Genomic DNA, 112,584 nt, shown 5'->3' on the forward strand with positions numbered 1-112,584 from the left:
CAGATTTGCAGGCCATCCGAATTGCTGCTGTGAACCCGATCCTGGACCCCTGGATCTATATCCTTCTGCGGAAGACCGTGCTCAGCAAAGCAATCGAGAAGATTAAATGCCTCTTCTGCCGCATCGGTGGGTCCCGCAGGGACCGTCAGGGACCGCACTGCTCAGACAGCAGAAGGACATCTTCCGCCATGTCTGCTCACTCTCGCTCGTTCCTCTCGCGAGAGCTGAAGGAGATCAGCAGCACATCTCAGACCCTCCTCTACATGCCGGACCTCAGTGACAACGGTCCCGGAGGCAGGAATCTGCTTCCAGGTGTACCCGGCATGGGCCAGGCCCAAACAGACACCACCTCTCTGAGGACTTTGCGAATATCAGAGACCTCGGACTCCTCCCACGGGCAGGATTCAGAGAGTGTTTTACTGGTGGACGAGGTTGGAGGGAGTAGCAGGCGTGGGCCCGCCCCAAAAGGGAGCTCTCTGCAAGTCACCTTTCCCAACGAAACGCTGAACTTCTCAGAAAAATGTATATAGTAGCTAAGGAAAGAAACACAGCACTATTTCTGGAAGCATATAAAATCCTGTGCAATAGACACAGAAATGAAGTGGTTAGCTGTGCTCAGAAGGGCTGTTCTCGTCCTTCAACTCACATTAAAGAACATCTGGGCTTTTTAGCACTTTTCAAACAATCAAGCTGATTCCTGCAGGACCCGATGTCTGAAGCACGTGGTTGTCACTTCACTAGGACACAGGATTTCTATCACCACTTGATGGCTGGCAAGATCTACCCTCAGTTTTTCTCCTTGATAGGAGGATGGCTAAGTTTTGCTATTTTCATAACACCCAGAGCTTTATACCCGGCTTACAGCAGAAGGCCAGGTACAGAAGGGCTCTATTCGAATAAACTATAAGGACTATCTTATGATTTAAGTGTTTCACTAAAGCATGAAATGTGAATTTTATTGTTGTAAATATGATTTAAGGTATTTAAAGTATTTTCTTCTCTGTGAGAAGGTTTTTTGTTAATACAAGGTATAATGAAATTATGGTAATTCCTCTCTTCCCAGTATAACCAGCTCAAGTTGCAGATGTTAGATTTTTTTTTCATAAACAGGTTCAAGCCAAGATGTTGAAAATACACAGTGAGACTCAGAGCTATAAAAAAAAGAAGTTTTTAAAAGAAAGGGTTTACAATTATGAAAGGAATGCTTTTTTTTGACATGAATATTAGCCCAAAATGTTAAAGTTCTTTCCAAGCTATGTATAAATACATAGTGAAAAATTTTAATGATGCTACGTGTATTTATCCAGAAAACTGTGATTTCAGGAGAGGCTAACCTGCTGGTAAATATTTTCTACTTTTGCCCCCATTGACACTTTTTAAAATAGAACATAAAATTTTAAGTCTCAATAAAGAACCCATAATTGAAGTGTATAATATAAAAGAAGTCCAAGCAACTTGTTTCCCTCTTAAAGTGTTCATAGTTTTACTTTCCTAAGGAATGATCTAGAATATCCTTTAAAATTTAAGAGGAAGGCAGATTGTACCATGAAGGCCTTTATTTTTAGATGTGGAAGGATCACACAGATTTTATCAACATAAGGGGTACAGAAGTTGGAGACATGAGGGTGCCTTTCTAGTGGTTTTGTTTATTACCCAGTGATGCTGTACACATTTGAAGGACCTTTCTCAAGGAAATACTAAGCATGTTTTGTTGCTTAAAGTGTTTTTGTGAATTGCTTGGTTATAATTAAATTCTGAGCCTGATAGTGATGTGGTTTTGAGAAGCAGTTGTACCAACTGAAATTATTTTGGAGATTATAATAAATAAATACACTCAGTCTGAGTTCCATATCAGCGGTTTTGGAAAACTTGTGTGATTATTGTTTGTTTGTTGGAGATCATCGTCTATATCCTTTTTTTTTTTTTTTTAACGTTTATTCTTTGAGAGAGAGAGAGCACCACCAGGGGATGGGCAGAGAGGGAGACACAGAATCAGAAGTAGGCTCCAGGCTCTGAGCTGACAGCTCAGAGCCCAACATGGGGCTTGAACCCACAAACTGCAAGATCATGACCCAAGCAGAAGTCCAATGCTCAACTGACTGAGCCATCCAGGCACCCCATCTATATCCTTTTAAATTGGAATAAATAGTTGCAACAGTACAAAGTCTTATAAGGTCACTATTCACAACTGGATTAGGGCCAATCCTTTTGACCTTGTTTCACCCGAATTATCTCTTTAAAGGCCCTACCTCCAAATACAATTACATGGTGGGGGGGTGGGGAGGAGAATGGGGCTTCACCACATGAATTTCAAGGAGATACAGTTCAGTCCATGACAGTATCTTCTGTTTGTTGAGTCTGGCTTATTAAAAGAACAACCAATGAAGAAAAATGTCAGCATTATTCATCATTCATTCTACATCTATTTATAAAACTTACCAGCTATGTTATATGAAGACAGTTTCTTGTGGGAAACCTGTTCCTGATCATTTAGAGCTTCAAACTTTCTATGCAAGAAAGTTCTGATTGTCTAACTGGCTGGTATTATTAAATTCTACCTGGTCCCAATGGGTCATAGCTGACAAATCATTTTAACTCCATCTCAATCTTTAAGACAATCTAGCCAACCAGATCAAGTGTATTAGGAAAGATTGTAAGATTCATACAGCTATTAAAGTGGCACTTTGACGAGAAGACATGGAATACAAAAGTCCTTTCCCAAAGTACAGCTACCCTCTTCATGAGTTTCTGGGGTCATACACACAAAGGTCCATGGGAAAACCAAGACATAGTAGTATTTTCTGTTAGCTATGCCTTTGGCCTTAAACCTTAAGGCAGAAAGAGCTGCATAACATGAAAGTCATCTTTCCTAAACTCCAGGCACCCCCTACTTTCCCAAAGTTTGCATTACACAACTTCACTTTTACAAAAGGTCTACATTTCACCAACCAAAATAATCTGAAGATTTTTGCTTTTAGCAAAGAAGCTGAAAAGCAAATATAGCATTCATTGTTGGCTTTGCATCGAGCCATTACAGAAGCAGCACAGCCCTGAGCAGCAACAGTGGCCCCGCCAAGCTCCTGCCCCAGGACCTACACTCAGCATCTCGGCATCAAGCTGCCAGAGCTTGATCTGTGTCTGTATCTATGCTTTATCTGGATTTATTTTGTGCATTTTTTGGCAAGATGTATCCTAAGGTATCAAGAAAGTCTAAGAGAGGTTATTTTTAGGGTTCGAGAAAGCTCAAATTTTTTTCCTGATAAATTAATGGTAATTGCCTCTTCACTTTACACCATTTCAACTTATAAAAGGTCCAACAGGAAAGCTCTACTTTTGGCTAGCAGTGAACCTGTACCCGTAATAGTTTCGGATGGTGTGCTTCCTTCCCCTGCTTTCCACACCACGTGCCCTTCCCACCACCACCAGTTCTGAGTCTGAGACGCTAAGAGTACGATGTCAGGATTGCTCTCCAGATACACAAGAACTGGAACCAGAGAAAAAGAGACTCCTAGCAAAGAAGGTGTCACCCTATTGCTTAGCATGGAGCTGTCCTGGGCTATACCTGGGGAGTTAGCTGCGGGCTGGAGGCACTTTGGAAAAAAAGAAAAGAGAAAGATAGGTGGGCCTCTTATCCTTACATCAATATCAATATCTCTACCATTCATTCCCCTATCTTTACCTGTCCAGATCATCCACCCCATTCCACGCCATAGAAGAGAACAGAAGAGTACGCCAAACATTCGTGTCCTAAAAACTTTTCACCATGGCAAGCCCACCCACTAAAATCTGAACAATTAGGTCAATATTTCTTTTTGGAAATGGATGAAGCAAGACTCAGTGCAAAGGAGAAGCAAAGAGAACTCCAGGAAGAATAAATAGTGAAAGAGCTCAAGACAACAGCTGTGTAGCAGGCTGAGCAGACGTGCAACCAGACTGAGGCAGGAGAGGGGACTGTAAAATGTCTCTAAGGTTTAAAAAATTTTTGACAGATTATTTAACATTTGACAATATTGAGAGTAGTATTACATTTCTATTAGACAGTCAAGGGAAAAGTTAGTAATATATACATGGAAAGCTAAAGACTAACAATAAAAAGGCAATTATTGACTTCAGGAGAAACAAAGAGAAGTACAAAAAAGTAAAATAATAATATACTAGGTGAGATTAAATATGTGTAATAATTACACAGTCCTATTAAATAATGAATATAGAGTGAAACCAAAATAATAGCTTTATTGGGAATGGTGTCAGAAGTAGTAAATAAATACATTGGGGAAATGCAAGAGAGTTAAATCGTATTCATCTATAGGAAATCAGGTTCATGTCACAGATTTCTAAAAATGAATAAGCGATGAAATTACAACTGAAGAGGCTGCTTTTAGGCAACAGGCTTGAGCAATGGAAACCTGAGCAAACCAAAAGGGCTCAGAGCAACCACCAACCTGACACAGACTCATTAAGCCCCTGACTGATCAAAGGGCTACTTACAACCATGCACATTTCCTATGATTACCAAAAAGGGGAAATTCCATACGTCCCCCATAGTCCCTCACTCTGCCATGTAACTACAGCCCCTCACCACCACCACGTGGCAGAGAGTCTCTCCTTTGCTTTCCTGCCCACTTGCAGTACATTCAATAAACTTCCCTTCTGTTCAGCTCTTGGTGAATTATTTCAATGCCCATACCAAAAGCCTCCACCCAGTCAAGACGCTCCACAACAATGATATACAGCAATCATATCTGTAACAATTTTAGAGTCTGAAAACACCAAGTATGCTTTTGAAACTCCCATACTGTTGCTGGGGTATAAAACTGATATAACCATTTTGAAAAAATAAATTTGGCATTATTTTCTGAAGTTCAGATGTACATACTATCAATATAAATAATACTTATATTGGGATTGAAACATATCAAATATGTCTCAGTGCAGGACTTCATAATGACACCAAACCAAGATGAAAAACCTCACTAGTCACCTGTGAAGGATGGTAGGGGACCAACCTCTTAGCTGAGAAGTGTTAAATAAATGGAAAGGAACAAAGACTCCACACACAAACTTCCCTTACTACATAAATTGTTTCCCATGGTCACAAAATAGTTGATAATGGGAGGTGTTTCTTTTTTTAGAGTTTTTTTTCAGCATGTAAAGACTAACATTTTATAGAGGCTAATAAAATAATAGATCTAGGCAATGATCGTCAATGGCTACTGATATGTTATATCAGTAATATTATAATAGCCAGAAATATTATATTTCTCGTCTAAACACCGAAAGACACCTCTGCTGTATTGTTGCCAAAGAATTTAATGAGCCTCATCAATTTACAGGAAATGTAAATATAAAGGTACATTAGTGACATTAGGTGGATGCAATAAACAAAACATAAAATCTGGGAAATATTCTAAAGAACAAAGAATTCAGTTCCTTGAAAAATAAATTGCAAAAAAAAAAAACAAAAAAAAACAAAAGGAAGGGATAGTATAAAAGATTAAGAGGGGCACCTGGGTGGCTCAGTCTGTTGTGTCCAACTCTTTGATTTTGGCTCAGGTCATGATCTCAGGTCTGTGGCATCCAGCCCCTCATTGGGCTCTGCACTGACAGCCTACTTGGGATTCTCTCTCCTTACTCTCTCTCTCTGCCCCTCCACCACAAGTGCCCTCTCTCTCTCTCAAAATAAATAAACATTAAAAAAAAAAGATTAAGAGACATATCAACAGATGCAATGAATGGACTTTTCTCAGATCATGATTTAATCAGACCATGCTATCACTCAATGTGACATAATTGACAAGACCTACAATGCTATTGTAAAGCTGCACTTACAATTTATTTAACTTTTTAAATGTTTATTATTTTTAAGAGAGACAGAAAGAGAGAGAGAGAGAGCGAGCAAGCATGAGTGGGGGAAGGACATAGAAAGAGAGAGGGAGACACAGAATCCGAAGCAGGCTCCAAGCCCTGAGCTGTCAGCACTAAGCCCGATGTGAGACTCGAAACCACGGACTGTGAGGTCAAGACCTAAGCCAAAGTTGGATGCTCAAACGACTGAGTCACCCAGGCGCCCCTGCACTTATAATTTAAAACCCTCCCCCAAATAAAACACAAAGCCTAGGTGACTTCACTTGTTACTTTTATTAAACACTATTGAAAGAAATACCAAGTCTACAGAAACATTTTGAGACAAGAGTAGGTAGAAATATTAAACTTTTAAAAAAACTGAGGTCAGCATTATCCTGATTTAAGAACTACAAGAAAACTACAGACCAATATTCTTCATGAACATAGATATAAAAACCCTTAATAAAATGTTACCAAAAAAGATCTAAAATGGATAATCCAGCATGAATAAATAAGGTTTAACCCAGAAATGCTGTTGATTTGCCATTTGAAAACTAAATGTAATTCATCATATTAACAGGATAAAAAGAAAAATTATAAGATCATCTGATATAGGCAGAAAATACATTTAACAAAATTTACTTACCCAGAAACTTCCTCCATTGAATGAAGGGCGTTAAAAACAAAAACAAAAACTACAGGTGCCATCATACTTGATGGTGAAAGACCAAAAGATTGTAAGTGAAGCAAGAACGTCCTTTCTCACAGCTTCTATTTAATACTGGTTCTAGCCATTGCAATATGACAGATGGAAATAAAAGGCATATAGTTTGAAAAGGAAGAAGAAAAACTGTTTTTATTCACCGAAACATGATAATATAGGTACAATATTGTAAGAAATGTACAAAAAAAGCTAATTCAATTAATAAATGCAGTATCAACGTGGTAGGCTACAAGGACAATATACAAAAAACCGACTGTGTATCTATGTAATAACATCAAATTAGAAAATAAAAATTTTTTAAACACTCCTTGTAATAGCATCAAAAATATGACTTAGGGGAAAACAAGGCCAAGACCTATTCACAGAAAGCCATAAAACATCATTAAGAGAAATTAAAGATCTAAAGGAATGACAATTATGCCACCATCATGAATTCAAAGATAGGAATAGTAATTCTTTCCAAATTGATTTATAGATCCAATGCATTCCAAACAAAATCCTAGCAGACTTATAGACAAGCTGATTCTGAAATGTGTATGAAAAGACAAAAAGAAAATAAATAAAATTTTTAAAAATTTAAAAAAATGTGTATAGAAGAGAAAGGAAACTAGAACAGCTGAATAATTATGGTGGGTGAGGAAGGATAAAATTGGAAAAATCACACTGATTTTTAAGACTACAATTTTTAAGTCACAGTAATCAAGACAGTGTGGAATTAGTAGAAGAATAAACATATGAATCAGTGTAACAGAATACAGAACTCAGACCCACAAAGACATAATGAATGGATTTTCAAGATGCCAAGGTATTTTAAAGGGGAAGAACAGTTTTTCAACAGTGTTTGAGTAAGGGACATCAAAAAATGATCCTCAACTTTTACCTCAAACAACATATAAAAATTAACTCCAAATGGATCACAGACTTAACTATGAAAGCTAAAACTAGAAAACTTCTAACAGAAAATATAGAACATCTTTCTGATCTTGGAGTAAGCACAGATTTCTCAGCACACAAAAAGCAAAACCATAAATATATATATGTGTGTGTGTCATCAAAAATTTAAAATTCTGCTCTTCGAAAAGTATCATTAAGAAAATAAAAGGGCAGAGCACCCGGTGGCTCAGAGGGGTTAAGTGTTCGACTACTGATCTTGGCTCAGGTCATGATCTCACAGTTTGTGAGACTGAGCCCCACACTGAGCCTGGCTAACAGCTGAACTATCAGTGCAGAGCCTGCTTGGGATTCTCTCTCTCTGCCCCTCTCCCACTTGCATTCTCTCTCTCAAAATAAACAAACTTTAAAAAAAGAAAAAAGAAAACCAAAGGCAAACCACAGATGGGGACAAAATGTTCACAATATGAAGATCTCATAAAGAGTTCTTATTCAGAATATAGAAGAAATTCTTACAACTCAGTAATTAGATAACCCAAATAAAAAACTGGCAAAATATTTGAATAGGCACTTCCCAAAAGAAGATATGCAAATGTCAAATAAGCATATGAAGAAACATTTAACATTGTCAGGAAAGTGCATAAGAAAACCACAATGAGGGGAGCCTGGGTGCCTCAGTTGGTTGAGCATCCAACCCTTCATTTCAGCACAGGTCATGATCCCAGGGTGGTGGGAATGAACCCTATGTTGGGCTCTGCGCTGAGCATGGAGCTTGCTTAGGATTCTCCCTCTGCCTCCCCCCCCCCCTCATGTTCTCTTTCTCTAAAATTAAAAGTTACCAAAAAAAAGAGAGATATACTATATATACATCCACTAGTTAAAATGAAAAACAATGACAATATCAAGCACTGACAGGGAAACAGAGCAACTGACACCTTGTAAATACACTGCTTGTCAGAATGCAAAATGGCGCAAATAGTTGGGAAAAGTTTCAGTTTCCTGTAAAGCTACACATACACTTACCATAAGACGCAACAATCCTACCTCCAGGTATTTAACCCGGAGAAATGAAAACACATATCCACACACAGACCTGCAATGTATGTACATAGCAGCTTTATTCATAAGAGACCACAACTTAGATGTTTATCAACAACCTAGATGTCCATCAACATACATGAATAGCTACAAATTGTGGTGTATCCATACAACAGAATAATACTCAGCAGTAAAAATAAAACATATTGCCAATATACACAAAAGCATAGATGAATCCCAACATGGACTTCAAAAGTATGCTGAACAAGAAGTGTCAGACAGAGTTAAATATTGTAGGACTTATTTGAAATTCTATGAAAGTAAAATCTAATTTACAGTCACAGAAAGCAGAGTAGTTGAACAGTACTGGTTGTTGGGGTGGAGAGGAATGGACTGCCAATGAACATCAGAGAACTTTTTGAGTGACAGAAATATTCTACCTCTTGATGGTACTGGGGATTCTGTGGTTGTTCACATTTGTTAAAACTCCGCGAACTGCAGGGGTGCCTGGGTGGCTCAGGTGGTTCAGTGACTCTTGATTTCAGGTCAGGTCATGATCTCATGGTTTGTGGGACAGAGCCCCACAGCAGGTTCCACACTGACAACATGGAGCTTGCTTGGGATTCTCTCTCTCTCTCTTTCAACAAATAATAAAAATAAATGAAAAATTTAAAAACTCCTCAAACTGTGGATTTATAACATAGGGTACCTTTTATTATATGTAAATTACACTTTTAATAAAGTTGACATGGTAGGCAGAGAATCTGATTTATTTTACATTCTTTCCTTCCAATTAAATTGAGTCAAGGGGGCGGCTCAGTCAGTTAAGTGTCTGACTTGGGCTCAGGTCATGATCTCACGGTTCGTGAGTTCAAGCCCCACATCAGGCTCTGTGCTGACAGCTCAGAGCCTGCAGCCTGCTTTGGATTCTGTGTCTCCCTCTCTGCCTTTCCCCTCCTCCACTCCACCCCCCCTCCCCATACCCTGTCTTTCTCTCTCAAAAATAAACAGAAAACAAACATTTTTTAAATCGACTCTATTGTGGTCTACCACAATTCTAAGTGAGTTGATTTTTTAAATATCCCGAAAATGTTTACATATTATCTTGTAATTAACATTACCTTATAATTAACATTCTAATAATATAGAATATCTATGATTTAAAAATATATATAAAATTAGAAAAAAAAACCCAATTTAGTTTTTAATTTTCTCATGCTTACTTTGAAATGTAATTTTCACAGGGTGCCTGGGTGGCTCAGGTGGCTCAGTCGGGTAAGTGTCCAACTCTTGGTTTTGACTCAGGTCATGATCTCACAATTCATGGGATCAAACCCCATGTCAGGCTCCTTGCTGACAGCACAGAACCTGCTTGGGATTCTCTCTCTCCCTCTCTACCCCTCCCCTGATTGCTCTTCCTCTCTAAAAATAAATAAACTTTTTTAAAAAGACTAAAAAATATATTTCTAAAAAAATGAAATATAAAATTTCTCTTTTTGTTGTAGTTTGAGTAAATTATAAAATAACACCCCTTGTCCCCTCCTGTCTTCTGAGCCACCTAAGAGACCAAGTCAGGCAAATAGAGACTCAGTATGTCCGATTAATTGCTGAAAGATCTAAGTTAAAGGATGTAATTTAGGTTTGTGCCAGAAATGGCCACCTACTACCTAACCCAGAGTCAGACAGACCTTCTCACCAAGGCACGGACAATCTTACAACACCACAGAGCAGAGAGCCTGTACTGAAATGTTTGCCACATATCTGGCAAGAGAATACAATATAGACTCCGCAAGCGTGACAAATCCCAAAAAAAGGGGAGACAGGTTTGCATGTCCAGTTCTTTATCCCAAACTCTCTTTCCCAGGGAGGCGAGAGGGATGAGGGAAGGGGGCACTTGCTTCCTTAATGGATGTCCAAAGAAGTACTGTGAAAGGAAGCTATCTCTACCCTGTGACTTCCCCACAAAGGGCAGATCAACATTTCTCAACTTGTCTTCCACCTAGGCACACAAAGCAAGTTCACATACAATACACACAAAGGCACAATTCATGGTACACGGCCATCAAGCCTACCCAAGGCTACCCCTTCCCTTCAAGGGGGCATGTTTAATTGCAAGTGACTAAAGTGACACATTTCATTTTAATTTATTTTGGTAATGAGTAAATCACTTACAAATTTCTGTATTTTATTATTGGTTTAAAAAAAAAACTTACTTTCTCCATCCTAAAATGTCATCGGTTACAAAGTATACGCCACAGGCTTAATAAAAATCTCTCAGAAAAAAACACATTTAATATACCCATTGACTTCAAGATAATTCTGGAACCATGGTTCTTGTGTCAACTCACAGCTCACTTAGATACACAGACGTCATAAAATCAAACCTCAGAATGGCTGGTCTAAAATCAATTTAGAAAGGTTTCTAAGATATATATATATAATTTCAGGCTTTGTGAAAAAGCCTCTACACAGACACACACACACACACACAATTTTCTTACTGCTGGGAAAGGTAGTGACATGCTTTTGACATCATTACATAAAGCATAATTCAAACTGAAGAGGCTACACTGGTCAGTAATAATCAGGAAAACTCTAGCTTTCTCAGACAAAGCTTTTTAAGTCTTCATTATACTTTTACCAAATAACATCAATTTAAAAGTCTTTATACTAAGACTACTACCATAATATTTTGTACCTAGGTCCCAATTACAGATTTGGGTTCTGTGATTTATACCTTGCATGATTTTTCAACGTTTGTGTATTTGTTAGCACAATTAGGATAAATACTCTATAATCTAAAATTGTCGTCTAGAGAATATATATATGGATTCTCAAATTATCAGGCATGATCTGGATGTGTGTGTGTGTTATGACTAATGAGTATCTACACCATACAATCTGCAAACAAGAATAATATAAATTATGTTCAATATAGTGTTCAGTGTTATTTCAGAAGATATATTAAACATCTTTAATTATATCACTATCACGAACATCAACTATTTTTTCTTTCAGACTCAAAAGTATGTTATTGCAGTTAACAGGTTTAGCAAATGTCTGTATATCAATATTCACATTTTTATAAAACAACATATGCATTTTTCTCCTCACGCATTGAAGAGTATTAGCTGAGATGGATAAATGAGCTGCCTTCCCTCTCCATAATTCACTGTTCCTTTTTCTCCTCCACCTTATGTCTAGACCACCTTATGTCTTCTATATGAGTAAGGAAGAGACTAATCTGGCCTACCAATATAATACAGAAAAAAAAAACAGGTTCTGTTAACAGAATTTAGTGGCTACATGCCCTCCATCCTGGGACTTGCCTCTGTTGGGGTTGAGGCATAGATTTTATGCCAAAAACAATCACAACTGATAACCATCTGTCCTATAATATCAAAAGTAGCGACTTCTCACTTTCTGATAAAGATTACAAAGTCCTCCTCCTTCCTAAAATCAGAAGAAACTGAAGTTAAATATGTCCATACTAATTCAAGTTCTTCATAGAAATAGCTAACATTTACTGAGTACTTCCTATGCAAGATATCACACAGGTGCTTTACATATTTTATTTTCACATAAGAAAGTAATTAAATAAATCAAATTTTTTCAAAAGCTAACACAGACAACTCTTTAAAGTGCAGAAAAAACTATTTATTCACAAATTACACAATAAACAAAAACCCACTACTCAAAACCACATACCAAAGGGTGAATGCTCACTTCTGTAGATACTCAAGTATCTACCCTGTAAGAATATCCTTTATTAAACAAAATAAAATGTAACCAACATTTGGGTTTTTTCTGGATTACTCTAAAACTAACCTCTCTAAGCACAGCTAACTTTCTGATATAACTCTGGGGGAAACTATAACACTCTAAAAAAACAAAAGCATTCCACTAAAGGAAAAATTTTCTAAATCATCTCAGAAAAATGCAGACCATTACTTACATGCTCCAACAGGTTAAGGTAAGATTCCTTAAAATAAAACAGCTTACTTTCATCTCTAACAAGGAAATAATTAATTTTACAGCAATAATAGCTTCCTGAGTGTCAGAAGTAACAGTACCCAGTAGTTCTATATAACTGTTCTATAATATATGCAGTATAAAAATAGTAACTCACATTAGCAATGACAGTATTGATTTGTGAATGTGACTATGGCCTTTCAATGAAATAGTTCTTTAAATATATCCTCCTCTACTAGGGATTGTACCATAGTCATGTTTCAGTTTCTATGTATGTCATGCCCAAGCTATCTACTCACTGACACTCTTTAACAGCCCTATTTTTTTTAGAATGATATAATTTAGCTATTTAAAACTGTAATTTAATCGAGTAGTTTCAAAAAAGCTATCTAGAAGAAGACATCCAAACCGTCAGCTGGAAAGTTATAAGCGAAAGACAAGTTTGTCTTCAGAGTTTTTAAGCTTTTAAAAATTAGGAAAAGAAAATACTGCTCTTGACTGGGACAATGCAGCAGTACAATCTGACATGACACATCTATAAAAGTCATTTGTTTTTCAAAAATGCACATCTCAAACATGACTCACTTGTGGTAAGGAGTACTCTATCTACTTTCACAACTAAAACAATAAAACCATCACTGTGACACTGATCAGTATTTCACAGATCTAACACTGAAGGAGGCAACTACCATTGTTATAATTTTTAAGTCAAAATATAACCACAAATCAGAATGAAGAAAAAGTCCAGAAAATGTTTAGAATATACACATTTGCATGCATTTGCAGCCAAACTTCCAAAGATTCCATATACAACCAAATAACAACTTTGAATCAAAATAAATGTCAAAAAATATTTGCGCTTTGAGAGACTTCCTCTAACACAACCAGAAAAACATAAGAGTGAATAGTAACAGGAGTATATTTCTAGGAGGGAAAGAAATCACCGACTTCCTTTATCATGAAATAAAAGCCAACGAGTCAACATTTTAATAACACTGGCCATCAAGTTATTCACTATTAGAGAATTCACTTTTCAAGTTGTGTCTTTAAAATGCATTCACTTATATTGTTGGATTAAATTAAGTTTGTTAATAAAAACCCACTGTACTCACAACTCTAATCTTAAGAAATTTAAATCGTACCTTATCGAAGCACAGCCCAGACACTATACGATAATTCTACCATTTAGGTTTTATATGCCTCTTCTGCAAAACTTGTTTTACAAACAGGACTTTTGATCTGTTTCTCCACAGTAAGTGTCCCTATGCCTCAAACCTTAAGTGGCAATCAAAAAAACAGAATCAAAAGGTTCCTGCTACTCTATCGGGCCTTGATAAAAACAGAGCCATCTGGTGGTTTGGCACCATCTTCCTTCTCAGTGACTGTCTCTACAGTCCCAGAGGCCGAAACGATAACCATTGTTTTATTTGCAGACACCGTCTTCTGTTTCTCGGCAATTGCCGCACAAACAGCAACAATCTCATCACTTTCAAAGTCATAGTCAGGGATTGACTTTGGTGAGAAAGGGGTCACTTCCACTGACGCGTCACACTTCTTAATCTTCTGTGCTACCTTCTGCTGCTCCTGGAGAGTTCTTGCCCAAGAAAGGTCTTCTTTCCATATTTCGGGGTTCATTGGATAGATGTGAAGGGCTACCTGAAAACTTCGAATTGCCTAGGGGAGATAAAAAAAGAATCAGAGCTTTTTGGTTGCTTCATTTTAAAAAAATGAGTGGATTTAATATAATCCACAATATTTACATCTATATCTTTTTTAATATAAATATATCTTTTTAAAAAAACTATTAGAATGCAAGGATAGAAATTAGGACCGTTCCCTTAACACTGGATGATGATTATGATGAAAAAAAGAAAAGTTCACGAAGTGTGAAATAAAGTGACTGACACACTGCTGAGGAGTTAAAGTCCATTAAAGTACAATTAATGATATGGTTTAAGATAGGGCAAATGCATTGTTCAGCTTCTACAGACCAGCATGATATAAGAATTTAGGGATTTCCCTCAAAACCACACTGAGATACCACCTCACGCCAGTCAGAGTGGCTAAAATGAGCAAATCAGAGAACTCTAGATGCTGGCGAGGATGTGGAAAAACGGGCACCCTCCTACACTGCTGGTGGGAATGTAAACTGGTACAGCCCCTCTGGAAAACAGTGTGGAGGTTCCTCAGGAAACTAACAATAGAACTCCCCTATGACCCAGCAATAGCACCGCTAGGAATTTACCCAAGGGATACAGAAATGCTGAGGCATAGGAGCACGTGTACCCCAATGTTCATAGCAGCACTCTCCACAATAGCTAAAACATGGAAAGAGCCTAAGTGTCCATCAAGAAATGAATGGATCAAGAAGATGTGGTTTATCCATACCATGGAATACTACATGGCAATGAGAAACAATGAAATCTGGCCATGTGTAGCAACATGGATGGACCTTGAGGGTGTTATGCTGAGCGAAATAAGTCAGGCAGAGAAGGACAAATATCATATGTTTGCACGTATAGGAGGATTAGGAGGAACTTGACGGAGGAACAAGGGGGAGAAGAAGGGCGGAAATGGTGGGGGAAAGGGAGAGAGGCAAACCATGAGAGACTCTTGAATGCTGACAAAAACTGAGGACTGATGGATGTCGGGGAGAGGAGGGATGGGCATGGAGGAGGACACTTGTGGGGATGAGCATTGAGTGTTATGTAGAAACTAATTTGACAATAAACTATTTGTAAAAAAAAAAAAAAAAAAAAAAAGAATTTAGGGATTTCTTGACTAAACCATGATCAGGAACCTGTCAAGAATGCCTACCTTTGAAGCCAAGAGCTTAGCTCCTCATAATGCTAACATGCATTAAGTGTCACAAGAGATAAAGGATATTAATGAATGATAAAGGGGTCAATTCACCCAAAAGATATAACAATTATAAATATATATACATCTTAACATCACAACACCTAAATATATAAACACTGACAGAATTGAAGGGAGAAACAGCAATAAAGTAATAGCAGGAGACTGCAATACCCAACTTTCAGTAATGGATACAGCATCCAGACAGAAGATCAATAATGGAATAGAAGGCCTGAACAACACTATAGATCAAAGGGACTGAAGAGACATATATAAAACATTCCACCCAAGAGCACCAGAGTACACACTGTTCTCAAGTACAAACAACATTTTCCAGGAGAGATCACATGATAAGTGGATAGCATCACATGTTAGGCCACAAAACAAGTCTTAACAAATTTAAGGTGACTAAGATCATACCAAGTATGTCACCTTTCCTTTTTTTTAGAGAGAGAGAGTGAGTGCAGGAGAGCAAGTAGGGGAGGGGCAGAGAAAGAGGGAGAGAATCTTAAGCAGGCTTCATGCTCAGTTTAGAGCCCGACTCAGGGCTTAATCTCACAACCCTCAGATCATGACCTGAGCCAAAATCAAGAGTCAGATGCTTCACCAACTAAGCCACCCAGGAGCCCCTCTTTCTGATGACAACAGAACTAGAAATCAACAGAAGAAAAACTAGGAAATTCACGAACAAGTAGACTCTATACAAAACAATACTGAACAACCAATGGGTCAAAGAAATCAAAAAGGAAATGAGAAAACATCTTGAGACCAGTAAGAATGAAAATATAACATACTAAAATTTATGGGATACAGTAAAAGTAGAACTAAGAAGAAATTTTATAGAGATAAATGCCTGCATTAAAAAACAAAAAGATAGAAAGAAAGATGGGACACCTGGGTGGCTCAGTCAGTTAAGCGTCCAACTTTGGCTCAGGTCATGGTCTCAATATTCATGGGTTTGAGCCCCATGTCAGGTTCTGTGCTGACAGTTCAGAGCCTGCAGCCTGCTTCAGATTCTGTGTCTCCCTCTCTCTCTCTGCCCCTCCTCTACTCGCTTGCTCTCTCTCTCCCTCTCTCTGATTCTGTGTCTCCCTCTTTCTCTGCCCCTCCCCTGCTCGCTCACCCACTCTCTCTCAAAAGTAAATAAATAAAAACATTTAAAATATTTTTAAAAAGATCTCAATTAATAAGTTAATTTTACACCTCAATTAGAAAATGAAGAACTAAGCCTATAATCATTTTCCAACAACCAACTCTTTTTGTTTTGTTTTTTAGTTTCAAGTTATTTAAATTCCAATCAGTTAACATATAGTGTAACATTAGTCGCAGGTGAAGAACTTAGTGATTATTAACTTCCAACACCCAACTCTACACAAAAACCTAAATAATTACTCCTGGGGTTATCCCCAACTACTGACTTTTAATTCACTACCTGATCTATTTATCTATGTATTTTCTTGTGTTTTTGTCCAAATATATACGTATAGAGAAAGAATGGTTAAATGTTAAAGTTTCTAGCATGTTTTCAATATATTTTTCATAATGAGCCTTCCTTTATGACATCTTAAGTATAGTCATTTTTTTCTTACCATGCCAGTCTTTCAAAAGAATCTCTTAAGTTTACATAAAAATTACAAAATCAGGTATTTCCAAGTAGAGTTCTAAAAAATTACATTAACTGAGGGGAAAAAATAATACTTTTAATCCCTCTAGGAATTTCACAATTTTATCTGACAGAACCACATCAACAGGGGAAAAAATAAGAGTTGAACAACTGGTTCCCTTATTCAGAACAACTTAAAATATTAAACAATTTTACTTTTACTCACTGATCAAAAGTATTTCTATTGTGTCACCCGCAATATTTTCTTTCTCTATTGGGCAGTCTTTGCTAAATATTACATCCTAGGGATTTTTTCACATTACCATAGACACTTAAAAGCAAAAGTGATAACGTTTTGTAAGTTTTTAAATAAAGGAGAAATGGGGGGAAATTATTATGCAATAAGCTTTGTTTGTTTTCCTGTTAACCTATTAGAAAACAAAATACAATCCATGAATTTCTTTTCTCCAACTCTGGCATAATTCTTCAGATTAAAAAAAAAAAAAAAAAGGAAAATGGACTTCAGTTAAACTGGTTTCCATCACAGTGAATCTCATTTCAAGTTACTTGACTTAAATATGAGTTATTCTCTCATCAAAATTTCTTATGTGTCATTTCTGAGAATTTGACAAACACCTGTTTTTGGTAAATAGAAACAATATTTATAAGAGTACCAGAAAAATCTAAGTTATCCATAATCTACTAATGCCACTGTTAGTAAAGTTAAATTCAGGGTTTACCAGTTAATTTCCTTAGCCTTCAAAGAAACTACTTTTAATTTTTTATTTATTGCTTTCTCTCTAACTGTAAAAGGCAAACAAAGCCTTGAAACATCTTAATTAAGGACAAATGAAACGTGGCAGTACTAGATTAGATTTGTAAGCACTCTTTAGGAAGTTAGTTGCCGGGTACACGTAGCGCTGCCAAAACAAAAACAAAAGCAGGATAACTGTCTTAGCCACCTCTCCTCTATTTAGCCTGTGCTTCCTACAAGTTATGGTCCGGACAAGATGAGAAATGCATTAAGTATCAATTAATAACAAACACAACACAATAAGTATTTCATTTTCATAAACTTCTGCCCTGGCCTGTTTTCCCCTCATGAAGCTTGACAACTTTTCCAGTAACTCATCACCATTACTCTCCCATACTCTATTTTCTTCCTACCTTTACATAATTAGTGGTTTTGTCTCCATGTGCTACTGGCATCACCTTAAAAGTGGGAAATTTAATGTTGCAAAAACCTAACCTAAAAGTTGCTTATTTTATATATTTTTCAATAAGGCTGACCAAATGCCATTTTTTAAAAAAAATTTCATGATGTCTAATACCTGAAAAAATATTCTGACTCTAATATAATTGATATTTATGATGAAAAAGATGTGGGGCGCCCGGGTGGCTCAGTCGATTCAGTGTCTGACTTCAGCTCAGGTTATGATCTCATGGCTCCTGAGTTTTAGCCCTGCGTCGGGCTCTGTGCTGACAGCTCGGAGCCTGGAGCCTGCTTCAGATTCTGTGTCTCCCCCCTTTCTCTGCCCCTCCCCTGCTCATGGTCTGTCTCTCTCTCAAAATACATAAACATTAAATTAAGAAAAAAATTTATAATGCAAAAGATGTTCAGTAATAACTTTGATCTGTTTATGGATTAATACCTTTAAGAGGTAATTTGCTTTTTACTCTTTGCACAGATGTGTTAAATGGCTATTTACTTTTTGGCTCAGCTCATCAAAAACACATCAAAACAAAATTTCATCATCATAATCATCTGACTTCCTTACCAGGACTATCTCTCCTAATCCAAGCTGAGCACGTCCCAAAGTTTGCCAAGACTCCCATGAATGTGGATTTCTCTGGACAGCCATTTCAGCTGCATGTACTGCTGGGAACATTTCATGAAGAGACATCAGGACCTACAGCCAAAAAGAAGAAATAAAACCTGTCAGTAATATTCATAAACTAGCAAACTACTGATGAATAACCATATGCAAACAAACCTTTTCATTAAAAACATATTTTTAGTCTGCTAAATATAGCATCTCAGTGGTTTCGACCCACTCCTCTGCCAATCGGAGTCAGGAACAAATACTCTTCTTCCTATTCCTAAAATAACTATGAAAATATAAACCATCCCCTTTTCAGTCACTGAACCCTGTTGTCCATCTGGTTAAAACAAGGTGGTCATATTCTAGCCATGGTGGCTCACAGCTATTGAACTCTTAATTCGACTTCTAATTGTTCTGTTTAATTGTGGTTTTCAGGAGATCCCAGGTCTTGCTGTTAAACGAGGTAAATTTAAATTTGTTTAACCACACATCCTATAAACATCTTCCTGCTACAAAAATCATTTAAACACCCCACAGGGCTCCCAAAACTGGGTTTTTCAAACCATACAAGGCAGAAAAATAGGGAGTTCTAGAGAACCTTCCACTTGAATCTATGGGAAAAGGCTAGATTTTATCTATCATTTTGGGGACCATTCACATTTCATGAGATTTGTAACACAACTATCATTATTAGGTTCCAAATTAAACAATCTATTTCATACCACAAATACTGCCTTTAACATATATCTAGTCAAGACCAAAAATTAAAGACTTAACCAAATGATGGTCCTCACAGCACTTTATCCAGGGGACAGATTTTTTTTTTGATAGAGGGTTCTCGGGGTTTTTTTGATGTTTTATTTATTTTTGAGAGACAAAGAAAGAGAGAGAGAGAGAGAGAGAGAACACAAGTGGGGAAGGGACAGAGAGAGAGGGGGACACAGAATCGTAAGCAGGCTCCAGGCTCCCAGCACAAAGCCCGACGCGGGGCTCAAACTCACGAACTGCAAGATCATGACGTAAGCTGAAGTCAGACACTTTACCAACTAAGCCACCCAGGTGCCCCAGTGGACATAATTTATTTGCGCTTTTCTTGGTTAATCTAGAATCAAAGCTGATAAAGAATGTGCCCTATGCTTGACATCATTATCTGAAAGATACCTGTAAGGTGTGTAGATCAAGGCTGAAGTACAACTACTCCCTGCCAAAACTATGTCTGATGCTCCATTAGAGATTTTTAAAGTCTTTTGGATAACTTAATCCAGGGGTGCTCAGAGATTTTCTTTATAGACTTTCCCACAAAATATTAGAAATGTATTTTTAAAATTCAAGTATTATTTTTAAACTATAATAAATTGAGTCTATTCTGACCTTTTGCTAAGAACTAGGTCATTTTTAGAGACATATCCTCCAGAGCCCAACCCACCCTCATTCTGAGGAAACAAAGTGATTGGTCAGTCCAGTATAATTAATTTCCAAGGAAAGCAAACACATTTCATTTATTTAAGAAGTCACCAGTGACTTCCTAAAAGATAGCCATGTGTTCACATCTTACCATAGGTTGAAATAAGTTAACTTCATTGTGAAAATAAATGAATTTCTAATGTTGTGCAAGAGGCAGAGCAATAAACATGGTGACATGTTTTTCTGTAAAGGAAATATTGAAAAAAATTTTTAAGGACATATTTGAGAAAGAAAATGGAAAGAAATGCTATTTTGGTTCATTTCTATTCACCAAACACACACATAGTACAATTTCATAATGGAAACCTTCATAACCATTACCTGTGATTTCATCTCATACAGGGTCGCGTCATCTGGGGTTAACTGCAGTGCTTCGTCCCACTTCTGAATCGCCTCTCGATACCTGCATTCGTGAAGTTACATTAGTATTATATTTTCAATAAGTCCCTGAGAGTACATGACCAGATTTGGAAATCAGTTACTAACAAATAACTGTTTATCAAGAAATCACTCTATTTAAGAACTGATGATAATAATGTTACAAAAGAAAAATTAAGACATAAAGGGAAAGGGTGGCAAAAAAAAAAAAAAAAAAGACAAACATACATTAAATAAAAGGTATCTTAGAAGTCTTTCTCCAACTTTATTTTCTGGGCTGAGAAATCACCACCAAAATTTCCCTTTTTTCATCAACCTCAATGTGCAAATGTCATGCATGTTCGATGTACTGCAAAGGACTTTAATGAGGAATTCACAATCCAGTTGTAATCCTGGGCTCTGCTGAGCAATCTAGATGCAGAACAATTCAAGAAGTTGTCTAGTAATTGTGTAAAGACTCTTCAGTTTTAAGCTTCCTTGTCTGTAAATTCCAGGACCTCAGGGACTAGAAAGCATGGTAAGCTTATAAAACAGGGGTCAAGTCGATAAACAGTATAGAGCTGGTGGTTTCCACTACCAGCTTTTCACTGACGTTCTAGTCAGGTTTCTTTTGTGAGCTCCAGAGCCATGTGGTCAATTCATGTCTCCACCACAATGTGCCACGAGTACCTCAAAGTCATCCTACCCAAAACGGATCTGAGTGCCCCACCTGCCCAACCTGTGGAAGCGCTCCAACACCTCCTTTCGTGAATAAAACGAAGGAAGTATGGCGTCCCATGTGTTCTCCAACGCAGTCGTTTCCCAGCCTCCTTTCCAAGTGGTTAACTCATGTACCCTCGACTATTTTAGGAGGTGAAAGTTCCATTTACCAGAATATTTTCCATTATGAGCCGAAACTTTCTCTCTTGTACCTTTCCCCCAGTGCTACTAATTCTGCTTTCTAGCACTAAACAGAAAATATATAATCCACTGGTTTTAATTCCTGGCTACCTACAGAATGATCTAGGGAGATTCTGGAGGGGAAGAAATACACAACACAACACACACAACACACACACACAGCTGGTCCCTGCCTCAGATCAACTAAAACAGTTATTCTCAGAATAGAGCCCAGGCATCTATATTTTTTAAACCAGGAAATGCTAATAAACACCAAGGTTGTGAACCATGGATAATATCTTTCATAGCATATTAAGCCCTATCCATTGAATCACTCACTATTACCTGTTTTCCAGACCCTTATTTCCTCTGTATGTTCTTCTACATGATTTCCTACTGAATACGTGAAGATCCAAACCAAACATAACAACCAAAATATGGGCTAATATGTACTGATAATTTAAACACAGGGAAGTGAAATAAAGAAATAAAGGTACAATTTGCTAGAAAATACAAGTTGAAGAACATAAAAAAGTAAATTCTGTTTTCACCTTGCTATAGAGCTCCTTTACTAGTAATACAAATGAGCAATGTCATTTCCAGCGGTCTTACACTAGCCTGACAAATGACAAATAGGCTACTGATACCTTAAAATAAGTTTGTGCAGAGCCGACTCCATGGCCAGCAGCAGGGGTGAGGGTAGACATGGTGGGAGTGTGCTTTACAAAGCCTGCCTTAGCTACCATGATACGTTGTAGCAGTAGCTACTGCTATTTTACAGTAGCAGGCTGTATATAACTACCAGCTTAAGAGTCCTCCCACAGGGCACCTGGGTAGCTCTTGACATCGGGAAGTGTTCAACTCTTGACATTGGTTCAGGTCATGATCTCGTGGTGAGACTGAGCCCAGCGTTGGGCTCTGTGCTGAACATGGGGCCTGCTTGGGATTCTCTCTTCCTCTCTGCCCCTCCCCACTCAGCTTTCTCTCTCTCTCTCTCAAAATAAACTTTAAAAATTAAAAAAAAAAAAAAAGATTCACCCCAAAAAGCTGGTAGTCTTTGTTTCCAAGCAAACCAAAACATGAACATGCAGAGAGGCTGTGAGAACTACTGCCCGGAATGCTGTTAGTATCTTCTTCCCTAACAGGGGCTCCTGCTGAGCACTGAAGAGATACTTATTTGGACACTGTGTTTAACTCTGGGTGAAAGACTTCTGGAAGTTTAGGAACACAGTGTGACCATTATCCACCTCATTTTTATCATCTGCTGCCCTGGTGCTCTGTTTCTCCCTGCTTCTGTCTGTATCACAATATTCTTATGTCACAAATCAAACATCTAAGAGCTCCATTAACTGAAAATTATTTCTTTATCAAGGACTTTCCCAAACTCGAGCATCTATCTAGAGCCAGGTACCCAAAGTGCAAAGTGTTAGTGGAAACAGGCAGTCTCACCGGCTGCTGCTCACCAGTGCTCTTCCTTCAGCTCATGCGGATATCTCTGTGGATTTCCCCTATGTCTCTGCTTTCCACATATGTGGACACTTCTGCACAGTACAGGCTATGCCCATTAGTGTGGCCTGCACAGGTGTTAAGTGACTGGCCCATGACTTTCCTACAAACTCTGTGCTCAGCAGGTGATAGACACAGGTTGGTTAAACCACTGTGTCCCACTGCTGGCTCCGAGTTCCCCTGAATCGGAATCTAAGACTCCCAATTATTTTTAGATAATTCATACATTAAAGTTAGCTTAGAAACTGCCTACTGAACTTCAAAGTAAGGAAAGCATTTAAGGTATCTTTAAATTTTTTTTTAATGTTTTTTATTTCTAGGAGAGAGAGAGACAGCGTGAGCAGGGGAGGGTCAGAGAGAGAGGGAGTCACAGACTGAAACAGGCTCCAGGCTCTGAGCTGGCAGTCAGCACAGAGCCCGACGCAGGGCCCGAACCCACGAACCGCGAGATCATGACCTAAGCGAAAGTCGGATGCTTAACCGACTAAGCCACCCAGGCGCCCCTTAAGGTATCTTTAAAGGTACCATCAAAATTTCTTATTTATGAATTCTCCTCTTATTAAAACACCATCAACCATACAGAATTAATTAGCCAGCTGCTTCCTGTAGGGCCACCACCTATCAGATCACACTGCTTGGATTCATGCGCTAACCCCTCAAGGATGTTGTTCTTACAGTCCTTCCTTTCCCAGCCCCCCAGAGACAGTAGCCTCCTTCAAGCAAAACATAATTTCAAAAAAGAATGATGGCAGAGAAGAGGTACATGGACCTCACCTGGTACTCCAGCTAGGAAAGAAGATGAAAGGGATCTACAGAGAAGAAATCAGAAAGTCTGAACTTTACTGGTGGGCTCTCAAGGGGTTAAAATCCACAGTTTGTGGATAAGAGAGAAAGGGAAGGAGGAGGAAGGCAGGATCCCCGTGGTGCTCTTCCCTCTCTGATCCGCATGTGCACATCTAGTATGGCGGCCCGGGATGCAAACCTATGCCGGCAACTAAAACATGCAGTTGGCTCGCAGAAAGTATTTGATTTTTTTTTTAAACAAAATGTTCTTAAATCAGGCCTTCCTTATATTCCATACTGGAGTAAATGACAATGGTTTTGACATAATTGTTTTGAAAGAAAAAACTGCTTCCCAAATATACAAATAGAGAAGTACCAGAAAGTGTGTCTGTGTGTGTACGCGCACACACACACACAGACACTCAAAATTTCACCAAAAGATGACAACCATAGTTAACATTTTTATTGTATATTCTTCCAAGTGTTTTAATGTTTTATCACACATGAAACATTTTTTGTCTTTAAATTATCAAATGTTTCTCTGTATAGCATAATGCTTAGAAACTGATTATTACTATTTCAATGCAAAATCCATTCAAATAAATCCTCTACTGTTCAACATTACACTTAAAAGCTGCTAAGAGTAAATCTTAAATGTTCTTACCTCAAAAAATAAGAGGGGAGCGGGAATTATGTGAGTTAACAGATGTGTCCACTAATCTTTTACTGTGGTAATTATTTTGCAGTATATACGTTTATGAAATCATCACATTCTCCACCTTAAACTTACACAACATTATACATCAATTATATCTCAATAAAACTGAAAAAAAATTACCCTTTGGCCATTATAATTATCTTTGGAAGGAAGTGGGTCATGAATAATTACTGAAGAAAATTGTATTTTGGAGGTCAAATATAATACACACATTATGTTTGATGTCAAACTAACTGGAAATGAGATCACCTTAGAAGGAAGGTTAGTATAACTTAAGATAGCATTCTCATTGATTTCCTTTAATTAAGAAAAAAGCCAATGAAGGGAACACTATACTTCTTGTCTGTACTACTCCCCTTCCAATTTTCTATTAGTATGACCCACCAGCTTTAGAGGAAACATAGCTTCAGTTCCCAGTTGGTTTAGTTCTTAAAACTAGCAATCTTCATGCTAATCAAAAATTCAAATGGCACTAATACTCTTTGATAAGATTACGGATACCTAAAATACAAATCATATTTTAGCTGTTTAATCCTCTAAAAACTAGCCTACATGTTTAACAACTAGAATTATTCTTTTAAAATATTTACTTTCAGTCATATGGAAAAGGGGGGAAATCCTTATAATGAAACACAAATAAGCAGCCCTCTCGTATCCTCTCCTCAATCTAGTCTTCAAAACGCATGCATATAAACACATACATTTAAAAGCTCCACTTCAAATGAACAATCACTTTCGATTTACACTGTGTAAACAATAAAAGAACATGTACATGAATACTATTTTCAAAACCTCTGTGAGGGACAAAGACAGAACTTTTTTCCCCTCAAAAACTTACAAATAAAAACAAACCTCTAAACAAAGGCCAGTAAGGAAATATTCTTTAAAGTAGAAAAATCAGCTCATGTGCACATGCCACCTTAAAACCCAATGTGCTCAAAAAAAGGGGGGGGGGGGAGTATGCATTTTTAAATGCACATCTAGTATGACCCAGCAATTCCATTTCTATAAATCTTTCTTTTGAGCTGACCTGGATATATACGCACTTCTATCTCTGAAAGGACGGTCACTGTATCATTGGCAAAAATTAAAGAAGAAAACATCCTTTCTTAAAAGAGAGACACCAAGATACAGTTTAATATATCATGCAATGAAATGCAAGTATCCTGTTATATCCAAATCTTTCTGGTCTGGTTTCTGGTTTTAGATAGTAAGAGTCTAGATGGTAAGGGATCTAGTTATATGTCCCCCCTCCTTTTTTTAAAGGCAGTTCTATACAGAATAATCTCTTAAGATATATTAAGTAAAAAAGGCAAGGGAGAGAATAGTGTATATATTTAGAATGTCACCATTTATGATGTTTTAAAACAGATATGGATCCACGGGCTTATAAATCTGAAGATTATCTTTGGCAGAATATCAAAGAACTGGTAACTGGTTTCCTGTGGGAACGTGAACTAATGGACCAGAGGACAGGAGTAAGGGCAAAATTTACTTTTCATTGTATATCTTTTGTTAGTACTGCATTTGCTCTTTTAAATCATGTACATCATGTTTATGTTATTGCCTTTTTCTTTTCGTTAAAAATTATACAAATACATTAAATGAATCATGGGATTGGATAAGCTCCTACAGAGAGAGAGAGTAAATGAGAAAGAGAAAAGCTACCAGGGCTGAGTTTTCAAAGTTCAGAGGTCAAGCAGAGAAGGAAGGGCTAGCAAAGATGACTGAGAAGCAGAGAAAGAAAGGAGGAAATTCAGGTGTGTGTGATTTCAAAGTAACCAAAGAGAAGCCGGTCACAGAGAGACATAGCAACATGTCAGTCAATAGTGACAGGGACCAAAACAGCATTCCTGGCAGGGCAGGAGCAGACATTAGACAGCTGAGTGACGCGGGAGTAAGGAGGTGGGGACAACGAATATTGGCAACTCACTGTAAGGTCTGCGAATACCAGAAAGGGAAATGAAAAGACAACTAACCAGGAATATAAAATCAAGAGAAGGTTAACACAGACCTCAAACACATGTCGAGACTGAACTTATCTTCATCTCCTGCTCCAGGCTAACTCTATCCTTACAACCCGGGCTTAGAGAACAGTACCGCCAAGTCACTGAGACAGAATCCTGGAGTCAACCTTGACTACGCTTGCCCTGCCCTAGGTTACACCAGCAATCAATTCTCTAATCCATCCTTTAACCCACTGTCACTGCTCCTACTTAGTGTAAGCCCTCAGCCTTCCTTGCTGGGATTATAAAAAATTCAAAGTAATGATTTTTTTTTAATGTTTTAAATGTTTATTTTTGAGAAAGAGTATGAACAGAGGAGGGACAGAGAGAGGGAGACACAGACTTGGAAGCAGGCTCCAGGCTCCAAGATATCAGCACAGAGCCCGACACAGGGCTTGAACTCACAAGCTGAGAGATCATGACCTGAGCCGAAAGTGGACTTTACTGACTGAGCCCCCAGGCACCCCCAGTAATGACTTTCTCTGGCCCCTGCTGGCTAGACCTCTATGGCTAAACACATCCTGCCTGTTCTTCAGCTCACTCCAGTGTGCCTCTCCTGACAAGCCCTGGTGCCCTCTCCTCCCAAAAGTCATCTCAAACACTCTTGAATGCTTCTATTTCCCCATTTAGTTAAATGCCCGCCTTTTAGATCATCCAAAGAACTCTCTAAACAGTCCTCTTTACTACATATCAAACAGTTTCTCTTTGTGTATCACCCACAAAAGATGCTTATTCAATATTTTCTTTGTGGGATCAATGCTTACCAAAATCACCAAATAAATGTTCAGGGAGTAAAAAAAGATACAAGAAACTAACATACTATACTAATTTGGGTGAGGAGAGTAGAATATAAAACAAATGTCAAATAATACTGAATATAATTTTATCTTTGCTGAACCAGAAAGACCTTTTCACAATTTTTTAATAAAGACTTTTAGATTTTGCACAGCTTTAAATTTTAATTACTTGTCCCGATTAGATTTTTGATAAAAAGAAAAGTTGCATACATTAAAACGCGACTTAAGCTCAACCACTGTCTTCCAGATATAGTTGATTCTCATTCCCATAGTTATGCTGCTGTAAAGACTGAATTAGTGAATACTGAATCACTGTTTATAGGGGAAATACAGGGTTAAGTTCCTACAAGCCTCTGGTCATATTTGTATCAACTGATTAACATACAGCCTTATTTTACATGCTCCTGTTTAAAAACATCTTATTTAATAAACACTGCTGATTCATTAACATTGAACTCACAGCCAAAAGCACTGGACGAAGCCTAGTAGACGAAGCTTACTGAACGAACACACGTAGCCTCTCCGTAAGGCACATCACAGCCTTCTTGTCTTTAGGAACGCTGGACAGCCCTTCTGAACTATACTTGGGGAGTGTTTTAAAACAGCAAAATCACCAACAAAAGGCACAAAAATGTGGAAATTATAACACTAGATAGGCCCCAAAAAAGAATGCTTGTTTACAGTAAGAACTGAAACAAGAAGGCAGAACATCACCTCGTTTGACTCGGCTGGGAACCCACACAGGAGGCACTCAGATTTTTCTCAGCTCTGCGCATGTCCACTAATGACTGTGAAAGCACCATGAGCACGGATTTGGGGGTCACCAATATATTTGTGGGTGGGTAAACTCATAAATGAGGAAGCCGTGAATGAGGGTTCACTGTATTTAAGAAGAAATGTTATAGCATTTTTTCTATGTCAGATAAAATGTAACTAGCTACAAAGGATAGTACTTCCAATATCATGACAGATTTCTAACTGATTTCTATCACACAATTTTATATCCTTATGCGGAAATACCAAAACAAATTTAAAAGTGATTTCTGTACAGCTACATTTTTATCAAATCCTTAGTGAATATTAAAATTCACAATTTTATTCCCTCATTAAAAACTATGTCATCAAGAACTTTCAAGTTTTCATCTTATTTTATATTGTGTTTCTAATAATATTTACAGTAATTGCGCCCCATGGGCACCTGGGTGAGTCAGTCCGGTTAAGTGTGCAATTTTGGCTCAGGATAGGACTTCGTGGTTCATGAGTTCAAGCCCCCCATTGGGAGGCAGCACAGAACACTCTTTGGATACTCTGTCCCCCATTCTTTTTACCCCTACACACACACACACACACACACAGACACACACACACACACACACACACAGTCTCTCTCTCTCTCCCTGTCTCTCAAAAATAAACATTTAAAAAAATAATAATAATTGTGCCCAAAAAATGATAAAAAACTTTTCTTGCTCAATTTCTATTTTCTTATTGTATTGGAGGTGGTTTTTCTTTGTTCAGGATATATTTGAAATTAAGAGTTTAGATAACTTCCTTGATTTTGTAAGCACTTTCATATAGATGTATAATGATGTTGAAAGTAATTTCAGGTAGGTTTAATCTGAGTAAAAGTTGTGTGATTTCCAATATAGGTAAATCAGGTTCCAACTTTTAGACAATGATCAATTTTCTGAATTAAACTGAAAAAAAATTCCTTAAGTTATTTTGAGTTTTTCTGTCTAGAATTTGGACTAGCATTCTGAAGAAAGCAAGGACAAAATAATGTGTAGCTAATACAAGGAATATTCTAATAAGGAACCTAATTTCCATAGCTCAGAAAGAAAAAAGAAGCAAAAGACAATAAAAGAGAGAAAATTATTGCATATCTTCTCAAGACATACATGTTTAGTGAAAAGGAAGCAAGGATTGAAAGAAATGCTGAGATAATGCTCAGACTGTAGTTCCTGCGTGATTTTATGAGACAAGGGGAAAGATATAAGTATACTTTAAACATAAATTCTAAACTGCTCTGAGTTTTAGTCACTATCACTTACTGAAATTACATGGACACGGGATTAGGCTGAATCATAAAGCCCACTTTCAGTAATAATTTAAACTATTTACTTACATAAAAAGACAAACACATCTTAAAAGTTTTTAATTTTTTATTATAGACAAGAACAAACAATTTAGAGCAGATCAATTGCCCTCTGGAAACAGTAGGAAGGTGCTGTGAAGTTACATAAAGGTGTATGCACACTGAATAAAGGTCATTTTCCAAAGCAAATTAAAACAGTGATGCCAACCTGTACATGCTGCAGGATGTACCCTAATTGTTCCTGTACTGAAAGCAACTGCTCTGGCCTACTCCTTGCCATACCAGATGAGGAGTTTTCTGAAACAAGTAAAAAGTCACAATTGTAACCTCCCAATTTCTACTTCAGATATAGAAATCATTTAAAATAATTTTACCACCTAGGGGTGCCTGGGTGGCTCGGTGTATTAAAACACCTGGTTCTCAATTTTGGTTTAAGTCAGGATCTTACAGTTCATGAGTTCTGCACTGTCAGCGTGGAGCCTGCTTGGGATTCTCTCTCTCCCTCTCACTCTGCCCCTCTTCACCTCTCAAAATACATAAATAAACTTAAAAAATAGATCTCACAGTTCAAGAGTTGCAGCCCCGTGTTAGGTTCTTTGCTGACAGCTTAGAGCCTGAAGCCTGCTTCGGATTGTGTGTGTGTGTGTGTGTGTGTGTGTGTGTGTGTGTGTGTGTCTGTCCCTTCCCTACTTGCTCTCTCTCTCTCAAAAAAGTAAATAAACATACATATAAATAAATGAATAAATTCACTAGAAATTAATTCCAGCATCATGGAATAATTCAGATCAAATTAAAACATGTAAATAAATTTAGGGCAGGATATAAGTGCCTTATTTTAATGATAAACATATGATAAAATCACAAAGTATGCAAAAGGCAAAACAACAAATAGGACTCCCTTCTCCTAGCTAAACCAAATCAACCTGCCTTCTTGCTTCCTCAGAGAGGCTCACTGTGACCGTGACCCCCTTACCTCAGTAATTCTGGTGAATATTGGCTCACGATACCCAGTCATTTTTCTTTACAGAACTTGAAATTTGACATTTATTCCTGTTTACAATTACTTCTGTGTTTGCTTAAAATTTCTATGTACATGGCGCCTCGAGTGGTTCAGTTGGTTAAATGTCGACTTTGGCTCAGGTCATGATCTCATGGTTTGTGGGTTTGAGCCTCACATTGGGCTCTGTGCTTATAGCAGGGAATGGGGAGCCTGGAGCCTGCTTCAGATTCTGTGTCTCCCTCTCTGCTCTGCCCCTCCCCCGCTCACGCTCTGTCTCTCTCTCTCTTCCAAAAAGAGATAAAAACATTAAAAAAAAATTTTTTTTTAATCTGTATGTATCAGAGGGGAGTTCTATTGGTTAATTTTTTGGAGGAACCTCCAAACTGTTTTCCAGTGGGGCTTTACCCAAGGGATACAGGAGTGCTGATGCACAGGGGCACATGTACCCCAATGTTCATAGCACTTTCAACAATAGCCAAATCATGGAAAGAGCCTAAATGTCCATCAACTGACAAATGGATCAAGAAGATGTGGTTTATCTATACAATGGAATACTACATGGCAATGAGAAAGAATGAAATCTGGCCATTTGTAGCAATATGGATGGAACCTGAGGGTGTTATGCTGAGCAAAATAAGTCAGGCAGAGGAAGATAGATACCGTATGTTTGCACGTATAGAAGGATTATGAGGAACTTAATGGAGGACCATGGGGGAGGAGAAGGGGAAAAATAGTTGGGGAGAGGGAGAGGCGCAAACCATGAGAGACTTTTGAATGCTGAGAACTGAGGGCTGATGGGGGTTGGGGAGAGGGGAAGGGGGGTGATGGGAATGGAGGAGGGCACTTGTGGGGATGAGCACTGGGTGTTATATGGAAACCAATTTGACAATAAACTATGAAAAAATAAATAAATAAATCTCTATGTAGACCAAGGTAAATGAAGCTAACACAGTAGGACCTATCGTACATCAATAATTTCTAAAGGAATAAGGCAGACACAACGAGTGGCCTACAGTCTTTGTGGGATAAAGGGGGACAATGCGGCCCTGACCAGAAAACAGCTGCCACTGCCTCCACAAAAGTTTTAAATACCACAATTAAAGATGTAGTCTTAAGACTCCTAATGCATCTCAGCATATCTGGACAATCTAGCAATAAAAATAAAGAATGCTTTTGTCCTCAAAAAGACATATCATCTGAAAAAAAGAGAATCCTAATAATCACTCTAGACTTTCTGGTCCATAAGATAAAAATCCTAAATAATTAATAAATTAAGTTTAGCAACTTATTAAAAAGTATGAAGTCCGCATGACCATGTAGAATACACCTCAGAGAAGCATCAGAGAAATTTTCATATATAACAGATAATGTAGGAAAAAAGTACACAACACTCAACAATACCCAATACCCATTTTGACTACTTAGAGCTATTCCTCTAACTATGTCACCTAAAAAGAAAGTGTTCACACTTCTTTAGGCAAATTATGGGTGATTTCAAGCCTATCTCTAAATATTTCCAAATGTCATTACAGACACAACATGAAAAAGTTTGGAAATCTGCTATGTTCTTTCTCTGACAAATGAACTGATTCCTTCATAATACTCCTACTACTCATAATATTCTAAGAAAGGCAGCAGTGGCAACTTCTGTAGGACTTAATACTAGCGAGTATAGTTCTTCCAGTATTAAACTTTCAATCCAATCTTTCTATGACACCCCACCCACACCTCTGCTCCCCACTGGCTACACATTCGCCCAGTCCCTACCCACGTATCATGTTCCTGTTCGTGTGGGTCGAGCAGTACACTAACATATGCACATTGAGGATTTCATTCCTCCTCCTCTTCACTTATTCAAAGGCTCTCTCCTCTAAGACCAAATTAAAATTGTTCTTCGTGAAGACCATGAGTACCACTTACACGATCAGAGTAACACTTTTATGCCTATAGTACTTTGTTTTACAAAGTACCTTCTAGACATCACTTAACATACAACTATTCTCACACAAAAAGTTTACTCACTCAGTGCTCATAAAAGTCCTGTAAGATTGGCATTGTTGTTCTCCTTTTACTGATGAGGAAACAAAGGTAGAGAGAGCAGCTACAGGACGTGCCCAAAGGCACATGGCTTTAATCCTGTAAAAGCCACGATCGGAAGCTAGCTCTTATAATACTGTCTCCCACTTAATTTTTCTCTAATTCTTCCATGCATTTTATCTTCTCTTCACTAATGAGTTCAGGGACCAAAAGGTAGGTTCACCTGTATTCTCTACAACACCCAGAACATGGCCAGGCACACAGAAGGTGCTGATATCCCACATTCTGTCTACCTCATTTGTCTTTCCATCTCCAAGAAAAGTCTTGGAAGACAGCAAAGAAAAGCATGAAAGATATGAAAAGAGGAGACAAGAGCTAGTATGATGAAAATACATCCAAAAAAAATGAAAGAAATAAAAACAAATTTTACCTTATAATAGAAGTAACAAGTACTTTAATTCTTTGTTCTTAATACTTTGTTCCATCTTACCACTCCAGACATAGAAATTACAAGAAATCCCAAGACTAGGGAAATGGGAATGTGGGTAGAAAGAACCAAGATTAAAAATCGAGGTAGAGGGGCACATGGTTAGCTCAGTCAATTAAGTGTCCAACTTCAGCTCAGGTCATGATCATGCAGTTCATGAGTTCTAGGCCCGCGTCGGGCTCTGTGCAGACAGCTCAGAGCCTGGAGCCTGCTTTGGATTCTGTCTCCCACTCTCTCTGCCCCACCCCTGCTCGCTCTCATTCTTTCTCACTCTCTCTTAAAAATAAATAAACTTTAAAAAAAAAAAAAATTTCGGTAGAGCAGAGGACTTTAAAGCCCTGGGATGTGTGAGGTTTCAGGAGTCTTTGTGGCTTTTGAGGAAGCAGCTGGTCCAGAGGCCAAGGTCAGCACAGCAAAGGTCCATATGAGTATTTTAGGTTTTGTGGACCATACAGTCGCAACTGCTCAATTCTGCTGTAGGACAAAAATCAGCCACAGAAATCAACCTCATATACATCATCATCTTACACAAATGTGCATGTTTGCATCCAATAAAATTTTATAAAAACAGGCTCTGATTTGCCAACCTCTGCACTACCTGGCCCAACCACTGTTTTTTGTCATATTTGTCAAATGTCCTTTTTCCTTTCATTCCTCCATTTTCTGCCTAACTCAACCAGGAACAGTTATTATCTGGCAAGGCAATGGGCAATCCCGACCAACAAACACCTGTCGTGCCCAAAATGCCAACAGCATGACTGCTGAGAAATGGCGGCTTACACCATCCCTGCCCTCCCGCCCCCCAAGCTGCTTATATTATTACAATGTACAAAATAAACTAAGAAGTTCAAGTGACATTGACCATCACTAGTTGTTTTCTTTTCATTAAGCAGCATGTTTACACAGCTACACATATAAACATACACATTGGCAAGCATAGGCACACAGATTGGGGGGGGGGGTGTCCACTCTATCCCCTCAACTGTGCTGCTTTTATTTTGAAGACATTGCCATTGGTGGCAGAAGAGGCACAGCTAAGAGAAAAGTGCTTTCTGCCCACAGGACTAAAGGAACACAAGAGCTGTTTTCCACTGGCTAGAGAGAAGCAGCAACCGGCGGGCATTTACTTCACTATCAGAGCTTACTGAAGTCCCCATCCGCCCTCAGTTTTCATTTCTCTCTTTGATAGACTTCCCCCGGCCTACAAATAAAGGGTGGCACCACTTAGGTCCTCCATTTTGGGATCACAGGAAAGTTGGCACCTAAGCAATCGATGGTCTCTCATGGCTTCTACAGCATATCTCTTAATTCAACTTCAGTCTGGAACAGACTGAACAGACACAGCCCGGCTGCAGCTGTTGGAGAGGAAGCATTAAAAGATTAAAATCTTGGTTTAAAGTCACTATGGTTAATAAATGACCAGAGTCTGACTCGGCCAGTTTAAAGACAACCTCAACAGTGTGCTGGGGAAGCAGCATGAGGCAGGAAGCAAAGAGAATGGCTGTGGGCACTGCACACGGGCAGGATGAGGTCATACCCTATGCTGAGGTAAGGAACAGCTGGTGATCAAGCCAAATACGTGAGCACACTCATTTATCGGATAGAAATGTCAGAGTGTTTAACTACTGTGCTCCCAATTAGATTTCCAATTTACGGCAGCTTCAGGCTTAATGAGCTCTATAGTCATCAGCTTATTCGTTTAATAAACACTTATTAAATATTAAACATCTACTCTGGCCCGGGCAGGATTCTGAGTACTGAGGATGCAGCACTCAACAAGATATAAAATGACCCCACCATTTTTCTAGATCTTACATTCTAGAATGTTCATATGCAGGAAGAAGGTAGAGAAAAACAACAAGCCTAAGTTAAAATATGGTTAAGTGTGATTTAAAAAAAAAACAAAAAAAAAACAAGTGGAGGGATGTGAAAGGGATCTGACTGGATGGCTACTCCGAATGTGTGGTCAGAAAAGGTCTCTCTAGAAAGGCATTTGAGCTGCGATCTGACTGACTAAAAGTGGTCAGCTAGCTGAAGATTTGGAGAAAGTTCATTCCAGACAAAGGGAAGAGCCCACACCAAGAGAGGGCCAAACAGCCCACATTTTGAGGAAAGGAAAGAAAATCTGCACGGCTATGGAAGAAGAAGGGGGATGGGAGGGGCAGACGCACCATTAATTGTATGTGTGATGGGGAATTTGTAGAGTTTTTGTGCAACAAACACAAAGACATGATTTACATCTTGAAAAATCGGGGAGGCCCAGGGCAGAGAGTGGTCTGTAGGGGTGTAAGAACGAGCACAAGGAGAGCAGTTAGGAGACTACCTGAATGATCCAGGTAAGAGATGACAGGATATTAAGAATGACAGCAATGTGAACAGAGGAGAGGATAAAAAGATTTAAAATGTTTAAAAAATAAAGTCAGCTTAACTTGCATTGGATATAAGGAGTAAAAAAAAAAAAAAAAAGAAATCTAGGACGACGTCTCAGCTTGAGCTCCCCGGGAAACAGAGCCAGAGGCCTAAGCTTACACTTCGTGGGGGGTAGGATCCCAGGGAAGGAAGAGCGAGGGGGGAAAAAAGAAGTGAGGCTGGAAGGAGGGAGAATAAATACAAGGCATCTGCTGAGCTGGCAACAGCTTCAAAAACAAACATGATTGCTAATCTTGTAGAACTTCTTCAGAAGACTGTATAAAAGCTGTGTGTCTTGGAAACTGTCCAGTGAGGAGAAGAATAGAAAAGAATTTATCAGCAGGCTGCCCCCCATCAGTCAAAGTCTACCCCACAAAGTTGTAACCCAATCCCTTCTGAGCACCTACGGGTCCAATGTGGCCAGTGTCAAGGTGTAAAGGTCTTTGATCATCAATTAGCACCATGAATGGGGGTTGCGGGTCTGTAACAACAGCAGCAGCTACCAGGGCTTTATGGTCATAAGAGCATCGTGAAGGGCAGGGAGTTGGAGGTGAGTGGGGCTGATTAGCTCTGTAATAGCATGTACACAGGGGGCATGAGCTTTTGGGTGTAAGTAACTGGGTAAATGGTAATGCCTTTTACTGGCATGGGGAAGACTAAAAAGGAACAGATATTTGGGGGTGGGAGGGTATCAAGAGCTCTGCTTAGTACATGTTAAGTTTGAGATACTAATTAGATGATTTACTAATTAGATGATTAGATGATTTACTGGGGATTTAAGAGTCTGGAATTCAGGTGGGAAGATAGCACTGCAGACATATTTGGTAGTCATCAGGATAGAGATGGCACACTTAACAGGAGACTATATAAGTTTAAGAAAGGAAAATATGGATATAGAAAAGAGAAGTACTTTCTAAATACTGTGGCCCACCAATACTTAGAAAACGAAGACAAGAAAAGAGGAAGAGAAGATTAAGAAGTGGGCAGTGGAACCAAAGAAAAACCATCCTTGTGGTGTTACGGATGAGAGAGCAGTGCATGTGGGAAGACAGTGGTCAACTATGCTGAATGAGGACAGGCACAATAATAAATGAGAACAGAGACATGATGACTGGATTTGACAACACGAAGGTCATATAACTTTCACAAGAGTAGCTTCGGTGGACCAGTGAGAACAGAAAACTGACTGGAATGGACCCACCGGATGATTCATCAAGAAACGGAGTTTATGGTGAAAGGAGAGCAAAGAAATAGTAGGGCATGTGGAGTCAAGGGAAGCTTAAATGGCTGTTATCAGGATATGTTTCTTTATCAGTGAAAAGCCAAAGAGAGGAACAGATAACATTAAAATGAAGATCAGTCATCAGATTCATGCGGACACCAATAAAATGCGTATCACAAGGCCAGATCGCCCTCAGGTTCACTTTTGTAGGTATACTTTTCTAGATATTTTCTACATACCAAATTCATGGTAAATTCTATCTCTGCTTCACACACCTACACACTAATGCCCACAGAGAAAAATCAAACTTTGCTACATAATCAAATATCACCATCTAGTGGTTGAAACATTAAAAGCCAACATTTCGAAGTCAGGACTCACACTGTGACTCCCAAAAAGGTGCACATCCCAGTTAGTAACAATTCTACAAAAAGACGTCTGAACAAAATAACTCATAAAAAATCTTAATATTAGATGAAATGTGCCGATCACATAATACAATCCTAAAATATAATATCTGAATGTTTCATAGGTGCTAGGTGACATGTTTATCTCTTTTACATTAACTTGCCTTCTAATCCCCCAGTCTATGAGAGAAGTCTCACCATTTTACATATGAGAAAATTAAGACTTAAAAAGTTAATAATCTGCCAAAGGTTATATAGATTGAAACGATAAAGCTAGGATCTGAAGAGAGGTAAAATGACTTCAAACTCCACACTTTTTTTTTAATGTTTTTTATTTATTTCTGAAAGAGAAAGAGACAGTATGAGCAGGGGAGGGTCAGAGAGAGAGGGAGACACAGAATCTGAAACAGGCTCCAGGCTCTGAGCTGGCTGTCAGCACAGAGCCCGACGCGGGGCTCGAACCCACGAACCATGAGATCATGACCTGAGCTGAAGTCGGACATTTAACTGACTGAGCCACCAAGGCGCCCCTCAAACGCCACACTCTTAACCACTATACTCACAACACTGTCTATAAAGTGTCAAATTTACTTAGTGGTTAGATAGAAGAATACACCAGATTTCAGTTACAAAGAATCATAGACACTATAAGGTAGAACTTCAGATCTGAAAAACCATTCTACTGCAAACTAAAGTTTTCCAAGAGTAGCTACAGTTAGTTACTAATGAAGTAAACTGACAGCAGGAGGCTCTGTAATGCTGAAGAACTGTGCTACCTTTGGAGGAAGGATGATTGTGCTACATTTCATGTGTTCAGACAACCCTCTGAGTATTAAATAAAACTAAATGAGAACATATCAAGCATAAAAAAGACAGAAAAAAAGGAAGACAGGAAAGAAGGAATGAAGGAAAGGAGAAAGGGAATCACAAAGAGGCAAAAGCTTGTATCCTAGGAAGTAGAAATAGCTCTTCTTCATCAACCTTCCTCCTTTTCTCTAGAGGCATCCCTACTTCTCCACCACTCTAATGATTAGTACTCATTCCAAGTTCAAAGCTCTTCCCTATTTTGATGTACTTAATCCTTCTCATCATTTTACAAAAAATCCAACCTAAAAAAAGGTGATTTGATTTTTTTACAACCTTTGAGATGGTAACTTGAGGAGGTAAGATTCTAACTCAAGAACTGGGAATACATACAACTGCGCAATTCCTCTGCCCATTTCCAGATTAAGAGCACAGGAGGTTATTAAGAAGGCCAACAGGGTGATGAAATGATCAAGACCCCCAAATACACACTACCCAGAGTCAGAGTCTTATTGAAATTGAAACTATTCTATCAATTAATCTGCAAAATAACAGCAAATACAGAACAAAAATATATCCTGAACATAGAGATAAATGAAACAGAATTATTTTACATTTATCGAGCATTCAAGTTGATTTTTTAAATCAAATTTATGGTAGTATAATTTAGATGACAAAACATGTACCCATTCTAGGCATACTCTTCAAGGAGTTTTTACAAATGTATATACTCATATAAATCCCACAACCATCATAACCAAGAACCCCAAAAGTCCCCTATGCCCTTTAACAGTCAACCCACTCCAATTTCTGGTTCCAGACAACCAATGATATTCTGTCACTACAGATTATATTTGCTTTTAAAAATACCCATAGATGGGGGCACCTGGGGGGCTCAGTCGGGTAAGCATCCAACTTCAGCTCAGGTCATGATCTCACGGTTCGTGGGTTCAAGTCCCGCGTCGGGCTCTGTGCTGACGGGTAGCTCAGAGCCTGGAGCCTGCTTCGGATTCTGTGTCTCCCTCCCTCTCTGACGCTTAAATAAAACCATTTAAAAAAATGTTTTATTTCTTTCTGAGAGAGAGAGAGACACAGCATGAGCAGGGGAGGGTCAGAGAAAGAGGGAGACACAGAATCCAAAGCAGGCTCCAGGCTCTGAGCTACCCGTCAGCCCAGAGCCCAACGGGGGACTTGAACCCACAAACCATGAGATCATGACCTGAGCCGAATTTTGACGCTTAACTGACTGAGCCACTCAGGCGCCCCCAAAAAAATTTTTTAATAAAAAAAAAAAGAAATATACATAGATGGAATCAGAGTATGCTGTCTTCCCGACTTCTTTCTCTGAATATAATGATTTTTGGATGCATCAATCATTCCTTTTCGTCATGCAACAGGATTGTTGCTATAGATTATATGTGTCTTTAAAGAGATTTACACAGATGAAATCAGACAGTATGCACTCTTTCTGATTTCCTTCTCTGAGAATAGTAATTTTGGATTCATCAATCATTACTTTTCATTATTCCACAGGATACTGGATGGATACACTAAAATCTATTTATCCATTCACCTGCTGATGGACATCTTGACTGTTTTCATTTCATGGCCACTAAGAATAAAACCACTGGGAACACTGTTAGATAAGTCTTTGAGTGAATATATGAATTCCTTTCTCCTGAATAAATATCTAGGAAGGAGCAGATTGCTGGGTTGTATGATAAGGTGTATGTTTAACTTCACAAAACAGCCAGGCTGTTTTCTAAAGCAGTAAAACTATTTCACATTTTCAAGAGCAATATATGAAACTTTGAGTTGCTCCACATCCTCACTTGAATATTGTCAGTCTTTTCAATTTTACAGTCCTAGTGGTCATGTACTAGAATGCTATGCTTTGAATGTGAAGTTTCCTGGTGACTAATGATGTTGAACAGCTTTGCATGTGCTTATTGGCCATTCATCTGTCTTCTTTTGTAAAGCTTCAGGTTAAATTTTGTATCCACTGTTTAATTGGATAGCGTCTTTCCATTGAGTTGTGAGAGTGCCTCATACAGTCTAGGAAAAATCTTACGTCAGATATATGTATTATAAATATTTTCTTGCAGTCTGTGGCCTGACTTTTCATTTTATTAATTATGCCTTTTGATAACCAGAAGCATTAACTGTGATCAACTCACCACCTAAATGCAAGTCATTTCTGTACTTTATATACTTTATGCTCTACAGACTACCACTCTTACACTAAAAATATAAAGGTACAGCATTCAAGAATGTGGTGACGACAGGGGCGCCTGGGTGGCTTAGTCGGTTAAGCGTCCGACTTTCGCTTAGGTCATGATCTCACGGTTCGTGGGTTCGAGCCCCGCGTCGGGCTCTGTGCTGACTGCCAGCTCAGAGCCCGGAACCTGTTTCAGTCTGTGACTCCCTCTCTCTCTGACCCTCCCCTGTTCACGCTGTCTCTCTCTCAGAAATAAATAAAAAAATATAAAAGAATATGGTGACGACAGTTCATGAGATTGAGCCCTGTGCTATTAGCACAGAGACTGCTTGGGATTCTTGCTCTCTGCCCCCTCACCCACTCTCTTTCTCAAAATAAATAAACTTTAAAAGAAGAGGATCTTCTAAAACAAAAATATGGTGACAAAATAAAGTAGCTTAAGTTCTCTAAGCCTTTTTTATTCCATAAAATTGCTTTGGCCAATCTAAATTCTTCGCATTTCTGTATAAATTTTAGTATAAACTTGTCAATGACTACAAAATCAAGATTACTGGGGTTTTCATAGGAACTGCATTGAGTTTACAGCTCAATTTGGGGAGAATTAATATCTTAACAGAACTTCATCTTCAGAACCATGAACTGAGTGTATGTATATGTGTGTGTGTATATATGTGTGTATATAAATATATACACACGTGGGTATATATAAGTATATACACATGTGTGTATATATAAGTATATACACATGTGTGTATATAAAAGTATATACCCATGTGTGTATATAAATATATACCCATGTGTGTATATATAAGTATATACACATGTGTGTATATAAATATATACCCATGTGTGTATATATAAGTATATACATATGTGTGTATATATAAGTATATACATATGTGTGTATATAAATATATACCCATGTGTGTATATATAAGTATATACATATGTGTGTATATAAATGTGTGAATAGATATATATTTATAAGTATATAAACACATAAGTATATAAATATATACATATATCTGTGTGCATACGTGTGTATATAAATATGTGTATATACATATGTGTGTACATACATGTGTATATGTGTGTATAAATATATACATATACATATATATATTTATCTCAACTTAGTTCCTTAAATTTTTCTTACCAATGTTTCATAGCTTTCCATGTACAGTTCTTATACATATTTTGTTGAATTTTTTTTCCTAATAATTTTGTTTGGGGATGGTACTGTAAATGGTACTTCTTAAAAATTTCACTTTCCAATGTTTCATTTTATCTCCACCCTTGGCTTATGAGCTTCTTCCTATTATTTTGCTCTGGAGTTTAAGTTCAAATGACACTATACTACTTCACTTATACTATAAGAGTCTAATAGCAATATAATTCCTTTTATCTCTGACTGCTTTTGAATTACTATTGTTGTCATATATTTACTTCTATATGTAGTTAATCTCTAATATGATGCTAGTTTTTTTAAAGCAATTATCCTTCAAAAAAATTTTAAAACTTAAAAAATCTTCATATTTACCCATGTCTATCATTCCTTATTCTTCTGTTTAGATACAAATTTCCACTTGATACCACTTTCTTCCACCTGAAGAGCTTATTTTAATATGTTCTGAAGTGTAGGCTTACTGGCAATGAGTTACTTCTGCTTTCATTTGTCTGATAGTTACTTTGCCTTTAATTTTTTTAAGTTTATTTATATATTTTGAGAGAGAAAGAATGTGCAAAGGAGGAGCAAGGAGAGAGGGAAAGAGAGAATCCCAAGCAGTCTCCGTGCTGTCAGTGCAGAGCCCTATGCAGAGCTCGATCTCACAAACCATGAGATGATGACTGGAGCCAAAATCAGGAGCAGCATGCTTAACTGACTGAGCCGCCCAGGCGCATTCGCCTTTATTTTTGAAAGATATTTTTTGTGGCATATAGAATTCTAAGCTGATACTTTTACTTTCTTTCAGAACCTTAAAAATGTCATCCTATTACCTTAATTAGACCTTCACCACAGCTGCTGCACTCTGAAATCCACAGGCACATCTGCAGCAAGAAAGTTTCCCATGTGTTCCTCGCGCTAAGAAGAGTAGGTGACAGTAAAACAGGCCCAATCTTAGGAGGCGTGGGACTCCTCTTATAGATAGATGACTTGGGACTTGGAAGAGTACCCAAGGTCCTGCCTAAGTCTCTGATACTTCCACTCAAATTTCCCTCTTTTTCTCTTTCACTCACGGTCAGACATTGTGGTCTGATGGCTCTCTCAAATAACACAGTTCCCTTCCCATTTCTTTCATTCAGGTGTTTCCTCTAACAAAATCTTTGCAAACTTAATCTGCTCTTGGCATCTGCTTCTCAAAGAACTCAACCAGCATAGCTATTAATACCATTCAGCATTATTCTTTTTATTTTGGATATTATATTTTTCACCTCTAGATGTTCCATTTGTTTATCTTTCATTTTAGTCCTGATGAGGTTCATATTTCCTTTTAAGTATTTGAATGCAGTTATATCACTACTGTAATGACTTTGTCTGCTATTTCCATCATCTATCTTATTTCTGAATCTGTTTCTGTCGATTGGTTTTTCTCCTATTTACAGGTCAAATTTCTCCTCCTCAGCATGTCTAATAATTTTTCATTAGATGCTAGGAATGTTATGCAGGTGACTAGAAATTTTTGACTACTCTGGCAGGCATTTAAATAACTTCTATATGAGTTCACACCTTTGAAAATCTGTTTTTGAGCTCTGCTAGGGAAGGTCTACCATAGCCTTCCCTCCAGGGACAGTGTAGTTGTTCTAGTATGGCATATCTCCTTTGGGGACTTTAGTGAATGTCGCTGGCGACCATCAGAGACTCCCACTCTGTGGATGAAGCTTGAATATCTCTCTGCTCTGTATGAACTCTGGAATTATTCAGCTTAAAACTCCCCAGTTTGCCTGGACTTCCAGAATTTCCCTCATAGCTGAATGGCCTAATGTGCAACAAATACTCAGGAGGACCTCATACAAATTTCTAGAGCACTTCCCCTGAGGAGATCCCTCTTCGCTGGTACTCTGATCCACAACTTCTAGCTGCCTCAGTCCCTCCAAAACCCAATCACCATCTCCCAAACTCAGCAAGACCACTAGGATTCATCTGGTTTCCCAGAAGACGAGATAATAGGGAGAAGTGTGGGTTACAAGGAAAGAATTGAGACTCAGAAAAGAGCAATGGTCCTCAAGTGCCATATTCTCATGCAAGAGGAGGGTAGGAAATCTAATCCCAAAGGCCCTTTGTGGTTAGGATATGAAATAAAATACATTCTCAGAACACTGTGTTCTAATTTGGAGTTTAAAAATGTACATTCCTATAGGGATGCCTGGGTGGCTCCGACATTAAGCATCTAACTCTTGATTTCGGCCCAGGTCATGATCTCACAGTTCGTGAAACTGAGCCCCATGCCAGGCTCGGCGCTGACAAGGACTGGATTCTTCCTCCTCTCTCTGCCTCTCTCCCTGCTCATGTGCACGTGTTCTCTCAAAATAAACAAACATTTTTAATAAATGCATATTCCTATAGATACACTTAGATAAATGGTAGTTAACCCACAAAAACCTATTTAGCCAGAATATGGAAAGTAAGATGTAGTTTTATAAATATTTAACAAATATTGACAGAGGATCTGGTAGGTGCCACAAATTGTTCTAAGTGTTGAAGATAGAGTAGAAAAGTCATACAAAGTCCCTACTGTCCTGGAGCTCACATTCCTATAGAAGAGAAACAAATGACATATAAGCAAATAGCTAAATAAGTTTATAAGGTAACTTCCAAAAGGGAGAAATGCTCATTAAAAAAGGTTCACATCATGAAGACTAAGGGGACCTGGGCCTACTATTTCCAACTAGGTGCTCAGAGAGGGGCTCACAGAGATGACAACATGGGAGCACAGATCAGAAGGACAAGAAAACAGACCTCAGAAAACAGAAGATAAGAACTTTTCAGGCAGAGGTGTCATGAGACAAAGTTGTATAAGAACTGTGTTCAAAAACACAAGGAAGGCTGGTGTGGCCAAAATGTTATAAAAATGAGAATGCCTAAAGATTAAGTTGATTTGAAGATGGGGACTGACGGGGTGTTGTTTAATTCAGCTTCCCTATTCCTCCTTATATTATTTTTTTTTATTCCTCACATTACTTTAATCAAATTTAACATTATCTTAGGTATTTTTTAAATCTCAGATATCCGTAAATATTCTGAAATACTCTGCTGGCACAGAGTAACCAAACTATTCAATTCCACTAGATTCTTTCTATTCTGTTTAGTTCTCTTCTAAAGCTGTGTATATATTACTCCAAAACAAATACTAACCAGCAAAAAGCTTAATCATCTCACAGTGTTCTCCATTCAAAATAAAGCATCCAACCCAGCTGACTTTGGTGAAATGACTCAATGTTTAGACATGCAGGCAGAAAACAAGAGTTATTTTGTTTATCTACAGAGTTGAGATCTCTCCTCTACCACAGGAAATTCAGAGGGACTCCCATGGCAAAACTGAATGGCTTTTCCCTTCTGCACTAGTGTGGTCAAGAGAAAAAGGCAAAAACAAAGTTAATGAACTTTTAACTGGCATTTACAGGAATTTCTAAAGATATTTTATGGATGTTCTGCAAATGATTTCATAAATGTGGAAAATTTATAGCTGGTTTTCTTCTGACTAAGACAGAATGGTCAATCTTGCAAAGTTCCACATAGGAAAATTTTTTTATGCCTAAAATACCGCAAATGAGAATTCACAATGTAACATTAGCTATTAAGCTGTTAGTTGTCCTTGATTGTTATCTATTTTCTATCATTCATTTCCAATTTGAGGTGCTAATGTACAATAGTTTAGGCACCTTCTGATATTTTACATTAAAATATAGTAATAAAAGATTACTCCAATAATCTAAAGTAAAAACAGACCTGGACACTAAAATGTTGCATCCTCAACTTTGACTCATTCATGACAAAATTGATTAACGAGGAATCTTATAACCACCCTGACCGATTTTAATTCAGAAAGAAGAAAAAAAAGAGCAAAGAGAAAAAAATTGCTTTTTGCTCAGTACTACTTCTTTTAATTTCTCAAATTCTTCTTTATCACATGGAAGATACCAGTCAAAGGCACACAGAGACTAGATCTCTGGGTGATGTGAAGAATATACTGTCCTAAACAAAGACCTATTCAGATACCACTCCCAATGACCACACATCTTCTCAAAATCATATCCAATAGTGCAAACAGAACAACAGTCCTCATGCTGATTAGTGTAACTCTCTTGATACGATTTATTTCCTTCACCAAGGATAAATGTTCCAAAATTTTTATAGAAATACGACTTTCAGGAGACATTAAACCTAGTGCTGACAACCTGCTGTTATTTATCTCCCAGTGATACAATAGACAGCACAAACAGAACTCTTAAGTGTTCTTGCCAAAAAGTTTAATCAGAATCTAAATCAAACCTCCACACCTCAGTTTACAAGAAACACAGGAGGAAGAGGAACAAGTTAAATGACATCCATAAGGGAACAATCAAATAGAAAACTGGTCTAGACTCTTCAAAAAGTCATTATCACGGTGGACACAGTAGGGGACCTACATAGATGCTAAAGAGATATAATAGCCAAATGAAATATATGAACTCTGATTGGATCCTGGTTTTTAAAAAATACTGTAAAAGATGTTTCAGCAAAAATTAGAAAAAACTAAATATGGTCTTCATATTAGTTTACATAATTGTTAACGTTCATAGATTTGACAGTTATTATATTTAATAAGAAAATATCCTTATTCTTTTTTTAAAGTAGGCTCCATGCCCAACGTGGGGCTCGAACTCACAACCAAGATCAAGATTAAGAGCTGCACGCTCCACCAAGTGAGCCAGCCAAGAGCCCCAAGAATATCCATATTCTTAGAAGGAGGAGGCTAAATTAAGAGAGAGGTGTTATGTCTACAACTTTCTTTCAAACAGAACACCAAAAAAACTGTAAATATACAATTACATATATCATTGTGTGCATATTTACATATAGAAAGAGAGAAAGCAATTATTAGAAATTTTGTGTACAGATAAGAGGGAACACAGAGGGGTTGAACTTCCTTCAACTCTAATACATATTTGAAATGTTTTTAAATAAAAATGTCCTGGGGCGCCCGCGTGGCACAGCTAGTTAAGCATCCAACTCTTTTTTTTTTTTTAATGTTTTATTTATTTCTAGGAGAGAGAGAGAGAGACAGCGTGAGCAGGGAGGGGTCAGAGAGAGAGGGAGTCACAGACTCTGAAACAGGCTCCAGGCTCTGAGCTGGCAGTCAGCACAGAGCCCGACACGGGGCTCGAACCCACGAACCGCGAGATCATGACCTAAGTGAAAGTCGGACGTTTAACAGACTAAGCCACCCAGGCGCCCCATTAAGCATCCAACTCTTGATCCCAGCTCAGGTCATGATCTCACTGTTCGTGAGTTCAAGCCCCACATCAAGTTCTGTGCTGATGGCTAGGAGCCTGCTTGGGATTCTCTCTCCTTCCCTGTGTCCCTCCCCTGCCTGTGCATGCATGTGGGCTCTCTTTCTTTCTCAAAATAAATAAATAAACTTTTAAAAAAACGTCCTGGGGTGCCTGGGTGGCTCAGTTGGTTAAAGTCTGATTTCAGCTTAGGTCATGATCTCATGGTTCATGAGTTTGAGCCCCGCATCAGGCTCTGTGCTGGCAGCTCAAAGCCTGGAGCCTGCTTCAGTTTCTGTGTCTTCCTCTCTCTTCGCCCCTCCCCAGCTTTCACTCTGTGTTTTTCTCACTCTCTCAAAAAATAAACAAACATTAAAAAAAAATTTTTTTAATGTCTTTTTCCACCTCTAGGGTATAAAGATACCCTTCTATGTTTTCTTTTAACTGTGTAGTTTGACATTTCACATGGACATTTTCAATCTCTCTACAGTCCATCTTTGTATGAGATACATTTTTTATATATTTTTCCCTATGTATTTTATTTTCCTATATAGAGAATTGTGTTTTCCTATATATATAATTCCCGCTTTTTCTACATAATCTACTAACCAATGGGTCTTCTCCCCACTGATTTGTGAAAGAATGATTTTTGGTCCCACTGAAAGACCTAGGCAGAGGCAGAGGAAAAGGAATAAGAGAATAGGAAAAAGAGGAAAGGAAAAAAAGGAAAAAAGAAAAGGGTGAAGGGTAAATAGAAAAGTGGAAGAGCTTAGCTGAGGAAGGGCTGAAGACAAATGAAACTGTCAAATTCCTGTGTACCAACCATATTTACTGAAGTATATAAAAGCCAATGGCAAAGGATAACTGAACATCTATTTAAAAATATAAAAAAGTACATGCCCTCAAAACCCTTCAGGAAACACCTAATTTACCTGGCATATAATAACACAGAGAGAAAGTTTCCAGAAATTAAAATATCTCCTATCAACCAATAATTTGGAATGTTTCACTTAGCACTTACCCTTCGTTAGATGGAACAAAAATGATGGCAAAGCACACATTACAAGTATCTTAAAGACTTATATAAACACTCAGACTCCGAGGGAATGTTGAAAGATGTCTTTAAAACGTATCTGTTTGATTAATTTAGCACCTACATCAAATATTTAAACCATAAGTTTATAGAATTCATAACTCATCTCATTACTGACAGTCAGAAATGTAAACTATTCTCTATAAGAAAATTCTAAAAACATACCTTTTATTTTCAACCAAACTGGCTGCTTCATCCTTTAGCTGCTTACTTTTCTCAATACAGCCCTCAAGGAGACTTTCTTTCCTGCGTTTAACAGCTTGAATCCAGGTCCCTTCTTCATTCTCTGCTACATCCTTCTCATCAGCAGCTTCAGCTTCAAACTGCTGGGAAGTGACCTTTGAGACCTTCTCGCCAATTTTTCTCTTCCATCCAAAGGAAGCCATTCTGTAAAATTACAAAGAAACAGCTTTAAAATTCAAATTTGGGGGCGCCTGGGTGGCTTAGTCGGTTACGCGTCCGACTTTTGCTTAGGTCATGATCTCGCGGTTCGTGGGTTCGAGCCCCGCATCGGGCTCTGTGCTGACTGCCAGCTCAGAGCCTGGAGCCTGCTTCAGATTCTGTATCCCCCTCTCTGACCCTTCCCTACTCATGCTCTCTCTCTCTCTCTCAGAAATTAAAAAAAAAATTTAAAATTCAAATTTGGTTTTAGAGAAGGACTACATGTAACAGGTGAAGGGGGATAAAAATCAGACTGTCACTACCTTTTTTTTTTTTTTTTTTGAGAGAAAGCACACATACAGGGGACAGGGAGGGAAAAATTCCAACCAGGCAGGGCTCATCTCACATCTTGATCTCACAACCGACCATGAGATCCTAACCTAACCTGAAATCAAGATTCGAACACCTGGGGCGCCTAGGTGGCTCAGTCCACTAGCGTCCAACTTGGGCTCAGGTCAGGATGTCACCATTCGTGAGTTTGAACATGGCACTGGGCTCTCTGCTGTCAGCTCAGACCCCACTTCAGATCCTCTGTCTCCCTCTCTCTCTGCCCCTCCCCTGCTCACACTCTGTCTCTCTCAAAAATAAAATAAAACATTAAAAGAAAAAAAGTCGGATGCTTAACTGACTGAGCCACTCAGGTGCCCCAGACTGCCACCACTTTTTAAATCTGTAATTAAATAATGGATCAAGGCAATAATCAACAAAGGGTGCTAACATCGTAAAGGAAGACAACTGTACAGTAAGTATCTCCTGGTGGAAGTGGCATACCACCCATGAAAGTACCCTTGCCAAAAATTAATCCTGAATCAGATCAAGTCTAACAAACTCTACCAGTTTGTAAGAAAATATGGAATGTAGACAAGCATGCTAAATAACACGTCAGAGATGCAGACAGCAAACAATAAAAAAAAAAAAAAAATTAAATTGGTTTCTTCAGGAAATAAACTTCCAGGAAAAAAGAGAGAGAAAGATGGAGGTAAAAAGAGACTTCAAAGACTTAATAACCAAATATAATGCATGGGTCTTGTTTAGCTCTGGATTCAAACAAGCCAACTGGGAGGAAACATTTATCAAATAACAGGGAAAATCGGAACACTGATTTGATATTTGATGATATTAAGGAATTACTGCTATTTTTCAAGGTATGATAATAGTATTGTAATTATGTTTATTAAAAAAGAATGCTTATCTTTTAAAACTGTATACTAAAATATTTCACATAAAAGTCTATGCTATCTAGAAATTGTTTCGAAGTGATCACCAAGGGGGAGGTACAAAACAGAAGAAATATAGATGAAGCCACCGCTCCGAGCTGATAATAAAGTTAGGTGATACGTACGTAGGATTCCTTGTACTTTCCTCTCTCATACATGTTTGAAATTTTCCACAATAAAAAGTTTTAAGAGTCAAGCTTGGTAAATAACTTCATTCACAGAACTACTGGGCAAATCTAAAAAACAACAAATGTTATGGGCGCCTGACTTCGGCTCAGGTCATGATCTCACATTTCATGGGTTCGAGCCCTACATCAGGCTCTGTGCTGACAGCTAAGAGTCTGGAGCCTGCTTCAGATTCTGTGTCTCCCTCTCTCTCTGACCCTCTCCTGCTGGCCCTCTGTCTCTCTGTCTCTCTCAAAAATAAATAAAACATTAAAAAAAATTTTTTTAGGGGCGCCTGGGTGGCTTAGTTCGTTGAGTGTCCAGCTTTGGCTCAGACCATGATTTCACGGCTTTTGAGTTTGAGCCCCGCATCGGGCTCTGTGCTGACAGCTCAGAGCCTGGAGCCTGCTTTAGATTCTGTCTCCGTCTCTCTCTCTCTGCCCCTCCCCTGCTCACGCATTATCTCTGTTTCTCAAATATAAATAAATGTTAAAAAAACATTTTTAAATAACAAATGTTAAACCGTTTTGTGTATCAGGAATAATACACATATGTAAAGGATAAGAAACAAAAGACAACTGATGGAATAAAATTAAAGAAAACCATAAAAGGATTCAACAACTATTTATTTAAAGAAGGAATTTATGATGAAATCAAAGAACTCTTACTAGTTACATGGATGAGCTTAAAGATACTGAGAAACTCCTGGAAAGGTATATAAATTTTTATGTCTCTGTGCTTTCTGGAGAAGAGTGTCTAATCTTTCATTCCATTCTCAAGGGAGTCTATAACCCCAAAGAGACTATGATCAACGGAGTCATCAACCAGGGGAATAAAGAAATGCAGTGAAACAGACATCTTTATAAAACTATCAAATAATGGGCATTGAGAGAATAAAGGAAGAAGAGAAATGAAATAGTGAATAAGTTCTAGCAAGAGTCAAGGTCTTCATCACTGAGGCACATAGCTGGAATGAAATGTAAACAATCAACAGAAGGGAGGGGACAGAAAAGCAAAGGTGACTATGAAGTTATTCACATGGAAAGGCCTAAGATAATGGCAGAACTTGGAGGGATGAAAAGATTATAGGTCATGTGCCTAAGTTTCTAATGAATAAAAGTAAGTCTCAATAAATTATAGCAATCAAAAAATGTACAGGCAGATACGGGTGAATGACATATTTTCCACTGGAGCAGGGATTGTTTAAAAAAAAAAAAAAAGCCTAGAGGAGGAATGTCTTATAAGCTATGCCAGGAAATTAGGACAACACCAAACTCTCTCCCCAGACCCATTATAATAGAGAAGAAGGAGTTTCCTAGGTTTGAAGATGACTGTAAGTAACTCAGGGGAAGAACCAAGAAATGCTATGGAACAGAAAGCCAGAGGCACAGAGTGAAGACAATGTGAGAAAATAAATCATTAGGAAGGTCTCATAAGATATCAGGATATCAAGAACTCTTGTAATTGCATGGCAAAGGAAACAACCCACAAAACTAATAGGCAACCAACAGAATGGGAAAAGATAGTTGCAGATGACATATCAGATAAAGGGTTAATATCCAAAATCTATAAGGAACTCACCAAACTCCACACCTGAAAAACAAACAACCCAGTGAAGAAATGGGCAGAAGATATGAATAGACACTTCTCCAAAGAGGACATCCAGATGGCCAACAGACACATGAAACGATGCCCAGCATCCCTCCTCATCAGGGAAATACAAATCAAAACCACACTGAGATACCACCTCACGCCAGTCAGAGTGGCTAAAATGAGCAAATCAGAGAACTCTAGATGCTGGCGAGGATGTGGAGAAACGGGCACCCTCCTACACTGTTGATGGGAATGTAAACCAGCGCAGCCCCTCTGGAAAACAGTGTGGAGGTTCCTCAAAAAATTAACAGTAGAACTCCCCTATGACCCAGCAATAGCACTGCTAGGAATTTACCCAAGGGATACAAGAGTGTTGATGCATAGGGGCACATGTACCCCAATGTTCATAGCAGCACTTTCAACAATAACCAAACATGGAAAGAGCCTAAGTGTCCATCAATGGACGAATGGATCAAGATGTGGTTTATCTATACCATGGAATACTACATGGCAATGAGAAACAATGAAATCTGGCAAAGATAGATTTGCCACGTGTAGCAACGTGGATGGACCTTGAAGGTGTTACGCTGAGCGAAATAAGTCAGGCAGAAAAGGACAAATATCGTATGTTTGCACGTATAGGAAGATTAGGAGGAACTTAACGGTGGACCATGCGGGAGAAGAAGGGGAGAAATGGTGGGGGAAAGGGAGAGAGGCAAACCATGAGAGACTCTTGAATGCTGAGAACAAACTGAGGACTCATGGGCGTGGGGGGGGGGAGGGGAGATGGGCATGGAGGAAGGCACTTGTGGGGATGAGCACTGGGTGTTATATGGAAACCAACTTGACAATAAACTATTTGTTAAAACAAAACAAAACAAAACAAAACCTTTTGTATTTACAACTGTCCCTAAAAGTGACAAGAATGAGGACGATTACATTTTCTGTCTTTAAGTTTCCAAATGAACTGTTTCTAAATCAGCAATGTGAGGAGCCAGGTAGCGTGGGAACCCTGTTAACAGAGGAAAACCTGGTGTATTTACTAACACCAAATTCCATTAGAAATCATCAGTCAGGTCTATATATTAATAGGAGCAGGGGTTAAAGTGACGAGGAAAGGGAAAAGGAAGAGAGAAACCCACACATTTTTTTAAAAAATTAACAGATAATCAGACTCCCATTACCCTCCCCTATCTCCAACCTAAGCCATTGTTCTAAATGTCAAAGACAGGTTTAGGCTAAGGCCCCAGATGGTGGTTCTCAACCATGTGTGAAAAAGCCATGCACAGCACTGCCTCAGGTGTTTCTGCCATTTTCCTCGGCAAATCCTTTAAGCTTTTCTAGAGATCAGAGGCTGTGGAGATCAGGAGAGAATGAGGTTACAGGGTATAAAAGGCCAGATGACTGCTAGTAATTGACAAGTTTAGCCTTGAAGAGAGTGAAAAGAATACATTCCTCTCACACAAGAGTTCCTACTGAGTGAAAAGTATAGGCAAGTTCAGGGGTAGAGGGAAAAGGCAATGAAGGATTTCATACCCCAAGCTTCATATTTCCCAGCTAGTCATCTGCCCCTAGTAAAGGGAAGAGAAATAGATCTGAGTACTTGACAAGAAAAGTTCTGAAATAGTCACTAGAGAGAATGGGAAAACAGGAAAAGCAACAATAAAGGATAAATAAAGATACCAAACACCAACAAGGGCTCACTGAGGTTAAAACCCATTGAATCTGTTACCAAGGCCATTAGCACAGTTTTGTATTTTCTTCAACTGTCTGGAGACAAGAAGATCTCAACAGCTCCAGGATAAGTGCTACTGGAGAGTAAACAAAGGATCCTATGACTTCAGTGGAGATACTTGAGGATTCCTGGAGGGGAGGCTGATAGGTTTTAAAAATAAAATTTGGGTTAGTCCTAGGACACATACAAAACAGTTTCTATCCTCAAAAACTTAATACTCAGAGTTGACTCAGGAATCTTACTTAGCACTAGTTTAGCACTAGTTTACTGTTCCTCTAAGGATAGCTGAACATGAAATTAAAGCTTCTTATAAAGTTTTCCTGAATCTATATATAGTTAGATGCACAAGGCGCCAACATCTTAATCTTTACCTTTTTTCACCTAGATAAGAAATCATATGGGTAAATCATAATCATAAGGGTTTCACGTTAAACTCATGAAACACAAATTTATTTTATACAGAATCATAATTAATGAATACCATGAAAACTCTAAACAACAATGTTGTGTTCTAAAATCTTCTGCTGGTACAATAATCCCTACCGTAGGCATTCAATTACTATTGTCGGCTGGACAGTTTATCCGCCCACAAACCGAGAACTCCTGTCTTCACTGCATAGGAGGATGCAGCACCTAAGGTGAGAAGCCACTGGATGAACACCATTAGGAAAGCAAAACAGGACCTTCGGGTATCGGGATGTATTCAGAGGTGAGAAATTCAAGAAGCAATTTACCCGAAAACGTCACTGCAAGAGACAAACCTGTATTAATAAGAACGTCTCATTTCCAAAACAATAGAGATAAGCGAAGCTCGTAAATGCTGCCCTGGACGCCCCCCGCGAGTTCTCCGGGCCCCCCTCAGCTGCAGACAACCTCTACCAGGGGTGGGAAGCAAGCTCGGTTCCGCTCCTCCCACCACTAAGGGAAGGTCAAAACCGCACCGGCCGCCGTGGAAACGCGGAAGCCGCTCCTGCCGCGGGTGTAAGAGAGGGCCCGACTCCCTAGAAATGCTCGTCCCTAGAGACCAACCTTAGTGTCCCAGCTCTGCCACACCTCCGTCGGGTCTCAGCTCCGACTGCTGAAGGTCCTTTCTCCCCTAACCACGAGACCCACCAGCCTCGTTTCCGTCCCCTTCCTCCGCCTTCCACCACGGTCAGCTTAGCTCCAGTAACCTAATGACCACTCCCCAGGTCCCGTGTTTACATTGTCCTTGCCCTTTACCTACCGGAAGCGGAAGCTAACATGCCCGACTTCCTACCTGCCTGCCTTTGAAGCCAGGTCTCCCAAGAAATTGGCCTGGCTGACCCGAGGCGTAGGAACAGCGCAGAGAAGCGGGTAGGGAAGAGACGACTCTCAAAGACTTTATGGTTTGCCAATCCCTTTCCCGGGACCACTAATCCCAGAAGTCACTGCGGCAGTCTCCATCCCCATTGCCCTCTGGGATCTGTAGTCCGGGCCACCCGGGTCCGGAGCGCCCTCTAGTAGCAGCTGAGGGCTTCCGGTGCGCGGACGATGACAAAGCCGGAGCGCGGGAAACTGCGGCTGCGCAGGCTGAGGTGCGCCGCAGGGAAAAGCGGGGGCCGCGAGACTGCGGGACTCGTTCAGTCGCGATGTGAAACGGGGCTCGGGGGAAAGGATACGGGGGGAATTCGTAGCATTAACATAGGACCCTGCCTTAAAGGAGTGTACAGTCCAGGCGAGAGGCCAGTCAGACGCAAAGGACAAAGGGAAAACTCCATCAAGAAAGAGCTCAGGGGAGCGGATTCCGGGAGGCCCTTGGTTCAACTGCAGGCTTCACGTCGGAAAACCCATTTTGGGTCCAGAATTGTAACCTGAAAGTAGCTGTAGTTTATGTTGTGAAAATAAGTGGGGAAATGTAATCCAGGGAACTGTTTAGGTAATTGAAAAATTAAGACTTAATTTATCGACGTAGCCAACTTGTGCAAAGGAAGACCAATCTTGTAGAGCAGGCTTTTTCAACCTCAGCATTGTATGTCAAACTGCATGATCTTTGTTGGAGAAAGGGAGGCTCTCCTGTGCCCGGTAGGGTGTTCAGCAGCATCTCTGGAATCCACCCACTAGATGCCATTAGCATCCACTACCACCACCAGTACCACCAGAGGTGACAACCAAAAATGTCTCCAGTCGTTGCCAAACGTCCCTGGAAGGAAAATTGTTCACCCACCCCTGCAGCCCTGAGAACAGCGGTTGTACAGCAGTGATTCTCCAAGGTGATCCTGAGAGTTGCCAAGACCTCTTCCAACTATTTTTATGCTCCTAGGAAGACATCATTGGCCTTTTTCACAATGTTGACATTGCACTGATAATGGGAAAGCAGTGGTGGGCAGAATTGCTGGCAGCTCAACTGGTATCAAGGCAATGATGCCAAACTCTGCTAGTTACTGTATTTTTCAACACCACTCATACTAAAAAAAACAAAAAAACAAAAAAAAAAAACCACACATTCAAGAATGTCCTTCATGGGGCGCCTGGGTGGCTTAGTCGGTTAAGCGTCCGACTTTCGCTTAGGTCGTGGTCTCGCGGTTCGTGGGTTCGAGCCCCGCGTCGGGCTCTGTGCTGACTGCCAGCTCAGAGCCTGGAGCCTGTTTCAGTCTGTGACTCCCTCTCTCTCTGACCCTCCCCTGCTCACGCTGTCGCTGTCTCTGTCTCTCTCTCCTAGAAATAAATAAAACATTAAAAAAAAAAAGTCCTTCATGAAGCAGTAAAAATTATTAAAATGACCCATGAGACCTTTGAGTAGTTTTTAATCTGTATCACAAAATGGGTAGCACTCATTAAGTACTTTTGCTGTGTACTAAAGTATGATGTCTCCAATAAAAGCGCTTGTGAGACTGCATTATAAACTGAGGTACTTTTTTTGTGGAACGCAACTCTTATTTAGAAAAACAACCAGGGGCGCCTGGGTGGCTTAGTCGGTTAAGTGTCTGACTTTCGCTTCGGTCATGATCTCGCGGTTCGTGGGTTCCAGCCCCACGTCGGGCTCTGTGCTGACTGCCAGCTCAGAGCCTGGAGCCTGTTTCCGTCTGTGACTCCCTCTCTCTCTGACCCTCCCCTGCTCACGTTGTCTCTCTCTCTCTCTCTCTCTTAGTAATTTAAAAAAAAAAAAAAAAAATTAGAAAAACAACCAGAAGTCCAGCTGGTTATTCAGGCTTGAGTATGGGACAGGCCTTACGAAAAATAACAAAAGGAGCCTGTTACCTCAAAGAAAACAATTGACGGTGTTGCCAGTGATACTGTCATATCATAGAAGTATTATCATCTGGAGTACACAACTTCTGACATTAATTACAAAAGATACAAAGGTAATGGAATGTTTCTTAATATGGGTTGAGGTTTACAAGACTGTGTTCACTGCAAACCTAAATCACTGAAAATTCATCAAGCCAAATATTTAGGATTTGTGCACTTCTCTGTAATACTTCTATAAGCCCTTAAAACACATATATCTCCCTGACAAGACGAGCAGGATTTATGCCTTTATGGTCACATTCTTAGCACTTGGTTGGTTCATAGTAGCTATAGGAGGGGATATTGCAGGGTGAATGGCTAAGTGATGCTTAAAGCTGTACACCTTTCTAGGGGTCTTTCCCACATCTCTCAAATAACTTTACTCTGGTAGAGGGCTACCTCAACACTAAGTTTTCACACTTACTTCCCTACTTACTTTGTCCTATGAACTCGATGTGGTTATTAATATATTTAATACATTTCTCAGGCTGTTTATTGACAATAGGATCATCTTCCAAGTTGCTAGAGACCCTCTAAATTTATCAGAATTAACATTTATTGGCATTCACAATGAATAGAACAGTCTATTTGCCTACAATATAACAGTTCAATAAGTATTGATTTTTCAAACAAGAGAATTTATTGTACTTTATACAGTCAGGGTAAATAAATATCTAGAGCAATTTATAAGTTCCCTAAAGAACAATCTTATGTGCTATTCATAACATTCTTTAGTACTCTTTTCTTCTGTTACAATTATCAAACTATTTTAACAATTTAGAATGCCAACAATCTAGCACGAGGCCTGCCTAACAATGCATATGGAATAGAAGATTTCATTACAGTTGAATTCTAAAAGTAGTGGAATTCTAACCAAATCCATGTCAGCAACCAAGGAAAACTGGTAACCACTTTGGCTTTTATTGTATATATCTTAATATTTTGTTCAGGTGGTTACTTTTTAGTTGAAATAAAAACTCAGTAGTTTGAGACAAAAATCACAATGTTTTGAGTTAAAATGTGTGTAAGCACTGTATTTTATATTTAGGCACATTGTCAAAAAGGTGCACATATGGTCAGCAAGGAACACGTGTGCTTATTTTTTATTTAGTTTTTCCAGTAAGCCCACTGCAACAGGAAAAACTATGCTTTTATCCTCCATTTTCCAAATCAAAGTATTTTAAATTATATACCTAAATATACCCCAGTCCAAACATACATGAACACATCTCAGAAGTATTGTATCTCAAAGGTTGATTTCTACCCTATTACCAGTTTATAGTTATGTTGTATGAGGAGTTTCATTCATCTTGTCAGGAGAATTCACAATGAATATAAGATTTCTGCTGTGTACGAGGAGATGAGGAGATGGACTAGAATTAAGGGGGAAAAATTTAAACAACACACCATTTGTTTTTCATTCCAAGGGTGTTAGTCCAAGCATAGACGCATGGAGTCCTACATCTAGCCACAGTCCACCAAGCATTCATTCACTGTGAATGGTAAAACTACAAGGTCAAAAAGCAGAGACTGAAGGGGTGGGGCGGGAGGGTAACAGCACAGGACTTTTTGTATAAAATCATTTAAAACTCTGAAAAACTACAAAAGCATCTCAAGAGAAAATGTAATCAAAATAAAAGCAATGGAATTTATTTCAGTGAAATTATTTTAAATTAGATATATTAAGCTCCCATATCCCCCAACCTGGTAGAAAATTTCCTCTCAGTGAGAAATCATTTATTTTAATGGCAAAATTTTTACATATCAGTAAAATCTGTTATATTTAAAACTATGTATACAGTACATTTCTGGCAAAAACCTTATACATCTTTCAGTTGTCAAGACAAAGTAAAAATATGGTTGCATAAATCACAAAAAATATAAATTGCTGAAAAGATAATAAAAAAAGATTAAAAATCATTTGCATTGACGCCCTTATATCTTCAGTTAGTAAGAATTTGCAAACCACAATAAATTTTTGAAAATTCTGACACAACCTTGACATAGTCAACCAAAAGTTGTCATTTCAAATATCCCAGCTTAAAAAAGAATTTGCTGCAATAATCTGTGCGTTTATCATACTATTTGTACAAGTGCAATATTTAAATATCTTCAAAATAAAACTCAGCAACTAAAAAGACTCACAATAACTTAACAAGAAGCAAAGTTTACAAAATTAACAATTTTTAGAAGGTCCTATTTAATTGGTTCCTCCTTTCGAATCCCCCCTTCCCCACAACAGCTTATAGAGACATTCTGACGATGTCTTAGTTCTATGTACAAATCTGCAACTTTAAAAATACAGTCTTCTGTTCTTAACATCAGGAACATAATGCTGCATTTAGAGACCCTACATTAAATCAATATCCCCAAAACACAGGGCCACATACAAGTTATACAGTTTTTAACTTAGTAAGTTGCACTCCTATTATTTTATACAGCTTTCAGATTCTAAGTTGAATAGATAAATCCCAGACAGAAAGAAGCAAGACTTTTCTTTTGAATTCAGTGCATGTTTGTAGGGGTGCTGGAACCAAATCTACAACTACAGTTAACTGTGCAAGTTATCAAGACACTTGAGTACATAACTGTCCAGTTACATAGGTGGTTACTGGATTTGCCACAAACAGTCCTATAATACAAAGGTATTAAATGAGAAATAAGACCACTCTTCTGCAATGGAAAAATGATTGATACCAAAAAAATCAATACCTTGAAGTTAAAATAGTATAAGGCAATTATGGGTGATATAGTACTTTTTATTTTTTATTAGCATACACAGGACACCAATTTTAACTGAGGTGACTTTAAATCTTCATTTACAACTATTATGGAATGCTACTAGGAAGAAGGAAGAAGCAAGGAAAAGAAAATATAGAGATCTGACAAAAATTAATGATGCATCTTTAGGCAGTTCCCATAATGCTACTTTTTAAAAATTGATTAAAATCCAAAACAAATGTGACCATTTAGATGAACTGATTTATTCCATATTTATTGAAATAATAATGTCCTCTGTGGCAATGTTTAAATTTTCACTGAATCCTGATTTGAAATAACCAGCTATAAAAAAAATTTGGAAAACAACCAGGGAAACCTAAATATGTGTGATTAGATGACATTAGAGAATTACTAATCTTATAATAGTATTACGGTTTTTTAGGAAAATGTTATTATTTTTATGAGATGCTTAAAGTGTTGAGGGTGATAAGTATGTCAGCAACATCGAAACATTTCAAGGAGAAAAAAACCACATATATATATATATATACATACACACACACACACACACACACACACATGTACAACTATATCTGTATACACATAGATATAAAGCAAATATGACAGAAGGTTAACCAGTGTTGAAGCTAAGTGGTAGATACACATGTGACCACCTTAGAGCCTTTCCATTTTTCTGTTCTTAAAAATGTTCATGATAAAATTTGGGAGAAAAAATCTTATCTGAGCGTTTAAATGGTAAGAAATAATTTTGTGTGCTAAATCAATCTGAAAGATACATAATTGAATGACTAGAAATTTTTGTATACATTCAATACTGACGGACATGAGCAGCAGAATTTGTGAGATTGACAAAAACATGATTTATTTATAATATATGCAACTCAGCTCTTCTGACAAAGAAATTTATGTACAGAATATAGTGAGACAAATTGTAAAACTTAACTTCGTGCCTAGAGTATCTGAATATATAAGTTCTGTGTGTTTTGGACTTACCAAGCTAAAGAAAAAATTTTAATTATGTCTAATTTAATCCTCGATGTGCTTACCATATACTAAAAAATATTAAGGGAAGAAATATGAAAGAGCCATCCAGCCTGTCATTCCTGGAAGATACTTGCTGTTTCAGAAGTTCAGGAGCCCCCCCAAAACAAATAACCTATAAAGGTCTCTGGGGGTTCTAGACAAATATTTATTGAATAAATTTCTGAAGCAGTTATAGAACACATGAACTTATAATAATATATGAAGGCCTTTATGGTAAATTAATATTCTACAAAGCCCTGTATACACTAAATATAAAATAGCCAAAAATCAAGTGAGCCTGAGAGACCTATAAATTCACTGTGAAAATTACATTATGCTATATGCCTACTGAACAATGAACAAAATTATCTTAATTCATTTTTGCACATTAGATTTTTAACTATTAATCATGTTCCAATTCCTGTGCAAACTGCATTCCAAAAGGCCAATCCTCAGTTATAATTATGTATAACTTGATTATAAATGGAAGCATTTGGCTATGATTTTTTATGCATGCTTATTGCTATCAAAGAAATAAGCAAAGTTTTAGGTTTACTGTGCAAGAATTTTAATTAGATTTGCACACATTTCAAAAAATTCTATTGTGTGACTTCCGGGTCTTGGAGTTAATTCAACAGGAGAAGAGTCAAGTGAGGTCACGGATGAGGTAAGTGAAGCTTCTGAGGATTTTCCTTGAGCGTCAGCGTCTGATTCATTCCTTTGGCAAGAGCGATAGTTGCTAACTGATCCTGATCTCTGTGGAGTAGCAGTCCCTGATTTGGCTTCAGTAATTTCATCTGGTAAAAAAAATTTCAATTTATTATAAGCTATGACACCTCATAATTTTTATGTTTTTAAGTTTTGTTTATTTATTTTGAGAGAAGAAGGGCGAGGGTATGAGCGAGGGAAGGGAGAAGGGGCAGAGAGAGAGGGAGAGAGAATCCCAAGTAGGCCCCATGCTGCCAGTGCAGAGCCCAACATAGGGCTCAGTCTCACAAACCGTGAGATCATGACCTGAGCAGAAAGCAGGAGTTGGACGCTTAACCGACTGATCCACCCAGGCATGCCCCCTCCCCCCATCAAAAGTTGAACAGTATTTAATTTGCTTCTTTGAATGAGAGCACTGACCAGCTATCAAGAGCATGTTTATTTTGAAAACTTTCTAAAATAGAGGTGATGAATCTGTGTTAAACCATTTGTCTTTTTTACATACAACATGTATTCTCCTGATGGCTAATCAACATTGGATACAGTACATAGCTACTTATCAGTACATAGCTACTCATCAGACTTACACTCCAAAATTAATAGCCCAATAAACTAATAACATGGGGCTCAGTAAACATCCTTCCCTAGCGAAATAAATTCCTCTCTCTATATTAAAATCAAGGAATAAATGCACTTAAAAGTTGGAAATCTTGGAAAGCACCTCATCCAATGCTTCATTCTATTGATAAGAAAACATAACTCCCAAAACAGAGAGAACAGGGAGGTAATTCTAGAACCTCCTTCTCCTGTCATTTCACTGCTTTTCACTCTCCTACTTTCTCTTCATATTTAAGATCTCATGAAATGATTCCAATAAACAAATTAAGAAAAAACTAAAGTTGAAAACACAGTACAAAAACCGTCAATGTTCATTCAACTGGCAAACCCAGGGGCTAATAAACCTAAGGTTATAAATTTGATCCAAATACAATGAGAAATATAAAACCCATTCCATATCTCAAACTGCATTAGTATGTGTTCGCATATAAACATCATCTGGACAGAGAGATAAACAGACAAACAGCTCTGGCCAGTACATCACAGCTCAAACCTGTGTCTTTCTGACACTAAGTAGGTACTATTCTTTTGTTTATAAAGAAGACAAAAAATTCATAGGTAAATATAATAATTCCATAGGATCTTAGATAAACAAAAGTGGTAACAGATCTTAACTGATTTGGCCAATGAAGAACTGCTAAAAACTTGTACTTAATTTGGGGCGCCCAGGTGACTTAGTCGGTTAAGCGTCCGACTTTCGCTTAGGTCATGATCTCACGGTGCGTGGGTTCGAGCCCCACGTCGGGCTCTGTGCTGACTGCCAGCTCAGAGCCTGGAGCCTGTTTCAGTCTGTGACTCCCTCTCTCTCTGACCCTCCCCTGCTCACGCTGTCTCTCTCTCTCTCCTAGAAATAAATAAAAATATTTAAAAAAAAAAAAAAAAAAACTTGTACTTAATTAAAGGCTCTGTTTGTGAGAGAACATTTATATATACAGCTATGCTCTTAAAATGCTGCGATAAAGTATTTACTTAAATTAGGAATCAGGTGTGTTCTGTCAGGCTTTTTAATAGCGTTAAATTAGTTTCAAGACTGCATGCATATGGGAAATCTGAATTAATATAAACTTCAAACCATGTTACAGTATCATACCATTTACTAAAAGTCCATTATAGTCTACTCATACATACATTGGCATAAAGATATTTTTCCCATTTAAAAATAAAAATAAAGCAATCTCTATCAAAATAATACCACAATTGTTTACTAAGCTAGAACAAACAATCCTAAAAAATCCTAAAAAAAAAAATCTTTTTCTTCCTGAAAAAGGAAACCAAATCTGGAGGCATCACAATTCTGGACTCCAAGCTGTATTACAAAGCTGTAATCATCAAGACAGTATGGTATTGGCACAAGATCAATGGAATAGAATAGAGAGTCCAGAAATGGACCCACAAACGTATTGCCAACTAATCTTTGACAAAGCAGGAAAGAATATCCAACGGAAAAAAGACAGTCTCTTCAGCAAATGGCATTGGGAAAACTGGACAGCAATATTCAGGAGAAATGAACCCAAACCACTTTCTTACACCATACACAAAAATAAACTCAAAATGGATGAAAGACCGAAACAAAAGACAGGAAGCTATCAAAATCCTAGAGGAGAAAACAGGCAACAACCTCTTTGACCTCAGCAACAGCAACTTCTTATTTGACCTGTCTCCCGAGGCCAAAGGAGAACTATTGGGAACCTCATCAAGATAAAAAGCTTCTGTACAACAAAAGAAACAATCAGCAAAATTAAAAGGCAACTGACAGAATGGGAGAAAATATTTGCAAATGACATATCAGATAAAGTGTTAGTATCCAAAAATAAGATAAAAAAACTTATCAAACTCAACACCCAAAAAATAACCCAGTGAAGGAATGGGCAAAAGACATGAATAGACACTTCTCCAAAGAAGACATCCAGATGGTTAACAGACACATGAAAATATGCTCACCCTCACTCATCGTCAGGGATATACAAATCAAAAACTATAATGTGATACCACCTCACACCTGTCAGAATGGCTAAAATTAACAACTCAGGCAACAATAGATGTTGACAAGGATGCAGAGAAAAGGGCACCCTTTTGCACTGCTGGTGGAAAAGCAAATTGGTGCAGCCACTTTGGAAAAGAGTACGGAAGTTCCTTAAAAAATCAAAAATAGAACTACCCTATGACCCAGCAACTGCACTACTAGGTATTTATCCAAGGGATACAGGAGTGCTGATTCGAAGGGGCACATGCACCCCAATGTTTAGAGCAGCACTACTGGCTACAGCCAAAGTTTTGAAAAAGCCCAAAGGTCCAGTGACTGATGAATGGATAAAGCAGATGTATATACAATGGAATATTACTCAGCAATCAAAAAGGATGAAATCTTGCCATTTGCAATAATGTGGATGGAACTAGAATGTATTATGCTAAGCAAAATAAGTCAGAGAAAGACATATATTATTTCACTCATACGTGGAATTTAAGACAAAACAGATGAACATAAAGGAAGGGAAGCAAAAATAATATAAAAACAGAAAAAGAGACAAACCATAAGAGACTCTTAAATACAGAGAACAGAGGGTTGGTGGTGGGGTATTAGGTGGGGAAAGGGCTACAAAGGCGTGAGTGGCATTAAGGAAGACACTTGGGATGAGCACTGGGTGTCATATGTAAATGATAAATCACTAAATCCTATTCCTGAAATTATTATTACGCTCTATGTTAACTAACTTGGATTTAAATTTTTTAAAAATAAATAAATAAACAACAATAACAAAAATGTCTGCTTTCTGCAATTAATAATTTACCTCAACTTTATCAATCTAAATAGTTAAGATATTCCGGCAAACTATACCTAATGGTCGTTAATCAGAGATATATTTTCTAAGTATAGGTCTTCATTTTCAAGCTATTAAAACAGTAAACTACTACTTATCATAATTTAATGTTTCTTTAAAAAATATTCAAAGAGGTACTTTTAAGATTTTATACTGAAGTAAATCATTATTTTGATGACCAATTAAAATACCTAACTTTAAAAGTCTGAATATTTCAATTTGATCATCAGGTTGTCTCTGATTGTTTAAGACTGTAGGTAAACAGACATGCACAGCAATCTGAAACTCAGGTTAACAATGTCACTTCTAACTAATTATAATCATTGCCTATAACATTATCTTTAGTCCCAGGAAACCCTATATTGTGCATTCATATAAAAGTGATCTATTATTTAAGAACACTTTATTGAGAGGTAGATAAAATTGGAATCATGTAACTCTCACAAAACTAATAAAGGATGCACATCTCTGGTATGTCTCTAGCAACAGGCTGGAAGCAAAAGGCTGGATGAGAGGAGAAAAATACCGTTAAGTCCCTTACCTGTCCGAAACATTTCTCTCTCAGTCCCCTGTAAGAAACCTTACTTGACAATTTCTTGTCCTATGAGCTACTAATCAAATCTATTCGCATTGCGTTATCAATCAACTCTGAAAGGTAATAACTGTACTCTAATTCTTAAACGAAAAGTTAAAAATATATTAAATATCAGATATAAAAAATATTTAATAAAAAGTCCATTTATTTCTAAATAAAATATTTTATCTTACCAAAATGAACCCCACCAAAAAACAGAAATGTGGCAGAAACTATCATTTTAGGATCAGACTGCATCTGGCTTTAAGGTAATCTTAAAAGGACAATACACTATAAGATGACAACAAACATAAGATTCATAAATGCTGACATCACAGAGGCACAAAATCTCACATTTTATATTCTTTTGCTATTGAATTACTAGGAACACAAGAAGCTTTGAAAGAATCAAAGACTAAAAAGCCAAATTAGGTAACAAGGTCTAGTTTATCAACTAAGTTGTTTTGTGGGATGTACATACCATCAATACTACGGAAATCCAGTAAATACGTTCTACTATCCACTTGGTATAACTGTAGACTCATTTTGGAGTATGTACTTGTTACAGGATTCTTCCTTCGAACACGCAAATAATATGGGTTTACAACCTAGTGTGTGGTATGGACAAAAACAAAGTCAAAAGCAGTTCTTCTATAAAACATTTCATAGACTACAGGCTTGCCAAATGTGCCTAAAATCAGAATACCTTTCTTTCTTACCTTCCATTCGTAATCCAGTTGTTTAATTGCTCTACAAACTTCTGCCATGATATCATTTGGTCGACTTTGACTTCTGATTCCCAAATGCCATTTTGCCTTCCTTACACCTTGGTGTTTTGATTTCTGTGGGTTTAATTCATCAAGGGTGTGGCGTGCCCTTGGTGTTTCAGCAACCAAGAATGGTACTCTTTCAGGATGGGGCCGAGTCAAATGGTGATCATCGAGAAAAGAATCAGGTGGGCTTGTTGCCAAGTAAAAATCTTTGGCCTCATTCATGATCCTCCTGTTATCTATTATGAGGTGATAGGCAACTGCCAACGGGTCCTGGTGATTTCTATTATAAAGGCAGCTGAGAACCTCTTCTTCTGAGCATTCAAATTTTTCACATACTTCTTTTAAGGCTTCATCATCAATCATGGTTGAACTATATGATGGATCCTCAGGGAAGAGATATTTTGGAAGATCTTGTTTAAACCATTCATGCTCCCTAAGAGACAATGACAAGGTCAGGAAAAGGATTTTGAATATAGGGGAGACTGTAAGTAACAGCTTGGGGAATTTAGGATATGAATTCATTTTTTATATGAATTTATTTATATACATAGAGCATTTTCATTTTTTTAAACTGAGCCTTTCCTCTTCTGGCTCACATTTCATTGTATATATAGGGGGAAATGTTCCAACCTCCCTCGGATTTTAAGAGGGAGAAAGCAGCGCTGCACTAACTGGAAAAGTAATGTCTACGCTTTTACTTAAAATTTTGGCACAAATGACAATGACAAACAATGACCAACATCAGCTTATTTCTAGTTCAAAGAAGAATATATTCTGTGGCTTCATTATTATATTCTTAATATAATGTTAGGTGAAAAATACAACAAAAACAGACAACTGTCATGCACTGACTGCTTATTCTGTGGTAGATTTTAGGCTAAATACTTCAGATACATTATCTCACCTTATAAACCAACTCTATGAAGACGATAACTTCAAATATAAAAGGATATGTTTGACGTAAACTATGTCAAAAACTGCTAAAACTAAAAACATCATGAAAGGAAAACACCCAAAAGAACAATGATTATCTTCTCGGTGATGGAATTAAAGGTCATTTTCCCTATTTCTGTGTGTGTGTGTTTTCTACGTATTTCAACTGTCACATACTGCATTTAAATTGGGGAGAAAAAACACATAAAACACAAGTAAAAGCACCTTTCACTTAGATATTTTAAATTTTAAAGAATGATTTGTCCTTTTCCACTGGTGGTAAAAGCATGCCCTTCCATATGAAATTTACAAATCCATAATTTCACATGTGATTCAATGTATATTACCCAAAATACTAAAGCATGCCATTGATTAAATTCAAAGTCCTCATTACTTCAGATGAACAAAAGGAAAAAAAAGGAGTAATTCATGAGATCCGAACTCAAAAAGCAACAAACAATTTTACTACTAATAAAAAGCATTAATCCTAATGAGAATGCCTAAAAGTCATATATGAAGCATACTACAGAAAATCTTAAAGAGCCCCTACAAAATTTAACAGCCCATCAGGGTCCTTTTTATTTTACACTAGCTAGTTTTTTTAAGTTTGAAAAGTAATATTCATTGTTACAATTTCAAAAGACAGACACATAAGTGAAAAGTAAAAGCCCTTCCTCCTACTAATCTTCCTTCCCTAAGGTAGCCAGTTTACTGTGCATTTTTAAATACCAAAATAAATGTGCCTATATACTGTATTTCTAACATAAAAATGACATTACATTATACATACTGTCCTGCAAGTTTTTCTTTCACTTATATCATTGAAGCTATTAGATCTGATAATCTCCAAGTTGCATTATTACCTGATATCTTTGATTGTGGCCCTCTTCATGGGATCCACCTGTAGCATATGTTTCAAAAGGCTAATCACAGATGGATTTAAATACTGAGGGGTATAAAAGATCCCATCACATATCTTCTTAAAAAGAGTTGGCACATGATCATCATCAAACGGAAGGGTTCCACATAATAAAGCATAGAGAATAACCCCACTGCTCCATATATCTACCTCTGGACCTGCATACAATCTGTAACAGGAAATACCAATTGGATTAAACAGTCATTAGTAACTTGAGAGTCAGTCAATTAATCAAAAATTTTAAATATGGATACTTTATAAAGAATTATTAGAGTATGGTTTCTATAGTCATTGCTATACACTATACATAAAGATTCTATATAATTCTATCAGCATTATCTTTGAAAACAAAAGTCAAGAATTTTTTTAGGTTAGACTATAGCTAAAATTCTGTTCTTACTCCCTTACCAGGGTCCTCATGATTCCAATTAAGAATGTTCTTTAGTGATAAACTCTAATCCCATTCTCCCCCAATAATCCAAGACTTCCTACCAAGGTAAAAGGGGCCTAAGGCTGTGAAAGAAAACCAAACTGACTGGTTCACAGAAGATTCTAAACTGTATTTGCAATACACTGTAGCCAACTGATTTAGCTACCGCAGACTATTAGCTCAAAGTCTGGATTTGGGGAAAGGATGTCTGTAAATTGATCAAATAAACTGTTAAACTAATCCATAAATAATGCTTTTAATTGAAGTTCCCACTCATCCAGGTCTCACAGAAAGACCTTTCCAAACTGGAAAATCAGACCTCAGAAATGGCAAATCCATATACACATATTTACAATATATTTCTTTTTGTTTATTTAATTAACATTACCCCCATAATTTTTTTCCAAAAGAATTTAGATGGTACAAATGAAATAATTTAAAAACATTTTTTAACATTAAGCTGATCTAAAAAATAATGATGAAGCTTGATAAATCTAAAATTAGATACTTCTGCCTTAATCATAGCCATGACGTTACCCAAATATAATTTCTCTGAGCAGGCCAAACAAGATTATGAAAACAGAGAAAATACTCTACTATTTCTGCATTCTGAATTAGAATGTGAAACATTCAAATAAACATGGTGTGAGTGAAAAGTGATTAAAAGTTAAGTATAGGGGCGCCTGGGTGGCTCAGTTGGTTAAGCATCCGACTTTGGCTCAGGTCATGATCTCACAGTTCATGGGTTCAAGCCTCACACTGGGCTCTGTGCTGATAGCTAGCTTAGAGCCTGGAGCCTGCTTCAGATTCTGTGTCTCCCTCTCTCTCTCTGACTCTCCCATGCTCACACTGTCTCTCTCTCTCTCAGAAGTAAATAAAAAATAACATTAAGAAAAGTTTTTTAAATAATAAAAGATAAATATAAAAACTAGTAACAAACTTAACCATCTGTTTTCAATTTCAGTAGTATAGTGAAAAACAATTACCCTTTGAAAATTAAATTTTCCTATATTCAAAAAGATGCACTGTACAAAGATCTTCATGTTCTCAATGCCAGGGGTCAGTAAATTGAGAGGTTAGAATTCTTATAATACTATAGTCTCTAGAAAATGAAGTCTGATGATTACAAAATGCCTTCTATCTGAAAAATTAAAGGTAGACATTACACTTTTAACTCTTCATCTAAGTAAACCATTTCTATATGTAGGTATTCCTGTATTATGCAAGTTTTTAATGTCTGACCTACCTTTAAAATTTGCTAGTTTTAAACCTTCCATTTCTTCTACCAGGAAAAAAAAGTGAAAAGTATTCTCATCAAACTACATTAATACAATACTGACTTGCAAACTAATATTCTCTTCTATAAATGGAGTTATGAATTCTATAAATTCTTCCTTCTGTTTTATCCTTAAAATATAACACTTTCTGGATAAGAAAAGAATAAGCCCTATATGTCTTTCCTTTCACTAGAATTTAATAAGACACTACCGACAGACAAAATCTAGGAGAAAAAGACCATTACAAATGTATTGGGATGAGAGGGTGTCAAATACTACCTTCCTGAAATTACTTCTGGTGCAGCGTAATTCGGTGAGCCACAACTTGTTCTTAAAAATTCACCATCTGACATCATGTTTGAAAGACCTGAAAATGCACACACACACACACAAAAATCAACCATTCAAGATTTCCCAAGGAAATAAAAATAAAACTCCATTAAACAATAAAACTGGGTTTGCATTAAAGTGATAAATCATCATTATATTCTTTGCTTAAACAAATTCCTAGTCTTTACTGTTCCCAAACATCTTGCCATTATGCCCTAAAATTTGTAATCTATTTCAGCATTTAAAGTTAGTGCATTATTGGGGGGCAGCTGAGTGGCTCAGTCAATTAAGCATCTGACTCTGGATTTCAGCTCAGGTCATGATCTGAGCACTCAGATGCGATCGAGCACACTGGGCTCCAAGCTGAGCGTGGAGGCTGCTTAAGATTCTCGCTCTCTCTGTGCCTCTCCCCAATTCACATGCATACACTCTCTCGCTCCAAATAAATAAACTTCTTAAAAGTAAATAAATGAGTGAACAAATGATTTTGTTCATACAGTTTACCTTCTGGCTTTCAGAGTTTGAATAACTCCCTTCCAGTCTCTTTCCTCTGGCTCCATACTTGATCAAAAGAATGTACTGGAGGAGCACCTGGGTGGCTAAATCAGTTAAGTGTCTGACTCTGGATTTGGGCTCAGGTCATGATCTCACGGGTGTGAGTTCAAGCCCCATGTCGGGCTCTGCACGGGCATCTCATAGCCTGCTTGTAATTCATTCTCTCTCTCTCTCTCTGCCCTCCTCCTCCGCTTATGCTCTCTCTCTCTCTCACTCTCTCAAAATAAATAAACTTTAAGAAAAAAAAAACATTGGAAATAAGGTTGCTAACTTCTTCATAAATAATAGTCTGTATTCAAATGTCTCTAATGCTGCCAATTTACCTACTGTCCTAAACTAAATTTTTTTAATGTTTTATTTATTTTTGAGAGGGAGAGAGACAGCATGAGCAGGGGAGAGTCAGAGAAAGGGAGACACAGAATCTGAAGACAGGCTCCAGACTCTGAGCTAGCTGTCAGCACAGAGCCCAATGCGGGGCTCAAACCCACGAACTGTGAGATCATAACCTGAGCTGAAGTCGGACGCTCAACCAAATGAGCCACCCAGGCGCCCCTAAAACTAAATTTTAAAGACATAAAGTTAAGAAGAGAATTTGTCATCTCTTCTCCTTTCTGTATGCTCACAGGCAAAATGGTGAGGACACACTATTTTGGGGTACTCAGTCCACTGCACAGAAGTAAAAGTTATCTGGAGAATGCTATTGATGTCCATAAACATAATGAATATGTGAAACTATAAAAATTTCCTTACCAAAATCAGCTATCTTTGCATTCATGTGTGCATCAAGCAGGACATTTTCAGGTTTCAAATCTCTATGGACCACCATATGCCTGTGACAGTAATCCACACCAGAAAGGATCTGCTGAAACAGACGCCGACTTTCTTTTTCATCCAGCTAAGAAAAGTAGAGAGGCATTTTAAAGCTGTGCTTTTCAAAAATTTTTCTACCTATAATTCTCCAACCTATAAAACTGTCAAAATGCATGAAACCTTCCATATGAACCTCATCCTGAGACACTTTTGAAATGGGGACATGGATACAATCAGCACAAAGCTGAAATGCTCAGAGTACCCTGGAACCCAAGCCAGTAACTCAACTTGCTGTTTCCACTCTTATGACTACCTTGCAATAGATTGTTTCCCCTGTATTTCATGAGCTATTTCAAATAGTGTCAACTTCTCCTTGAAGCTACACATTTTCTCCTATAAATTGGAAACATTTAATCCTTAATTCTTTAACAAATATTTATTGAACATCTTTAGTGTACTATGCACTATTTTAGACACACAAGATACAGCAATGAATAAAACAAAGGCTCTAATCTAACTGACAAAAATAGACAATAAAGAAATAAATAGACCATCAAGGAGTGTTTTGGAGAAAAATAAAGCAGAATAATGGCACGGAATTACGTTGGGGTGGGTGATACTATTTTAGACTATATGAGGAGGTAACATTCAAGACTGTTACTAAATTAGAAAGCAATCAAGTTATATGTCCTGAAATAAAGGCCTTTTAGTTTTAACAAAAGAAAAACTTTAATTCGTTTGTTTTGTAAAATGTAAAAGCATGTGCCTTTTTTCTGAAAAAATTATCTTATGCAGGAATTAACATTTTAAAAAATATTCTTTAAACACTTCTCATTCCATTTATTCATATTGTCTTGTTTTATGATTTTTCCCAAAAGTGATAACCATTATTTGAATAAGCCTGTACCCATGAAGTCATATTTAATAAACAGCCCATTAATTGTCTATAATATGCAATTTTCTAACAGAAGTCACAAATTAGCATTCTAAAACCAGATTTCTACACTTTAAATGGCATGGACAATCTGAGAGAAAAGATGAACTAGTAATTTATTTTGAAAACAAAATTAAAACTAATGAAGTACAATGAGATACCCTTCCTCTAGAGAAAATAACCTGTTAGCAAACGAACACATTTATTTCTAGAAGAAATGTAGATTCATTTTTTAATACTTTATATTAAATAAACTAAATGAAAAAAAAGAATGTGTTCTAAATGTGAAAGAAAACTTAACTGATTAAACAAAATAAATTGGTAAACTAAACAGACTACAAAAATGAAAATTATATTATATTAACAATAAATACAGTACAAAAGATGAAAAAGGGGAAGTCTACGAAGGAAGGTTAGAAAAGTTAAAGAGTTATTTCCAGTTAAACATGGCAGACTTTGTCTCCACACCTTGAAACATCACTAAAAGGACATCAGCGTATAAAGACAAAAAGTGCAAGAAAAGTGACAACAGCAATCAGAAGGAGTCACCAAGCTGTAGAGTGGATGAACAGCAATAAAGACTTTGCCAAACAGAGAGAGCAGAAACCTTAAGCCTGCAGGGTGGAAATCAGTAATAAACTAGCCTGCACACAGAACTCTGGAAAAGCTTGGAAATTAGAATCCTTAGAAATATGTGAAGGGAGAAACGAGAGGAGGACCAAAAGCAGGATAATTGGTTGAAGTAAGTTTTAAACTGCCCCCTACTGGGGAGGAAGACCCATGATTTACTCTTGAGTAAGGCTGAACCAGCTCTGTTCTCAAGGACACCAAGGCAGGGATGAGGCACCCGAAGGAAAACACAGGGATTAAGTGAAAGTCAACATACTAACTACCCAGACGTGCAGGCCTCTTCCCCATTCAGCCCTCAGAAAACTGACAGCTAAGCTAATACTTCAAGGAAATTGGAAGATTTCTTCCAGGGCAACCCTCTGATCTAAGGAAAAATATTTGAAATTACTGGTATTTGGTGTACCCTAACAAAATGGACAGATCCCTACCTATTCAACCAATGGGAAGGCCCACCAATCATTAAGTTCCACCTACATGAGCTTGGCCCTTAGCACCTCACTCAAATAAGCAAGAATCACCAGATATCTGAGGAAGGGTCTTTACAAAAGACAAAGACCAATAAAATGAATGGGGGTGGAGGGAGTGGGGGAGGGAAGGACCAGGGAGCACAGAAGGAACAGTAACCATATAGGGAACAGATGAAAATGTAAATAAATAAATAAATAAAAACTGTTGACTCTTAACTACAGAGAACAAACTGATGGTTACCAGAGGAGGGAGGAATGGGTGAAACGGTGATGGGGATTAAGAGTACACTTATGATGAGCACTGATTAATGTACAGAATTGCTGAATCACTACACTGTATACCTGAATTGAATATAACACTGCATGTTAACTGTATTGGAAAATTAAAAACTTAAAAAAAAAACTGTTATCCTCAGTCAGATAAGATTATCACATTTGTGGAGCAGAACTGGCTATTTAAAAAAGAAAATTTCTTGCGGGCGCCTGGGTGGCTCAGTCAGTTAGAACGTCCGACTCTCAGCTCAGGTCATGATCTCGCAGTTCGTGGGTTCGGGCCCTACATCAGGCTCTGTGCTGACAGCTCAGAGCCTGGAGGCCTGCTTTGGATTCTGTGCACCCCCTCTCTCTCTGCCCCTCCCTGCCTCAAGCTCTTTCTCTGTCTCAAAAATAAATAAAATTTTTAAGAAAATTAATTAAAAAAAAGAAAAAGAAAAAGAAAAAAGAAAATTTCAGAGGTGCCTAGGTGGCTCAGTCAGTTAAGTGTCCAACTCTTGATTTCAGCTTAGGTCAAGATCTCACGCATCAGGCTCCCATGCTGGGCATGGAACATGCTTAGGATTCCCTCTCTTACCCTTTCTCTGCCCCTGCCCCATGTGCACACCTGCACTCTTGCTCTCTCAAAATAAACAAACTTTAAAAAAAAGAAAGAAAAAAGAAAATTTCAGAAAGCAAGATTTTTGAAATTGAAAATATGACAGCTGAAATTTAAAACTTTTTTGATGTTTATTTATTTTTGAGAGAGAGGGAGAGACACAGCGTAAGTGGGGGAAGGGCAGAAACAGACAGACTCAGAAGCAGGCTCCAGGCTCTGAGCTGTCAGCACAGAGTCCAACGCAGGGCTTGAACTCACCAGCCATGAGATCATGACCTTAACTGACTGAACCACCCAGGCGCCCCAAAAGCTGAAATTTTAATATACAACAGGTATAAATTGAAGAAAATTCCCATAATGTAAAAGCAAAATGACCAAGAAAAGACAAATGGAAAAGATAAGAAAACAAGATACTAATTCAACTTGGGCCTGTTTCCATTTTCCCAGCATAGCATAGCATGGGGCGAGGGGTTACAGTGAACAGAGAGGTGGAATACCTGAAAATCGAAATGAACCATGTTAAAAAATAATAAAATCAAAATTAACTTGGTTAATGAGCTGGATCTTGATGAAAGTCAACAGATATGCTACATAGAACAAATGAATGAATGATATAAAAAACTTTAGATTGGGAGGGGAAAAAATGGCTTCTCACTGCTAGACACGGCTCTTTTAGAAAGAGATTTTAGCACACCATGTAACCTCGGTATGAGAAAAAACATGGGCGAGAGGGGCAATGTTTACTTCGTATGTCTGTAACTTAAGATACTGTTCAAAATATCTTCGAAAGTTCCTTCCAAGTCTAAATTCTTTAAGTCTAATTCCTACCTCCTTCATGGAGCCTGTTCTTACTACTCCAGGTACATCAGATTTCTGAAACCAAAAAATGAATGCAATTTAAATGTGGCTAAGGTTGACTAGCAAGGCCTAGATCTTCATTTAATATATTTTGTAAGGATTAAATACATACTTCAAGATATATGTTATCTGTAAACCCCAAAAGCATGAGTTGGAGGATCATGAGTTCTGGGGTCTCAATCCAATTCTGTCACTAATAATCACATGACCTTGAGTAAATCTACAAATTGTGAGTCTCAGCTTCCACATCCGTGTAAGTAAGCTAGGGAAATAATCCTTAAAGTCTCCTCTAACTCTAACTGGTCTATGATTTTAGACAAATACATGACTAAGGGAATTGATTGTTAAGCAGACCTCTTAACAAAATTGCTCTCTCACATCTTGAAGCTAGTAAGGAATAAGGGGAGTTACAAAATATATACAGGATTAAATCAGAACTGCTTACCCTTCCATTTTTACAGATATAATCAAATAGCTCTCCTCCTGAGACATATTCCATCACCATGAAAATATCAGATGGTGTACTGATGACCTGGTACCTGGTGAGAGAAAACATTATCTACCAATATTAAAACATGTATATTCATTCATTCAGTAAATATTTACTAAGCGCCTATAATATAGCAGGCACTGTGCTAGAATCCGGGAAAATTGCAGGGAACAAAACAAATTCTCTGCCTTCATGGAGTTCATGTTCCAGGAGCCAGGAAACAGACACTAAATAAATAAGCAATATCTCAGGTGGTGGAACATGCTATGAAGAGAAACAAAACAATCTTCTAAGGAGAATCTCTCACACAGGGCGTTTAAGGAAGGACTGTCCGAGAGAGTAATATTTGAGCGGAACCTGATGCAAGGGAGCAAATCATGCCACGATCTAGGAAGAAGGTGAACCAGCAAGTGCAAAGGCCCCAAGGTACAAGCCTGCATGGCATGTTTGAGGAATGGTAAGACGGCTAGAGCAGAGTGAGCTGGCACAAAGAAATAGGATGTGGACTAAAAGAGGTATCTGGAGACCAGAGGATAGAGAACCTTACAAGCCACGATGAGGCTTTGGCTTCTACTCTAAGGGAGATGCAAAGCTATTAAAAGTTTTAAGCAAAGTAGTCATGTGATCCGCTCTATTAGAAAGGAAACTTGAATTCACGGCAACAACATGAAGAACTGACTAGATGGTAAACGTGGAGGTAAGAGGCTACTGTAGGAATCCGTGACAGAGAGGACAGTGGCTCAAACTAGGTTGACGGCAATGAAGCAATTGAGAAACACTCGGATTCTAGATAGATTCTGAAGGAAAAAATGGAATGGATGACAGGAAGTTCTGGATGGTTCCTAAGTCTCTGCCCTGAGGAACTGGATATTCACAGAGAGGGTGACAGCTGTGAGAAGAGCAGGCTTGGGGGCGGGAAACAGTTCAGCTCGGGCCTCCCTACAGGGATGTGAAGGAGGCAGTGCGTGATGGATATGCAGTCAGGGGAAGAGGTATCAAAGCAGGGGGTATATATGGAGAGATCATCAGCTTATGGTCAGCACTTAAAACCACAGCACCTCAGCAAATGAGGAGAGAGGAGAGTGACTGAGTCAGCTCATTCAATACAAAAGCTAAGCAGTCGTCACTGACAGCCCGCATGAGAAAACTGAGCAATAAATAAGTTATATGGAAGCCTACAACTGGCCCCTGTAAAACCACCATAATATCACTGCCCTTCTGAAATACTAGAGTCTTGAAATTTTACCATTGTCTTCTCAGATATAAGCAGTACAGGGGAACACCCTTTCTACTGGCTAAGTGACATGTGGAAATTTGGAGGTCAAGAGTTTTTACTAGCAAATCATTGTTGGTTCTACAGTAACAGGGACACAGAAAGTTATCTATCAGAAAGGCATGTCCAGAAGACAAGAAAGAATGAGGAAGGTAACAGTTGGTAAGCACAAGGGCAAAACATGAACACAGGTTTAGGTGACCAGGAACAGGGTTAGATATAGATAAATACATGAACAGGCAAAAACCTCTAAATCTTGAGGGAAGATTCAAGAAATGTCAGTCATCTTTCTCATTTGTCTGATTAAGCAAGTTAACAAAAATTATTTTAAAATGATATGACTATATTTAACACAATCAGATCTTACAGTTTAATTATATGAGGATGCCTGAAAAGCTTGAGGTTCTGAATTTCTCTGCGGATCTTTCCTACCACATCAAGGCTTCGAATCTTCTGTCGATTGAGTATCTTCACAGCAACTTTATGCCCGGTCAATTCATGTTTGCCAACTGTAGGAGAAATAATTTTAACCAATTAGTGCCAGGCTTGATTAATAACGTATTTAGATGTATTCTAAGAGCAGACATCTTTGTATTCTCAGAAAATACTGAACAAATTTAAGTTCCTTTCAATTCTGCCTGATTTGCCCCTAAGTGTTGTTTACATGTTTAAGAATGATTAAGTGGGAGAATATATAAGAAAACTGGTAACAGTGGTTTCTTCCAGAAAGAAAAACTGGAAAGCTACCACAGCAAGAAGAGACTTCCTTTTTGCTATAGACTTTTTTGCACTTTTAAATTCTTATTTTTTAATTCTTAAGCTGTCATATATACAACTTGAACTTTAAAGAAAAACTGAACTTTTTGCTTTCGGTGAACAGTTCTATGAAGTTTAACATGTAGTAACTGGTAAAGCCACCATTAGAATCATACACAGAAGAGTTCCATCATCCCAAAAAATGCCTCATGCTACAGACACACTCCTATCCATAACCTCTTAACCTTTCACATTTCAGAGTTCATCAACATGCAGTTTCTATTTTTAAGAATAAAAAATTCTTTTCAATTTTTTTAAATTTTTTATTTATTTTTGAGAGAGAGAGAGCGAGCGAGCAGGGGAGGGGCAGAGAGAGAGAGGGAAACAAAGAATTCAAAGCAAGCTTCAGGCTCGGAGCTGTCAGCACAGAGCCTGACACGGGGCTTTTTAGGAAAAAAATATTCTCTTCTAAATTAGGAAATAGTTTGTAAGAATAATAGCTGAGAGCTTTCTCCGGTAATCTTGGAAATTACCAGCTAAAAAGCACAGGTAAATAAATAAGAAATTCCTTCTTAGTTATTTATGTATGTTATGTGCTGAATTGTGTCTCCCCCAAAATTCATATGTTGAAACTCTCCCTCTCCAAATGTGACAGTATGTGGAAATAGGGCCTGTAAAGAAGTGACTATTAAAAGAAACAGATCAGGTAGGTCCGAATTCCCACCCCCCCCCCACTCGTGTTATCTTTCTAAGAGTAAATCTGGATACAGAGACACAGCAGGGGTTCACACGGAAAACCCTGGGAGGGCACAGGGAGGAGGCAGCCATCTGCAAGCTAAGGAGAGACACCTCGAAGGCACAAACCCTGCTGAAACCTTGATCTCCAGTGTTTCGCCTCCAGACTATAAGAAAATAAACTTCTGTTGTTAAAGCCATTCTGTCTGAGGTATTTTGTTATGGCAGCCCTTGGCAGATTACTACAATACTTTTTATCATTTCCAAGTTGAAAACTCAATTATTGATCATTTAAACTTCTTGTGTTTAGGCGTGCCTGGGTGGCTCAGTTAGTTAAGCATCAGACTCTTGATTTCAGCTCAGGTCGTGATCTCGAAGTCGTGGAATCGAGCCCCAGCTTAGGTACTGCACTAACAGCATGGAGCCTGCTTGGGATTCTATCTCTCCCTCTCTCTCTCTCTGCCTCTCCCCTGCTCATGCACGCACACATGAGCATATGTTCTCTCTCAAAATAAACTTAAAAAAAAAAAAGATTTAAACTTCCTGTGTTTAAGAATTTTTCTCCTTATTCCAATCTAAATAGGTTTTCCCACTTGACCTGGGATTTGGGTTGGAGCTGAGCCTGCCCACCCTTTAAAAACCCTTAAAGATTACAAACCACTGTAGGTTTTTAAGGTGGGGGACGAGGGGGAGACAACAAGATAATTAAATTAGCTTTCTAAAAGACAAAAGACTCATTGCTTGCTCCTCATTTAATAGGTGCTCTTGATAATTAACAATAAAGAGCATAAAATCTTGGAACTAAAGAGAACCTTACAGATCATCAGGTCGAATGGTTTTCAACAATCCAACATTTCCCCCCCTACCAGGCCAACCCACACAATGAGTCATGGGCACTTCTGCCCTCACGCTCCCTGCAGTTGAGAAGGGCAGGGGGTGGGGTAGTTCCTAATTACTTTGAATTGTTTTAAGCATTTGCTATTTTCCTTAAATGTTTTAATTAATAATATTAAACCCAAGGTAAGTTATACAGGTATTTCACATTTGGAGAAAAAAGTGTTAAGCCTCCAAGAAAACTGTTTAGATCAGAGTTAAGTCTCAATCCTTCTCAAAAATGCAATTTATCACCTAAGTTCACCTTCTACTTTGTCCAGATTCTTTAACCTGCACAATAGCCGTAGAATGTAAATCTTCCCAACAAATCACGAAATAGATAACTGCAACATAGTCAACCCTAACACAAAGCATTATCACAGAATCGAAATGCCAGTTTTAAACTACTACCATGTAAATGGAATCTCTAAATTGTCTTATTACCACCATTTGTATAGCTCAACTAATCTCAAAACCACCCATGGCTAAGACATTATAGAAGTTTCCTGAAAGACGGTATAGAGTAGGAATACACTGGACATACTTCCATCAAAAACTAATTATACATGAAATCAGTAATAAAGAAAAACCTATAATCACAGCTGAAATGAGACTGTGGAAATTAGAAGCACTTTCTAATTTCTAATTCTAATGGAAAGAAATAAGGCTTTCTCCAATCTCCTATATCAATCAGATGTGACTAAGTGTAGTCAACTTGACTGTTAAACCCCAATTTAGGAAGTATCCTCTTTCTGAGACCTAGTTTATTGATACCTGAAGCAGCAGTAATTGATACCTGAAGCAGCAGTAATCTCATCTGTCCGAACTACCCCCACAATCTCCAAGCTTAGTAGAAACCTTCTCCCATTAACTGCATAGCTCAAACAGGGCTGGGAAATACTGGGAAATACTGGATACTACTGGCAGACTCTGAATCAGAAGGAATGCTAAAGCCGAATCCATTTGGGACTGAACTCCCAATTCATCACAAATCAAACACTCTCCTCTCACAGGATACCCTGCTCAACTTAATCTCAACCCAGATTAACTTTGAAACAACTGAGTCTTTTTTTTTTTTCAAGAGAGTGTGCACAAGGTAGGTAGAGAGAGAGAGAGAGAAAGGGAGAATCTTAAGCAGGGCTCAATGCCATATCAGGGATCCTATGACCCTGGGATCACGACCTCAGCCAAAATCAAGAGTAGGATGCTCAACCAACTAAGCCACCCACGCACCCCAGAAACAATGGGTCTTATCAGAACTCCAGATGTGCATTCTAACATTAAAGAAGGAATTGCACTAGAAGACTCAACGTATTCTTTCAAATTCATTCATGTACTGACCATCTGCTACATGCCAGTTAACACTGCCACAGCAAACAGAACTGACCAAAAGCGACCTGGGGCCCTGGGACCTTCCTGGCCTCTGAAGATGACCCAAATAACTGTAAGGTAAGAAAAACTAAAACATTTTAAAGTACAAAAGAATAAAGCAAAAAGAACAGACATTAATTAAAACAAGAACATCTAAAACATGAACCCAAGAATACATGAATGTTGTAGAAAAAATTAACTATCACAAGGTGATAATATAGAAGTTATGGAGCACCTGGCTGGCTCAGTCAGTATAGCATCTGACTCTTGATCTCAGGGTTGCCAAGTTCGAACCTACACTGGTATAGAAATTACTCAAAAATAAAATCTTTTAAGGTGTGCCTGGATGGCTCAGTCAGTTAACGTCCAACTCTTGATCTCATCTCAGGTCTTGATATCAGGGTTGTGAGTTCAAGCCCTGCACAGGGCTCTGCACTGGGCATGAAGCCCATTTAAAAAAATAAAAATAAAGGGGCGCCTGGGCAGCTCAGTCAGTTAAGAGTCTGACTTCGGCTCAAGTCATGATCTCACAGTTGGTGGGTTAGAGACCCGTGTCAGGCCCTGTGCTGACAGCTCAGAGTCTAGAGTCTGCTTCAGATTCTTTGCCTTCCTCTCTCTCTGTTCCTCTCCCACTCATACTGTCTCTCTCGCTCTCTCTCTCTCAAAAATAAAGATTTAAAAAAATGTTAACAAAAAATAAAAATAGTAAACTCTTTTAAATAAAAAAATACAAAAGTTATGAAGAGCAGAGCAAGATGAATTTTACAACAGAACAATTAAAGTCATTTAGAAAGCAGTAAGTTGCAGAAATATGACAGAAAATTTTATTGTAAACATACCAAAAATTAAGAAGAAACTAAAGTTAGCATGTAAAGGATGGATGGTGATAGACAAAGAACAGGGAATCAAGTAAAATGCAACTCATGAGTAACAGGGAGTAGAGAATATTATATCACCTATGAACAAGAGAAGTCCTCCGCCAAATAAGAAAGGTAAATAAACAGAACGAAATCAATAACCAAACAATCAAAGTACAACTTGTTCTAATACTTGAGCGTTTCAAATTAGAGATTACTTAGAAGAAATAGAGGCATATCTTCTTGATTTTTGAAACAAGAGAAATCACAAAAGTATGACTGTATAAATACTATTCAAACAAAAACTGAACAGTAACGGAGGAGAAAGGTGTCATATCAACTACTGTAAGGAGATCAAATTCAATCTCTATCTCTCTCTCTCTCTCTCTCTCTCTCTCTCACACACACACACACCCCTAAGTAAATATGCAGGGTACATGATCAGTTTGTTTTTTTAAGGGAAAATTAGTGCACTAATTCCTTTTTCATGCCTGGCAAACCAACAGAAACATTTTAGGGGAAGAAAAAGAATCGATATACTAGAACAGCATTAAGAGTGAGATTTTTTTTTTTAATCTGTAGTTCCTCAGAATTTAACTTAGAAGTAGATTTTAAAATGTACATTATTTTTATTACAGTGTTTAAGAATGACTAAATGACCTATTTTAGAGAACAGTTTAATACATTGTTATTCCAACAGAATAGACTCTTTCTCATAGGAAGACTACAGAAAATGTTCTTATAATCATAAAAAGAGCAACAAAAACATATGCTATCCACATTTTCTAGCTATAACAAAAATACTTCTATGAAAATGATAATGCACTAAAATAAAAATACTCTATAGTGATTTTTTTTCATATTTTACTTATTGTTTTATATTCTTTACAATTCAAAAATCCCAAATGGAAGAAAAAAAAAAAAACGATGGGTGTTAGATTCACGTTTTTCAGGAATAGGGTTGAATGCCCCATTCTCCTCTCACATGAGAAATTAATCTGTGTACAAAGCATAGACTTTGTAGTCACACAGACCTGGGTTCTGTTCTAGGATGAAGGCATTTACTGAATGTTTGACCTGGGCACATTAAACTACTTCAACCTTCTATTCAGTCGACTGTAATAATAAGAATACCACACACATACGGGTGACTATAAGGAATGCATGATAGGGTTTGTAAAGCACTTTCCATAGTGCCCGGCACAGTAAATTCTTGATAAATAAATGGTGGCTATTACTATTTAGGGCTATTTCTTTTCCATGGCTCCCAGACGTGCCCCCTCTCTCCCTATCTAATAGGCTCTAAAATCCCCGTATGACCAATTATCTCAGCTCTTTGATTTGTCCCCTTTTTCCACTTAGACTCAGTAGCATCCCTTTAAGCACATAAGAAGTGCTAAATAATTAATAGCTAAGATTTCTATCCATCTAGCTCCCATCTTCATAAGCTTCATAAGCTTCAATTCCACCAACCTTCAATTCCTCCCCCCTTCCATCAACCACCAATCCTGAGATTTCTAGCTTCCAAAGTTCAACCCTTTCCTGACTTTGGTTAATTTTCAACGTATTACTGCTAGACATATACACTTAGCACCAAGTTCTTAGCAGTGATTTCACCTACTACCTAAAAACTACAGGAACACTTACTCAGTCATAGAAGAGCACACGGTAATTTGAGCTTAAATCACATTTTTTAAACAAATACTATTTTTTAAATATATATCCAATTGATTTGTAACACATAATTAACATATACAACTTAGGTTAATAGACAGGACACACCCACTTTGTGTCCACACCTACTGACTCCCTAACTCTAATCAACCCTTAAGACTGATATTACTAGCAACACTTAACACGTAACTGAGACACAGGAACATGAAATAACTTGCCCAAAGGCATGGTGGCTAGCAAAATCAAAACATGAACCCAGATCTATCTCAAAAACTTGTGCTTTTCCCCAAAATAGTAACTGAAATGTGATAACTTTTTAATTTTTTATAAAGCTATTTTTTAATTTTTTTAAATGTTTACTTATTTTTGAGAGAGACAGAGACAGAGTGCAAGTTGGGGAGGGGCAGAGAGAGACACACACACAGAATCTGAAGCAGGATCCAGGCTGTGAGCTGTCAGCACAGAGCCCAATGTGGGGCTGGAACTGACGGACTGCAAGATTATGACCTGAGCCGAAGTTGGACACTTAACCACCCAGGTACTCCTAAAAAGATAATCCTAAAAGGGTGTTAAACAGTATAATAATACAGATACAGATATCCTTTTAATAAAACATAAGTCTATGAAGTTGAACATATCATTAGAATCCTTAATTTATAGTCTTAACGGTTTTGAAAAGAATAGCTGAATTCTTGCATACCAATAAGAATTACTCTAAAAATTCATTCATTAATTTAATAGCTGAGTACCTGCACCTACTATGTGTCTGGATCTGCTAGTATGATCTTTTTCCCATACGAGAAAATTAATTCAGTCTACTAAAAACTGCCTCATCAATTTCAATGTTTTAAGACAAGATACCAAGAACACACTTTATTCATTTTAGCAAAGCAATTGAAAGTTTCTCAAAAATTGAGGTGCCTGGGTGGTTCAGTCGGTTAAGCGTCTGACTCTTGATTTTGGCTCAGGTCATGATCTCACAGTTCGTGACAACAAGCCCTGCATTGGGCTCTGTGCTGCCAGCACAGAGCCTGCTCGGGATTCTCTTTCTACTCCTCCCCTGCTCACAAGAGCACATATGTGTGCACACTCACTAGCTCTCTCTCAAAATAAATAAGTATTTTTTTTTAGTTTAAAAAAGTGTCTCAAAAATTAAAGTATTATAAGGGAGAAAGCAAGAGTATAAAACCAAAAGCATATAAAATGGCAAGTGTAGTGGGTTGAATCGTGCCCCTACACCCCAGAATGTGATCTTATGTGGGAATAGGATAGTTGCAAATATAATCAGGTAAGGATCTCAAAATGAAATCATCCTAGATTCAGAGTGGGGTCTATGTGTAATGAATGATGCCCTTAATAAGAAGAGGAGAGAACACAGACACGCCCACCAGCCATGGGAAGACAAAGGCAGAGACGAGTTTTGCTACCACAAGCCAAGGAACACCAGGAACCACCAAAAGCTGGAAAAGGCAAGCAAAAGATTCTCACCGAGAGTCTTCGAGTGTAATTCTACAAACCCCTTAATTTCAGACTTTAGGCCTCCAGAACTGTGAGAAAATAAATTTCTGTTGTTCTAAACCACGCAGTTTGTGGTACTTTGTTACCGCAGCCCCAGAAAACTAATAGTTTTTTCTGAAATATGATATTCACCATTAAAATCAACAAGTTAACAAAAGTAACCTTTTCTGAAAACCAGGTTTTCTAATCTGTACAACTCACGCCCAAGAATGCTTAAATGGAATACACTGTACAAAATGACTGGGAACCAAGCAACTGTTCCCCTTGTAGGAGCATCATCTGCTCCCCGATACCTTCACATAGTGACATCTGTGGGAGGGGGCGGGACAGGACTTCTTGCTCCTAGGCTATCTGTTCCAGCTCCAAGTTTTTCTGCTTTTTAAAGTGGTGTCCTCCCCTCCACAGCCTATCAGGAGTCAACTCGTACAGCCCCCTCTCCAATGTTCTAATTTGGGGATTTGAATTTTCAAAGGCTAGAAAAATCATAAAACTAACATTATTACAATGAATTTTATGAAGTATGATCTACAATATACTAGGACAGAAGACACGTCTGGGAGAGGAAGTATGTTCTCCCTTTTAGGAACACACTATGCATAGTAACACAATAATGGCTCTGAACCACCCAACAGAGAAATCAGTTGAACATTTTTAACCTGTCTTACTTGGATACAGGCTTTCCCCTCTGAGGTTTTCAAATAATGTCCCAACACTGATGACTCAAATATTTTCTCTTTCAGAGTAGGCAATAGCCCTTCTGAATATTGTCTTTCTTCCTCTTTCTTCCCAGCAAAAGCTTGGTAATTTAAAGCTGTATGATATGATAATCTGTTCTTTTCCTTAATTATGGGAACAGAAATATTTGCCTTGAACCCAATTACTAACATATTTCAATATTAGAATTTTAGCAGCATAAAACTTTTGAAAATACAGTGTATATAATAGCTTAGAAAAAAACACATTATCACATTCGAGCCTCACAACAAGCCTGTGATACAGGCAATTATGAGGCTCTGAGAGATTATATACTTTGATCAAGGTGGGATAGGTCTTCTGACTCCAAGTCTTACGACCTATCTATTCTACAGGACCACCAATATGCAGCAGAACTGGAGAAAAGGCTTGGCACAATATCAAACCCTGAACTGTTTTCTCAAAACTAAGCAAAAGATTCTCCATTGACTAAACTCAGTTGCAGCCAAATTAACTGCTGCGCCACAATCAATCAATCAGTAACGTGGACCTTGTGTCGGCAATATGCATTAAGAGAACCACCCCCACCCCTGCCTTCCACAGCTCAAAACACAGCTCCTGAGACTGTCACTGTTTTACAGTAGTGCCAAGATACCGTTTATGAACAAAACGGATGACGGGTATATTTCCGCCATGGAAGGTTCCCAGAATTCACATCTCCCTCTCAAGAACATCAGATTGGTCAACTACTGGCTAACAACCTATTATTGCTTTCTAAAGGGAACTCTGTCTAACAGTAGAACACTGTGACAAATGTTCTTATCAGATATGTAATCCTGAAAAAGAAACATATTTTGAAAGAGAACATTTTAAATAGGAAAGGGGTGCCACAAAGAAATGCCTACTGAAGACATTCTAATTACCTATTTCACCCCCACTCTAAAATTTTAAGAGTAAAAAAAAAAAAATCTCACATCTCAAACTAGAAGGGAAACAACTGAATCCTGGAGAGGAGGGAGTTTTAAAAGTGGAAATCTGACAAAGGTGGGTTTTCTTAACAAAACATTTCAAGCAACCCAAAAGGCAACCCGAATGTCCTCCGTGTGCCAGCCACCACCAGTTAAAGCAATAAAACACTGTAGGTGGCAGGGGAAGCCCTGGATGCCTCCTCCTAGATCCTTTTCTCCTTCCCCCTTGCCCAGAGGTAAGCACTACCTAGAATGTTTGTCTGCCCCACAAGCAGGAACCTATAAACAATATTTTAGCAACATTTTCCCCATGTTTATTTCTACAAATTTAATTTTATGCATTCTTTTGACTACATCATACCTGCACTGGACAACTAAACAGTACAAAGGGACATACAGTGAAACGCTCCCCTGCTACCTAGTGCCCCTCCTCTGAACAACTAATGTAACGGTTTTGTGTGTATCTTTAAAGGAACACTCTGCACATATGCAAGCAGTTACACTTAAATACCTTTTTGCTCCTGTTTTTTGTACACAAATGGTAGGTATACTATATACACTTGTTCTACGACCCCTTATTTTTCCTCTTAAAAATACACCTTAGAAATTGTTCCCTAAATTATATAGTCTCCTGTGGGTTTTTTTTTTTTAATGTTTGCAAGGTATATCATCATTGCACAGCTAACCATAATCTAACTACTATCCTACTAGAAAAATTACTTCCAACCTTTTGTATCTATAAACAATATAGCATAGCGATGAACAACTCATTATTTCACACACCAGTATATCTATAAAATAAACTCCTAGGAGTTGAATTGCTGGGTTAACTTTAATAAATACTATATCAATTTATTCTCCCTAGCAGTGTTTGAGTGTTTTTGCATGACTTTAAAATTTATATAGGGGAACCTGGGTGGCTCAGTTAATTGAGCATCCGTCTTCAGCTCAGGTCACGATCTCACAGTTTGTGGGTTTGAGCCCCACGTCAGGCTCTGTACTGACAGCTCAGCTAGAAACTGCTTCAGATTGTGTCTCCCTCTTCCTCTCTGCCCCTCCCCTGCTCATGCTGTTTCTCTCTCAAAAATAAATAAACACCAAAGCATGACTGTAAATGTTCTTCTACTTCTTTGTTTTTTGTGGCCTAACCTATAAACTTGAGATCTAGCCATATATTTATATATATATATATATATATATTTTTTTTTTTTTTTTTTTAATTTCTAGGAGAGAGAGAGACACAGTGTGAGCAGGGGAGGGTCAGAGAGAGAGGGAGATACAGACTCTGAAACAGGCTCCAGGCTCTGAGCTGGCAGTCAGCACAGAGCCCGACACGGGGCTCGAACCCATGAACCGTGAGATCATGACCTAAGCGAAAGTCGGACACTTAACCAACTAAGCCACCCAGGCGCCCCCATATATTTATATTTTTATATTTATATATATTTATATAACATATAGATTTTTTTTTCCTTAAAGAATATTTTTTTAGTAAGCTCTATACCAATGTGGGCCCTTAAACTCATGACCCCAAGATTAAGAGTTGCCACAGGCACCCTTTCCTTAAAAAATGTTTTTAAATAACTTCTACTGTGATTCACTCACAAAGGAAACAGTGACCTATTTACCTGAAATTGTAGTTTTATATAGGAAAAAACTCATCAACTTCATTAAGAGATCGTATGTATAAACACCTCACTTGCTAGAGACCACCTACTCCACTAAAGGGAACATCTTCTCTTCTCTAAAAAAAAAAAAAAAAAAAGGGACCATCTTCTCTTCTCTTGGAAACTTAACAAAAACTGCCATTCTAATTTACTGCAATAATAACATGACTCTCTATTCATCTGTGCTTTTATAATTGTTGTACCTTGGGAAAAGCGAGTGGACCCTGTGAGGGAGGGGCGACTAACACCTTGACAACCAGGAAAAAGGAAAATTAAAAAAAGATAACTTGGAAATAAAAAAAATAATTCAAGCATAATCCCAAACCAACCCTAGGTGTCTGTTTAAACCTTTCCCTCAAAATGTTGCCATTAAGTTACCAAAGGACTTTTTTAGTCTGTAATAAGAAACAAAATAATCACTGCAAATTCACAGTCCCTTTCACCCCCAAAATTAAATTTCCTCTAAGCATGTAATAATCATAGTGGGAATTTTTCTGCATATCAGTATCACAGCTTTTATTAGATTCTTTTTCTATGTTAAATTTACCAATGTGTATAACTAATTTTAAGACCTGTATCTGCTCAGAATTACCTCCATTGAAATATATGGCTAATCGTTTCATAAGAATTCTTGTCAAATTAAGGCTAGTGTAAGTTACCAACACTGCCACTGTCATAGGTTATTTCTGCCTGTGCCCTGAGCATCTATGCCCCCCTTTTCTTTCTCCTAATAATTAATACCCATTTCTGTGTAAAGTTTTATCCTGTCTCCCCACACGAAGTTCTTCAGAAGATGCGCCCACCACACACACACACACACACACACACACACACACCTCCAACATCTAACAGTAGGCCATAGTCCTCCAACAGTAATGCTATCTGCCTTGCTAGTACCTACTTAGGCACACAAACCTAAAACAATTGGCACCTGGCACCCCTGACCCCAGGTATGCACCAATGAGACTCAGGAGAGGTATGCTGAAGTTTCCTTGCTTTGGAGAGAGAACCACAGAAAAAGGTGTCCTTAGCTAGGCTGACTTGGATTTTCTATTACTGTACTTGGAGCAAAAAGCATCCCAACTGTTTAACAACTTAAAAGTGCAGTGGTTGAGGGCGCCTGCGTGGCTCAGTCAGTTAAGAATCTGACTTCAGCTCAGGTCATGATCATATGGTTAGTGAGTTCTGAGTCCCAATTCAGGTGACCTTAAGCCCTGCTTCAGGTGAGCTCATGCCTCACTTCGGGTAACAAAAACAAACCAGAAACCCCCCAAGCCACACCTGCGGTGAGCCCTGCTTCTATCTCTCTCTCTCTCTCTCCTCCTCTCTGCCCCTCCTCACTTGTGCCCTCTCTCTCTTAAAAAAAATGCACTGGTTGAGGATTTTGATCAATATCAACGAATATATTTATGAACAAATTTAACCCTATCTATGAAACATGTGATTCTTTGACTAATACTGGCCTTTCTACATTTGGCCAATATTAGTCAAACTGGAGAGGCTAACTCTGACAGTATTTAGCACTTCAAGAAAGGCACATGTGGAAGAGTGAAGGCTAAGGAACAGCACTCACTGGAGGGACTCATGTCACAGCCACATCTCAGATCAAATCCAGAAAACAAAAATTTTCCTCTTGCTTTCCTATCTGCCATGGCAAAAGCCATCTAGCAAATAAGAAAACGATGCCTGACTTTGCACAGTTCTATGTGAGAATGATGAACATCCTAATGCAAGCAGACCGCGGGAGGAGTGAGGGTATCAGGACTGCCATCACTGTTTGGGGGCATTAACGAGCATGTCTTAAAATACTTGTAAACTAAGGGCGGAAATGGTGGGGGAAAGGGAGAGAGGCAAACCATGAGAGACTCTTGAATGCTGAAAAAAAGAAAAAAAAAAAAACTGAGGACTGATGGATGTGGAAGAGGGGGGGGGATGGGCATGGAGGAGGACACTTGTGGGGATGAGCACTGAGTGTTATGTGGAAACTAATTTGACAATAAACTATTTGTAAAATAAATAAATAAATAAATAAATAAATATCAAACTAAAAAAAAAAAAATACTTGTAAACTAAAAGCAGTTTGTGATTGTGATTGCCAGCAAGAAACAACATAGCCAAAAACAGAGAACTTCAAGGGCACAGAGACATCTTACTAACCTAATACAGACCCACCCTGATGGCTGTTATTACCCTATTCTGGCATTTGCTTCTTACTTTCTTACATTGTTGGCCTTGCTGATTTTCATAAGAAGACTTAGACAGTTGCTTCCCTGTGGGCTATACAGCAATTTTCCAGTTCTATGACTCAGAAAGAGCAAGAGAAGGAAGGGTTCTCCTCTTCCATCCCTAGATAAAGTCAGAAAATGTTTATTTAGCTCCGGTAAAGCAAGGCTCAGTTAATTCACTGTACAGACTTTCACAGCTTTTCTTTTTCTTTTTTTTTCCTTTCAGGTCAAATATTTACCAAGAGCTCAGTGTATGCAAGTCATAGGTTATTATTTATCCAAAGCCAATGCATTAATTATATTTATCAGTTCCATGCTTTCTTCCTCTACATCCCTAATAACAAAGTCAAATATTTTAAAGAAAAAAAATACTTCTGCCTCACAGAGTCTGCAATTAAACTTTTTGTGCCAGGGGCACCTGGGTGGCTCAGTCAGTTAAGGGACTCACTCTTCATTCCAGCTCAGGTCAAGATGTCAGGTTTGTAGTTTCCTGCCTGGGGCTCATGCACTGACAGCATGGAGCCACTTAGGATTCTCATTCATTCTCTCTTTTCTCTTTCTTTCTCTCTCTCTCTCATACACTCACTCTTTGTCTCTCTCCCTCTCTCTCCCCCCCTCAAAATAAATGAATAAACTTAAAAAAAAAAAAACTTTCTGTGCCAGAACTGGGGGGCTGGAGATCAAGTTTGTTATTTCCTGGATATTGTGTTGAAACACAAGGGTAAGAGATTCATTCCACTTTCCTTTAAAAAGTTCAAATGATGTGCACTAAATTGTTAAAACATAAATATTCTATGCAAATAAACGGAAACGAACTACATAATGAGCTAGCAAATACTATCTGCAGGCAACATCTGCACTGCCTACCAGGTTTGGCACACACAGACTGCAAAACTGATAAATCAGAAACACTAAAGGCACGGAGTCTGCATTCAAAGCATAAGCCACGCATCGCAAATATAGGACCAGTTTATATTCATTAACTGCTCCGAAAAAAATTAGTCATCCTTCCAGACGAGATGGCCCTCTTTTTTAAAATCTGTAAGCTAAGCCCAAAGCACACTTAGTTTGGGGGTGGGATGCCGGGGGGAGGAGGGGAACGACACATTTCACACTTGAGAATCGGCCAGGGCAGGTAAGTCGAGAACCTCCTACAGAGGACGGAAATACGGACAATACTGAGGACTAGCGGGGAAACGATGGGCTGGCCCCGAGCCCAAGGAGCACAGTCCCAACGAACAAGAGGCCCTCTCCCCGGGGCTCCGCGCCGAGACCCCGGCGCCTCCACCCAGCACTGGACTACCCCACCTGGGAAAGTTCGCACCTCCGCATCCCGGCCCCTGGCACCCGCGAGCCCCTCGGGCCGAGGCGCCGTCGCCATGGCGACCGGTCCCCACCCCACCCCCACCCGGCCACGGAGAGTCGCGCCGCAGTCCCGCGGTGGCCGCGGGCTGCGCTCCCGCTGGAGCCCGGACGGAGGCTGCCGAGCCCGGGAGAGAAGGAACGCCGGGGCGGGGGGAGGATGAAGAGGTGCGAAAAGCGGAAGTCGCCTGGATCGCCGGCTGGGGCCCGCCCTTGCCGCGGGGGTCCTCACCCTTCACTTTGCCGAAAGTGCCGACCCCCAGCGTGTCCCCCAGGATGTAGTGGCCGATCTTCACCCGCCCGTCGTGTTTCTGTTTCTCGGCTGTCGCCATCTTTCTCCAGGAACTGAGTCTGCGCATGGCGCCGCGGGAGGGGGCGGAGGGGGCGGGCAGGGCCGCGCCGGGGGCGGGGGGTGGGGACGCGGGAGGGCAGCCGCGCCGCCGGGCCAACGCCCAGCGCCGGCCGCCGGGTCCCCGCCGCCGGGCGTCGGGCGCAGACGCTCCCCCTGGCGGGGCGGGAGGGGGTCGCTGGGAGGGCCGCGGGCACCCCCCTGCCTCGCGCGGCTCCGTCTGGGCCTGGGGCGCCCGCCCACCTGCGCGCGGGAGAGGGCTTCCCGAGGGCTCCTTTCCTCTGTGGCGGAGTTTCTGCCGCAGTGTCTTCCCAGCCGTTCCTCCCGGGCAGGCGACCGCTCTCCCGTGATTCGGAGGGGAGAGCTGGGCACTGAGGAAGCCCGCCCGGGTGCAGCGGTTGCGTGGCTTGTTACCGGTACAGCGTGGATTGAAACACGGCAGGGGACGCCGCCCCGCCACTGTTTGCTAACCTTTTCATTTTTCCTGCTCGAGTGGAATCTAGAAGCCGCTGGGAGTTGTCAGTTGCATCTTTGATGGAGTTTCCCCTTTCCCCACCCACCTCCCCTAGCTCTTTGTTGTTGTTACTTTAAACCAGTAAGTTGTTATTGGGCGCCTCGACAGCTCAAGTCGCGTTGTTCGTGTTTCCTCCTCTGGATGCTTTTTCTGAAATTTCCTTCCCAAAAGCAGGCTCTGTTGGAAGGAGCAGGTTGGGAATATTGTGAACGAATATTTGCTCAGGGATGGGATGTGACAGACATAGGAATTGATCTTTTTCGAGTGTCGGTAAAATGGAGACTTTGAGTTGAAGAAAAGCTTACGGTTCCATCAACCAAATCAGTCGACAAAATATGTATTGTACGTGCAATAAATGAAATTTATCAATGCAGACGTGATCGTGCCACATCACAGGAGAAGTAGAGAAAGTGTCCTTATTCGTATTAAAATTGTGAAGCCAGTTCACTACTCAGTTGTATTCCGCTGACATGGGTAAAATCAAATGTCAAAAAAAACAAGATAGGATCTCAATTTTGCAGAGTCATAGTGTTTGGGCCAGTGTCAATGGGCAGAGTTGAGCTCTTCAAGAAAATAATATAAAAAAGTGAGACTAAAAATGTTATCCTTTTTCTTCCTAACCAAAGCTACCCAGCTCCTCTGATTTTTATATTCTGTCTATGAAATAAAAGTAACGTGCATTAAGCACTGCTTTGTTCCAATCAAGGCACGGCAGAAGAAGCGAAAGCTTGACCATAGATCGAATAAGCACAGAATGGTTACAACTAGCCTTGGATAAATTTTTATGGACAGTACATATTCTGAAGGACCAGAAAGTTAAGAAGTCTTTGACTACTGACATACTTGCAGGATGGGCAGTGGTCACAGTTGTAATTTTTGCTGTCTGGTTTCTTCACCTTTACTTGTTTGCCTTGTGAGTTTCCTGAGCTCAGACATTTTGGATCTCTACAAAACAGAAGTAGCTTGCTGAATTCTCTCAGAAAAAAAAAACAACAACTTTAATCCCCTACTCTGAAATATTTAAAGTATAAATTTGCATCATGTCTAGAATTTAGCCTAGCAAAGTTCTGTTATTTCTTTTAACCTAAAAGAAAAAATTGCAAGGTACCTCAGCCCTGGTGGGTAAACCACAGAGGATTTTACAAGGGAGCAAACTGAAGCTGAATTTTGCAAACCAATGGCCAATCTCAGTTGGCACAAAACTATGAAAACCCAATTAAGAAAGTAGTACAAACTTTTTTTTAACAGAAAAATCGGCTTGTTTCTGCTATAGTGTTTTAGATTATAATTTTGTTTAATAAATATTCATTAAATGCCACTATTCACTCAAAAGCCTTGTTGGAGAAATAAAACCTTAGATCAAAGAATTGAGTAGGAACTTAGAGGTCACCTTATTTGGTCTCCCATCATCTCTGTTTAGGCAGCTTTTATTGCTAGGGTTTTGTTGTTTTGTGTTTTTTTTTTCTTATGTTGAGTTAAAAGCTGAATTCAATTAACAGTTTCTAAGAAAGTAAGTAATAAGCCTCCTTTAATCCTTTGCTTTTTCTCTTTCCTTCATTCCTTTGAAAAAGTTTTTGTCACCTTTTCTTCCACCCTCTCTTCCTTTCATTCTCCCATTGATCCATCCCCACACCCTCCTTTCTTTCTTCAAGCACTGCCAGACACTGTGGATTAAATACAAAATGAAAATTTGTGGCCCTTACCCTTGAGAAGCTCACAGTCTAGAGTGGCAGTTCTCTGTATTCCTCCCACCCAGGACAGATAATAGTCACATGCTCCACATTGTCCCAGGGTAGAGGCAAAGATAAGGCAAACTGTAGCCTACCCCCAGTTTCCAAACCCACCAGTTGTAACTCCACCCCTATTCTCAGCAGAGTATATTGGAATATAAGTGGACAGGAGCAACTTTACAGGAGCAACCTTGATTCCACACTAGTTTAGGAGGGAGGGAAAAGTAAATTGTTTTCAAATTTCAGTACTTCAGTTTTCATTAATACAAACAAGTGGCAGTACATCTTGGCACAGATGAAGACATGCCACAATGACCCAACACCAGGGTGGAGAACCTCCAGTATCAGGAGGAAGCTAAGTAGCTAGTCGTCAACTGTTTCTTCTTTGGCACTTTGAGGAGTCTAAGGAAGTTGTACATTATCTTGGTCGTTTCTTAAAGCCATCACGGTGTTAGTAAACCATACGTTGTCAGGTGGATGTTAAACTTCGTCAATCTCTTTCTCTAAATATGGTGGCCAGGGGCGCCTGGGTTGCTCAGTCGGTTAAGAGTCTGACTTGGGCTCAGGTCATGATCTCCCGGTTTGGGAGTTCAAGCCCCGCGTCGGGCTCTGTGTTAACAGCTGAGAGCCTGGAGCCTACTCCAGATTCTGTGTCTCCCTCTCTCTCTGCCCCTCCCCTGCTCACGCTCTGTCTCTCTTTTTCTCAATAAAATAAATAAACAAACAAACATTAAAGTAAAATAAAAAATGAATATGGTGGCCAAAAATAAAAATTTTAAGACTGCACTTCTATTAATGCAGCCTAATATGTTGTTAGCTTACTTGTAGTTATTGTAACTAATATTCAATAACAACCAGGTATTAGTTTGCTTAGACTCTGAGGACACAAAACACAAAGAAACACAGTACTGCCTTCAAAAGGGCAAAACAATGTGATAGGTGCTATAATAAAAAAAAATATGTATAGTCCTTTTTTAAAAAAGATTTTTTGGGTTTTTTTGAGAACGTGCCATGCGCACACGCAAATGGGGGAGGAGCAGAGGAAAAGGGAGAAAGAGAATCTTAAGCAGGATCCACCCTCAGCACAGAGCCTGACTCATGACAGTGAGATCATGACTTGAGCTAAAATCAAGAGTCAGTCGCTTAACCAACTGAGCCACCCAGGCCCTGAAGATTTTATTTTTAAGTAATCTCTACACCCAATATAGGGCTCAAACTCACAACCCCAAGATCAAGAGTCACATGTTCCACCACCTGAGCCAGCCAGGTGCCCCTGTATATGGTCCTTTCAAAAGAGTCACATGAAGGGAAGGCCTAACCTTTACCTCTGGAGGTCCACAAAGGCTTCAGCCTGAATATATTTAGGGGAATAGTAAGGGATATTGCACTACACTCAAAGAAGGGTGGCATCGTGTGGGGGAACATAGGGAACAAGGGATCCCAGGTAGGGGGAAGAGCATAAGCAAAATCACAGATGAAAAGAAGCTTAGGCTTTTCGGGAAAAGAACAGTAGTCACAGGGGATGAAATCTAGATGTACAGAGGGACTTATTAGAAGAAACAAAAGAGAAACAGGAATAAATCCTGAAAGACCTCATTTGTACTTCTGAATTTGGACATTATAGAGTCACGAGGCACAGAAGATGTGAATCAGATGCATTTTAGAATTACTTTCTTTACCAAAGAAATTGATGGCTATCTGTGCCTTTGGTAAAGTAGAGAGTGACCAAGAAGTCAGGTGCAAGGGGCACACTTTTCCCTCTCTACCCTTCTTAACTCTTTGGTTTTGAACCTTATGCATATATTACAGAGTCAAAAATTTTAACTGCTAAAAAAATTTGTAAAGTTTGAATTCAGTGTGGAGGATGGATTGGAAAAGAGCAAGACCAAAGTGGTGATAAAACAGGAGAATTGGTGATTATCTGGTGAAGGAATGATGAGACAGGCACTGTGTATGAAAAGGAAAAACTCCAGACACATGTAGATGTGGAATTAGCAACATACAGAGACTGGTGTGGACAGAAAGGATAAGTAAGGAATCTTAGTTACCTCCCAGGTTTCTGGAGGGATTCTTGGGGGGGGGGGGGGGGGATTGGGAATAGAGATTCTATAGAAATAATGAATTCTATTTGTAACATTAGGGCATCTAAAAGACATTCAGGTGAAGACATCCAAGATGCTACTGGTAATACAGGTCTCTTACTCCAAAGAAAGTTCAGTCTGGAGATACAGATTGGGTGTCATCACTAAACAAATGGCAGATGAAGTTTGGCCATGATTATGAATGAGATCTCCTCCGTTTGTAGAACTTACCTAGAGAATATGGATGATTATGAGGGTCCAGAAGCAATATAAGCCTCTGGAAGAGACAGAGGGAAGAGCAGAATTTCTATTAGAAGTTCCCAAGTTACAGTGATTAAATAAAATTAGTTTCTGGATAATTATCCCCTGCTTAAGTAGGTAGATGATTCCTAACTCCTAATTAGAAACATTTCAGGCTAAAATGTCTCATGATACATTTTAAGCCTCAATTACCCTTGTAGATCTAGGCCCAGAACAGTTTTCTAGGGAAAATCTTAGCGCTGTTTGCCAGGACTCCCTTGGCCGTCTCTATGTACAGATGGTTGGTTGATCCTGGTTGGATTACTTACTCTTAATGAGAAAACATCAACCCTGCTCACCTCCAAGTTGATTCTCTGAGTTATCAGGTTTGTGGATCCATCATTAGCAGCAGCAGAAAGTGTATTCATTCACCAAAAAAAATGTAACTCCAAACTTTGTTGCCCTATCCTTATTAGTTAAGGGAATAATATCCTTGAGAATATTAGGGAGAGAGAAGTAATTGGACTGTCCTGTTTCTGGTCGCTTATTAGATTTGTTTTTACTCAATTTGGTAATACAAGGAGCTGATAAATACTCAGATACCTTGAATGTGCTAATAATTTGACTCTCCACTCAGACTACTCATTTGGTTCCCCTCAAAACAATATTCTTTAAAAATATATTCGACATTGGGGCACCTGGCTGGCTCAGTCAGAAAAGCATGCCACTCTTGATCTTGGAGTTGTGAGCTCGAGCCCCATGATGGATGAAGAGATTACTTAAAAAAAAAAAAAATTAAAAAAAATGTTTTCATTGACATTCACCTAAGTGGTATGGTACAAAATAGAAGATTGCTGGAACAATGTCCCGGGGGGCAAAGGCACTGCAGTTCCCAGACCCTCACTTCTTATCAGTCAATAGGCCGACCAAGCATACATTCTGCCGGGGGGGGGGGGGTGTCTTATCCCACCCCAACTGAGTTCTCAAAGTAGTCATTTTCCACCACCCCTTTCCAAAAAGCACTCAGGTTGACAAAAATGTGAGTGATGTCTTGGCACCCCAGAGATGTGCAGTATCCCTTACAGACTGAGTCCTGTGCAGCTACCTAGCTGAGCTACCTCTGACCTTGAGCTACCATCCTGTCCTCAGTGCACGGTGTAGTGTAAGAATGTGAGGTAGTGTAAGAATGTAAGGGATGCGGTAAGAAACAGACATGTGAAGCCTCTTCACTTCCGCTTGTCCAAATTTACACCCTGCCTCTAACAAAGATAGTTACTAACAGCGTGCATTTTAGTGTTCTCACCTCATCCCTGGCTTTATCATATTTTCTGCCCCTTATGTTCCTTATTCATCACTTATTTATTCTTTACTTTCAGGGAAATATTACTCTCTAGGCTCCCCATATGCTTATTATTTTTTAAAAGCTATAAAATGTGGTTGATAGAGTCTTATTTTTTTAATTTGTTTATTTAAATTCAAGTTAGTTGACATACAGTGTAGTCTTGGCTTTAGGAGTAGAACCCAGTGATTTACCACTTACATATAAGACCCAGTGCTCATCACAACAAGTGCCCTCCTTAATGCCCATCACTCATTTAGCCCCTTCCCCATACCTTCCCTCCAGCAGCCCTCAGTGTGTTCTCTGTATTTAAGAGTCTCTCATGATTTGCCTCCCTCTGCTTTTATCTTATTTTTCCTTCCCTTCCCCTATGTTCATCTGTTGTGTTTCTTAAATTCCACATAAGTGAAATAATATATTTGTCTTTCTCTGATTTGTTTTGCGTAGCATGATACACTCTAGTTCCATCCATGTTGTTGCAAATGGCAAGATTTCATTCTTGTTGATTGCCAAGTAGTATTCCATTGTATATATATACCACATTTTCTTTATCCATTCATCAGTTGATGGACATTTGGGTTCTTTCCATAGTTTGGTTGTTGTTGATAACACTGCTATAAACATTGGGGTACATGTCCCCTTCAAATCAGCACTCCTGTATCCCTTGGGTAAATACCTAGTAGTGCAATTGATGTGTGATAAGGTAGTTCTATTTTTAACTTTTTGAGGAACCTCTATACTATTTTCCAGAGTGGCTGCACCAGTTTGCGTTCCCACAAAAGTACAAGAATGTTCCCTTTTCTCCGCGTCCTCACTAACATATGTTGTTTCCTGAGTTGTTAATTCTGACAGATGTAAGGTGGTATCTTATCGTGGTTTTGATTTGTATGTCCCGGATGATGAGTGATGTTAAACATCTTTTCATGTGGCTGTTAGCCATCTGGATGTCTATTTTGGAAAAGCATCTACTCATGTCTCTTGCCGGTTTCTTCACTGGACTATTTGTTTTATGGGTTTGATAAGTTTTTTATAGATTTTCATACAAACCCTTTATCCAATATGTCATTTGCAAATACCTTCTCCCATTCTGTTGGTTGCCTTTTAGTTTTGTTGATTGTTCCCTTTGCTGTGCAGAAGCTTTTTACCTTGATGAGGTCCCAATAGCTCACTTTTGCTTTTATTTCTCTTGCCTCCAGAGACATGAGTAGACTTAAAATTTTTTTGAGTTTATTTCAGTAATCTCTACACGCAATGTGGGGCTCAAACTCACAACTCTAAGATGAAGAGCTGCACACTCCTCCAACTGAGCCAGCCAGGTGCTCCTAGTAGATTATTTATTTACTTACTTACTTACTTACTTACTTATTTATTTGAGAGAGAGAGACAGAAAGAGAGAGAGTGCACGTGAGCAAGGGAGAGGGACAGACGGAGAATCTTAACTAGGCTCCATGGCCAGTGCAGAGCCTAATGTAGAGCTTGATCCTATGACTCTGAAATCATGACCTGAGCCAAAATCAGAAGTCAGATGCTGAACTAGCTGAGCCACCCAGGCACCGTAGTAGACTTTATTTTTTTTAGAACAGTTTTAAAATTACAGAAAATATGTGAAGATATTACAGAATTTTCATATACTCCACAGCAAGTTTCTACTATTACCAACACCTTAATTTGTAACAATTAATGAACCAATGTTGATATGTTTTCATTAACTCAAGTCCACAATTTCCTTAATTTTTATGTAATGCCCTTTTTCTGTTCCAAGATCCAGAATACCACATTACATTTAGTTATCATGTCTCCGTAGGCTCCTCTTGGCCATGACAAGTATTCCTGGTTTTCTTAGGTATTCCTGGTTTTGATGACCTTGACAGTATTGAGGTGGATTGGTCAGACATTTTGTGGAATGAGTCTCTTTTGGAATTTGGTGTTTTCCTCCTGGCTAGACTGGTGTTATGGGTTTGGGAGGAAGAACACAGACAATAGTCCATTTTAATCACAGTATATCAAGTGTTCATACTATCCACGTGATTTATTTATCACTGTTGATGTTAATATTATTACCTGCCAAAGGTTGTGTTTGTCAGGTTTCTCTATGGTCGAGTTACTCTCTTTTCCCTCCTTTCCATACTGCTTTCTGTATTCTTTGGAAGGAAATCACTAACCACAGGCTGCATTTAAGGGTTGGAGTTATGCTCCCCCTCCTTTACGGTATACTATCTACATAAATTATTTGGAATTCTTCACAGGAGATCTGTCTCTTCTCTCCCACTTATGTATGTATTTATTTATTTATTCAATAATTTGTTTATAGCAGTGTAGATTCATGAATATTTATTTTATAACTGGGTTATAATCCAGTGCTCCTTCATTTTATTGCTCAAATTGTTCCAGCTTTGCTCAGTGGGTGCTTTTTCAGTCGGCTCCTGTATCCTTTTGACATACCTCCGTCAATGCAGCTTTTATTGGTTTTTTTGGTTGTTGTTTAGTACTTTCTTACTTTCTGGCACTACAAGATGCTGTAGGATTATCTTGTGTATTTTCTGCCCCAGTGCTAGGATCAGCCATTTCTCCAAGGTGTCCTGGTTACGTTTTTTGGAGAGTGGTATTAGAATGCAAGATTTGGTGTGTGGTGTGTCATTGTTTCTAGACCCTCTCAGCTGACAGAGCAAGGAAATATATGTGTATACTAACCAATAAATATACCTACATCTCTAAATATTTCTATATGTAGAACTGCCTTTCTCCATAATAAGCTGAACATGCTTTTATATAACCAACTCTAATTCGTTACTGCATAGGTTATCCTACCTTCTTCACTTTGCTTACCTATAAATTCCCACTCCAACAGTGATAAACCTAGGTTCCGTTACTTAACAACCATTTACTAAATTGCTCAATCATAGTAGAATATATACATATGGAAGTATCAGAATTATTAACCTTACCCCTGTGGGTAACAACTGTATCAACTTGAGTCCAGTGCTTGTGTGCAGCTCCTTTTGTCTTTAGTCCTATAGACTTCATTTCCAAGTCCTAATCTGGACTCCACCATTTCCTTAGGTAAGCACCTTTCCCCTCCACTCCCCTCAGTGAGATCATTTCATACAGGCATAATACCAATAGATTATGTTGTCACAATCTGCATGCCATTCTGGGGTGCTCTGGCCTTTGTTTTAAGCTCCTAGGCACCATGCTGGGGAGGGAGAAATTCCCTCCTTTGGGTTATGGGGATGACCAAACGCACATCACTCAACACAGGACAGATGTATCAACAGCAGTCTATTGGTCACATATATGCACAGCCTAGGGGCATGGGGACCACATTCCACTTAGGGCCACACAGAGGTTGCACTCAGGAACAGAATGAACAACCAGTAGCTTCAGAAGGCAGGCCTTGTAGTATCAAGAGGATGGGGTGCCTCCTGGCTCCTGTGAAGAATGTGATTAGTTGTTTGAATAATTCTACAAGCTGACAGGGAACTGAACCCACTAGTCAGGGAATAGCACGAACTATGCCTGGCCTCTTGGTAACGAGGGTGGTTTGGCTACAGAAACTTCTCTATGGGAGCAGAATGGGGAGGGGGAACTTACAGCTGGGCCATTTGACACCCTCTCAATATTACCAGATGTCAAGGCAATATATAATACTGAGACTTAATAGTTGGCCTTATACCACAACCTTGCTAATGACTTTTTATTTTTTTTTATTTTTTTATTTTTTACAAATAGTTTATTGTCAAATTATTTTCCACATAACACTCAGTGCTCATCCCCAAAGTGCCCTTCTCCATGCCCATCTCCCCTCCCTCCCACATCCATCAGTCCTCAGTTTTTGTCAGCATTCAAGAGTCTCTCATGGTTTGCCTCTCTCCTTTTCCCCCACCATTTCCGCCCTTCTTCTCCCCCTTGTTCCTCCGTCAAGTTCCTCCTAATCCTCCTATACGTGCAAACATATGATATTTGTCCTTCTCTGCCTGACTTATTTCGCTCAGCATAACACCCTCGAGGTCCATCCATGTTGCTACACATGGCCAGATTTCATTGTTTCTCATTGCCATGTGCTAATGACTTTTTAAATTTTCCATATATTAGGGTTCACTTCCAACTATAGAGTTCTGTGGATTTGGGTTCAATGCCATGTATCCACTGTATCAGAATATTTGCACCACCCTTAGGGTACCTGGATGGCTCAATCTGTTAAGTGTCTGACTTAGGCTCAGGTCATGATCCTGCAGTTCATGGATTCAAGCCCTGTGTCAGGCTCTGTGCTGACAGCTCAGAGCCTGGAGCCTGCTTCAGATTCTGTGTCTCCCTCTCTCTCTGCCCCTCCCCTGCTCATGCTTTCTCTGTCTCTGTCTCTCAAAGATAAATAGACATAACAAAACAAGAAAAAGAATATTTTCACCACCCTAAAAATCTCTTATGCTTCCCATATTCAACCCTGTCCTTTTTTTCCTGTCTCGATCATTTAGCCATTTTCAGAATGTCATCTAATTGGAATCCTAAAGCACGGAGTCTTTCCAAAGTCGCTTCTTTCACCTAGCAATAACCATATGAGTTTTATTTCTATCTTTTCTGTCACCCTTAAATGCTTTTGAAGGAAAGAAAATATAAAATGTTTAAAAATTAAGATAGGTCTCCATTCTAAAATATTTTCTTCAGATACTTTAAAATGTTCTATACTTTTTATTTTTTATTTTTTTTTTAAATGTTTTATTTATTTCTAGGAGAGAGACAGCGTGAGCAGGGGAAGGTCAAAGAGAGAGGGAGCCACAGACTGAAACAGGCTCCAGGCTCTGAGCTGGCAGTCAGCACAGAGCCCGACGCGGGGCTCGAACCCACAAACCGCGAGATCATGACCTAAGCGAAAGTCGGACGCTCAACCGACTAAGCCACCCAGGCGCCCCTGTTCTATACTTTTTAAAAGAATCTCACAGTGGTGCAACTTTGCTAAGCTGTGGTAAATGTATCAAGAGATTACATAGATAGATAGACACACACTCTTATTTAGCTTTGGTGGCTTCCTCAATAACTTATGGAGGAAAGAAAGGAGTTAAAGAGCTGATTTCTTTTTTCTGTTTTAGCAAGGAGTGTTATTCCTTATATATGTAATCAGTACATGATATTACTAATTTAATTCTCATATTCTTTATATTATTTTTCTTACATAAAGCACAAGTTCAAGTACATTACAAAATGTGTAGAGGGGCTCCTGGATGACTTAGTCAATTAAGCATCCAACTCTTGATTTCCGCTCAGGTCATGATCTCACAGTCCTGAGATTGAGCCCAACAGTGAGCACCTTGCTGCGTATGGAGCCCGCTTAAGATTCTCTCTCCCTTGGGGCATCTGGGGGCTCAGCCAGTTGAGTGTCCAACTGCGGCTCAGGTCATGATCTCAGTTTGTGAGTTTGACAACCCAGAGCCCAGAGCCCACTTTGAGTTCTGTGTCTCCCTCTCTTTCTGCTCCTCCCCTGCTCACACTCTTTCTCTTTCAAAAATAAGGAAGAATTTAAAAATAAAAATAAAAAGATTCTTCCTCTCCCTGTGCCCCTGCACACACTCACCTCTCTCTCTTTCTCTCTCTAAAAAGAAAAATCTGTAGAACTTTTAATTTCAGAAATTAAGATGGTTTTGTGTGGGAATTTTATTCTCTTTGTATTAGGAATTTGGTCTAAGTCTAGGATGTTTTATTTTTACTGAAATGGTTCTAGATTACATGACTCTATGAAATTCTTACTTGGAGAATCTTCTAAGTATCTTATTCGATTACATACATTTTAATTGACCTTTAGTAGAAGATGTCTATAACTAATATTTTGTCATGTTTTTTTCTTGTTTAAGTTTCTACATATTTATCATAAATTCAACCCAAACTCTCTACCAGTTGTCTAAAATCTTTTCTCAAGACATTAAAATGTATGAAGTGGGGGCACCTGGGTGGCTCAGTCGGTTAAGCATCCAACTTCAGCTCACCATTTGTGAGTTCAAGCCCCGTGTCAGGCTCTGTGCTGACAGCTCAGAACCTGGAGCCTGCTTTGGATTCTGTGTCTCCCTCTCTTTCTGCCCCTCCCCCACTTGCCCTTTGTCTCTCTCTCTCTCTCTCCCTCTCTCTTTCAAAAATAAATAAACATTTAAAAATTAAAAAGAAAAATAATATGCATGAAGTGTATGACATGCAGGAGGTATTAGTGCTTTGTCATGTTTTTTACTTGCTTAGTTTTCTGTGTACTTATCATTGATTCAACCCAATTCCAATTGCCTAAAACCTCTTAAGACATTAAAACAGGTGTGATATGTATTATCAGTTTGATTTTGAACATGACTCTCCTAGAACTTTCTTACCTTATTTGCCTTCTACACTTATGTCAAGAATCGCCCTTCACCATCTTCCTAGAGAGTCCCTTTACCTTTGTCCTGTGTTGGACTTAAATTGTTTTGTGTATACAAAACAATGGTTTCTTTCTTTCTTTCTTTTTTTTGCTTGTTTTTGTTTTTGTCTTCCCTGGTTCCCCGGTGTTTGGGTGAAATGTATTCCACCAGTACCTTTATGAGAAAGGCTTAGCGAAGTAAGTATTTCTGAGAGCTTATGTGTTTGAAAACGCCTTTATTCTACCCTCACACTTGGTAGTCTGATTGCATATAGGGTTTTAACTTAAAGAATTTCCTTGAGAATTTTGAAGATATTGCTCCATTGTCTTCTAACTTTCCTTCTTTTCATTTTAAACAAGTTTACTGAAGTGTGATTTACATTTAATAAAATTCACCTTGTTTTAGGTGTAGAATTCAATGAGTTTAAAAAAAAATTATACAGTAACCACCACCACTGTTAAAATATAGAATACCTCTACCACCCCATAAAATTCCCTCGTGCCCTTTTGATTTCTGTCCACATAATTTTGCCTTTCTCGGAATGCCATACAAGGAAAATCATACAATATATAGACTTTTGCATCCAGCTTCTTTCACTTAGCACAACCCTTTTGAGATTTATCCATGTTGTGGCACATGTCAATAGCTTATTGCTACTTATCACTTAGTAGTGTCCCATATGTGGATATACCAAAATTTATTTATCTATTCTCCAGTCACGCTGTTTGCATTGTTTCAGTCCCTAGAACAGGAATAGCCTGCTATACACATTCACATACAAGTCTTCTTATTATTTTGAATAAATACTCAAGAGTCAGATGGCTGGGGTTGCATAGTAGGTGTATGTTTAACTTTTTAAGTAGTCAAATTGTTTTCCAAAGTGGCCGTACCATTTTGCAATTCCACCAGCAAGGTACAAGCATTCCAAGTGCTTATTAGCACTTCACATCATCATTTCTTATTTATTTGCTTTTTATTTTAGACACTGTAGTAGATATGAGGTGGTATGTCATTGTGGTTTTAATGTGCATTTCCCTGATGACTAATGATGTTGAGCATCTTTTCATGTGTTTATTTGTCATGCATATTTGCTCTTTGGTGAACTATCTGCTTGAATCTTTTGCCCATTCTAAAAAATGGGAAATTTATTTTTTAATTACTCAGTTCTTCTGAATACAAGTCATTTGTCATATATGTTTTGCATATATTTTCTACAAGCTTGTGTCTTGTCTTTTTATGTATTTTTTAATTGCTTTTTTTGGAAAACAGAAATGTTTACTATTGATAAAGTCCAATTTACCACTTTTTTTCTTTTACAGGTTGTGGTTTTTATGTCATATCTAAGGAATTTTTGCCTGACTCAAGTTCACAAAGATCTTCTGTTTTTTCATAGAATTGGGTAGTTTTTTGTTTTGCCTATGGATCTTTGATCCATCTTGATTTCATACGATAAGGTATGGCTTGAGATTCTTTTTATTAAAAACATTTTTTTGGCATGTGGATGTTCAGTTGTTCCATGACCATTTGCCAAAAAGACTATTCTTTCTCCATTGAATTACCTTGGCACCTCTGTTAAAAATCAACTTACCGGGGTGCCTGCGTGGCTCAGTCCGTTAAGCGTCTGACTTCGGCTCAGGTCATGATCTCATGGTCCGTGGGTTTGGGCCCCACGTCGGGCTCTGTGCTGATAGCTCAGAGTCTGGAGCCTTCTTCAGATTCTACATCTCCCTCTCTCTCTGACTCTCCCCTGCTCACACTGTCTTTCTCTCTCTCTCAGAAATTTAAAAACAAAATCAACTTACCATATATGTGTGGGCTCTGTGGACTCTGTTATGCTCCACTTATCTATGTCTGTTCTTATACCAATACTACACTATCTTTGACTATTGTAGCTTTATAGTGAGGCCTTGTGTGTGTGTGTGTGTGTGTGTGTGTATGTGTGTGTGTGTGTGTAACAATTGCATTACTATTCCATTGTAAGAACGCACTATTTATTTAACTAAACTTCTACTTAAGGAATTTAGGTTTTTAAAATATATATTATAAATACTGCAATAATAAATGCCCATGGGCATAGAATTTTGTGCTCTTGTGATAGTGCTTGGGTAGTATACATGATTAGCTTTGAGAATGTTGGATCAGTGTTTCTTCACACTTTTCCCTAGTAATTGTGTCTCCTTTCAGGTCCAGACCCACTTGGGTTGGCCTTACAGTGTAATGAACTAGATATCTTGGCTGTGTTCCAAGCAAGGCACTGCATCTGATGTTAAACCATGTCTTTCAGCCTACTAGCTCTTTGTTAAAGCAAGAATTTCCTGCTTTCTTCTTTGGTCAGTTCATGTAAGCTATGGAAAGGTGCTTTCTCAAGAACAGAAAAATAAGAATGCTCTTTCAGAATTAAAGAAAGTGTTGAGACTTCCAGAGCATTCTGCCCTTTTGACCATTATATTTTTTATACCAATTTTTGAAACCAATTTTCAAACAATTTTTAATTATCTGGGAGTGGGTTAATCAGTTTGCTGACTAACCATAAAGGCAGGTGAAATGCATGGTGTGGTGGAGAAATTGAGTAAATGGTGAATGTATGACCTTGAGATTGAACCTGAGCTCATGTGGTAGGCATCTTGGGATCATGCCTCCCCTGCTCTCTCTGCCTTTCAACCGAATCTTTACCAAGTAGTTGGGGATCCTCAATCAGAAATAATTCCCAAATGGTTAACCCACCCCTACCTAGATAATAAGAGTTGATGATCATTTTGTTTTAAACATGACTTAGGCTTATCCATGACCACTTTCCCCCCTCCTCCACTTGGTTCACTGATATATCCTCAATGCCTAGATCAATGCCTGAACAAAGACAGTGTTCAGTTTACTTTTGTAGACAGAATGTTAAAAATAAGTTTGTTCTGGGGCGCCTGGGTGGCTTAGTCGGTTAATCGTCCGACTTTCGCTTAGGTCATGATCTCGCGGTTCGTGGGTTCGAGCCCCGCGTCGGGCTCTGTGCTGACAGCCAGCTCAGAGCCTGGAGCCTGTTTCAGTCTGTGACTCCCTCTCTCTCTGACCCTCCCCTGCTCACGCTGTCACTCTCTCTCTCCTAGAAATAAATAAAACGTTAAAAAAATTAAAAAAAAAAATAAGTTTGTTCTATATGTAGTCATCTTGATTACTTGGTTAATATGAGCTTCACCTGAGAAATAAGTCATGCTTATTCTGATCAAATCAAATTTCTGAGCCTACAGTGCTATAGAGTCTAATATACCATAGATCATTGACTGTAGTAGATTCACCAAGATACATGTTATCTTTATAGGGTTCTTTCTGACATTCTGCTATTATCAAAGTGATATCCCTTATTGAGGAATGATACCTATATAGTAATAATAATGATCACTAACATTTATCAAATTTTTACCAGGCACTGGGCTGATAACTTATATGTACTATCTCATTTTGTGCTCATAGCAACACTTTGCAACAAACAACATTATTAGGCAGGCACAACTTTTTATTTATTTATTCTTTTTTACAGGTAAAAAGCTAGGCTTAATTGACCTAAAAGCTAGTAACTTTGTGTGTTTTGATTTTACCTATAGATTTACATGGTGAATGCAACACTATTTTTTAAAAGTTTGTTTGAGAGAGGAAGAAAGAGAGTGAGTGAGAGGAGGAGGGGCAGAGAGAAAGGGAGAGAGAATCCCAAGCAGGTTCCACACTGTCAGCATGGAGCCCGATATTGGGCTCAAACTCACAAACTGTGAGATCATGACCTGAGCCAAAATCAAGAGTTAGATGTTTAACTACTAAGGCACCCAGGTGCCCCCGGCACTATTTCTGATGAAGACAGCTTCAATGATCACTCAACCTCAAAATGCTAAACTTGATGTCAAGGTTCATGGTACCCAGTAGGTAACCCCTAGCCACACATAGCTATTGAATATTTGAAATGTGATGTCTGAACTGAGATGTGCTAAGTATAAAATACACACTGTATTTTGAAGGTTTGGTATGAAAAAGAATGAAAAATATCTCCAGTTTTATACTAATTACATGGTAAATGATGTTAGACATATTGTTTAAAAATATTAAAATCTCTCTCCCTCTCTCTGCCCCTTCCCTGTTTGCTCACGTGTGTGTACTCTCTCTCTCTCAAAATAAACTTAAACATATTTATATAATAAAGTTAGTTTCACTTTTTTTACATTTAAAAAAATATTTATGTATTCCGAGAGAGAGAGTGTGCGGAGAGAGACAGAGAGAGAAGGAATTCCAATCAGGCTCCATGCTGAGCATGGATGCAGGGCTCAAATCCATGAACTAAGATCATGACCTGAGCTTGAATCAAGTCAGACTCTTAACCAATGGAGCCACCCAGGTACCTCTTTTTACATTTTTTAAAGTAATCTCACACCCAACATGAGGCTCAAACTCCTGACTTTGAGATCAAGAGTCACTTGCTCTACCGACTGAGCCAGACAGGCACCCTCTTTTATTTTTAAATGTAGCCGCTAGAAAATTTAAAACTACATGTGTGGTTTGCATTTGTGGCTCGCATTATATTTCTATGCTGGACAATGACTGCCTAGCATATTTTATAGACATTTATAGTGGCCAAGTCAGCACAAATTTTACTTAGATTAAATCTGACAAAGAACTCTAAGCTGTTTACAATGATTCTTGGGGTGGTGAGGTGCCTGGGTGGCTCAATCGGTTAAGTGTCCAGCTCTTGAATTTGGGTCGTGGGATCGAGCCTGGCATCGGGCTCCACTGTGGAGCCTGCATATTAAGGTTCTCTCTCTCTCTCTCTCTGCCCCTCTCCCCACCCTACTCCTCATGTGCACTCTCTAAAATAAAAAATATTTTATTTTACATAAAATATTTATTTTATAAAAAATAAAATTATTCTTGAGGTGCCTGGCTGGTTTAGTTGGCAGAATACATGACTCTTGATCTCAGGGTTGTGAAGTTTGAGCCCCATATTGGGTGTTGAGATTAATTAAAAATAAAATGACTCTTGGTAAACTTGGGAAAGAGGCCTAGGATTTTTTCAGAGCCAGGCTCCTGCAGTGGCCACAGGTGCCTAAGCACCAGGAGCTTCCCTCAGAGCGCCTTCAGGTAGTTTCACAGCACAAGGCTACTGGGCAGCACACCTCCTCCCCGTGAATGGCTTCTCCTAACAGAATCCCCCTGGGCTTTCCAGCTAAGTCCCAGCAGCAAGACACGTCACTATCCAATGAGCTCTGCTCTACTTTCTCTGACTTCTGGATCTCAATTCCAGAGGCGGGGAGGCCTTTTCCTTTGGTGCTGTCTCTGTTTCTAGGGGTAGTTTCTGCTCCTTTATTTCTGCTCTTCCTGTATTCTACAGAGTTCTCTTTGTGTATCCAATCCCTCATTAGCCCAATCCCTTACATTAAAGGACTCCTGTTCAAATTATGTGAGGTTACTGTCTCACTGAACCCTGATATACTAATTTTACTGGATGTTTATATCTTACACTCTACATGTCATTTCTGGTATTTATGTAGTAAACCACCATGTTTTGACAAAGTGAGGTTTACTTATTTTTCAAATACTAAATGCCTGTCTGTGCTTGCAGATTTTAGCAAAGTCCAAACTCAAGACATTGAAAAAAATCCAGAAGGGAGAATGTGTGTGATGTTGTCTTTAAGTCTACCTATAATTAATCTATTCAGACTTCAAAAGTTATCTCTTTAATGAATATGAAATTTATCCAAAAATTTTAAACTGTTCAAAATTTAGCTGTTGAGGATTTTACTCTATGATATATTCTCTCACAGGACTTTCTGAGAGAGGGTAGGTCAGAAATGAGCAGATTTGCTCTAATGGAGATTACTGGAAAATGTTTTCCTCTTACCTTTTAAACGAGTTAATCCAACGCTAAAATTATATATGTGAATGGTATCTTAGATCTGTACTTTGTCACATAGGGTTAGTATGATGAGCACAGTGGTTCCACATCCAGGCCATAAATGAGGAAGGATTCCACCAACGAAGACAAATTTGCTACAAAAGTAAGCTCACATCGTACAATGTCTTTATTAAAGGAATACATCCCAACATTCACAGCTGGCAAAATTTTTTTTACCAAAGAAAATATATACCTTTAACAAATATTCTCTCTATGCCTTAGTTTTCTCCTCTCCAAAATAGAGTCATATCACACGGTCTCAGTCTTGTTTCCTGCAACTGTAAAAGCACCGCGCCTTGCTGTGCTACCTCTGGCCGTTCCCAGAGGCAGGCATCTCTCCCCGGAGCCATTCCTAATTGGATGTACTTCTGAGGCTTTCCGCTTCCTGCGTCCTCTCCCGGGGAACTGCTTCTTCCCTGAGGGCCGCTCCTCTGGGACACAGGGGCCATAAACAGTTTCTGCCCTGACTGTGCCTTCTCCATTCCGAGGTGGCTGAAGCATATGCCACCCCTCCTTCCCTCCCATTTGCCCAAGAAAAATTATGTTCCGGAAATAATACCATTTGCCGCCTGGCACGGTATCATTTGCTTCCTCTTCAGCTACCTCTACCATCTCTATTCTAACTTGGGGAAGCTTGAACTTTTCTCTGAGACCATTTTATCAGCTGTCTTTTTTCAAGACCTTTCCTCTCAAGGACTTACTCTTTATAAAACAATCAGAAGTTCAAATCATTTTAAACATTTTTAGGGGTAAACCAAATACTTTTTTACACTGCTGGATGTTTATGTGCACAGCTATATAAATGTAACTGTATCAGAACAGGACATTTCTTGCCTCAGGGAACTACCAAAATTAGACACACATTCTTGCCCCCCCACCCCCCAAGAAAATACATCCAAAAACCTGGTCACAGCTTTTAGAATCCTTGGATCAACAATATAAAAGGGGTACAAGGGAGAGACTGGCAAAGAAATCCCTTTGAAGAGTTTTAAGTATTTAACCCAACCCTCTAAGAAATGAGGGCTGCTGCCTTCTAGCCCTAAACATGGTGAAGGGGACTTCAAAGGAACCACTCAGAGCTTTGCAATGTGCTTCCTGCAACTGTTTTGGTGGTGTGCCAGGCGAGGCCTGTGGCCATATCTCCCCGCAGTTCAGAATGTGGTCAGGTCAGGCATGTGGGAATGTTTCCTGTGGACCAAATGTGGGCCACTCAGGAAAGAGACAGCTTGGGATAGTTTCGGATCCTGCCAATACAGCCCTGAGAGGTAGAGAAAATCCTAGCAGAAAGAGGCTGGATACTATGGGCTAGGAAGAAGTCACAAAAGAGGATTTTGAACAGAGAGGAGAACTACAGGGAGAGGGAACTCCGGAGGAAATCTCCAAAGATGTAATACAAGAGCCCAAGAGAGTGTAAGTCAGCTTAGTCCTCCGCTGGGTCCAGGGAGGAGTAAAATTGCTGCTTACAAGCCCCAGAGATGTGCAGCTAAGACCAGAGCAGCAGTTCCCCGTCTCCACTGCTGGCATCAAGGGAAGCCAAGCCGGAGAAGTGAGTTAAGGTAAAGTCATCTTTGAGTTTTGACTTATTACAAAGGATTGGATATTTTATTTATTGAAGTAAAACGGTTTTTACAACTAATCACGACTGGAAGATAGTTTTTATTATCTGTGAGTGCTCTAAAAACACACGGGTCAGACCAAGTCTTCATCCTGGGGCACTGGAGCATATTCCCACTGTATAAAGAAAGGACATAAAAATAAAGTTTTTATCTCAATCCACATGCCACGCCTATTCTACAAACCACTTGCATACATGGAAACCATTTTTTTCACTGGAGTTTCCTTGACAAAACATCCCTCTCTACCTTAGTGCACAAGGACACTTTTGCTTCAGATTCCATTCTTGATTCCTAACCTTACTGATAGTCTCTACCCCATGCTTTTCTTTTAGATTATGATCAAACTACCTTTTGTTTTGAGAAAACAACCACAACTAAATATAATCCCTATGTACTAATGTGAAGAAGAAAGCTTTCTCTGAAATAAAACAATTCTATAATGCATTACTTTAACATTTTTCAAAAGAATTTTTTAATGAATTAATTAATTACCCAACATGGGTCTTGAACTCAAAAACCAAAGATAGTTATGTGCCCTACGAAGCCAGCCACGCACCGTTACTTTGCTTTTCTTGCATGAATATACAGTATTACAAAATTTCAGCTAATTATAGTCTAAGCTAAATTTGCAACCAATCCAGAACTCAAAAAAGGCAGTGTAATCTCTGCCTGAATGACTTCTTGTTTTTGCAGGGGTGGCTCCTTTTCATTTAGCTTTCTTAACCACTTTTTTTTTTTTTAAACTTAATGTGTATTTATTTTTGAAGGAGAGGGAGAAAGAGTGTGAGTGGGTGAGAGGCAGGAGAGAGGGAGACACAGAATCTGAAGCAGGCTCCAGGCTCCCAGCAGTTAGCAGAGAGCCCGACATGGGGCTCAGACCCATGGGCTGTGACATCATGACCTGAGTCGGCCCAACACTTAAATCTACTAAGCCATCCAGGTGCCCTCTTAACCACCTTTCTAAGAAGGGTTCTCTACCCCCACATTCTCTATCACATCTTTGTCTTCACAGCACTTGTCACTACCTGAAATTGCCTACTTGCTCATGGTCAACCTCCAACACACACACAGTCTAGGTACACAGGATTGACATGTCAAGAGCAGGGTCCTCTGTCATCTTCTACATTATCTCCTGGACCTGGACCTACTTCTGGCACAGAGGTCACTAAACAGCTATCTGGTATATGAGAAGGGGCACTAGATCATCAACAAAGGTGAAAGAAAACCACAGAATTTCTAGGTATCCTTCCAAAAGCATGTTTTTAAAACTAAACTCTCTGTTCCTCATTTCCCATCTTTGCTGAATCCTTAGAAAACTGGCTTTATTCTCAATACTCAAATTTTTGGAAAGTTAACAGTAACCCAAATTTTGCTGAATCTGGAAATATTTAGTTTTAAAATCTTCATTCTCAAAAACAAGCAAGAAAACCCCCCCTTCATTCTACTTGACCTCAGCCAGGTGATTGAGTGCTGTCAAATCCCCTTTCTTTGTATGACTCAACCCTGACCTAGTTCATGGGTAGTTAGTTCTGCAGCCACTGGAGTGGACTGTCAACTTCAACCATGTGTTTTTGTTTCCACTGCACCTCTAACATGGTCTGGCACATAGTAGGTAAGTTACTACACAGATTATATGGTGAACAAATAAATGAACTACTCTCTCTAGTATATGGACACTTCCCCACATCTTTCTTTGAGCCTCTCTAAATTGTCTGTTTTCTTGAATTTGTATCTTTTCAGTTTCAACCATTACTGTG

General features: G+C 38.7%; 3 protein-coding genes across 10 annotated transcripts in view; 1 reads left to right on the plus strand and 2 right to left on the minus strand.

Moving 5' to 3' along the window:
* The window catches only part of PTGER4 (prostaglandin E receptor 4), a 14,133-nt gene extending 12,279 nt beyond the window's left edge, over positions 1 to 1,854 (plus strand). Inside the window, exon 3 of the mRNA XM_039244289.1 lies at positions 1 to 1,854. This exon is cut by the window's left edge and continues 61 nt beyond it. Coding sequence (XP_039100220.1) covers positions 1 to 530 — 530 coding nt within the window. The 3' untranslated portion in view covers positions 531 to 1,854.
* Positions 1,855 to 11,363: 9,509 nt separating this feature from the next.
* TTC33 (tetratricopeptide repeat domain 33) lies at positions 11,364 to 54,021 on the minus strand. Of its 4 annotated transcripts, none has more exons than XM_039244283.1 (5): positions 53,938 to 54,021; positions 47,694 to 47,915; positions 20,540 to 20,621; positions 18,710 to 18,841; positions 11,364 to 14,143 (listed from the first exon to the last, which is right to left on the minus strand). In XM_039244283.1, the coding sequence occupies exons 2-5, from the start codon at positions 47,912 to 47,914 to the stop codon at positions 13,790 to 13,792; spliced, it is 789 nt and encodes a 262-aa protein (XP_039100214.1). In that variant the 5' UTR covers position 47,915; positions 53,938 to 54,021; the 3' UTR covers positions 11,364 to 13,789. The 4 variants fall into 4 exon arrangements, with proteins under 4 accessions (XP_039100214.1, XP_039100213.1, XP_039100216.1 ...); XM_039244282.1 differs by lacking the exon at positions 53,938 to 54,021 and adding an exon at positions 53,709 to 53,888; XM_039244285.1 differs by lacking the exon at positions 53,938 to 54,021 and adding an exon at positions 53,441 to 53,461.
* Positions 54,022 to 57,556: 3,535 nt separating this feature from the next.
* On the minus strand, positions 57,557 to 99,975 carry PRKAA1 (protein kinase AMP-activated catalytic subunit alpha 1). Of its 5 annotated transcripts, none has more exons than XM_039244279.1 (10): positions 99,860 to 99,975; positions 76,330 to 76,471; positions 74,645 to 74,738; positions 74,170 to 74,214; positions 70,380 to 70,524; positions 69,024 to 69,111; positions 66,982 to 67,206; positions 65,132 to 65,618; positions 64,894 to 65,020; positions 57,557 to 60,490 (listed from the first exon to the last, which is right to left on the minus strand). In XM_039244279.1, the coding sequence occupies exons 1-10, from the start codon at positions 99,936 to 99,938 to the stop codon at positions 60,246 to 60,248; spliced, it is 1,677 nt and encodes a 558-aa protein (XP_039100210.1). In that variant the 5' UTR covers positions 99,939 to 99,975; the 3' UTR covers positions 57,557 to 60,245. The 5 variants fall into 5 exon arrangements, with proteins under 5 accessions (XP_039100210.1, XP_039100207.1, XP_039100212.1 ...); XM_039244276.1 differs by lacking the exon at positions 99,860 to 99,975 and adding an exon at positions 90,894 to 91,041; XM_039244281.1 differs by lacking the exon at positions 99,860 to 99,975 and adding an exon at positions 90,624 to 90,640.
* Positions 99,976 to 112,584: the final 12,609 nt, after the last annotated feature.

The sequence above is a fragment of the Hyaena hyaena genome, unplaced genomic scaffold (genome assembly GCF_003009895.1).
Source record: "Hyaena hyaena isolate Hyena2069 unplaced genomic scaffold, ASM300989v1 scaffold_236, whole genome shotgun sequence".
Classification (NCBI taxonomy): domain Eukaryota; kingdom Metazoa; phylum Chordata; class Mammalia; order Carnivora; family Hyaenidae; genus Hyaena; species Hyaena hyaena.

Bases quoted from the DNA above. Each gene is read 5' to 3' on its own strand.
- TTC33 (XM_039244283.1), bottom strand. From the start codon at position 47,914: ATGGCTTCCTTTGGATGGAAGAGAAAAATTGGCGAGAAGGTCTCAAAG. The intron at 18,842-20,539 runs GTAATGGTTATG...TTTTGGCTGTAG, and splicing joins TGTATGAGATGAAATCACAG to GTCCTGATGTCTCTTCATGA. The intron at 14,144-18,709 runs GTAAGGAAGTCA...TATCTCCCCTAG, and splicing joins GATTAGGAGAGATAGTCCTG to GCAATTCGAAGTTTTCAGGT.
- PRKAA1 (XM_039244276.1), bottom strand. From the start codon at position 91,020: ATGCGCAGACTCAGTTCCTGGAGAAAGATGGCGACAGCCGAGAAACAG. The intron at 70,525-74,169 runs GTAGGAATTAGA...TACTTTTCTTAG, and splicing joins GAACAGGCTCCATGAAGGAG to CTGGATGAAAAAGAAAGTCG. The intron at 67,207-69,023 runs GTAGTATTTGAC...TTCCTGTTACAG, and splicing joins CCAGAAGTAATTTCAGGAAG to ATTGTATGCAGGTCCAGAGG.